The 102500-nt window shown below is 45.7% G+C and overlaps 2 protein-coding genes across 7 annotated transcripts in view; one reads left to right on the top strand and one right to left on the bottom strand.

Annotated features, from left to right (window-relative positions):
• Nucleotides 1-18091: 18091 nt before the first annotated feature.
• P2RX6 (purinergic receptor P2X 6) lies at nucleotides 18092-94990 on the top strand. Of its 6 annotated transcripts, XM_040345367.1 has the most exons (12): nucleotides 18096-18284; nucleotides 23687-23840; nucleotides 31353-31424; nucleotides 40509-40584; nucleotides 42922-43015; nucleotides 76668-76748; nucleotides 84454-84595; nucleotides 85569-85675; nucleotides 87203-87296; nucleotides 87376-87441; nucleotides 90615-90692; nucleotides 94745-94990. In XM_040345367.1, exons 1-12 carry the CDS (start codon nucleotides 18151-18153, stop codon nucleotides 94817-94819), a joined length of 1173 nt encoding a protein of 390 aa, XP_040201301.1. In that variant the 5' UTR covers nucleotides 18096-18150; the 3' UTR covers nucleotides 94820-94990. The 6 variants fall into 6 exon arrangements, with proteins under 6 accessions (XP_040201345.1, XP_040201319.1, XP_040201310.1 ...); XM_040345385.1 differs by lacking the exon at nucleotides 90615-90692 and having other exon boundaries at nucleotides 18095-18284; XM_040345376.1 differs by lacking the exon at nucleotides 87376-87441 and having other exon boundaries at nucleotides 18095-18284.
• Nucleotides 94991-100795: 5805 nt separating this feature from the next.
• The window catches only part of TCN2 (transcobalamin 2), a 47434-nt gene continuing 45729 nt past the window's right edge, over nucleotides 100796-102500 (bottom strand). The window contains exon 10 of the mRNA XM_040345424.1: nucleotides 100796-101189. Within this exon, the coding sequence (XP_040201358.1) occupies nucleotides 101128-101189 (62 nt within the window). The 3' untranslated portion in view covers nucleotides 100796-101127. The remainder of the gene's footprint in view (nucleotides 101190-102500) is intronic.

Raw genomic sequence — 102500 nt, forward strand, 5'->3', positions numbered from 1 at the left:
GGTGGTCGGCAAGTGGTTAAAGTGGAGTTCCACCCAAAACTGGAACTTCCGTTTTTCGGATTCAACCCCCCCTCCCCCCCCCCGGTATCCCATTTGCCATCTTTCAGGGGGAGGGGGAGCAGATACCCGTCTAATACAGGTATTTGCTCCCACTTCCGGCGAAAGATTGCCGCAAAATCCGTGGCGATCTACGCCATGTACGACCCCTCCTCTGTCCCCCCCTGCTGTCTTCTGGGAAACACACAGGTCCCAGAAGACAGCAGGGACCACTCAGAACACGCAGCGCGACTCGCGCATGTGCAGTAGAGAACCAGGCTGTGAAGATCTGCTTCAGGTGAGAGCGCACTATACAGGTAAGTGTCCTTATTTTAAAAGTCAGCTGCTACAGTATTTGTAGCTGCTGACTTTTAAAAAAAAAATTGTCGGAACTCCGCTTTAATGCTGGTTCAGATAGAAAGGTGTCAGAACATGCAGGGCATCGCAGTTTGTTGCACATGGGACTGTGTGGTCACAGAGCGGTCAGGGTGCCCATGCAGACCTGTGTTAACCAAGGCTAGATCTAGCCGGTCTGATGTGTGTTTAAAAATAAATAAAAAGTTAAATAAATGCAGCTGGCCATAGCTTCTTGAGTGTGTATCTGAATCCTTGTGACACACCAATCTCTGTCCTATTGTTAATTATCTAACAGGCACAGTGCCAGATAGCTAGGTCTGTACTAATTTATGTGTGTAATGGTCATCTTGCTGTATGTTAGTGTGTGAACCTGTTTATTGCAATAGAGTTTTTATGCAGCTCCTGTTATTTTAATTATACATCAGACAGGAGGCTCATATCTTATGCATTATCTTTCTTTAATAATGCCCATAGCAGAAATACAGTAAACATTTATTGTAACTTAAAAAATTCAAAGAACTAACCTTCCCAGCAGTCCCTGGGCCAGTGTAGCCCCTCCCAGACCGTAGCCTATATAAGGGACTGTCTGAGGTAACCTATTCCTCTTTCTTTCTGCTCATAGCCAGAACTCAGATAAGTACATTACTCTATGTTTATAATTTTTATGTAGGCTTGCTTGTTATTTGGTTATCAGCAGCCTTTTTAATTTGTGTAGATCCTAATGTCACATCGTCTTTCCACAGGGTGCTGGGGATCCCCCCCCCCTCCCACCCCGGCTTTTATTACAGCTACAGAGGTTTTTCCCTCCTCCGCTATTCCCTTCAACTTCCACCTGTATCTGTATATACCCTCTGATCCCCTCAGACCTTCATCTGTGTGTTGTTCTATCAACCTTCTGTCTTATGAAGCACAACTGATATTTCTAAAAATGATAAACGTTTAGTTTTTGCTGTATGCTTTTCCCACTTTGCTATCTGTGCCACCCGTTTTGTAGAGAACGCGGTTTCCTCTGATGTGTACATCTGAGGCCTTGTACTCACGACCGGATCTGTGCGCTGGAAACTGTCTGCCCGACAGTTTCCGGCGTACAAGGCTGATTTTTGTTTGGTTCCGCTGGCTTGTACACACCAGCGGACCAAATTACCGTCGTACCGGAACGCGTGCACGTAAACTACGTACGACGTCACTATAAAGGGGAAGACCAAACTTAATGGCGCCGCCCTCTGTTCCTCTTTTGCTAGTTACGGGTTTGCTCGTGTTAGTGAAGGTTTGGTTAGAGCTGATTCGCGCTTCTCGGTCTCCAGGCTTTGACAGCGTGTATTCACGGGTTCAGTGCGTGTGCTTGCGGTAACGTAGTTGTCATTCGGCTATAGGCTAGCAGGTTGTTTCTGCTTTAGCAGTTGCATCCTGTGCGCTCGTATCTGTTTGTCACGCGTTTGTCGCAGGTAGTGCTGGATTTGCGAGTGCTTTCTGTTTGAGTGTGTTCTTGACTGACCAGCCGGCCGGTTTGAAGCCATGATGGAGCAGCAGCGTAAATTTTCGCGAGTTGGTGCTGTTTATGGGATGGCTGCTGGATATGTTCATTTTTCCAGTACTTTGGCCAGAAACAGGGGGCGGAGGCGTTTCTGGACCAAGAATTGGTTGCGCCAGCGTGACCAGTTCTCACATATGCCTCTGCTTAGGGAACTCCAGGAGAATAATCCTAATGACTTTAGGAATTTTCTCCGCATGACGGACCCCGTATTCAACAGTCTGCTGGAACTTCTGTCCCCCTATATCACGAGGCAGGACACTGTGATGCGCCAAGCCATCACGGCCGAGCAGAGGCTTATTGCCACGTTGCGGTACCTGGCGACTGGGAGGAGCCTGCAGGACCTCAAGTTCTCAACAGGCATCTCTCCGCAGGCGCTTGGGGTCATCATACCGGACACGTGTGCTGCCATCATCAAAGTTATGCATGAGGAGTATATTAAGGTAAGTTTCCTGGCTGTAATAATGTTGCTAACTAACTTTATTTTTAATTTCCCAGATATGCTGTGTGTTTAACTAACGTTCCCTTTTCTCCCTATGCATGTTGATATCAGCTTTACATGTTTTTTTCTTGGCCTACCTGCATATTTGTCCCTTACCCAATATTAACCTGTCCAGCATGCTATCCTAGGGACAAACCCACCTTGCCATTTTTTAAAACAGGACTTTTTGGTTTTTGTGTCCCCCCCCCCCCCTTCAAACTTTTATTGTCCCCATCAGAGGGCTGTGGAGTCTCTTAATGAAGTGGCCCTATATATTTCATTTCCCAAATTCTCCATGCACATTTTTCAAATGCAATTTTAATACTTTGAAGTGTCACAAGGATGCTTGTAGGATGTTTTTATTCCAAAGTACTAAATCTCTTTTTTTGTTTGTCCCCACAGCTACCCTCCACACCACAGGAATGGCAGTCTGTGGCTTCCCAATTTGCCCAGCGGTGGGATTTTCCGAACTGCGGTGGAGCAATAGATGGGAAACACGTCCGCATTGTGCCCCCACCCCACTCGGGGTCCTACTATTATAATTACAAGGGTTATCATAGTATTGTGTTGATGGCGGTGGTGTCGGCACAGTATGAGTTTCTATATGTGGACGTGGGGAAGAATGGCCGGATGTCTGATGGGGGAGTGTTCGCACGGACTGATTTCTATGATCGTCTCCAAGCTGGTGGTCTGGCATTGCCACCAGATGAAGATAATGTGGAAGGACTTCCGTTTGTGTTCCTAGCGGACGAGGCTTTCGGGCTTGGTCCTCACCTCATGCGGCCTTTTCCCCAGAGGACCCTCACCTCAGAGAGGAGTGTGTTTAATTTTCGGTTGGCCAGGGCTCGGAGGGTAGTCGAGAATGCCTTTGGGATACTCACCAACCGGTTCCGCCTGTTCAGGACATCGATACATCTGGCGGAATATAAATTGGACACCGTTGTATTTGCCTGCTGCATTTTGCACAACTTTTTACGCAGGCACTCCCAGACGTACCTACCCGACATCGGTTCTGAGGCAAGACTACCCTCAGATCCCCTTCCCGGGCTGGACACTGGTCGCGCTGGCTTGGCCCCCCAATCAGCTCGTGAGGTACGCGACAAATATGTTGAGTACTTCATGGGTCGGGGGGCCATTGCTATGCCAGATCATATTTCTTTCTAATTCGGCCCCCAAAGAAAGGAATATTCTCTCAAATAATAAATAATTAGACCATTGGACTTTATACAGTTGTTTGTCATTAATGCTTTTTCTCTTTTTATCTGTCTTCCTGGTTCTCTAACTAACTTCTTCAATTTTAATGCATAATTGATTTCTCCACTTTTAGTAAATAACCACATTTAGCACAGTATTCACTCATCTACAAACAGGGTATTGAGTCTAGAAATAAGAAGCAACTCCATTTGTCAATTTTGAGGTCAAGTTTTTTAATTTTTGCTTGTTCATGACCCCAAAAATTATTTTATATTTTTTTCATTACTCCCTGCTTTTGTACTTAGGAGTCTACAAAATTTTTTTAGAATTTTTTTTTTTTTTTAGGTAATTCAACCAAAAATAGTATGCAGATTATACATTTTTTAACAAGTTCACATTTTTGTTTATCAAATATAGTTAGATTTATTGTTTACATATATATATATATATATTGAATATTTTTGGTGGGGTGTTTACCGCCTTAGTATTTTTTATTTTCTTTATATTTTTTATGCACAAAAACCAATATTTTGTTAACATTTTTTTTTTTTTGTGTGTGTTTTTCAATAAGAAAATTTTTTGTTGAGATTTAGGAGTCAAATCTCGACTTCACTAAATTCAGTGATTAGAGAGATTTATAATTCTATATATATTTTTTTTTTTTTTTTTTTCGGTGTTTATTCTTTATGGTCTAAACTTTATAGCATCCAAAAATGTTCAACATGGTCAAAAAGTAACAAAATACAATTATAAAAATATAAAAACTCACAACAGCAGTCAGTCATGGTGTGCTTTCACACTGGAACACGCCAAAATTTGAAGATACACACATTCAGTGCAAACTCGCCAAATGTCATTGGTTCAACAGACAAATGGCCACATGTGCTATCTGACATCATGGGTGATCAATGTCTGTGTTCTGTGGGAGCAAACCCTTCCTCTCAACTACTTGAGGATGGAGGAGGGGGTTGGACCCACAAAGCACAGACACTAGATATTCTGTGATGGCAGATAGCACATGTTGGCACACTGTGTGTGTATCTTCAAATTTTGGCGTATTCATTATTAAAACAGTAAAAATGTTTGTGGGGGCGGGGGATGGGCGGGGGGGTGTTTCAGTCTTTGACACGGCCCATCATGTCAATAATATTTTTAAAATTAGATTCGATGACCATCATTCTTTGCCGCATATTGTCCATTTCCGTGCAGCATTCCAAAAGGACATTTGTTAAATTCTCTTCCATGACAACCATCCTTTCACGCATATTGTGCATTTCAGTGCTGCACTCCATTACCTGCTGAATAATTATAGCAGCACTTGCACGTGAAAATATTGGCACACCATCCTCCTCCCCTAAAAAAAAAAAAAAATGGTCATTTACAAAATTATTTTTCGATGAGGCCTATCTACATATGTTTTTTTTAATCAAGCTAGGGTGACACTGACCTGATGGGCTTCTCCTTTCCACCTCTTCGACATCTTCTATCACTCCTCCTTCTTCCACCACCTCCCCATCATCTTCTATCACTCCTCCTTCTTCCACCACTTCCCCATCATCTTCGACTCCTCCTTCATCCATCAATCCACCTTCTTTCAATTCGCCAAATTGTTCTTCCGCCACTTGCCCTTCATCTGCTATAAATTCTAAGTCCAAAATTACTTCTTCCTCCTCTCTTCCTTCCTCCTTTCTTCCTTCCTCCTCTCCTTCCACATCCTCTTCTCCTTCCACATCCTCTTCTCCTTCCACATCCTCTTCTCCTTCCACATCCTCTTCTCCTTCCACATCCTCCTCCTCCTCCACATGTTGAGATGGCAGATTTTGGCCTTGTCTGGCCCTCTCTGCCTCCTCCAAATGCTGGCGACTTCTTTCCCCTGAAATAAACAAAAAAAAATGTAGACTCATCAGCACACAGATATTGGAGAGCATAAATCGCACACATTGCTTAGAAGATGCTTTCATTTAGTTACTTTTAGCTTTCACCAAACCTACATTTTGCAATTACTTCTATGGGAAGCTCTGATCCTGCCCCTTTTTAGCAAAGTGACACACATGGATGTCCCCCCTAAACAGTATTTCTGGGAGACCCTACCAAAACCCATTTTTGGTTTGGGGAGACACAGGTGCTCTGCATTGCAGATGTGAAAACATCTGCTTTATTACCACTGTTTTTAGAATGAATCCTGTTTGCCTTTCCCATTCTCCTAATTTTATTTTTTTGAACTAGCTTTTACACAATGTTTACAAACAAAGTTTTTGGCCAGTGAGCCATGTCCAGGTGTGTTGTTCCTGGAATAACCGAGCCTTTCTGAGAAACTATGTGATGTTACGTGGTTTACTAAGAACACTATTTGTAAATATGTAGGTATTTATGTCATAAAAAAAAAATGACAACATGTCTTTAAAATTATAAGCAGGCCAAGGAGGCAGATGGTGAAATATACATGGCAACACATTATTGCAGACAATCACCCACCCCCCCCCCCCAACCCCAATATATATTTACTTACTTTTACGCAGAATTTTAAGTATTTTCTTCATCTGATGTGGCTCCCTCAATTTTAAGTCTGACCAGCGTTTCCTCAGCTGTTCCTTGGACCTGGTGATCCCAAACATCCTCTGCATTCTCCTCGCCACCTTGTCCATAATATGTGCCTTTCGGCGGTTAGGGGTCTTGTATGGGCCTAATTCACCATCATAGTCCTTCTTTCGCATGATGTAAACTAACTCCACCATTTCCTGGAACCGCATATTAGTGGCTTTGTATCTTCTTGGCCTTGATCGGGACGTCCCTGCCTCTGTCCCTTCACTTGTGGCATGAGAGCATCGTGCCCGCTCGTGTGACATCGCCATCTTTCCTTTCCCACAGAGAATATGGGCGTGGAAAAGATGAATTCTTATGCCATGGGCGGAGAAGAGGGCGGCGTTTAATACATACGCGGAGTGTAGAGAATGCAAACAACGTGTTTACGTCGGTTACGCGGAGAATCTTCGAGCGCATCCAGAACATACACAGTTAACGCCATATTTCCTAAACTCATTGATTAGGGGCCTCGCAAAGGTGACGAGGGCGGGGTTTAATAAATACGCGGAGTGTTTAAAAGGTGCACGCCGTGATTACGCATCTTACGCGGTAATTAGGCGAGCGTGAGAAACGAGGAGCGAGAGACAGGAAGGTAAGGAAATTAAAAATGTGATCAGCAGAGGCCTTGAAAATGTAGACACATGGGATGGGGGTTTGGGCTGTTGGTTGCACCCTTTTTAAGCTATTCTGTCTATGGGGTACCACAATGTTATTTTGGTATCCAAATGCTTTTGGACACCTCACAAAATAGAGATGTGAACAATGCTGTACCTCATTGACAAGTTTTTTAATGGTGTATTCAGATCAGGCAAAGTATTGTTCAAGTGTTGGTTGTACAGAGGTCATTAGGAAGTGTCTTTTATGTCATCCATTGTCAGGGGCATGAGATTTACACATGAAAGAGTGCCTAGATGAATACTGTCATTTGTAAGCATTGTTTATTTTTCTATATTAAAAATATTTACTGCAATGTTAACAATGGCTCTGCATCTAGCAAATCAATGTTTGGTACAACCAATGCGGCCGAGCTGCCAATCATTGTTTAAACAAGAGAGACTGTGTTTGTAATTAGATATAGGTAATAAATTTCAAGACACATATTATATCAAGGTCAACGCTGATCCTTTTGAATATTTATTTTTCTTTGGTTTATGTTTTGCGAATCTAGACTCCAAAAGAAATATCCTTTTTCAAAAAGTGAAATGGACCAACTACAAACCAAGGAAGCTATAGAGGCCTTACTTCAAAAATATCAGGACACGCCCATCCTGTGGAATTCAAAACACGCATTATATTGCAATAAAGATGTACGAGCGGCAGCACTAGAAGAGCTAGCAAACTATATGCAAACATGGGTGCCAGGATGCACTGCCAACATGGTGAAGGATAAACTTGCCAACCTCAGAAGCACATACAGGAGAGCATACAAAGCTAATAAAAGCAAAAAATCGGGAGCAGCAGCAACACAAGCAAAGGAACCCAAACTGTGGTATTATAAACAGATGGCTTTTTTGCGGGACGAAATGGAAGGCAGGAAAACGATGTCGAGTCTTTCTTCCAACCTTTCCTCCATGCTACCTTCCAGCGGACATTCCCCAGATGATCACAGCCATGCAGAGTCGGAGGAAGAGGGCCTGGCTGACAGAGATGCAGATCTGCCACCCTTCGATGAGGAGGTATAGTAGTTTCCTCTATATTTCTGGCGTAAATAATTCTTGGTGGATTAATGATTTGATATTGTAAAAGCAAAGCCAAGCTGGGAAAAAGCCAAAAAAAAGGTGTACAGACAAATAGGTGTCAGGGATGACAACTGCAGGGGTCAGAAGTAGAGTGTATTCAAGTAATAATGAACAGAAAATAGTAAACGAAAAACATGAAAATGAGTGTGGTTTTATTTAGCGAATTTGTAAAAAATGTCCTTTTTTTTCCACACAGGAAGAAGAGATCAGCCAGGAGGTGGCAGATCCTCAGGTGTCTGTCAGCCAGGAGGAGGCCGGGGTCAGTGGCAGCCAGGAGGAGGCCGGGGTCAGTGGCAGCCAGGAGGAGGCTGGGCCCAGTGGCCTGCAGCAGGTCCCCCCGGCCAGGAGAACCACCACCAGCCAGTCTTCTCCCCCCCAGGTGAGGCCATCAGGCCGAAGGAGGCAGTTGAGGCCTGTGGAGGAGGCAAGCCTCCGCATGATACAGAAGGCAAGCGCCATCATGAGGGCCCCCCTCAACCCCACAGAGGCCTTCAGTGCCTCATTGGCCCACGATTTGAATGAAGGGGAGGAGGACCAGAGAAGACTGGCAAAGGCCCTGATGAACCAGGTCCTTTGGTGGATGCAGAAGGGCCTGCTGACCCCAGACACTGGGCTATGTGACCCGGCCCGGCTTGCGGAACACCATCCTCCTGCTGCCACATCGACCCCACCTGCAAGACCCCGCGTTAGATCCGCTGGAAGGCTGCCTGGAGGGAAGGCTGGAAAGAGGAGGAAACGTTGATTCTCTGCCTTCCATTTCCTTCCACATAAAGGACATCTTGTTTGGACTACCACAGTTTGGGTTCCTTTGTTTCTGTGCTGCTGCTTCCTATTTTTGGGTTTGGCTCCTGAGGCTTGGAAGTTTATCCTTCACCATGTTGGAAATGCAAGTTTGCATATAGTTTGCTATCTATTCTAGTGCTGCCGTTCTGTTTATTTTTTGTGATGACATTTGCCTGAATAAAAGGCTTTTTGCTTTCATTTGAAAACATGTCTATTGTTTGTTATACTGTGGGGATTATTAGGCAGCAAACCTTTAATAAATATACAATGGGTCATTTACAAAGGACACACTCCTTGGGGGGGGGGGGGGGGACATTTGGTGTGCCAACATGGTTTAATATTCTCAAATGAAACACAAAAAAAAAAAAGAAAATAAATAAAAAGAAAAAAACATGTTAAAAAAAAAATATATAAATGGTGACATAACTAAAAACAACAAAAAACAAAAAAAGATGCACATTCCTTTACAAAAATGACTACTATAAATTAGGGAGGACCACCAACCAAAACACACGTCTGGCATAGAAAACATTATTAAAGGATTACATCACAAGCAAGAAATGTGACATTTCAGTATGGGACAACTCTATTGAAATTGCATCAGCAAGAGAACGGGGTTATTCTAGCAAGAGAAGAATTAATAAAACGAGGCAAGAAAATGTGGTTTAGTGCGCCTTTTTAAGACATTGTTCTCTTGCTAGAATAAAAGGTTTCTAATGACGAATGTGCCATATCCCAAACAAACACGAGTTTTACCTGAACGAGCGCTCCCGTCTCCTCATTTGGACTGAGCATGCGCGGGGTTTTTGTACGCTGCTTTTGTGTACAGACGACCGAACATGTCTGACGGACACGATTCCAGCAGACTGTTTTAAAGCAAGACCAGGAAACAGTTGTTCGTTGGAAAACGGTCTGGCCGACGATTGTTTGCTGGAATCCTGTCTGTTACTGCCTACACACGAACGAACATGTCCGCTGAAACTGGTCCGCGGACCAGTTTCAGCAGACATGTTTGGTCGTGAGTACGGGGCCTTACAGTCATTGGGCTTCTTTATTTGTTTATTTTACAATATACCGCTGCTTTGCTTCTTTTGTTTCCCCCCGGTGCGCTCTGCACACTGCTCGTTTTCTGACTGGAGGTAGGACGGCGCCATTTAACATCTCGGCGCCTTTTTTCCTACTTCCCTTCTTCTCCTTCTCCTCAGAGCGTCTCATCTCTGAGGGGGGCGTGGCGGTGAGGATCTCCCTGCACCTATCGCGCTATTGTCGCGAATCGACGGCGCCATTGCTGCGGACCTGTCCTGGGGACCCCATCCTCCGTGTGCTAGACCGTCTCTCCTCATCGCCTCCACGCCAGGGTGCGGGCGGCTGTATGGTTGGAACCCTGTGTAGATCTCACTGATCTATGCAAATCACGTTAGGCCGTAGTCTCGCGAGACTATGGCCCCGAGCCTCACGTCTAGCTCCCCTTGTGGTGGGGAATATCTCCCCTCATCTAACTTCTGTCACTCACACCTAGCTGGTGGGGAATTCCTCCCCTCCCCTGCTTCTGTCACTCCTTCACCTTCAGTTACATTAACATCAGTTCTTGTTCTGGGAATTTATTCCCCTGTAGTCTATTCTACATATAATGAATATATTAATACATGTAAATAAATAATAAATTTAAATAATTATACGAATGAATAAATTATTGACTTATTAAGTAAATATAAATAAATCAATGAACATAAATGTCTATAAATAAATAATTTATACAATCTATATGATTGAATAAATAAATAAATAAATAAATATATAAATATATATAATAAACAAATTTTAAAATATAAACTATTAAACTATACTTTATATATAATTGAATAAATAAATACATATATATATATATATATATATATATATATATATAAATAAATAAACAAATTATAACAATAATTGAATGAATTATAGAAATTACTATACAAGTTATAGTACATAATTTCCGTATCTTCCTGTGCTGCACGGCCGTGCTGTCCGCAGACAGCTGACTCTTCTCCTGTGGCTGGCGACAGATCCTTTACTCCCTACTGGTGCCACTGAAGTGGTGGACGCAGCCCTGGAAGGCCCTACCTACCTCAGTGCTGCACTGGTTCCTGAGCTGGTCGGTAGGTCCGTCCAGACTACCAGGGCATCGGTTGTTCCAACCCACATGCACCCCTATGTCCGGATCTCCCGGCAAGGATATAACGCCCCTGAGTAGGGCATGTGGCCTCCGTCTCCCCGGCAGGGGAAGTAATTAACATGCCCCAGGCAGTACCCTCCCAGGACTGCCGACCCATTGACTCCCCGACAGGGGAAGTAAATAACATACCCCAGGCAGTACCCTCCCAGGACTGCCGACCCTCTGACTCCCCGGCAGGGGAAGTACATAACATGCCCCAGGCAGTACCTTCCCAGGACTGCCGACCCACGGACTCCCCGGCAGGGGAAGTAAATAACATGCCCCAGGCAGTACCCTCCCGGGCCTGCTGACCCACTGCCTTCCCAGACTCCAATCGACCCCCGAGCCTCGGGGAGATGCACATGCAGAGGCAGCGATCCGCTAGACGGACTGAGCCAGACTCCTCGTGGACTCTTCCAGAGTCGTCCGCGGAGTACGAGGCGGCTAACACCTTTGAGTCTGAGGATGAAAATGATGATGATGATTATGTGAGCAGTGGGCACATGGCGCTCCATGACAACGCCAACCCTAGGTCCCAGGGTAAAACCTTATTGGACTCTTGTGGAGTACCATTTTTCGATCAGGAGGTGATTGGCCACCCACACTCCGGTGACTGGGCACCTCTACCTGAGGTGATCCAATAGATCGAATGCTAGACCCGGAGATCGATCGGTACGCTAACCGGACAAGTTGAGGGTGGAATACTCACCCTTCCATTACCAAATACGGTGGTGCTCACTCCAGAGGTGGATCCCATAATCATTCAGTATTCCAGGAAGGGAATAGAGAGGGCCTTTGGGACCTCACAGTACTGGGTCTTAGATCTCTGGACCTATCACCTAACCCTACGCCTTAGTGAGCAGGCGACCGCCTCTGTAAGCCGGTTGACCTAGCACAATGGGATCACGCTAATTGATGATATCTTTAAGACGGTAGGACAAATGGAGTTATATTACCAGACGTATACCTGGTTCACCATCCCATTCGGTTTTTCAAACCTAAACACCGTCCTAATGGACAACAGGTTGCTAGACCTTGGACCAAACAGCCGATAGTAGAGATGGACCCGCTCTCTTTGAACTTCCTCAACAACATCTTCCCGATCAGGAAGAAGAAAGGCGGTTTTTCGTCCGGTGGGAGCTTGAGAAATCTCACCAACTTACTGCCCTGTGGAACAAGGGTGAGGTTGAACATCTACTTGAACCACCTACTTCTAATGGCTGGTTCCCCTCGCCTAGCGAGCGAACACGCCTCCTGGATGGTCGGATCGCTTCGCGATCTGGGACTCCTCATAGATCACGAACACCTATTATCTCCCCATTTCAGGAGATAGAGTTTTTGGGGTTCTTGGTGGACACCAACCGAGCGATCCTTCGGCTACCCATACCCAATTAGCCGCCAGCCGCAAAGACATCAGTATCATGTTGGGCAGCAGCGGGTGTCGTTACGTGGACTGACTCGCTTAGTCGGCCTGTTCCCGGTGTCAATCCAGGCCACTCTCCAGCCCCTCTTCACTGTCGAACCCTCCAGAGACTCGAGACTCTACATCTTCGCTAAGGGCTTCGCTATACAAACTAAGTGAAGCCATGGTGGACCTACGGTAGTGGTTACGTCATGCCGTCAAACGGAACGGCGAGACATTTTCAACTCCTCACCGGATTTCGTCATAGGGTCGGATACCAGCCGCCTCGGCTGGGGTGCTCGGTGCAGTCCCTCGTCCTCCGGTAGGACGTGGTCCGCAGAGAACCCTCGGCTGCACATCAACACGTACACCCCTGATGGCCTTTTTTGCCATCGGAAGTCTGTTGCCACGCACATCCATCTGCTGTGTGCTATTGCGTTCGGACAACGTACCCGCAGTCCGGTACGTCGATCGCTTGGTGGGCCCCTGATCCAGAATCCTAGCGGATCTAGTAAGACTTCGGGCACTTCTGCCTGGAATGCAACATCGTCCCGATTGCGGGATATGCCACAGACTATCCCTATAGGGTGGCAGATTGGATTCTCGTTACCTGTCCGATTCCAACGATTGGCGACCGCACCGGTCAGGGTCCCTGATCCTCGCTCACTTCGCGGATCCTTCTCTATGGACCTGTTCGTTCCCCGTATCAACCACCAGTTTCCGCGCTCTTACAACCGGAGGCCGGATCCGGAGGCGCACCATGTGGACGCCCTCCACCAAACGTGGTCACAGGGGACACATTACGCGTTCCCCTGTTCCCGGTGACCCTCAGGGTCCTCCTTCACTTAGCGAGCCGGAGGGCATCAGTCGTGCGGTTCACTCCGTGGTGGCCGACGCAGCCATGGTTTCCCCTCCTTCTGAGGATGACGGTGGAACTCCCCAGGTTGTTTCCTCATTCCCCCCACCTCCTCGCTGGTCCGAACGGGGATCTGCACCCTCTACTCACGAAGCACATCCTACCTCTTCTCACATGGTTAGTATCGGGGTTCCGGTCGCAGACTACGACCTTTCGGGAACAGCTAGGGATTCCCTGCCTTGGACTGGACCCCGGGACTAGATCGGCATCTCGATCTACCTGGGGACTCTGGGTTACTTGGTGTGATCAACGACGGGTCGACCCCGTTCAAGCACCAGGGTCTGTAATAGCCAATTATCGGGCGGACTCTTTGGATCCGTTGGTGTGTCAATTTTGAAGGCGTTAAGTTTAAATCGCCCAATGTACTAGCACACTTGGGATTTTTCCAAGGTCATGATCATGTTCTCGGGCTGGGGGACGTTGACACTCTGTTTTGAGGTTACTGTCTTTCGAGCTTACTGTCTTCTTGTGTCTGATTTCCATCATCGTGGGTCAGACGTCAAGGCTTTGGACATATCCAGGCGTCATTCCTCGCCTCAGAGACTCAAGTCTTTTTCCGTCGTGCGTTGGACCAGACGGTACTTCGATCGGTTTTCTACCCGTTCTTCCCCGCACATCCACAACTGTATGTGGTCCGCTGTCTACAGACTTATATGTCCTTGACAGCCTCGCTGCGATCTTCGCAAGTCTTTCAACTCCTCGTTTCCTACGTTAATCCTCTCTTCCCGGTTTCCTCTGTGACTTACTATAGCGGCGGACTGTTGTCAGTGACCGCTTTTCCGCCAATCCCGCTTTGAACAGGAGGTACACATATCTATGTCAGTGTTGTGGATTATTTTGATTGTTATTGGTCATATGCATTGTTATAGCTTTGAACTTGCATAAGATATGAGCCTCCTGTCTGATGTATAATTCGAGATTTTCCTAGCTTGTGACGGAAAATATTAATTATATGAAGACAGGAGGCGAGTATCTTCCCTCCCAACCCAACCCTGTCACGAGGTTGTCTCTCTCTCGTTCTAGACTGATGAACCACGCACCCTGCAAGTCGGAGGCTGGTACGCCCCGGGAGTTAGTTTTCACTATCCCCGTTGGGATTGCTGTCCGTTTCGATCCATGGGTTTAGTTCACCACAGATGGAGGTTCCTACTGCGTTCCAGATCCGGAGTCGGGATGCCGTTGACTGAATCAGTTGGTCCATGTTCCTGAGGACAACTGACCGGTCGGCTCCGAATGGTTTGGGTTTCCTATAGTCCCCGTTGGGATGAAGCTGGTCCGGATGAAGTTGGTCCGTGTTGGCCTTGTCCTTTCGTTTCCTCCAGATTCGGATGTTGTGTTCCGGTCGGAAGGTTCCCGGCAGCCGCGGAGATGTCTAATTGGACCTTCGGTTCCTGTTTACACTAATTCGCATGAAGAAAGAGGAATAGGTTACCTCAGACAGTCCCTTATATAGGCTACGGTCTGGGAGGGGCTATACTGGCCCAGGGACTGCTGGGAAGGGTAGTTCTTTGAATTTTTTAAGTTACAATAAATGTTTACTGTATTTCTGCTATGGGCATTATTAAAGAAAGATAATGCATAAGATACTCGCCTCCTGTCTTCATATAATTAATATTTTCCGTCACAAGCTAGGAAAATCTCAAATTAACCCTGTCCCCTCTGGTCTTGGATTCTATAGCTAGTCGTAGCTCAGGGCTCAATAACCAGCATAGAGTAGAGCCAGGTTAGGCATTTGACGGCCACTTCTGGTACTTAGAAGTGCGATTGCATGACAGATTAGAAACTACTAAGGGAATATGACAAGGATTAGATAGACTGACTTTGAGTTCTAGTGTCACACCACAGTTTGTGCAGGTGAGAAGCTGTGTTCCAGGCTGATTGGACAACAGCTAGAGGATCTCCATGTTATAGCTGATCTTGTTTTCAGGTCTCCAACACAAAGATGGATGCTACATTGCGATGATCCCCAATCGGCTGCTCTGCTCCTTCACGCTCACTGGAGTGTTGAGCTGTGGAAGAGTGGGAGCGTCCGTCTTAGCGGCTCGCTGAGAGGCTGAGGCTGCCATCAGTCCAGGCAGCTGGCGGATCCATACTTCCTAAGTCGGGATGACGCTCTGCCTGGACTGATTCCAGTGACGTCAGTGCACAGCGTAATTCAGACTGCTCTCTGCTGAAAATGGGTCACAGGAGTGCAAAACAAATTGCACTCCGGTGACCCATAGGAGAATCCCAGCCCAAAAAGCTCAGGCTAGACTTTTCCTTTAAGCTTCTCTTATATAAAGCTTGTATTATTTTTCCATATTGGTGCACATCTCTATATGTATGGTTAATGCTATATGCTGGTTGTAGTAGTTTGTTTGCTCCCAATTACTTTCATGAAATTACTGGTTAATTTCCCAGGAAAGGAATCCCCTCTGTTTATAGAGTCCCTGTCTTTGGTGGAGGAACTTGCAAGTTTATTTTTAAAATGGAGTTCCACCCAAAAATGGAACTTCCGCTTTAAGTGCAGGTGACCCCCCTGACCAGGGCCGTTTTTACCGCAGGGCAAATGGGGCAGCTGCCCAGGGCCCTGTCACTGTTAGGGGCCCAAAGCAGAGCCGCCCGTTAAGCCCGCGTGCTGCCCGCAAATCGGCGCTGAAAATCCCCAAACAGACAGAAGTGTCTGTCACTGTCATCAGCGGCGTGCCGCGCACAGCCAGTGTCGTTGCTGCATTTTTGTTAGATCGAGGAGCCAGAGCGGGCCCGGCCGCGGGTGGTCGGGGCCTTAAGTTCCACTGAACCTTGCTATGCGTGCAGCGCGCGCAGTGTTCAGTGACCAGTGTACCTGACCGGAGGAGCGGGGGAGGAGGAGTGAGAGATCAGAGTGACCGTGGAGTGGAGTGCAGCTGCCTGGTGGTTCCTGCTTGTTATGCTTAGTCAAGAGAAACTACTAGACTAGCACTAGCAGTGTGTGTCAGACTGTCACTGTGGACGGTGGAGAATTGATCGGAGGCTGGAGCTGAGCTTGCCAAGACAGGACAAGGTAAGGTCTTCTTTCTCCTCCCCTGGTTCCCGCTCCCTATCCCCATGCCATGTCATGTGTAAATTAGAAGAACTTTTTAAAACACTGACCAGACATGCAATGCATGCCATGTGACATGGCATGCATTGCAGGTGCAGGTCTGGTCAGTGTTTTAAAAAGTTCTTCTATTTTACACATGGCATGCGGTCTGGTCAGTGTTTTAAAAAGTTCCTCTATTTTACACATGGCATGGCATGGCATGGGGGTAAAGAGCAAAATTGCATTGGGGGGCCCAAAAAAAAATGTTTGCCCAGGGCCCAAATCATATTAAAGACGGCCCTGCCCCTGACAGGTCCCAGAATATAGCCCAGCCAATCACAGCATGCAGCGCAGCTCTCGAATGCGCAGTGCGTGGCCAGCTGTGAAGCCACAGCCGGGTGCCCACAGTAGTGATGCTGGCACCGCAGAGAGGAGGGGGAGAGGAGCGAGGCTTTGTTTGCCTGTATCGCTGGACCGTGGGACAGGTGAGTGTCCAATTATTAAAAGTCAGCAGCTACACTTTTTGTAGCTACTGACTTTTATATGGGTGGAACGTAGCAATGGTTCTGGTTCTCTTTTTTGCCTACAGGTTTAGCATCATATTCTCTTTGAGGAGGGACATTTCTTATAATCCTTCAAAAGAGGGCTACACACCCATTGGCCAAGGAGCAGCATCGTAAAATCTTGAAGCAACAGCAGAGGAGATGGTGGCCTGGGGGATGATTTGGTGACTGGAACCTGGACCTGTCATGGGTGAAGGTGGACACTATGGCCCGGATTCACAAAGGAGTTACGACGGCGTATCTCTAGGGGTCTCTCTCTCTCACACCCTCTCTCACCCCCGCTCTGACCCCCTCTCTCTCACCCCCTCTCTGACCCCTCTCTCTCACCCCCCCTTTGACCCCTCTCTCTCACCCCCTCTCTGATCTCCCTCTTTCTCACCCCTCCTCTCTGACCCTCCTCTCTCTCTGATCCCTCCTCTTTGATCCTTCTGTCTCTCACCCCTCTTCTCTGACCCTTCTCTCTCTATCGCCCCTCCTCTCTGACCCTTCTCTCTCTCTCACCCCCTCTCTGACCCCTCTCCCTTGACCCTTCTCTCACCCCCTCTCTGACCCCTCTCTCTCACCCCTCCTCTCTGACCCTTGTCTGTCTCTCACCCCTTCTCTCTGACCATTCTCTGTCTCTCTTTTGCCGCTCCTCTCTGACTCTTCTCTCTCTCTCACCCCCTCTCTGACCCCTCTCTCTCACTCCTTCTTTCTCACTCACCCCCTCTCTCTCACCCCTCCTCTCTAACCCTTGTCTGTCTCTCACCCCTCTTCTCTGACCCTTCTCTCTCACCCCTCCTCTCTTACCCCTCTATCTCACCCCCCTCTCCGACCCCTCTCTCTCAGTCCCCTCTCTGACCCCTCTCTATCTCACCCCCACCCCCCTCTCTCTCTCGCATCCCCCTCTCTGACCCCTCTCTCTCTGTCACCCAGTTTAGATACTATTTATTGTATGTTTTAAAGCAGGTGGGGAGTGAAATTGCATGGGGGGGGGGGGGGGGTAAAGGTATAGCAGAGGAAATAATGTTTGCCCAAGGTCCAGTCAATATTAAAGACGGCCCTGGGTGTACTAGTGATAATTAATGCTCGCTTCCACTAGCTTCTCTGTCCATTGGATGAATGGACTATAATGTCCTGATTTACAGTGCTCAGAGTTTAGAAAAATATTTGATGGTTTTGTTATCACCTTAATACTTGGCAGAATCTCAGTGATATGGTTGTGCATCCTTGGAATGATATTATACATTCCATATACTTATGGTGAACACAGACACAGCAGATCTGTCCCTTTAACCCGGTAAAGAGCAAGAAAACAGCAGAGTCATTCTGCGCATGGAGCAGTAATGGAAGCAGCCTGTATAAAATCTTTTCCACCCATCTTAGATTACAAGACAGAGAAATATGTGCTGACAAAGAACAGGAAGGTTGGAGCGTTTCATCGCCTGCTTCACCTGGGCATTTTATGTTATATTATTGGGTGAGTTAGATTTGATTTTCTAACACAATCAGTTAGGGGATGTAAAGGAATTCCATTGAAGGCAATGGGCTACAATGATGAAGATGATGTTCATAAAATAGTTACAGTAACTGATTTGGCTAGATAAAATGTGATAAATAGACAGAAAGCAAGGTGACAATGTGTCATTTTAAACACTTTATGAAAAATGCTAGTATAGTCTTCAGAGGATGCTGTAAAGTAAATCAAATTGCTGGGCTGGGCAGTGAAAGCCATGATTTTAGGTCACCTTTCTGTCCCCATACTGGGTTTCCATGATGGGTTTTTCTAGTGTGCTGCACATTGCACTTTTGTGCAAGCACTGTTGTGTTAACCACTTGCTTACTGGACACTTAAACTCCCCTCCTGCCCAGACCAATTTTCAGCTTACAGAGCTCTCACTCTTTAAATGACAATTGCGCGGTCATACAACACTGTACCCAAATGAAATGTTATCATTTGTTTCCCACTAATAGAGCTTTCTTTTGGTGGTATTTGATCACCTCTGCCGTCTATTTTTTGTTAAAAAAGACAGATAAAAAAAAAAAAAAAATACAAAACCGTTTTATATTTTGTTATAAAATTTTGCAAATGGGTAATTTTTCTCTGTCATTGATGTACTCTGATGAGGCTGCACTGATGGGCACTGATGGGCTGCACTGATGGGCATCAATTAGGTGGCACTGGTGGGCACTGAGAGGCGGCATTGGTGGGCACTGATAGATGGCACTGAAGTGCATTGATAGGTGGCACTGATGTAGGGTTGCCACCTCATCCCTTTAAAACCGAACACATATTAATTGCACAGGTTCTCTGGCTGATTAAGGTGCTAATTAAACTCACTTGGTGCTAATTAAACTCACTTGGTGCCTTATCGACATTAAATTTGCCCCAGAACCTGTGTAATTACTATGTGTTCGGGTTTAAAGGAATGAGGTGGCAACCCTACACTGATGGGCACTGAGAATTGGCACTAATAGGTGGCACTGATAGGTGGCAGTGATGGGCACTGGTTGGTGGCAGTGATCGACACTGATCAGCACTGGTATGTTAGACTGATAGGCAGCACTGCTAGGTGGCACTGACTGGCATCACTGGTGGGCATTGATAGGTGGCAGTGATGGGCACAGATAGGTGGCACTTTATTTTACTGGTGGTCACTGTGGGCACTGGCAGGTGGTACTGGTGGACACTAATGAGGCTGATGTGCCTCTTCCACTGGGGACTGATGCCCCTTACACAAGAGCTGGTGATCGCCTTTTTTTTCTCCTCACGCGGTAAACCAATTACCAAGCTTTGTTTATGTAGCGCCTATGTACCTTACAGTACTGGTGCTAGTTAAATTTAAGGGTAGATCAGGGTGTAGTTAAACTCTGATCCAGATTGTTAGTAGCAAAATGCGGTCTCTGTCTCAGCTTAGCTGTGCTGTGAGCCCATTCTGTTGAACTGGGGTGTTCTTCCAGCCCCGGTGCTGCAGGTGGCAGCAGTGGAGTCAAGGTTTGGGTGCTCTTTCCCAGCAGCCAATCACAAGGGTTTGTCCTCGCTGTGCATGCTGGGGAGGGGTATTTATTGGTTCTGGGTCTTTCTCGTTCAGTGTGGCACCCACCTTTAGGGTGGCCACATCCCGGCGCCCTGGCGTTATGGCCTACCTGGCCAGGGCGTACGTGCCATGCGGTGTTCCTGGTTTCGGGGCCATGCTGGGCCGGAGCATCTGAACAGCGACGGGGACCCAGTGAGTGACTGGGTTCCCACTTTGAAGATCCCAAGCTGTACTGCTGTTCGGTGGGGAGTCAGTCTGAGGAGCGCCATTGAGAGACTGGCGGTCCAAATGGGCCTGGACAAACCACTGGGGATCGAGGTAGCCAAACACAGAGGGATTGATCACCTGTTGGTTAGTACCTGGGCGACAAGCTGAAGTAGATCCAGACGTAACTCAAGTAAGGAGGCATATCTACAATAATCCAACCCAGAGGGGATCTGTGGCAGAGGTATCTTCTGAGGCTCATTGAGAGGGGTCTGTGGCAGAGACTTTCTCCCAAGTTCAAGTTCACCAAGGAGGGTCTGTGGCAGAGTCTTATTCCTACAATTGTCCGAGTGATACTCCGGCTGCCAGGTCAGTGAGAGAGGCCTGTCCAGGTACACTAAACCCATTCCGGCGGGAGTGGTCCTGAGAAGTGTTACGTTTGGGAGCAGGACTGTTTCCTATCATTACGCCTGAATCTGCTATTCTCCTATCTTCTTCAGCTTTACTTTCCTCACCACGAGTTTACTGTTTTTACCCGGCTGGGTAATAAAGAGCACAGCAAAGAGCACCTGTCTGGACATTCCTTTACTTCTACTACATGCTATACGCATCATTCACCCCTAGGAATTTCGGAGGAGCCATGAGGTAACACGCTGCCCAAAAATCCAGCAGCTCCACTGGGGGTAATGCTACATTTACATCTCGTGATCAGCTGTCATTGGCTGACAGTCGATTACGTGTTAGGGGCGCATCGCATGCAAAAGGGAGGATGTCTATTGACGGCCTCCTGGCAATTGGGGTCCGCGCTGTGGCCGTCATTTGGCTATAGTGCGTACTCAAAGTGGTTAATAGTGATACTTACAGGGAAACCTGTAACCTTCACTTTGATTATGCTTGAAACAATGTAAGGAAACATTATATTTGGGGCCTAGTACATGTGCATTAACCTATGTGATAAATGCCCCTAAAGAGGAACAGTTTTGTTGAGCAGCAGAGGCAACTGTGACAGCCACGGCCAACGTGGGATGATGTCACTCATGTGTATGCACAGTAGATAGTCATTCTGGCACAAAGGAATTGGGCCTACTCTGTAAGCTGAGCTGTGCATGTGCAGCTCATTTTAAATGCTGGGGAACACTGCGGGCAGGCTGGTAGGTGCATATTATTGCAGAAGAGTCAATGGCATGAATAAAGAGACTGTCTACTCGCAGTAAATAACAGCAGAACTTTTGTTCAATTTTAACACAATCATACACATGTGTTCACAGCGGCCCTTCCAACTCATCTCTCTTATTAGACATACAGTATATGACTGCAGGCTCTGTGGCTGATTAAATTCAGGTGACTCACTGATCGAAACTAATTAAAGCAGAACGCCAAACAGCTGATTTATTTATCCCTGGCAGCCAGCACAGCCAGGTGGGTGACCACACTTTTATACACTGCATCTTAGCAGTACAACTTGGTCACTGAATTGCTTGCAGCATGCAAATTGGGGGAGGAAGAATTCTGCACATAGGGGAAGCTAACGCTTTAGAGCCAGTTAGACCAGTGTACTGTGGTAGCACTATTTGCGCTCATTGTGCAGTAAATGCCCAAGTGCTGAAACTAAGCATGCAGCGTATCTTTCAATGCAGTGCAACGCACAAGTTATTCACCTCTGTGTTTTGGGTGTATTGCAACACAAGTGATTGGCCATTATCATGATTTGCTCAATGCTGATGTCTAAACAATGTTACAACTACTTGCCACCTCATCCCTTCAAAACCGAACACATATTAATGACCAGGGGAGGGCTGGCAGCCTTAGGTCTGGGGGGTAAGTCCAGTCAAGTGGCCCATTGAACCAGCCGAATGAGCTCATCATCCATGGCCCACCTGTTTTTTTAATGCAGCCTCACCAGTGCCCATCAGTGCAGCCAACTCCAGTGCCCATCAATGCAGCCTGATCAGTGGGGCAGGTTACATGGGGGGAGATGGGAGGTCAGCTAGGGGTGTCAGAGTCTCTCAACTCAGGGATCTCAACTCAGCAGGCCCTTGCAGGCCAAAGCCTCCTGAGGGGGTAATGCTCCTGGTCCTGGGGTCAAGTTGCAGCCAGCGCCCAGCCCTGCGTCCCGACTCCCTGGCACACACTGCCTCTGCCTACTTCCAAGAATCCAGGGAGTTGTAGTTTCCTCTGCGCTGCTCTTTTTTTCACCTGCCGGGAGCTTGAGCGTGGACTAAAACTCCTGGAATGCAACAGCCCGACTTCCTAGTGCAGAATAAGTAAGAAAATGTTAGAGGGCAGCGGCTGCGGGCCATTTTGAACGTAAGTAAGAACGGCCTGGGAGGCAATTGCCACTCTGCCCCCTGGCCCAGCCCTCCCCTGTTAATGACACAAGTTCTGTGACTAATTAAGGTAGTAATTAAACTCACTTGGTGCCTTGTCTGCATTAAATTAGCCGGGTTTAAAGGGATGAGGTGGCAAGCCTAGTTACAATATGTATTTCAGGTAGTAAATGGTTGCAGATGCTCTCCACACAGCTCCAGTTTAATGTTTTCAAGTTCAATTATATTTTATGTGAGCTGCTACAAAAAAACAAATATCCATTCTACTCCAATCTTATTTTCAATTTTTTTAAATCTGCAGTGGTGCAAAAAAAAAAAACTAAAACCATTGTGTTCAAAAAACGTGCAGGTGAAACACACGATGTGCACTTAAGGGTGTGCATTTGTCCAGCCCCCTATAGCTGTAGGACCTTACCTTGAACCTCCGGGGTTCACTTCACGTGTGCTTAGTCATTATGACTAAGTACATGTGAAGTGTGTGAAACACGTTCACCCAGCATTCTGATTCCTGTAGTTTTTGGAATGTCCAAATAAAAAGGATTTTGATCTACAGTGGTGTGCAGCCATTTCTTCTAATTTCATTGTGTGCGGAGGCGAGCCAAAAACTGCCCTGAATCTACCTTAAAGGCCTAACCCATAGAGGCTCAGTGCAGAAAAAGTATTTAGTGCTATGACCATGTGCCTGTTCACACAGTGGGGTCCCACACCCAAGTGTTACTAAGGGTACCCCTGAGGCAACAACTTCCAGGGGGCACAGACACTGCAGACTCTCTGCCTTCCCAGCCCATGGCCAGACAAGGTAGATCCATTCAAACCAGGAAGAACTGAGTCCATCTAGTTCTCCCAGGGAAATTACTCCTGTGCCCCAACTGCCTGTGAACACCCCCGTTTCTGTTCCAGCCGGTACTAGACTTCAGAGCCCCCAACACACATACTATACAGCAAACCATTCCTGCCCTGAGGCCAGAATGACAGTGTAGTGCCCCTACCGGACACTGATAAAAACAGATACTACACTTGATCTTAGCCAAAATACTTTTGTCACTTCACCAACAGTAGGAGTTTCTATCACCTGCAATTTTTCATTGGGCTCCATTTATACCACAGATTTTTCCATGCATTCATTTCAGTGGGTGTCCTATGCACGAGAAATGCCCAAGGTCACGTGTCTGTAAAAGAGCATTGCAGGAAAGCCCAACAATTTGCATGTGTTCCTGCAATGCAACAAGTGTGAACAAAGCCTTAGTAAATATGTACAATGATAATTATTTAATACAATAAATAGATCCTGATAGACTGCATTTATTGAACAGGTGGGTGTTTATTGTAAAGAAGGGATATCAAGAAAGTGATTCCGATCCTCATTCTTCTGTAATAACAAAACTCAAAGGATCGTCAGTTACTAAAGATCTGCAAGAATATCAGCAAAGGCTGTGGGACGTGGGAGACTTTGTGAAGCCTTCTCAGGTAAGACTTTTTATTATAACATTCAATCAGTTTACAATACTGACATTGTTAGTTTGGATTCACATATAACAGTGTTTATTTTTACTTTACCAAAACATGTACCCCATTATGAAAGCCAATATTCAGTTGCATAACCCCAAGTGCCCTTTGGATTGAGTACATTTAGACCCCTTTCACATTGGGGCGCTTTTCAGCAATTTAACGTTAAAAAAAAAGGCTGTTAAGCGCCGGAAAAAGGCGCCCGGGCGCCGCCCCCCCCCCCCCCCCCCTCCCGTAGTCACACAAAAAAAACGGGCCATTTAAGAGCTTTTATTCGGCTAAAATGTAATTTTTACATTTTAACTGCAGTTCTGGCGGCCGTCTATAGAGGCCGCTGCAGCGCCACCCCCTCTCGCAAATAACATACATTCATGCATTGTATTGCATGAATGTATGTTATTGTTGGTTGCCAGCTGCCTGGTCTATTCAGATAACCGGACATAGGGCGCCGGTTACCTGAATAAGGACAGCTGGTTGGCTGAGCGGAACTGCCTATCAGAGCCAGCGGCTCTGATAGGCTTTCCAAGTACAGCCCTCCGGCTCTCGGATGTCTATCCTCGGAACGCAGCCCCCCTGCGTTCCTTGGATAAGACTGACGGCAGTTTCAGCCAACCAGGTTCCCGGATTCTGGTTATCAGGAACCTGATTGGCTGAAGCGTCACCAAGGCGGAAGAAGACATCGAGGGAGGACATGGAAGCTTCAGGTAAGTGTATTTTACAGGGAAAGGGGCGACAATGGGCACAGAGGCGACAAAGGGGACAGAGAATATTTTTTTTAAAACCATTTGGGCGGAATGCACATTGGCAAGTTATGCAAAACATAAAGGGCCAGATTCACAAAGCAGTATCTCCTGATACGCCGTCGTATCTGTTGTTCTATCTATGCGACTGATTCATAGAATCAGTTACGCATAGATAGCCATAAGATCCGACAGGTGTAATTGTTTTACACTGTCGGATCTTAAGATGCAATACCGCGGCCGCTGCTGGGGGGAGTTCGCGTCATAAACCAGCGTCGGGTATGCAAATTAGGAGTTACGGCGATCCACAACGGTTTTTCGCATTCGCTACGTCGCCGCTAGTCTAGTTTCCCGTCGCAAAGTTACACTTTTTTTTGGTGCCTTAACTTTAGTCAGCAAGTGTATTGCTGTCTAAAGTATGGCCGTCGTTCCCGCATCGAAATTTAAAAATCAACGTCGTTTGCGTAAGCCGTCCGGGAATACGGAATTACGCTACGCGCGTCGCCGTTCGAAAAAATGACGTCACGGCGCGCAAAGCACGGCGGGAGTTCGTAAACGGAGCATGCGCGGTAGGTCCGGCGCGGGAGCGTGCCTAATTTAAATGGCACACGCCCATTTAAATTGGCCCGCCTTACGGCGTAGGTTTTCATCGCAAGTGCTTGGTGAATCAGGCACTTGCGATCAAAACTTGCGGTGGTGTAACGTATCTACGATACGTTACGCCGCCGCAATTATTCGTGAATCTGGCCCAATGTGACTGTGGGGCCCAGAACATTTTAATTAAATTCGCTCGCCCATTCACAGAGAGAGGTAATTTAGTCCATACTTTACTTTGAATTTATTTAATACAGGGACCAAGTTGAGGTTCAGATAATCCCCTATTTTAAGAGAGACCCATATGACAATTGGCACAGTGGCTGCATTTGATGGCATGGCACAGTGGTGACAATTGATGGCACAGCAGCTGCGTTTGATGGCATGGCACAGTGACTGCATTTGATGGCATGGCACAGTGGTGACAATTGATGGCATAGTGACTGCATTTGATGGCATGGCACAGTGGTGACAATTGATGGCACAGTGACTGCGTTTGATGGCATGGTACAGTGGTGACAATTGATGGCACAGTGGCTGCATTTGATAGGCACAGTGAGGCTGGATTTTTTTTTTTTTTCGTTTGCGCCCCCCAGAAAATTTTGAGCACAAGCCGCCACTGGCCTGAACGAAGCCTCATGTGCAATCCCAATGTGAAAGACAGAGGGAGCCCTTTCACACTGTGGGTGCCTGAAAAACGCTGATAAAGCACCGCTTAAACTAGCAGCGATTTACCAGCATTTTTCGAGTGCTAGCGGGGCGCTTTTAACCCCCGCTAGTGGCCGAATAAAGGGTTAAAAGTGCCCACAAAGCACCGATACCAAGGCGTTTTGCAGGCGCTTTCCATTGATTTCAATGGGAAGGGGCGCTTTAGGAGCCTCTTTACCACGTGATCAGTCGTGTACAATCATGGCTGATCACAATGTAAACAGCAAAAGCAGTTGATCGGCTTTTCCTCACTCGCGTCTGACAGACGCGAGTAGAGGAGAGCCGATCATGCTCTCCTAACAGGGGGGGATCTGTGCTGATTGTTTATGAGTGTAGCCCATCCTTGGATGCCTGCCCAGGACCACCAGGGATGGCCAACAGACCACCAGGGATTCTCACAAAAGGTATGCCACCCTGGACCACCAGGGAGATGGCAATCAGTGCCTAGGCAGATGGCAATCAGTGCCCATCAGCAATGCCTGCCAGTGCCATCAGTGATGCTTATAAGTGCCATCTATCAGTGCCGCGTATCAGTGCTTCCTATCAGTGCCCACCAGTGCCACCCATGAGTGCCCATCAGTGCCGCCTATCAATTCCCATCAGTGCTGCATATCATTGCCACCTCATTGATGCTGCCTTATCAGTGCCTGTCAGTGCCGCCTTGTCAGTGCCCATCAGTTAAAGAGAAAACTTACTTATTTACAAAATATTATAACAGAAACAAAAGAAAAAAAAATTCTTCAACATTTTCAGTCTTTTTTTATTTGTTTAGCAAAAAAAAAACGCAGAGGTGATCAAATACCACCAAAATAAAGCTCTATTTGTTTGGGTACAGTGTAGCATTACCGCACAATTGTCATTAAAACAGCGAAAGCGATGAAAGCCGGAAATTGGCTTGGGCGGGGTGTATAGTGCCTCGTATGGAAGTGGTTAATAATCTTCTTCACACAAATAGAGCTTTCTTTTTACTTAAAAAATAAAAAAGACCAAAAATTTGGCGGAATTTATTTTTTTCTTAGTTTCTCTCAGTAAATTTTGTAAATAAGTATTTTTTTCTCCTTCACTTATGTGCACTGATGAGGCTGCACTGATGAGAAGGCACTAATATGTCAAACTGATGGGCACTGATAGGTGGCACTGATATACAGCAATGGTGGGCACTGATAGGTGGCACTGTCGGGCGGCACTGGTGGGCACTGACAGGCAGCATGGATAGGCAGCACTGATGGGCAGCTCTGATGGACACTTATGGGAGGCACTGATGGGCATTGATGGGTGGCACTGATGAGCAGGCATTGATGGGCACTGAAAGGCTGCACTGACTGGCATCATTGATGGGCACTGATTGGTGTCACTGATGGACACTGATTGGTGTCACTGATTGGTGGCAATGATGGGCACTGCTGGGGCTTTCCTGTAATCAAGACACTGATGATCAGTGCCCTGATTACCTGCCCCGGTCAGAGAGCCGATTAACGGCACTTCTGCATTTACACAGCCGATCACATGGTTAAAGAGCCATGTCATCGGCTCCACGTCCTGTTCCCAGTAACACGGCCCGGCCACAATCGCCATGCTGCGCGTGCCTACGATCGCTGCACGCCCATGGACGCTGCACGCCCAAATGGCCGTTCTGGTGCGCTGTTATGACATCCACCCAGAACAAGAGCTGCACCGCTCCTCCGTCATTTGACGGTGGGCGGGCAGCAAGTGATTGAAATCACATTTTGTTGCTTTTCAGCCTATAATGAACACAGACAGTTTTTTTCATGTCATAAAAAATAAAAACATTAAAACACTGTGAAATGTTGAATTGAACACTGTGTCAGTATTTTGTTGAACCACCTTTTTCTTTAATTACAGCCTTTAGTCTTTTGGGATATGTCTCTACTAACTTTGTACATCTAGTCATTCCACAGATTTTCAATGGGTTTTTTTTTTTTGCTGTGTACTTTGAATCATTGTCATGTGCCATTGACAACTTTCTGGCAGAGGGCAGCAGATTTTCCTAAAAAATTTGATATATTTTTTTTATCCCATCCTTTTTTTCCTTTTATCCTGACAAGTGCTCCAGTCCCTGCTGCCGAGAAACTCCCATAACAGGAAATTACCACCTTCTTGCTTTAAAGTGGTTGTAAAGCTACTTTGTAAAATACATGCAATCCCCTCTGTACATGCAATTCCCTCTTATGCTCTAGTCTAGTGTATGTTCTTTGTAAAAAAATATGCCCATTTCTACCTTATTTCATAGCGCTAACATGACTGCTCGCTGCTCCCTCTCCTGATCTGGCAGCTACAGTGGGAGGGGCCGAGAATCCCCCGCTGATATCTATTGGGAGGAGAGGAGGAGAGCAGCGAGGAGTCACTTGAGCGCAGAGTCGCGCTCTGAAATAAGGTAGGAATGGGCATATTTTTTACAAAGATCATACACTGGAGCATAGGACATTTTCTAACAGATGGGACTGCGTGTACATTACACATATATACCAGCAGCAGGAGGGGCAGGCACTTTCAACCCTATGCTCCATTCAACCCTATGGAGCGGCTGTGACATGTCCGCTGGCATCTGCTGATATCCGATCCTGTCCGTGAAATCTAGATGAATGGAAACCCTATTTTCCATCCGCCTGGAGAATCGGATTGGATGAAAACGGACAGGCGGTCCGTTTTCATCCGAGCTCCATAGGGGACAGCAGGGCTTTGACAGGTCCATCTCCAAACAGGGAGCGGAGACGGACCTGTCATCTACCCGCTCAGCGGGGCTCAGCGGATTGATCCCTACTGAGCAAAGCAGAGTCCATACGTGGACAAACCTGTGTTAAAGGTTGGATTGTACCTAAAATAGTTGGGATTTTAAAGACAATCATTGCCTTTAAAATCCCAACTTTTTGAGGTACAATCCAATTTTGATTCATGAGGGATGATGGCAATACACATGTCAGTCCATGGGAATCTACATATTTTCTAAACCTTTGTTAAAGGACCCTTAAAATAATTTCTGTGCCAAGCTTTGGAAAAAACATTAACTTTCTTCCAAAATCAACTTTTTCTACAAAGCACTTGTCTGCATCAAACATAAAGCAGTTCCAGTGGCACAGTAGAAATTCAGTGCGTACATGTAATAGGTTGCCAGAGGCTTTCTTCCTTGTAGCTGATTAATGTGACGTGCTAAGAGGTATGCTCAAATGTCCAACCCGTGTGCTGAATAACACAGCAAAGTAAAAATGTTTCTCTAACATGGGGCACAGGCTGGAGGTCTCAGGGCTATCCCTAAACCAGTGTTTCTCAATTCCAGTCCTCAGGCCCCCCCAACAGGTCAGGTTTTCAGGATTTCCATTATTTTGCACAGGTGATGTGATCAGTTTCACTGCCTTAGTAATCACCACAGCCTTTTCATCTGAGGGAAATCCTGAAAACCTGACCTGTTGGGGGGGCCTGAGGACTGGAATTGAGAAACACTGCCCTAAACTAAGGTTTCCACCTCATTCCTTTAAATCTAACCACATAGTACGGTAATTACACAGGTTCTGTGGCTGATTAAGGTGGTAATTAAACTCACTGCCTTATCTGCAATAAATTTGCCTCAGAACCTGTGTAATTCATATGTGTTCAGGTTTAAAGGGATGAAGTGGCAACCCTACCCTAAACTGTACACTCTCCACAGGAACCTGTCCTTAGGGTAAACCTGTCTTTTCCTTTAAAAAAGCGGGTCTCTGTCCATGCCTACTTTGCTCACACTGTAGGGCTCACCACACGACCACAGACGGGGATCCATGTATCCTTCTGAAGCACAAAGTGGCCGTCCAAATCCTGGGAGAACTTTTGGTTCACTAAAACGCATGCTCCCGCTAGATGACTGCTGGAGCCTTGGGCAGAGGACAAGTCAGTCCTCTGCAAGGTTCCTTGAGGGCTAAAAGTATGTAACAGTGATCTTCAGCACAATGGTCCACTATATGGTTTGGGCGGCCAGGAGCTCTATGTGTACGCTCTATAAGGAGAACACATACAAGGTGCTCTTTTACTGGTACCTAGCACCATCTCACTTACATGCTATATACCCATCGGCCTCAGACCGCTGCCGGAGATGTCTCCAGGTTCGGGGCACGTTACAGTATATCATATCTATTGGAGTTGCCCAGTCCTTCAACCTTATTGGCGATCTTCTCCGTCGCCTGTTTAAGATGGATATCCCTCTCTCACCCAAATTTTTCTTATTGGGCCTCCCCCCCCCCCCCTAAATTACCCAGTTTGGCAAAAAAATTGGCCACACATATATTAACAGTGGCTAGATGTCTATTGGCTCTTCAATGGAAACAACGTAATCCCCCAACACTTTCTGACCTTTATACCAGGATTAAGGATGTGGAGGTCATGGAGTCCATATCGGGTAGATTGAGGGACCGAATAGATCTACACTCAGCGAAATGGGATCCTTGGCATCGACGGATTGATCCACCCTGACTTGATGAGACCCCTCCCCCACTCTGTATACCATGTGCGCTCGGGAGCCCAGGAGAGACAAGCCCATTGGGGCCTTTTCTCTACATCTTTCCCTTCCTCCTTTTACTCCCCCATTTTTCCTCCTATTTGGAAACGCAGGCTACGCATTTTATCTATAACTTCACATGCCTATGGAATGTCTGACGAAAAAAATAATAATAACAATAATCTATTACTACTGCGTTTCCGATATAGCGTTCCTGGGCGGTGCACTGTGCAGTGTTGTGATGTAGCTAACTATGCAACTGGACAATTCTTGTATTGAGACCATTTATGTCCTCACTGGAGATGTTTGTTTCTACTACCCTCCTCTTCTTCTTCACATAACTGTGTTTTATATTTGTGTATTGAAAACGCAAAAATTCAATACAAATTGTCAATTATAAAAAACAGTGATCATGTGAATGCTTTGTTTACCTCTGAAACAAGAAAGCGATTTAGCAATCTAGGATTATTGCTGCCTCACTCTTTTGCTATGTTAACATGACAGAGTGGCACAGACACTCCTCAGCACCCATAGCACTGGTCTACATGCTCACTGTGTAGAATCATTTTTCCAGCTTTGTAGTAATGATTCAACACTATGAAGTTCCTCTGGCAATCCCCCTGCTGTTGCCAGTTTATGTGTTAAAGGATTCCCTGCTAAAGTCAGTAGGGTCAAGACCTAATTTTAGAAGAGGAAACTATGCAATCAGCAAGGGAGGATTAGGACCTTAATCTAGAATAGGCAACTATGCAATCGTCAAAGAAAAATGTGCCAAAGGTCCTTCACCCAGATGGATTACTCCCTTAGATTTGCCTAGTGAGTATAATTTTACACACAGGGCCCACGTCACCTTCTGCTAACAATAAAATAACCAGAATGCAGTAAAACTCATCTTTAGTGATACAGTTTATCCAAATGTTTAAGGTTTTTTTCGATTTGTTGCAGGGAGAAAATGTCCTGTTCTTGGTGACAAACTTTATTGCCACACCACGACAAGTGTTAGGTTTATGTCCAGAGGTAAGACTTACTGTCTTTATTATTTGTCTTCATTACTGGTCCTGTTGCCTCCAGCAGACAGAGCAAACATATCATATAACACTTGTAAAAGGACACACTGTGCAGAACAAGTTTATTATGAGAAGGTCAATTTTATTATACAGAAATACAAATATAATAAAGTGCACATTACACATGAAATAAACTTAGTGTTTTAACCAAATTATAGCTTTAAAAATAAATCTGATGTTGAATTGCACACAGGGCTGTCTAGGAGCAGTGTGTCCCTCCTAGCCTTTTAGGGCCCGTTTACACTAAATGCAGTGCAGGAGAGCCGCATTCTTAAAGGGTCACTAAAGGAAAAAATTTTTTTGCTGAAATGACTGTTTATTGGGTATAGAGACATAAAAGTTAACTGATTCCTTTTAAAAATGAATAAAAATGTAATTTAATCTATCATATAATGTGCCTCTAGTTTCACTTTCGGTTTTAAAGGTACATACATGAAGTTCTGGGTGAGAGGTGAGTCGGGAAGACTCACAGAACAAAAACAAACAAATCCAGGGCAATGTTTTGTTTTTAAAATGAATCTGATTGGTTCTGAGGAGTTTTAGACACACAGTAATGACAGCTTAGACCACCGTGAAAATCTTAAAACCATGGTTATAAGGAAACAGGCAACCAGGAAGTGTGGAGATCACAGCAGAATTACAGCTACTTCAAAGCAAAAACGAACAATGAGGACATGAAACCAGTACTGCAGTAAGGTAAAGGAAGCTATTTAGCTGAAAAAAAAATTCCTTTAGTGACCCTTTAAGCATTCCAAATTCACTGCCCTTGCATTTGCCTGCACTGGGTCGCATGGTACAAACGTACCATGCGGTGCGTTTCAAAAAGTAGTGAATGCACTACTTTTGGTTTGGTGCAAATTCAGCCCGTTTCAGCACTACTTTTGGTTTGGTACAATTTCAGCCCGTTTCAGCACTACTTTTGGTTTGGTACAATTTCAGCCCATTTAAAATGAATGGGGCTGAAATCGCACAGCACAGAACATCATGTGAATGGCACAGGAACCGCACAGCATTCCTAATGTGAGTGGGCCCTTAGTGTACCCAAGGGAATCAGGTGCAGCATCCAGCCCTGCTGCAGTCAGCCTTTTAAAACCTATGGCAGGCTTCGACTGGACAGGGCTGAACACTGTACTGATTGGTACCCGTGTTTGGGGCCCTGTGTATTTAGGGCCGAAGGTCTGGAATACAGAAGACCACTTAGTGCAGAGTTCAGCCCTATCCAGATATTTTGTCAGGCTGTCTGCAGAGGGCTGGATGCTTCACCTGTCCCTCCCAGATGCCATAATTAATGGACTGCTCCTAGAGGGCCCTACATACAAGGAGCCTAGCACTTTTTTTCCCCCTTTCTGATAAAAGCCAAACTTTGTGTGTATGTTGTATAATTTAGGTACTAGCTCAGTATCTGTAAACACTGTTGTACAGCTCCCTACCTATAGCTGTTTAGAAAGCTGTATTGGTACTTGGGTGCTTCGACAAACTTAAAGCAGAAAGTAAACCCATCCATAAAACGGGTTCATTTCCGGCATGTGCCGTAAATGTAACACTCCAATTGGTTGTGCTCTCAACCAAACTGTCAAACCATCCAATGGCTGGTGTCATAACTGATCACATGTGCAGCATCATGGCAGTTGTAGATTAAACAGAGGAGAAGATGGCAGCTTCCTTGGCTGAAAACAATAGAGGCGTTTACTTACACTTTAGGTCAGAACTAAAGCTCAAAGAATACTCACCTTCATTCCTGGAATACGACTGTTGGATCCCTTGCTATCCTTTGACATCATCTTCCCCGACCTCTTCCAGGTGCCTGGTTTTTGGCCTCTGGCACTGTGTATTCAAAAGAACTTTGTAAACAGGCAGGTAGATTTATTTTATTGACAAATGGACATAGTATGTCTCGTCTGCAATAAAAAGCTGTCTGCTCACAATTTTTTTACTGAATATTAAAATCAGTTTAATTTTTATAGACCCAGGACACGGTCGATGTAACCCCAGAGGGCAACATTTTGGTTAGTGGGGAGACTACTAGTGTTCTAGAAATTGTAGGGGACAGCAATACTGTCCCCCTACTAAAGGCAAATAGGCTGTTGTTTACTTTGCAAGGGAAGTTGCACTTGCAACGGAAAGAAACAGCATTGTTTTTGCACATTATTGGATGATGGAAATCAGTAGAGTGTCAACTCATTAACTCAGCTCTCGGGGAAATTCCTTTGCCAGGTGCAACTTTCCTTGCAAAGTGAATATTACAACCAAAAACATAATTGCATTTTATTGGGATTTCTTTTTGGTGGACCTACACAAAGTGGCACATAATTGTGAAGTGGGAGGAAAATTATAAATAGTTTTCAATTTTTTTTTATACAAATAAATATCTGAAAAGTGTGATGTGCATTAGTATTCAGCCCCCTTTACTCTGATACCCCTAACTAAAATCTAGTGGAACCATTTGCCTTCAGAAGTCACGTAATTAGTAAATAGAGTCCACTTGTGTGTAATTTAATCTCAATATAAATACAGCTGTTCTGTGAAGCCCTTAGAGGTTTGTTAAAGAACCTTAGTGAACAAACAGCATAATGAAGGCCAAGGAACACACCAGACAGATAAGGGATAAAGTTGTGGAGAGGTTTAAAGCAGGGTTAGGTTATAAAACATTATCCTAAGCTTTGAACATCTCACGGAGCACTGTTCAATCCATCATCCAAAAATGGAAAGAGTATGGCCCAACTGCAAACCTACCAATAAATTGTTAAAAGAAAGCCATAAGAAGCCCCATTTGCAGGTTGTGTGAAGCCATGTGGGGGAGACAGCACATATGTGGAAGAAGATGCTCTGGTCAGATTAGACCAAAATTTAACATTTTGGACTAAAAGCAAAATGCTATGCAAGACGGAAAACTAACACTGCACATCACCCCGAACACACCATCTCCACTGTGAAACATGGTGGTGGCAGAATCATGTTATGGGGAGGATTTTCTTCAGCAGGGCCAGGGAAGCTGGTCAGAGTTGATGGAAATATGCAGGGCCGGCCTTAGGTGTTGAGATGCCCTGTGCGAGCTAATCCTGTGGCGCCCCCCCCCATCTTCACCCCTCGCCCCCTGGTCACCTAAACATACACAGCACCCTGCATCTCTGGGCCCCTTTACATTACACAGCACCCTGCACCTCTGGACCCCTTTACATTACACAGCACCCTGCACCTCTGGACCCCTTTACATTAAACAGCACCCTGCACCTCTGGACCCTTTTACATTACACAGCACCCTGCACCTCTGGACCCCATGCATGTTACACAGACCCCCCTTCAGTGTATCCACCCATTTAATGCAGCCCCCCCGTTCAGTGCAGGCCCCCGTTCAGTGCAGCCCCCCTTCAGTACCTCAGATCAGCGAGGCGGAACATCGCACAGACAGGAAGCCCGTGGCCGTAAGAGGAGGGGATGGTAGGTGCAGCGGTATCACCCTGCACCCCCCGCACACCCCTTCCCCCTCGCCACTGTAGCTAGCTTGCCTCTCCCTGCGTGTGCCGCTGCCTAAACCCGCGGCACTGCCACCACGGGTATAATACAATCACAAAGGGGGGGTGTCGGTCTGACACCCCCCAGTGTGTGGTACCCGGGGGCGGCTCGCCACCCCCTTAGTACGCCTCTGGATGGACGCACGGCGCCCCTGTTGCCCATGGCGCCCTGTGCGGCCGCACAGCTCGCACACCCCAAAGGCCGGCCCTGGGAATATGGATGGAGCCAAATACAGGACAATCTTAGAAGAAAACATGTTAGCCTCTGCAAACGCCCTGCGACTGGGGTGGAGGTTCACCTTCCAGCATGACAACGACCCTAAGCATACAACCAGAGCTACAATGGAATGGTTTAGATCAAAGTATATTCATGTGTTAGAATGGCCCAGTCAACGTCCAGACCTAAATCCAATTGAGAGTCTGTGGCAAGACTTGAAAATTGCTGTTCAGATGCTCTCCATCCAATCTGACAGAGCTTTAGCTATTTTGCAAAGAAGAATGGACACAAATGTCACTCTTTAAATGTGCAAAGCTGGTAGAGACATCCCCAAATAGACTTGCAGCTGTAATTTCTGCGAAAGGTGATTCTACAAAGTATTGACTCAGGGGGGCTGAGTACAAATGCACGCCACGTTTTTCACATATTTATTTGTAAAACAAAATTAAAACCATTTATCATTTTCCTTCCACTTCACAATTAGGTTCCACTCTTTGTTGGTCTATCACATAAAATCCCAATAAAATACATTTACGTATTTTATTTCAAGGGGAAAATGCAGAAAATTTCAAGGGGTATGAATACTTTTTCAAGGCACTGAATATTTTTTTATATCAAACAGAAGGCACTGTATATTAGTACAAGTCAAATCCATACACATATAAATGGTACCAAAGTTCAGACAGAAGCAAAGTTTTAAATATAGCCAGTGGCAGGCAGATTTTAAACTAGCTGATGGAAAAGGGAGGTCAACAACAAAGGTCATTCTGAGAAACAGAAAACCAGTGAAACCTACAAGCTAACAAACTTGATGATGTACAACTACAGTGTGGAGTGAGCTCTCCTAAAATAGCCAGGTCAGTGCTCATTCCCAGTTCCCAAAGTGCTCAGTGCAACAACAGTTGGAGGGTGACCAGTAGTTAGAGCTGAAAGGGAAGCCACAGCAAGGAAAACAGAGGCATAATGTACACACAACCATTTTTCATGACGAGAAAAAAGCAATTTTTTAAATTGGTCATTAAAAACGATCGTGTGTAGGCTACAGAGCATTTTTCTCGATGAGAAAAATGGGCATTAAAAAATTAGAACCTGCTCTATTATTTCTTCGTCGTGAAAACGGTCGTGTGTAGACTTTAACGACGGGAAAAAAACGCGCATGCTCAGAAGCAAGTTATGAGAAGGGAAATTTGCATAATCGGCCCAAAGGGTGGCGCCATTCGAATAGAACTCCCCCTTTATAGTGCCGTTGTACGTGTTTTACGTCACCGCGCTTTGCTCAAGCATTTTTTTTTCACGACAAGCTTGACAAGAATCACGTCGAGAAAAACTTTTAGGTAGATTCACGTAGTTTGCCGCAGCTTTAAGGCGGCATAGCGTATCGTATTTACGCTACGCCGCCTTAAGTCAGAGAGGCAAGTACTGTATTCTCAAAGTACTTGCCTCCTAACTTATGGCGGCGTAGCGTAAATGCGGCGGGAGCAAGCGCGCCTATTTCAAAATAGGCTGAGGGGGCGTGTTTTATGAGAATATGCTTTGATCTGACGTGATTGACGTTTTTTTTGGAACGGCGCATGCGCCATCCGCCTACATTTCCCAGTGTGCATTGCGGCTAAGTACGCTGCACGGGCCTATTGATTTAGATGTGGATGTAAATGACGTAAATCCCTATTCACGGACGACTTACGCAAACAGCATGCGCCATCCGCCTACATTTCCCAGTGTGCATTGCGTAAGTCGTCCGTGAATAGGGATTTACGTCATTTACATCCACATCTAAATCAATAGGCCCGTGCAGCGTACTTAGCCGCAATGCACACTGGGAAATGTAGGCGGATGGCGCATGCGCCGTTCCAAAAAAAACGTCAATCACGTCAGATCAAAGCATATTCTCATAAAACACGCCCCCTCAGCCTATTTTGAAATAGGCGCGCTTGCTCCCGCCGCATTTACGCTACGCCGCCATAAGTTAGGAGGCAAGTACTTTGAGAATACAGTACTTGCCTCTCTGACTTAAGGCGGCGTAGCATTGCGGCTAAGTACGCTGCACGTAAAATTTTTGAATTTCGAAGCGGGAACGGCGGCCATACTTTAACATTACTATTCCAACTATTTGTTGGACAAACTTTAGGCCTGATAAAGCGTTACGTAAACGGCATATCTGTACTGCGTCAGCCGGGCGTACGTTCGTGAATAGGAGTATCTAGTGATTTACATATTCTACGCTGACCGCAATGGAAGCGCAACCTAGCGGCCAGCCTAAATATTGCACCCTAAGATAGGACGGGGCAAGCCGTCGTATCTTCTGAGTTAGGTCGGCATATCTACTGATACGCCGACCAGGGCCGGCCCTATGATGGGACCGGCTGGTACCATGGGTACCAGGCGGCACATTTAGGGAGGCGGCATTCTGCCGCCCATGCCAGCCCGTTCCGCTGCCTGTGAGGAGCACGGCGCCGGGCTGCCTGTGAGGACACTCGCAACGTAAGCAGTGAGCGAGTGAGAAGGGAAGGCGCCGCTGCCTCTCAGGAGCCCGGCGCCGCTGCTGTAGTGGTGGCAGGAGTCAGGAGCGGGCTGCGGGCGGGCTGTAGGGCTTGTTGTCCGGATTTGACACATGTGCGCGCGCAGCGCGACTGTGGGTGATCGCGGCCACCCGGAGTCCCGCCCCCCTGCCTGGCGCGCTCTTTCTTCTGACTGCCTGCAGTGCCTGGGATGAGGTCTGTGTCATCCACTCTTCCACCCGCCTGTCTGTCAGCCTGCCTGCCCCTCTCTGTAAGCCTCCCCCTGTCAGCCTGCCTGCCCCTCTCTGTAAGCCTCCCCCTGGCCTCCCTCTCTGTAAGCCTCCCCCTGTCAGCCTGCCTGCCCCTCTCTGTAAGCAACCCCCATCAGCAACACCCCCCTGTTAGCAACCCCGTCAGCAACACCCCCCTGTCAGCCCCCCTCTCTGTAAGAACCCCCCCTATCAGCCCCCTCTATTTCAGCAAGTCCCCCCCTCCTCTGTCAGCAAGCCCCTCGTCAGACCCCCTCCCTGTCAACCCCCCTCTCTGTCAGCAACCCCCCCTGTCAGCCCCCTCCCTGTCAACCGCCCTTGTCAGTGCCCCCCTTCTGTCTGCCTGCCCTTCTCTGTAAGCCATTCCACTCTGTCAGCCCACCCTTCTCTGTAAGCCACCCCCTCTGTCAGCAACCCCCTCTCAATCAGCCTCCCTCTCTGTCAGCAACCCCCGTCAGCCCCCTGTCTGTCAGCAACCCCCATCAGCCCCCTGTCTGTCAGAAACCCCCGTCAGCCCCCTCTCTGTCAGCAACCCCCCTGTCACCCCCTTCTCTGTCAGCCACCCCCCTGTTAGCCCCCCTCTCTGTCAGCAACCCCCCTATCATCAACCCCCCTTCTGTCAGCCTGCCCCTCTCTGTAAGCCATTCCACTCTGTCAGCCCACCCCTCTCTATAAGCCACCCCCTGTCAGCCCACCCTTCTCTGTAAGCCACCCCCTCTGTCAGCAACCCCCTCTCTATCAGCCTCCCTCTCTGTCAGCAACCCCGTCTGTCAGCCCCCTCTCTGCCAGCAACCTCCGTCAGCCCCCTCTCTGTCAGCGACCCCCGTCAGCCCCCTCTCTGTCAGCAACCCCCGTCAGCCCCCACTCTGTCAGCCCCCCTCTCTGTCAGCAACCCCCCTGTCAGCCCCCCTCTCTGTCAGCCCCACCTCTCTGTCAACCCGCCCCTCCCCTCTGTCGCCTACTCCCTCCTGTCAGCCACCCCCCTTCTATCAGCTACCCCCATTCAGCATGCAAACCCCTCCTTTCTTCCCCTGCTCCAGCAGGGCTAATGTCCTGAAGCCAGGTCACACTGCACTGTCTGTGCACTCCAGAGACAGTGAATGGAGGGCCACATCTTTGCAGCGGCTCCTGGAAGGTACGTAATGGTTTTTTTTTGTCTTGCTGTAATGGAGGTCTCTATTGGGGGGGGGGGGACAGGCACTGTCTGATATTTAATCTGTTATTTTCTTCTCTTTTTGCCTGTGGGTTGCTTTGAATTTTTTGGGGCTTTTTTTGTAATTAAAAGGTGCTTGAAAGGGTTGTAGAATGTACAGTGCCACTTTGTGAACAGTTTGTATGGGGTTGGGTTCAGTAGAGCTGATTCAGGTTTTTGGATGGAGGTACAATGCTGCTGACACCATCCACTGCCCTACTGACACCGTCCACTGCCCTACTGACACCGTCCACTGCCCTACTGACACTGTCCTCTGCTCTACTGACACCGTCCACTGCCCTACTGACACTGTCCACTGCCCTACTGACACCGTCCACTGCCCTACTGACACCGTCCACTGCCCTACTGACACTGTCCACTGCCCTACTGACACTGTCCACTGCCCTACTGACACTGTCGACTGCCCTACTGACACCGTCCACTGCCCTACTGACACCGTCCTCTGCTCTACTGACACCGTCGACTGCCCTACTGACACCGTCGACTGCCCTACTGACACCGTCCACTGCCCTACTGACACCATCCACTGCCCTACTGACACCATCCACTGCCCTACTGACACTGTCCACTGCCCTGCTGACACTGTCCACTGCCCTACTGACACTGTCCACTGCCCTACCGACACCGTCCACTGCCCTACTGACGGTTTTTATTTTTTGTGCTATAAACAACAAAAAAAGACAATAAAAAAAAAATTTGCCTACATGGTTAGTTTGCTTTTGTTTAGTTTAGTTTGACAGGTCCTCTATATACTCCTATATACATGTATAGAGCCATGGTAGGTCCTCTTTATACTCCTATATACATGTATAGAGCTATGACAGGTTCTCTTTATACATGTATAGAGCCATGACGTGTCCCCTTTAGCTATCATGATATAAATAATGAATGTGGGGGCCTTTTGGTGGGCGTGATTTATTTGGGGGGGGCAGCATTTCATTCTTGGTCCCAGGCAGCACAATGTCTTGGGCCGGCACTGACGCCGACCTAACTCTACTGAATCTAGCTATACGTTTTTTTTCCCATGACATGAAAAACGGTCGTGTGTACGCGGCATAAGGCAAATGCATCAGTGCATTACCTGTGGGAAACCCAGATGTTCAATGGGGTTGTGGTTGACTGCCTGGATAGATTCCCTGCTGCAGCTAAATCCCTGAATAAAGTTTTAGGAAAGTTGAACAGGCATATCCCTTATACAGGCTTTTGTATATTTGTTGTACTCATGTACAATTTTGTTACTAGCATGAGCAAATGTAGATGATGAGCCTTAACAACTAGGTAAAATACAAACTGGAATGCACACTTGTTAATGTTTTTTCTTACAGAGCCCATTGATTGTAGATGGTAGATGTGGTGAAGACTTGGACTGTACGCCAGGAGAGCATGTGGTAAATGGAAATGGTAATAGTTTAATATAAATAAACCAGGCAACCACAAATATAGCCATGGTCTATGTAAGTCTTCATTCATGGAGTAGTAAGGCAGCCTTCTGCTGGGGAACCCACATCTGGGCTTTCTCCTCAATATAACATATACAGCAGGTATCAGCTATTAATAACACTCCACTTACCTAAAGCAACTGTTGTCATCCTTATGTAGCGCTACCCCCGAAGGGCCGCTGGTTAATTTGGGATCGGCGTATTAAGTTACGAAATTCTTCTGTCTAATGATGATGCTTGTGAGTGTGGATAAAAGAACAAGTGTCCAGCAGGTAGCATGAGTTTTTAATGCTTTATTCCAGGGCCAACAAGGCCAACATCAACATGACACCAGGGGCGGACTGACAACTTATGGGGCCCCCGGGCAATAGAAGATTATGGGGCCCCTCTGGCTTACAGATGGCCACCACGCCAGGAGGCAGTGCAGAGGCAGGGCAGCTAAAATCTTGGGATATTCACATTAAAAGCATGTCAGTTTCAGACATATCAGGGACAGATCTAAAAAAAACACAGATTTTTACATTACATACTGTCCCTGGTTTTACTGAGCCTGGCAACCCTGATGGGGCCCCCTAGTGGCATGGGGCCCTCGGGCAGTGCCCGAGTGACTCAATGGTCAGTCCGCCCCTGCATGACACACAGTATAGGAAAAAGGTTGATGAGTAGGAAGGACTTGTAGCGTCAGGCCTTGGATATCAAAAACATAGAGAGCAAGCCTGCTCTCGGCTCAGATAATTCAAACGTCGCCACCCTCGCCAGGGTGGGTAAGTGCCCCTTGGACAGGCAATTAACTTGGACCTGGCAGCCAAAGGGTCGCTTGCAATAATCAGATCACTGGGAGGAAACAATGCCTCTGCCACAGGCAGTACATTTTCTTGGTATAATTGAAGTGTAAGGATAGCGAATCCTCCCAGTAAGTTTTGTTCTACAGGATCACCCACTGACAGCAAAAGGAAAATACCTGTCACGTAGCGCGGTGATCAGATCCCCGGTGGTTCGTCCAGGCCTCACAGACAACCTCTGCACTTAGGTTCTCCCGAGCCAATCCCCCACCGTTCAGCCTCCAGCTTAGGATCTGGAACCCAGCAAGCCGCTGGGGTCCCTTTCTTCATCAACGGAAGGCTCCGCGAGGTGCACAGCCTCCACCCGACCTGCCATGAGGATGGGGCCCGCGGATGCGCGCACCCTAAAGGTGGATGCCGCACCTGGACCTCGGGCCCCGCAGACTACTCGAAAAAATGTCCGGTGCTCCAGATATACCCCCCGCCAGCATGCCCAAAGAGGGGAACTCCTCTGATTGGCTGCTGGGGAAGGATGGTTCCGTCAGAACCCCTATAGCGCCAACTGTCGCCCAGGGGTGGAAGTGCTCCCCTGGACACACAGACTGACCCAAGAGGCAGTTCTGAACTGGCACCAGCACAAACTAACAATTAGTGAATGGGAGCAAGTGAAATCTCCCATTCCCCACTAACTTTAGCGTAACGCCCCACTAACTAAAAAGGGGGAGGGGGGCGCTAGACTTATTTTCTCCCCTTTTGTAATGCCATTCTAACCAGGCAAGAAGCTTGTTGAAGGACCATTATTGCAAATTTTCCTGATAAATGTATGCGGTTAATACATGTAATTATAATATGCAGTATGTTATTTTTTTCAACTTTTCACAAAGTTTTAAAGAGGCACCAGTGCCCTTCATAGGTTGGCACAGTGAGTTTAGTGTAAAGACTTAAGAAAGATTTTCAAGTTCAGGTTTGCTTTTAGCAATGTGTTCATAAATGCACAAAACATCCTCTTTTTGGATGGAAAATCATTGCACAGATAGGGATTTATTCTTAGTTCTCTATCGCAAAGGAAACAGTTGTGTAGAGATTTTCCAACATAATTTGAAATGAAACTTTGTGCTGTAGAACTAGCATTTTTGCAAGCATATATTTTTACACAATTGGAAATCCACTAATCACCTTACTATCACTAGCAATGTATGCTTCACTTGCTATTATAGGGCCCTGATTGCCCTCTATGATACCCTGTTGCATACCTGAAGACTTTAGAAGCACTTGTGGACCTATGATCAACTTGGATCTCCTTTCAACTCTCATGTTCTACAGTTGGGTGGCTTACGATTTTTTTTTTACTTTTGAGCATTCCATATTTTATCATACAAATTTTGCTTAAATCGTAGAAAAGATAATTAGCATCTGTTACACTAAACATGGCCACTGTACAAGAAATTATGACGCTGAAAAATGTTGGCAGCTGGCTTTCAAGATTCTTTTTAAACCTAGGGAAATCTTGTCTGCAGGTCTGAAAACAGGACGATGTATATCACTGAACAGTACTCATTCCACCTGTGAGATATATTCTTGGTGTCCTGTTGAGAATGAATCATTGATAAGGTAATGTAGTTACATCATGATCCTCTGGTTCTGCACATCACACAGACCATCTGTGATTAAGTGGTCAGCTCACCCAAAAAAAGATATACTGGGGAGGGACGGGTGCATGAATCTGTCTGTGCCCACATTGAGGTTGGATTGTCCATAATGGACTTTCCCTCCCAGGTGCACTCCTTCCCCGACCACTATGCCCATCACACTGAAAGGCTTATGACTGAGTAGTTTTGTTCTAGAGGTGGTCAGAGCCTGATGGGGAACTAAGAGACTAGTTCTCTTTATTTTTGATTGACAGCACATGTAATGGGCGTATTTGTACCTGTTATTCAGTCCAAAAGTGGTTTCCCTATCCTCCCGCTGCCACACACTGTCAATCACAGGCAAGGCAGACCTGATGGATAACCAGATTCAGAGATCTCTATCAGGCTTCACCCACACAATAGCCACAGCAGCTGTGAATTTGAGTTGTCGAGTAGGCAAAGCCTTAATGGGGAACTCTGAGAGACTAGTTCCCCAACGGGTCCACCGAATTCCAAAGCGGCCATTGGACTCAGTAGGTGCTATGGAATCTGCCCACTGCCATTCGCTGTCAATCACAGACAAAGTGGATCTGATGAAGAACTAGTCTCTCAAAGTTTCCCATTAGGCTCCACCCACTCAGTTCAGTGTGGCGGCATCATTGGTTGCTAGAATGCGGGCCGCCTTCGTCTTGGCAACCAATGAAGTAAATATAAAATACATTTACATATACAGTATTAATAATGTAATCAATACACAACACTCCCCTCCCCCTGTAAACTAACTTTGAGTTTGTCTTAATAACCCCCAATTTGCTTATCTAGCAGTAATTCTTTTATAATCTGTCACTTCCAAAATGAGAGATTCGAAAAGAGACGGTAGTAAGAACTACCTGAATCTCGCACAAATGTTGGTAACTGTACTGAAACTTGCGCAAAGGCTTTCATGAGTTAAGTGCAGGTCATATTAAAATGGACATATGGCCAGAAAAAGTGACATTACTGCTTTATTGAATTCCCTTGATCATCTCCAACTTCTATTTATTTTTTCCTTAAATTGCTCACCCCCCCCCCCCTTTTCTTTAAAAAAAAACCTGCAAAGCAATTCTCACTCCCTTCATGTACCCATGCTGCCCTTCGCATCCTTCTCTGTCCTCATCCTCCTTCTCCTCTATAGTTTGCAGGTTCCCTTAGGCCCCTTTTACACTGGGCGGTGGGTGCGTTGGCGGTAAATTGGCGCTATTTTTAGCGGCGCTTTACCGTAAATTTTGCAGCGTTATTCGGCCGCTAACGGGGTGCTTTTAACCCTCGCTAGTGGCTGAGAAAGGGTTAAAACTGGCCACAAAGCACAGCTGCAGCAGCGCTTTGCCCGCGGTATAGCCGCGGTGCCTATTCATTTCAATGGACAGGAGCTGTGGAGGAGCGGTATACACACCGCGCCAAAGATGCTGCTAGCAGGACTTTTTTTTACCATCCTGTTAGCGCACAGCTCCAGTGTGAAAGCCCTCTGGGCTTTTCACACTGTGCAGAGCGGACACAGACACAGCCTGATCGGATTGGAGGTTAGACACAAGCCGGTTTACATCTGCCACTCTTTAGAGGTGATTGGAGGGTCCAATAGGGTCGGACTGACCGTGTAAAAAGGGGCCCAAAGCTGCTTTCACACTGATGCGCTGAGGTTTACCCACACCGTGGGTGCAACGCAGTGTACCTTTGGCTTTTCAACACTTTGCAATAGACTTCTATTATATTCTGCAGGTTTGGTGCACTTTCAGAAAGCTCACCAAACTCGCAGGTAATAACAGAAGTCTATGGCTCAGTGCAGGTAACCCGCAGGTGTGCTACTCTGCATCTGTGGATTAGTTTGAAAGCAGCCCAGTAACCACTGCAGAAAAGATATGCCCTTATATACACTGTGATTTTAGTAATAAACTGACCTTTAACCACTTAAGTACCCCTTCACGCCGATATACGTCGGCAGAATGACACGGCTGCACGCTCACGACCCGGTCCGAAGCTCTGTGACCGCGACCGCGGGACCCGCGGACCCGATCGCCGCCGGTGTCCCATAATTGGTCACCGGAGCTGAAGAACGGGGAGAGGTGTGTGTAAACACACCGTCCACGTTCTTCATTGTGGCAATGTCAGTGATCGTCGGTTCCCTGATATAGGGAAAGACGATCACTGACGTCACTTGTTCAGCCCCGCCCCGTACAGTTAGAAACACATATGAGGTCACACTTAACCCCTACAGTGCCCCCTAGTGGTTAACTCCTAAACTGCAATTGTCATTTTCACAGTAAGCAGTGCATTTTTATAACACTTTTCGCTGTGAAAATGACAATTGTCCTAAAAATGTGTCAAAATTGTCCGATGTGTCCACCATAATGTCTCAGTCACGAAAAAAATCGCTGATCGCCGCCATTAGTAGTAAAAAAAAAATTATTAATAAAAATGCAATAAAACTATCCCCTAATTTGTAAACACTATAAATTTTGCGCAAACCAATCGATAAACGCTTATTGCGATTTTTTTTTGACAAAAATAGGTAGAAGAATACGTATCGGCCTAAACTTAGGAAAAAAATGTTTTTTTATATATTTTTTGGGGATATTTATTATAGCAAAAAGTAAAAAATATTGATTTTTTTTCAAAATGATCACTCTATTTTTGTTTATAGTGCAAAAAATAAAAACCGCAGAGGTGATCAAATACCACCAGAAGAAAGCTCTATTTGTGGGAAAATAAGGACAATTTTGTTTGGGAGCCACGTCGCACGACCGCGCAATTTTCAGTTAGAGCGACGTAGTGCCGAATCGCAAAAAGGGGCAAGGTCCTTAACCTGCATAATGGTCCGGGTCTTAAGTGGTTAATAACAGTATCCTATTCTATCCCAGAGCAGGAGGTCGCGGGCCACGTCAGAGAACTCCGCGGGCCACTGGTTGGGCACTCCTGATCTAAGCCATAGTAGAGTTATTAGAGTATGGTGCTAGGGTGTCCCTAAGATATATAGCGCAAAGAATAACCTCTATACCCCAAAAGGGGGGGTTTAAACTATTATAGGATACCTTGATTATACAAAACACATGTATGATAAAAGATACAAATTTGCGCATTGCTGCAGGGGACAGTGCTAGACTGAAGGTCATGCACACTGGACGTTAAAATAACGTTATTAAAACGTCAGTAGCTTTGCAGTGAGTTTTTCAACGTTTTTGCAATAGCGTTTTTTAGCGTTTATTAGCGTTTTTTAATGTTTTTCCGCATTGGTGGTTTTTAGCTTTTTTTTATCATTTTTGTTTTCAGTGTATCGAAAATGTCCAAAAACGCTGAGCAGCATTTTTGAGAGTTTATCAACGTTTATCAGTGTTAGACAAAGAAAATAAGTGCAGTGCTAAAAATATATGAGTGAAAAGATGAGAAAGACTTCAAGGATGAGTCTTATGACGTGGTGCGAACACCAAAAGTGCCCAAAATAGTCCACAAATGTAGTGAAAAATTGTTGTAGAATGTCTATGGAGAAAATCAAAACATTCCAACCAGAAGTGACTTAGTGCTGAACATATGATAGTAGATCCATTTTTCAAAACGATATCCAAACTCCAAAACGACAGGATGATGGAATCACTAAGTGCTCAGATATAATTCAGTATGGGACCAATCAATGGAAAACTAGACAGATGATATCAATAGGCAATTTCACTGGTAAGTGTTCCAATTGTCTCAGAGTATGCGGAGCAAAAAAGAGAAACGAGGGTGCACATAGCGTAAATCCATATAAAAAGTTAAAACTGTACACTCACATTTCAGAAGAACATGACAAGCGTATAAAATAATCAAGCAGTAGGGTCAATCTGTCGTCCCGACGCGTTTCGTTCTCAGATGACGTTTATGAGAACGAAACGCGTCGGGACGACAGATTGACCCTACTGCTTGATTATTTTATACGCTTGTCATGTTCTTCTGAAATGTGAGTGTACATTTTTAACTTTTTACTTTTAAGTAAAACTTTTTATATGGATCTATGCTATGTGCACCCTCGTTTCTCTTTATTGCTCTGCATACTCTGAGAAAATTGGAACACTTACCAGTGAAATTGTCTATTGATATCATCTGTCTAGTTTTCCATCGATTGGTCCCATACTGAATTATATCTGAGCACTTAGTGATTCCATCATCCTGTCGTTTTGGAGTTTGGATATCGTTACCCTTTAAGCCTGAATGACCTGATAAGTATATACTTACTTGGGTCCAATCCCTCTGGTAAGCCTCCTATCATATCAACTGGTGGTGGATCTACTATCATATCTTCAGCACTAAGTCACTTCTGGTTGGAATGTTTTGATTTTCTCCATAGACATTCTACAACAATTTTTTACTACATTTGTGGACTATTTTGGGCACTTTTGGTGTTCGCACCACTTCATAAGACTCATCCCTGAAGTCTTTCTCATCTTTTCACTCATATATTTTTAGCGCTGCACTTATTTTCTTTGTTTTACTTGTTTGCAAAATTGATCTAATTTTGTGGTGTTGGCTGCCATTAATATTTTGCTAATTGATAGCGCGGTGAATGTGTGTACATTTGTATATATTTTTGTTACTCTAAATTTAGAGCGTTTTTACAGCTGAAAAATGTCTCTCAGAACCCACTAGTTTTGGCGTTTTTTTACTGCTCAAAAATGCCACTGCCCAAAACTGCTGATAACAGCCTATGTGTGCATGGACACAAAGGATAACATGATGGAGGGTTTATTGACTGTAGAAAAAAATGTCTACTGCCAAAAACAGCTGCTGTAAAAACGTCAAAAAACGTCCAGTGTGCATGAGGCCTTAGGATTTTTTTTTTAACTTGGAGCAGCGTTTTACATTTTTTTACCGAGTTCTGAATTAAAATTTCAATGCCCAACTGTAAGTTGCCTTTATGCTTCAATGGTGATTGATACTTACTAAAGTATGCACCTGTTGGATTACTGTGTAAACATTTACAAATAAGATTTCCTTATTCACTGACATAAATGCGTTTATGTACTTATCCTATTTTATTAGTGTGTCTTCATTAGTGCAGAAGTTAAACAAGAATAATAGTTCAATTGTTAAGCAGGATATTGTTTTAAAGCAAGCATTTGTTGAGAAACACTAAACTTTAAAGCGGTATTAAACCCAAAACCAAAAAAACTAATACATTGTAGCTTACCAATCATAAAATGTGGTGGCTGCATTTGTTTTCTTTTTTAGGCTTTTTTCCCCCCCCTCTCTGTTTTCACTTAGTGATCTGACCAGTAACACACCTCTGCTGTAATAGAATGCCTACACTCTGGATGAAGGAGCACATTGGTAATTTTGAACAGCAGCATTGTCAGCCTGGTGGGAGGATAGTGTTAAGCCTCGTACACACGGCCGAGGAACTCGACGTGCCAAACACATCGAGTTCCTCGGCCAGTTCAGCACTGAAGCCGCCGAGGAGCTCGGCGGGACGAGAGCTCCCATAGAACAACGAGGAAATAGAGAACATGTTCTCTATTTCCTCGCCGAGCTCCTCGTCGGCTTCCTCGGCCGAAAGTGTACACACGGCCGGGTTTCTCGGCAGAATTCAGCGAGAAACTCGGTCGGAAGCTGAATTCTGCCGAGGAAACTGGTCGTGTGTACGGGGCCTTAGATGCACTAGCAGATTCAGATAAACTAACAAATTGAAGCTAAACTCCAACTGACGCTTTATAAGAAGCTACAGCAAACCATTTTGTTTTCCCTTTTGTGATACAGGGCTTACATAAATAAATACAATTTGATCATTGCAAGCATCCCTGTCAGCGAAACATGGTTTACCTCATCCCTGTAACTGATTCATTCTACTGGAGAGCTTGTTCTTTTTGAAAAACAGAGTTACTGGCTGGATCACCAGGTGAAAATACAAGAAAGAGAGCCTAAAAAACAAAACAAATGCAGCCATCACATCTAAGAATTGGTAAGCTGCAATATAATAAACTTTTGCTTTGGATTTAATAATGCTTTAAATAACTAAAGCCCAACTTATTTTTTTTAAATGGGAAGGGTAAAACCACTATGAAGATTTAAATGCTGCCTATATGGTCTGACCCTTAACTGGTCAGGAAGTGAGGGTAAATCTCCCAACTGGGAACATCGGTAGCAATACAATCCTCACAGAGATAGTTAACTCTAATCCTCACTTTGGACAGTGGCATTATTTATGAATGGCAAATCCACTTTGCACTACAAGTGCAAAGTGCTGCTCTGCTGATTTTATCATCCAATCATGTGCAAGCTAAAATGCTGTTTTTTATTTTCCTTACATGCTCCCCTTGAATCTACAGCGACTGCAATTCCAAGTGCACTTTCAGTGTAATTTCAAGTGCACTTGTAGTGCAAAGTGGATTTGCCTTTAGTAAATAACCCCCAGAGTGTCTATATTGCTGCCTGTGTCCTTGAAGGATTTCCATCACAACCTGTTTAGTCTTAGGCCCCTTTCACACGGACCGTTCAGGTCCGCCTGTCAGTTTTGACGGCAGACCTGAACGGCCGATCCATGCATCCCTATGGAGCGTCGGATGTCAGCGGAGACATGTCCGCTGACATCCGACCGGATCCGATCCGCTAAAAACAGACGTATGGGGACACGTCCCTATCCGTCCATGGCGGATCGGATCGGGTAAGATCTGATGAAAACGGACATGCTGTCCGTTTTCATCAGATCGCTCCATAGGAGGACAGCGGTGCCCGACAAGCCCCTCCCCGCTCAGTGAGCAGAGAGGAGCTTATCATCCGTCGGCTCAGCGGAGATCTGCGGACTGTTCTCCCGCTGAGCTGGCGGGAGCAGTGTGAAAGGAGCCTTAGGGAGAAAAACTCTCCCACAAGTGGATAGAGACAGCATTAAAAGGTTATCAGCTGTTCAAACTATTCCCCTTTGTTTCCAAAATGAATAAATAAAGTCCGGAGTCAGGCTTTTAGTTTTCCCAACTTTTATAACTGTAGAGAAGCTATGTAAAACATCCCTTAAAGCGGAGGTTCACCGAAAAGTGAACCTCCGCTTATCGGAACCCTCCCCCCCTCCGGTGTCACATTTGACACCTTTCAGGGGGAGGGGGTGCAGATACCTGTATAAAACAGGTATTTGCACCACTTCCTGGTATAGACTCCCGCAGGAGACCGGCCCCTCCGCGTCAGCCCCCCCCCCCCGGTGTGTTCTGGGAAACACTCGGCTCCCAGAACACAATCTAGCTAATTTGCACACTCAACGCGGAAATCGACGGAAGCGCCACCTAGCGGCCAGCGTAAATATACACCTTAGATCTGACGGCGTACTAAGACGTACGCCAGTCAGATCTAGCCCAGCTTCAGGCGTATCTTGTTTTGTGGATACAAAACAAAGATACGCCGGAGCAACCTAGAAGTTACGCAGCGTATCAATAGATACGCCGTCGTAACTTCTTCGTGGATCTGGCCCAAGGTATCATTTTGGTCTTTGCTCGCAGGTAACCTAGTATTAGCTGATCACTTGGGCCTCTATAAGTAAATATCTGTTAAATAAAATCATGATATCTATCTGGTGGCTAAATATAAAATGTAACAGCAAAATACAACCCACAACCTCTATGCACAAATAAATTATTTAATTTCAAGAAAGTCAGATGATGCAATTTATAATGTCATTGGCAAGGGAAAAAAGCTAAGTAAACAGACTGAGATCCCAAACAAAAACAACTCTTTGTTCAAAACATCAAATCCAAAATCCCCCTTAGGTTAAGGTGACCAGATTTTTAAAATGAAATCCGGAGACATAAGACATAAGTCTTATGCCGCATACACACCATCACTTTATGTGATGAAAAAAAACGACACTTTCTGTGAAGTAAAAAATGACGTTTTTGAAACTTCAATTTTCAAAGACGAAGTTGCCTACACACCATCGTTTTTCTCACAATGATCTTGCAAAGTGAGGTTACGTTCCACCACGTTTTACCATTGAAGTAGCTTCTGGGCATGCGTGGATGAAAAAACGTCTTAGAAAATGACGTTTTTTGCTACACACGGTCAATTTCTGTGAAGTAAAAAGTGCACTTTTGAAAAACGACACATAAAATTGAAGCATGCTTACATTTTTTTTGGTCGTTTTTTACAAGACATAAAACGACGTTTTCCCCCACACACAGTCAATTAAAGTGACGTTTTTAAAAACGTCATTTTTTTTCATCACATAAAGTGATGGTGTGTACGCGGCATTACTCTTCGGGCCCCAGCTACTACTGGATGGGAAGCGGAGGAAGATTACTCCGCCAGAGAAGGCAAGGAGATAGGCAGGTGGCTGGTTAGGATTTGAGCCAAGGCAGAAGAACATGCGAGCGAAGAGGAATGGGCATGCGCCCGAAACTGAAGAAATATTCTCTCCACTCCGACCAGCACATGATCATCAGAAAGGGGCACAGATAATGGGAAAAACACAACCCCCCTATGCTAGTAGGCACGGCGGAGCGGGGGTGTGTAATTCTATTTTTTTAAATTTAATTCTGCACTGATTGTCTTTGAAATTGCCCCTGCCCCCTATTAAATCCAATCTGGGGACAAAACCAGGGACAGACTTGGTCCGGGGACAGTGTCCTCAATCAGGGGACTGTCCCCTGAAACTGGTGATGTCTGGTCACCCTACCTTAGGTTTATGTACAAGTTCAATAACGTCACCCGTAATTTGTTACAACAGAATGCCTTACATCAAGAGACTCAGAGGGCAGTGGGATGTACAAGGAGAATGCCTCTTTCAAACGGGGGGAGCCATCAAAGCGGATCCCCTGCCCAGTGGGGGATCTGTCCGCTGATCCCCGCTAAGCAGGCGGGTGACAGGCCCATGTTCGCTCCGCTATGCAGAGCGGACATGGACACAGCCTACTCTCCTCTATGGGGAGGACTGCATATACTGCATGTCCGTTTCCATCCAATTGGAATCCGATCTGATCTGCCGGACAGATGAATGAATGAATGAAAAACTTATATAGCGCGGCACATGCGAACCGAATCGCCTCTGGGCGCTGGTTGTTTGTGTCTCATGCCATCAGAAAAGCAGGGTTTTGATCTGCCTTCTGAAAGACAGGTGGTTTTGCTCCAACCGAATGCTGGTTGGTAAAGCATTCCAAAGCCTGGGGCCCTGGAAAGCAAACCTTCTTTCTCCTTTGGACTTGTATTTGGTTTTTGGAACCTTGACCAGATTTTGCTCGGTGGATCGCAGAATGCGGTTGCAATTGTGCGGTTTGATCTTGTCGCATAGATATCTTGGAGCCTTCCCATGGATGCACTTATGTGTCAGGCAGAGTGCTTTGAATGCAATTCTGTCTTTCACTGGCAACCAGTGAAGGGATCTCAGTGAAGGTGAGATTGATTCCCAAGATTTTTTCCCAGTCACCAGTCTAGCGGCCGTATTCTGTACGACTTGTAGACGAGCGATTTGGTACTTGGGGAGCCCGAGGTAAAGGGCATTTGCATAGTCCAGTCTGGAATTCACGATTGTTCCCACCACGACTGCTACGTCTTCTTTGGGGATAAATGGAATAAGTCTGCGTAGTAGGCGCATCAAATGGTGCGCCCCGCTGACTACTGACCCTATTTGTGCGTCCATTGTCATGAAGGTGTCAAACGTGACTCCTAGACTTTTGACTTTGGAGCTAGGGGAGATGATTTGTCCCAGAATGGGCGATGGTGTCCAGTTTGTTGCCAGTTGACTCTTCCGACTGGCATCAAACATAAAGAGTTCTGTTTTCGCGCTATTGAGTTTAAGATAACTCTTAGTCATCCAGTTTTCTATTGAAGAGAGACATTTCTCTAATCTGAGATGATGATCCTTTTTGTGGCAGATGCGAAAATACAGCTGCATGTCGTCTGCATAAGAGTGATAGAGTAGTTCTTGGCTACTGATAATATCAAAGAGAGGACGAAGATAGATATTAAACAGCACCGGTGATAGGGGGGATCCTTGGGGGACCCCACATGGCACCGTGCATTTTTCTGACGTGAAAGATCCCAGTTTCACTGTTTGTGATCGGTTTCCGAGAAAGGAGGAGAACCATGGTAAAGCATCTTCTGTGACTCCGGCGACTTCTGCTAGTCGTCTCAGTAGCAATTTATGGTCTACTGTGTCGAAGGCTGCGCTTAGGTCCAGCAGAACCAGGAGACACGATTCTCCTTCGTCTGCGGCCTCGAGCGCATCGTCCCATATTTTCAGTAAGGCCGTTTCTGTCCCGTGTCCGGGACGGAACCCGGATTGAAATGGATCCAGTAGGTTGTGGGTATCCAGATCCTGTTGCAGCTGTTTTACCACCACTTTCTCCATTATCTTGGACAGAGCATTTAGACCTGTTATGGGACGGCGGTGAGTTGGGTCCATAGGATCCAAATTAGTTTTTTTCAAGATCGGCAGGATTGTGCCCTCTTTCAGCAGGGAAGGCACTATGCCTTCTTTAAATGACTGATTAATAAGCTGTGTGATTGGAGGCGCCAGGATGTCGGCACATTCCTTCAGTAGCTTGGTGGGAATGATGTCATTGGGTGCTGTGCTGTTGTGCAACGCACCAATGATATTTTTGGTGGTATCGATGGAGACGGGTTCCAGAGTGAACTTAGTTGATTGTAGAGGCTTTCTGTCGGTGTTTTGTAGTTGATTGAAGAGGGGGCTGAGTGGAGTATTGTTTTGCCGAATACTTACCCAAATTTTTTCAATTTTGTTGATGAAGAAATCCGATAGTTCATTGCAGAACTCTTGGGTGTCTGAAGTGGGGACTTCAAGACATCCCGGATTCATGGTCTGGGTGACCATCCTGAAGAGTTCGCGTGGGCGATTCATTGCGCTGTTAATCACCATGGAAAAGTGAAGTTTTTTGGCTTTGAAAATTTCTTTGTGATATCGTGTTGATAGATGGCGAACCTTTTCCCATTCATCTGCTTTTAGCAGATTTTATTGGATCAGATGCCGGCAGGTGTCGACGTACTCATGTCCGCTGAGATTTGCCACCCCATAGAGAACAATAGGTGGTCCAATTGGGTCTGCCTGAAAAACAGACAGGCGGACCCGATCTGTCCACTGGTGTACAAGGGGCTGAGCGCCTTCATGCTGGTCAGCCAAGAACAGTGATGGTGAACCTTGGCACCCCGGGTGTTTTGGAACTACATTTCCCATGTTGCTGAACTACACAGCAGAGTGCATGAGCATCATGGGAAATGTAGTTCCAAAACATCTGGGGTGCTAAGGTTCACCATCACTGGCCTAGAATAACTGTAACAAATAGTTATAATAAATTAGGCTTTGCAAACAATTGTGTTTGTGCTGGTAGAGCAGGGATGAGGAGGACTGCAAGTAGGTATTGCACTAGGGTGGGGTTCTCTTGGGGGGCGTGGCCAGCACGGCATGTGAACAGACGCAGGTTCACAGAGCTCCGCACTGATCCTGCTATTATCCGGTTTCCGGCACCTATTACACCCGGATTTTTTCGCCCAGGAGGGCAGGGGAACGTTCTCCCATCACCCTGCGCTGATCGGTTCACTCCTGGAGGGCATGATGACCCGGGGACAGAGACAAGAAGGCCCGAGGATGGAAATCCAAGATGGCGCCGCCCCGCCATCAGCACAGAAGGCGCGCGGAGGGGACAGAGCAAAGGAGACAGTGAGTAAACCCCTGAAAAGGGCCAAGGAGAGCTCCGGGGACCCCCCCCCAAAGATATGAGGTACTATGCCCAGAAAATGGCAGGGAAACCCCCGGGAGTGAACGCGCAGCCCATAGACGATTGTGCCCCCCACAGTGACACTGAGATGGAGGAGGGGGAGAATGTCCAGGGAGCAGGGGCCATCTTGGAACATGCTGAGAGCAGCTCCAGCCTGCAGTGGGATACTGAGGAGCCTGAAACAGAGGAGGGAGATCAGCCCACGCTTGCTGTTATACTAAAGGCTGTGAATAAATGTACAGCTTCTGTCAATGGCCTACGTATCAGATTTGGAAGTTTGGAGGAGGAGGTGGGCCTGATCAGACATGACATACAGAAAATGAGGGAGAGGACCACGGCAGCAGAGGGGAGGATTAGTGACCTGGAAGATAAGTTGCCCCCCCTGATTAGAGAAACCCAGAGCACCTCAAGGCTTGCCAGAGCGGTTGATATGCGTGCAGAGGATTTTGAGAACCGCCTTAGACGCAATAATGTCCGCATTGTTGGATTGCCAGAAAAGGTGGAGGGCCGTGACCCCACACAGTTTGTGGAGCAGTGGATGACTGAGGTGTTCGGTAAGGACGCTTTTACACACTTATACGCGGTCGAGAGGGCCCACAGAGTGCCAACTAGGCCTCTCCCGCCGGGCAATCCCCCCCGCCCGATCCTGGCCCGACTCCTGAATTACAGGGACAGAGAAATAATACTGCGGCTGGCCAGGGAAAAGAGAAATGTCCAGTTCAATGGTACCCGGGTCTCATTCTATCCAGATTTCTCTGCTGCAGTACAGAAGAGCCGTGCCCGGTTTACAGAAATTAAGAAACGCCTGCAGAAGGTGCAGGCCCCGTATGCCATGCTATACCCTGCAAGACTTCGAGTAATTTTGAATGGTCAGGCCCACTTTTTTGAACACCCTGCTGACGCTTCAGACTGGCTGGACGCTAATGAGGGGGCACTACGCCAGGTGAGGAGGCCTCCTGCGGAAGATGACTGACTCTATGGCCCATTAGCTCATGCACTGCCTATGTTGTCCCTCGGATGAGGGCCCTGCCGGAAACACTCAATATCCTTTTTCTTTGTTGCTCTGAAATGCGAGTTCGGAAATGCTGTTATTGTTGCACCCAGCAATGAGGGGAGCAGTGGCCGTAGCCACTGGTGCTACTTACCTGGCAGAATGCAGGGACCTGTTGTCCCAAGGTTTTTGGGGTTGCCAGTTGGCACCCCGCAGTTTGAGTTTACAAAGGTCCTGTGGGCAGATGGGCACACACCCCTCACGGGCGGTTGGCCTGCGACGGAAGAAACTGGCGAAATGCCCTGATACACGGCTGTGTATTTATGTCCATCACATTGGTTCAATTTTCTCCAGAGCTTTTTTTGACTTGTTTCTGCTTTTTTATATTTTTTCTCATGGGAGATCGTGCTCTTCCCTCTACACTTGGTTGACCAACCTGCATCTATTACGAGTCCTGAGGTCCGCCACGGCTTTTTCTACTAAGGGGGTGGCGGGTGGAGGGAGTCGAGGAGTCTTTTCCCAGTCTGGTGACATGCAACAACCCCCCTGATGGCGACGGTAACTGTATTATCGTGGAATGTTAGAGGTCTGCAAGACCCGTTGAAGAGGACTATGGTCTCGTCCCTGATGAGAAAACAGCTCCCTGCCATTTGTGCCCTTCAGGAGACTCATTTGACCCCTGACTCTGTTTCCTGTATGGGATATCGGTGGGTGGGCAAGGCGTATCACTCCACTCACACCTCGTATTCTAGGGGTGTGAGTGTACTGGTACATAGCTCACTGGATTATGAGGAATTGCATGCTGATATAGATGATGATGGGCGATATGTTTTTCTTTTATGCAAGCTGTTTGCCTTTAAATGTATTCTTGCTTTTGTATATGTGCCTCCCCCTTACAATAACCAGGTACTGAGGGCTCTGGTTCAGTTCCAGGTGGGGTTCCCGGAGGTGCCATTGTTTGCCTTCGGGGACTTCAACTGCTACATGGACCCCCTGGTGGATAAGCATCCGCCGGGAGGGGATGGGAGTGGGACGAGACGGACGGCTCTTAGAAAGCTGGCGGAGGAGGTGGGCTGGAGAGACCCTTGGAGGGCTAGACACCCGGGGGACAAACAATTCTCATGTTTTTCTAAAAGTTATTCGTCCCTGTCTAGGATTGATTTGTGCCTGTGCTCACATGCTGCAGAAAAATACATCTCAGAGATGACTTATGGGGTACGAAGTGTTTCTGATCATTCCCCGCTGATAGTGTCCTTGGAGGTGCGTCCCCCTTCTGCGGTGGCCAAGGCCCCGTGGAAGATGAACGCCTTCTGGCTGAGCCTTTTCCCATCACACGACCACATTGAGGCCAGCATTGAGGAGTACTGGCGTCTGCATACTGACACGGACAATATAGCGGTCACTTGGGAGGCCTTCAAGGCTGTCCTGAGGGGCTTGTTTATTAAGGAGATCCAGGCTATTAAGGGGAGGACGAATGCACACAGGGAGGGGATAGAACGGATGGCGGAGAACTTAGAGGCCACATTCATTGCAGATCCTTCGGACTCAAATAGGGAGGCGTGGCTCTCGGCGCAGGACGCTCTGTACCGGGTCACGACTTCGGGGGCAGAGAGGAAACGATTTTTTCAAAAGGCGGCTTTTTATGAGGAGGGTGAACACACTGGTCGCATGTTGGCCACCATTGCTCACGCCCAGCAGTTGTCTCCCTCCATAGGTGCGCTACGTGCCTCTGGGGGGGGGTGGTGAACTCCCCTGACCAGGTTCTTGCTGAACTGGTCGGGTTCTACTCGTCCCTTTATGGATCCAGGAGCACGTATTCCTTGGATTCGCTGAGGGAATATTTAGACCCAGTCCAATTGCCACAACTATCTGTCTCCAATAGGGAGATGTTGGAGGCACCCCTGACCCTGGGGGAATTACAGATGGCGACCAGCCTGTTCCCAAATTCGAAGGCCCCTGGAGACGATGGTCTCCCTGTGGAGATATACAAACAGTACGGGGAACTGATGCTTCCACATCTCTTGAAGGTGTTCAATGCCGCAAGGGAGGTGGGCACTCTCCCCACGTCCATGACCAGAGCAAACATTGTCCTGATCCTAAAACCCAACAAGGACCCGCTTGACCCAGGATCCTACAGACCAATTTCCCTGTTGCAGAATGATGTAAAGATTCTCGCCAAGGTCCTGGCGGTCAGGTTGAATGGGGCCATATCCACTATTATTCACTCTGACCAGTCAGGGTTTATGCCGCAGAAATCGACGGCTATAAACTTGAGGAGACTTTTTCTCAATATGCAATCCCAGGCGGATAATATGGGGGACAGAGCTTTGTTGTCTCTCGACGCACACAAGGCGTTTGATAGCATCGAATGGGAATATCTTTGGGCGGTGATGCGAAAATTTGGGTTTGGAGAGGGATTCATTTCTTGGGTCCAACTCCTATACTCATCCCCGGTGGCGGCGATAAGGGAGGGCGGTAGAGTGTCGCGCACTTTCGACCTGCACAGGGGCACGAGACAGGGGTGCCCGTTGTCGCCCCTCCTCTTTGCCCTAGCCATTGAGCCTCTCGCGGTCATGATACGGACGGATCCATTAATTCATGGATTCCATTTTGGGGACCTACACGAGAAAATTATGTTATACGCCGACGATACCATGCTGCTTCTTGGGGACACGACCGGGTCATTGACGGAGGCCATGGAGGTGGTCCGGAGGTTTGGCGTATATTCGGGCCTGACCATTAATTGGACTAAGTCCTCTTTGCTGCTGCTTGATCGACGGCCTCTCCTACCCATACATACTATTCAGGACATCCCGGTCTCCGAATCTTTTCGGTACCTGGGTGTCCAGGTTACCGCATGCCCGCTAGACTATGTCAGACTCAACCTCACCCCCTTGCTTAATCGCTGTAGGGACAGGGTCAAGGTGTGGAGCAAACTTAAATTGTCACCGGTGGGAAGGGTGAACTTGATAAAGATGATCCTTATGCCACAATTACTATATATATTGCACAATTCCCCGATGGTCATCCCTCTCAAAAAGTTCAGAATCATTAATTCTATTTTCCGCTCTTTAATCTGGCTAGCAAAACCCCCCAGGGTTAAACTTGAACAACTGCAATGTCCAAAAGAGGCCGGCGGATTGGCATTGCTCAATCCCTGGCTTTACTATTTGGCCTCCCAGGCGCAGCATATTGCGAGGGTGGTTGGCCCTCACCAGGACCTCCAGCTGAATCTGAGGGACTCATCGGTTCCACTGCTCAGATTCACGACCGGGGGGGAAGTGATAGAAGGACTAGAGGCCCTGAGATACGCGAAATCCAACAAACGGTTTCCCACATATGCACTCATGCAGAAAGTCTGGAACAAGGTCAGGATGATGCAGGGTGTGACTGGGTACACTAAATATAGCCCCGTATGGGACAACTTACACTACCGTGAGATAGCGAAAATACCGTATGGTTCAAGGTGGAAACAACATGGCATATCCCTCATGACACACATTGTAAGGGCAGGACGACTGAGACCTTTTGCTGAGCTCAGGGCTGACTTTCAACTCCCGACTTCCATGTATTTTTACTACCTACAACTCAAACATGCATATGAAGCCCAAAAGGAGGATGACATATGGGTCATGAATGTGGCACCGGTCTTTAATTACCTATCGGATGTGTCCTCCTACAAGGGTTTTATATCCAGCTGCTATGCTATGCTGCTCAACCTTTTTTTACCAGGTGCCCCTCACAAGGCGGTGGCGAGGTGGGAACAGGATGTAGGAGCGTTTGAGGATGAGCAGTGGGAAGAGGCCTTGCAGGCGGTTCCCGCTTGCTCCCTAAACGTGGCACAGAGACTTTCACAGCTGTACATACTCCTACGGGTTCATTACACGCCGGCCAGGCTGGCGAGGATGGGACTGGGGGTAGACCCCTGCTGTACTAGATGCTGTAGAGACCATGGAGATCTCATTCACCTCCTGTGGCGGTGCCCGAAGCTCCATCTGTATTGGGCAGGGGTGGTGGAAACGATTAACAGGGCCTTCCAGGCTCAGGTTCCTTTGGAGCCCAAGGTGTGTCTCCTGGGGATTACGGAGGGTCTCCTGGCAGAGGATATACCCAGGCAGGCTATAGGTAGAGCTCTGTTTCAGGCCCGCTTGTTAATACTGAGACACTGGAAAGACACTGAACCACCGACAGTGCAGGAATGGGTTAAACAAATGGGAGTTACTCTGAGGTTGGAGAAGGTGGTGTATCAGAGACGGGGGACTAGCGGCAAATATGAGAAGTTATGGGCCCAGTGGCTTGACACTCCTGGACTTGCCCCAATAGATTTGGTATACGACAGGTTATTTTAGAACCCTTTTCAGCCGGGTTGGGAGCAACCTTATAAGCCCCGCAGGGGGAGGAGACGGGATTTTGTTCCAGGGAATTTTACCATGATGCAGAGTTTTGAATGTAGTACAAAGTTTTGTTTTATGTGTACTCTCCCATGTGATTTTCAATGTGAGTATGCTCTGGAGACTGTAAACTGTTTTTTTTATATATATGCTCAATAAAAACATTTGTTTGAGAAAAAAAAAAGGTATTGCACTAGGGTAGCAGGAAAACAGTCATAGCAATCAGCAGTCTTTTAACTTAATCTTTATTCCTGCTGATAATCTCAGACACTATTGTTTTAAAGTGGTTGTAAATCTTTAAAATGAAAAATGAACAAAGCATATCCTTCCGTAGTGTGCACTTGCCTCAATCCACAGCAATGTGTGTGATTTATGTCTCCTCTCTCTTCCCTCTGCTATTTGTATGAGTCACTTTTGACAGGTTATCCGAAATCACAGAATCTCAGAAGATGGCCCCGCCCACCTACAAGCACACAGAAGGTGATTGATGGCCTCATCTGTGCATGTTTCCCTATGAGACTTTATAGAGGGAGGTGTCCTTTCCCTCTCTCAGATTACACTCAGCTCTGTGCTGTACAGTATGTGACATAACCTTTCCCCTTGCCTTCTAGAGCTGAAAAAAATTAACCTTTGTTCTGTGTATTGTAGGCAGCTGTAGAGGAGAGAGGGCTGCAGATAAACAGGTACAACCTTTTTAAGAAGATTTGTTTAATCTCTGGTTCAGATAAGCATTAGAATAGCATCTCAGCCAGCAAACTAACATTCTGAAAGCTGAATTATGAGAATTACATAAATCCGTTAAGTCTAGGGGGTAGAGGAAAAATATGTAATGCTTACCTTATTTCTTGCTGCCAGCGCCCTTCACTTCTCCAGGATGTAGGTGGGCACTATTAGTCCTGCATGATTCTGCTGGCTGGAGCAATTTAGAGGAAGCTGCGGAGGGACCGGTCACACAGGGTGGAAGAAGGCTGCCATATCAAAGTTTAAGGTAGGCATTACAGCTTATTCCTCAATTCCTAAAGTTAACATGCATTTAATCCTTGCAGAGCAGGAAGGCCTCACTGCAAGGAGATTTGTTTTTTGATGCCCATAGTTGGGATTAAAAACTGAGGCTAGCAATGACAGCCTACATAATGACAGGTGTACTTTAAGCTTTATGGGCCAGATCCTCAAAAGGGATACGCCGGCGTATCTACTGTTACGCCGTCGTATCCCTGTTTCTATCTTTGGAACTGATCCACAGAATCAGTTTCCAAAAGATAGGCAGAAGATCCGACATGTGTAAGGGACTTACACTGCCGGATCTTAGGATGCAGTACCGCATCCGCCGCTGGGGGCATTTCGAGTCGAAATGCCGCGTCGGGTATGCAAATTAGCACTTACGGAGATCTACGAAGCTTTTACGCTTCGTTTTTTCTCTGTAAGTATTAAGTTGTATGTGGAAAATTAGGGCTGCTTTTACAAAGTGTAAACTGTTTACACCTTGTAAAAGTAGACCCTTCTTACCCGCGACGCTGTTATTTATTTATTTTTTAAAAAAAAATTCCCGCCGTGTCTTTTTTTTTTCCGACGCAACTTTTTTGACCCGGCGCGATTCACGAAGCTTGGCGTAACGTAATTTTGCGCTATGCACGTCGGGAAAATGACGTCACGAGCATGCGCAGTACGTCCGGCGCGGGAGCGCGCCTAATTTAAATGGGACTCGCCCCCATTTGAATAGGAACGCCTTGCGCCGGCGGAATTTAAGTTACACACCCGAAAATTTCTAGGTAAGTGCTTTGTGGATCGGGCACTTAGGTAGAAATTTTCCGGCAGTGTAACTTAAATGGGAAAAGATAAGTTACGGCGGCTGGCTGTGGATCTGGCCCCCATGTAACTAGTGATGTCACAAACCTAAAATTTCGCTTTTTGCGAACTTGCGCATATGTTCGCGAATGCGCGAACCGCCATAGACTTCAATGGGCAGGCGAATTTTAAAACCCACAGGGACTCTTTCTGGCCACAATAATGATGGAAAAGTTGTTTCAAGGGGACTAACACCTGGACTGTGGCATGCCGGAGGGGGATCCATGGCAAAACTCCCATGGAAAATTACGTAGTTGTCACAGAGTCCGTTTTTAATCCATAAAGGGCATAAATCACCTAACATTCATCAATTGTTTGGAATAACGTGCTTTAAAACATCAGGTATGATGTTATATCGATCAGGTAGTGTAAGGGTTAGGGTTAGGGTTACAGATAGTTACATAGTTACATAGTTAGTCAGGTTGAAAAAAGACACAAGTCCATCCAGTTCAACCACAAAAAATAAAAAAACAAAATAAAAAACAGTAAAATCCTATACACCCAACTCCATACCCACAGTTGATCCAGAGGAAGGCAAAAAAAACCAGCAGAGCATGATCCAATTTGCTACAGCAGGGGAAAAAATTCCTTCCTGATCCCCCGAGAGGCAATCGGATTTACCCTGGATCAACTTTACCTACAAATCTTAGTACTCAGTTATATTCTGTACATTTAGGAAAGAATCCAGGCCTTTCTTAAAGCAATTTACTGAGCTGGCCAGAACCACCTCTGGAGGGAGTCTGTTCCACATTTTCACAGCTCTTACTGTGAAAAAACCTTTCCGTATTTGGAGGTGAAATCTCTTTTCCTCTAGACGTAAAGAGTGCCCCCTTGACCTCAGTGTTGACCGTAAAGTGAATAACTCAATATATAGGGTTAGATAGGGTTAGGGTAACAGATAGGGTTAGTATTAGGGTTACAGATAGGGTTAGAGTAACAGATAGGGTTAGGTTTACAGACAAGGTTAGGGTTACAGATAGGGTTACAGTCTGTAACCCTAACCCTAACCCTATATGTAACCCTAACCCTATCTGTAACCCTACCCTAACCCTAACCCTATCTGTAACCATCACCCTATCTGTAATGCTAATCCTAACCCTATCTGTAACCCTAACCCTATCTGTAACCCTAACCCTGTCTGTAACCCTAACCCTATCTGTAACCCTAACCCTATCTGTAACCCTGTCTGTAATAGGGTTAGGGTTCACAGTGACAGACCAAACTCTGACAGACTAAACTCCCAGTTTAACGCATCGCAAACACCTGCAAACAGTCCATTTGCACAACCGCAAACTCCCCATTTACACAAGGTTGAATACCAAGCTAGCCATGTCCCGTTCCTTGTCCTCACTGACATCAATGAACGTTTTGGAGATTGCAGGCGATGGGAGTTTTTCAAAGCCTATGGTCGTGCTGAGATAGTTCAGTGACAATTAAGTGACCCAGAAAACAATGATTCTGCCGTGTGGGCCCATTGTTGGCCTAGTAGGCTTTAATGATCACCTTATATGATCACAAAGAAAACTAATGTTTTTTCTATGCAAAATTATCCAGCCGATCGCTTTTGGTCTGTTCACAATGAAGCAACGACCTTATCATCTGGGGTGTGCCAACATTGCCATTGCCAACACACTCATAGAGGTGGTCGCTTCATTGTGATACTCAAGCCCCTTCACCACAACAAGGTAACGATCACAAAGGGAAATTGACACATGTATGTGCCTTTTTTTTTTTTGGTTTTGTTTTTGCAGCCACAGTGCAGCACCAGAGGCCAGAAAAATGAGGCATGAACACATTCCTGAAAAAGTAGGTATTGTTGCAGCCGCTGCTGTAGCAGGGGCCAGAAAAATTGATGTTTTCCGTACAGAAAGTGCACTAAAACATTGCGGCTTGAACCCTATTTGGTGACGGATAAGTCACGCAAGTCATCCGGCATGCAGAGATAAAATACAGCAGCGTGTGGACCATTTGTAGCCCAAGGAAGCTCATCTCATCAGGCCTTTAGTCAAATGTATCGCCCACTGTCAGTCCCTTCGGGATCCATGCCTCATTCATCTTAATAAAGGTGAGGTAATCTAGACTTTTTTGACCTAGGCGACTTCTCTTCTCAGTGACAATACCTCCTGCTGCACTGAAGGTCCTTTCTGAAAGGACACTTGAATCGGGGCAGGCCAGAAGTTCTATCGCAAATTGGGATAGCTCAGGCCACAGGTCAAGCCTGCACACCCAGTAGTCAAGGGGTTCATCGCTCCTCAGAGTGTCGATATCTGCAGTTAAGGCGAGGTAGTCTGCTACCTGTCGGTCGAGTCGTTCTCTGAGGGTGGACCCCGAAGGGCTGTGGCGATGCGTAGGACTGAAAAAGCATGTCCTCCATCAACAACACATCTGTAAAGCGTCCTGTCCTTGCCGGCGTGGTCATGGTAGGAGGAGGATTACTTTCACCTCTTCCACTGTTAGATTCTTGTTGTGCTGTGACATCACCCTTGTATGCTGTGTAAAGCATAATTTTTAATTTATTTTGGAACTGCTGCATCCTTTCCGACTTCCGGTAATTTGGTAACATTTCAGGCACTTTCTGCTTATACCGGGGGTCTAGTAGCGTGGCCACCCAGTACAGGTCGTTCTCCTTCAGCCTTTTTATAAGAGGGTCCCTCAACAGGCACGACAGCATGAGAGACCCCATTTTCACAAGGTTGGATGCCGAGCTACTCATGTCCCGTTCCTCATCCTCACTGATCTCACTGAAGGTCTGTTCTTCCTCCCAGCTACGTACAACACCATGGGTACCAGATAGGTGACAACGAGCACCCTGGGATGCCTGCTGTGGTTGGTCTTCCTCCTCCTCAAAGCCACATTCCTCCTCTGACTCCTCTTCCTCACACTCCTCTTCCAGCGTTTCTGCAGGTCCAGCAAGTGATGCTGCTAAGGCTGTTTCTGGTGGTGATGGTGACCACAACTCTTCCTCTTCCTCTCGCTCATCTACGGCCTGATCCAGCACTCTTCGCAGGGCACGTTCCAGGAAGAAAACAAATGGGATGATGTCACTGATGCTGCCTTCAGTGCGACTGACTAGAATTTGTCACCTCCTCAAAAGGACGCATGAGCCTACAGGCATTGCGCATGAGCGTCCAGTAACGTGGCAAAAAAATTCCCAGCTGCGCAGAGGCTGTCCTAGCACCCCGGTCATACAAATACTCGTTGACGGCTTTTTCTTCTTGGAGCAGGCGGTCGAACATTAGGAGTGTTGAATTCCAACGTGTCAGGCTGTCGCAAATCAGTCGCCTCACTGGCATGTTGTTTCGCCCCTGGATATCTGAAAAGTGCGCCATGGCCGTGTAGGAACGCCTGAAATGGTCACACACCTTCCTGGCCTGCTTGAGGACGTCCTGTAAGTCTGGGTACTTATGCACAAAGCGTTGTACAATCAGATTCATCACATGTGCCATGCACGGGACATGTGTCAACTTGCCCAAATTCAATGCCGCCAACAAATTGCTTCCGTTGTCACACACCACTTTGCCGATCTCAAGTGGGTGCGGAGTCAGCCACTGATCTACCTGTGTGTTCAGGGCGGACAGGAGTGCTGGTCTGGTGTGACTCTCTGCTTTCAGGCAAGTCAACCCCAAGACGGCGTGACACTGTCGTATCCGTGATGTGGAATAGCCCCTGGGGAGCTGGGGGGGTGCAGTTGATGTGGAGCAAGACACAGCAGCAGAAGAGGACTCAGTCGAGGAGGTTATCGAAGAGGATGGAGTAGGAGGAGTAGAGAAGGTGGCAGCAGACCTGCCTGCAAGTCGTGGCGGTGTCACCAACTCCTCTGCAGAGCCACGCATTACATGCTTGTCAGCCGTCAGCAGGTTTACCCAATGCGTAGTGTAGGTGATATACCTTCCCCCGACCGTGCTTTGCAGACCAGGTATCAGTGGTCAGATGGACCCTTCCCCAACACTGTGTGCCAGGGATGCCATTACTTCCTTTTGCACAATAGAGTACAGGTTGGGGATTGCCTTTTGTGAAAAGAAATTTTGTCCGGGTACCTTCCACTGCGGTGTCCCAATAGCTACACATTTTTTGAAGGCCTCAGACTCCACCAGCTTGTATGGTAAAAGCTGGCGGGCTAAGAGTTCCGACAAGCCAGCTGTCAGACGCTGGGCAAGGGGGTGACTCTGTGACATTGGCTTCTTATGCTCAAACATGTCCTTGACAGACACCTGACTGTGGGCAGATGAGCAGGAACTGCTCACGGTGAGAGACGGAGTGGCGGATGGTTGAGAGGAGGCAAGGAGGACAACAGTGGTTGACGTGACTGAAGATGCTGCACCAGGAGGAGGATGGTGGCTTTGAGCTTGTGTGCTGCTTGTACTCATCATCATGTGTTGATCCCATAGGCGTTTGTGATGTGCGATCATGTGCCTTCGCAAAGCAGTTGTACCTAGGTGGGTGTTGGATTTCCCACGACTCAGTTTCTTTTGGCACAGGTTGCAAATGGCATCACTGTTATCAGAGGCAGACACACACAAAAAAATGCCACACTGCTGAGCTTTGCAATGCCGGCATTCTGGTGGTGGCAACAGCATGCGTTGATTGGCGTGCTGTCTGGCTGACCCTGGGTGCCGATACATGCTGTCTGACTGTGCCACTAGCTCCTTGCGACGACCTCCCCCTGCTTCCAACTCGTCTCCTCCTCCTCTGTCTCCCCATCTGAACTTTCCCCCTCTTCTTCTTCTCTTCGAGCGGGCACCCACGTGACATCCCCAGACACATCGTCATCATCAACCGCTTCACTTGTATCTGACAAATCAGCAAAGGAAGCAGCAGCGGGTACATCATCATCACACCATACGTCCATGTGTGTAATGCTGCCTGACTGAGTCATATCCCTTTTATCTACAACCTCTGGCAATAATGGTTGCACATCACTAATTTCTTCCAACTGATGTGTAAATAACTCCTCTGACAGATCAAGTGAAGCAGCTGTGATGCTAGTGTTGGTGGTGGCGGCATGCGGGCGAGTGGTGGTAACTTGAGAGGTGCCCGAAGCTGAGCTGGAGGAGGATGGTGCGTCAAGGTTACGAGCGGAAGCTGTAGAAGATTGGGTGTCCTGTGTTAGCCAGTCAACTATGTCCTCAGAACTTTTCGAGTTCAGGGTACGTAGCCTCTGAACACTGGGCATTATTCTAGGGCCAAAGGCAATCACAGCACCACGACCACGACAGCCCCTGCGGGGTGGCCTGCCTCTGCCAGTCATTTTTTTTTATTTGTTTAGTTTTACTATGCGTGCAAGCTACTGTGACACCAGATATGAGTGGCACTGTGCACTGGCAGAAGTTGGCAGAGTAGACGCTGTAGGCCTGACACACGCCTGCAGACAACTAACTGCTATTCTATTGCAGTCAAAATTGTGTTTTTTCTTTTTAAATTTAATATACTATGCCACCAGATATATGAGTGGTGGCACTGGGCAAGTGGGCACAGTATACACTATGAGCCTGACACACGCTGGCAACTGACTACCATTCTATTGCAGTAAATTTTTTGGGGTTTTTAAATGTTATGTACTGTGCCACCAAGATAGATGATTGGTGGGTGGCACTGGGCACAATGTACGCTGTACCCCTGACACACGCTGGCAGCCAGGCAACTGACTACAATTATATTGCAGTAATAATTATTTTTTTTTAAATGTTATGTACTGTGCCACCAAGATAGATGAGTGGTGGGTGGCACTGGGCACAGTGTACGCTGTACCCCTGACACACGCTGGCAGCCAGGCAACTGACTACTATTATATTGCAGTAATAAATTATATATTTTTTAAATGTTATCTACTGTGCCACCAAGATAGATGAGTGGTGGGTGGCACTGGGCACAGTGTACGCTGTACACTGACACACGCTGCCAGCCAGGCAACTGACTACTATTATATTGCAGTAATACATTTTTTTTTTAAATGTTATCTACTGTGCCACCAAGATAGATGAGTGGTGGGTGGCACTGGGAACAGTGTACGCTGTGATCCTGACACACACGCTGCCTAGCAGGCAACTGCAATTAGATTACAGAAAAAAAAGAAGCAGACTGATATACTAGCCCTAAAAAGGGCTTTTTGGGGTTACTAGCCCTAAAAATGACTTTTTGGGGTGCTGTCCTTACAGCAGAGATCAAATGAGTCTTTCAGGACTGGAGTGGACACTGAAAACACTAGTCTAGCTATAGATTTCCCTATAAATTCAGCAGCAGCAACACTCTCCCTCCTCTCCCTAAGAATGCAGGTTCAGAATGAATCTAAAATGGATGCTGCCCGAGAGGTGAGAGGGTCAGGAAGGGAGGGTATGCTGCTGATTGGCTGGAATGTGTCTGCCGACTGTGAGGTAGAGGGTCAAAGTTTGCTCAATGTTAATTAATAGGAGGCGGATCGAACAGCGCATATGTTCGCGCATCGGCGAACGCGAATGCGCAAAAATCACCGCTCATTATTCGCCGGCGAACAGTTCTGTACATCTCTATATGTAACATGCATAGGTGTGCGCAGCCTAATGCATTAGGGCAGTGATGGCGAACCTTGGCACCCCAGATGTTTTGGAACTACATTTCCCATGATGCTCCACTACACTGCAGCGTGCATGAGCATCATGGAAAATGTAGTTCAAAAACATCTGGGGGTGTCAAGGTTCGCCATCACTGCATTAGGGTGTGCACCCTTAAGCTCAAACACACATGCATGTGTATGTATCTACATATATATGGCCCCGGCACATTGATCTCCCTGCTGGCACAGTGAAAGAGAAGAGCATAAACACTTTTCTTATGGCAGAACCAATAAGAGTGAGATTGTTCCCATGTTCCTGTTTCTACACAGAGCGATAACACTAAAGCGCATGGGGTGAATAGGGTGTGCCTGAGCACACCCGGCACACCCTGTGCGCACTCCTATGGTAACATGCATACTTACTCATCTCCTCATACTTCTCACATGTACAATTTATTATATACTGTATACACACACAATAAAACTAGCAAAAGATCTTATTGGAACATGCTTGCCTGAGTTTGGATACGTAAATTAAAAAACTGTTTCAGTTTGCACAAAGTTACATTTTAAACAATGGCCTCCTTTACACAAAGTGTGACTTAAGACAAGGGAACTCTGTAAAGTAAAAGCTGCTTATGCTTACTCAACCCACAAATTCCTTAAAAGCTTAAAGGCTATAATTTTAGAGATTAGATAATCAAAGAGAATTGTATTGCATATAAACTGGGATCTCTTTCCATAGGAAAGGAAAGAGATAAGGGATCTCACTGCTATTTAGTTCCTGATGCCTATTGCATTATGCCATTATAGATGATCCGAATTCAGAAATAGTTTTGACATACCTGTGTCTCTACATGTCTGGCTCTATGTTGAGTGATACCTCAAAATATACATTATGGGCTGGATTCAGATACATCAGCATATCTGTCCGCCCGGCGTAACGTATCTGAGATACGTTACCCTGCTCTACTTTTGGGCGTGAGTTCTTTATTCACAAAGAACTTGCGCCCTTAGTTACGGCGGCGTAACGTACCTGTTGCGGCGTAAGGCCGCGTAATTCAAATGTGGAAGGGGGGGGCGTGTTTTATGTTAATGTGTGTTGACCTGACATGATTGACATTTTTTACGAACGGCGCATGCGTCGTCCGTGTACATATCCCAGTGTGCATTGCTCTAAATGACGTCGCAAGGACGTCATTGGTTTCGACGTGAACGTAAATTACGTCCATCCGTATTGGCGAACGACTTACGCAAACGACGTAAAATTTCAAAACTCGGCGCGGGAACGACGGTCATACTTAACATTAGCTACGCCTCATATAGCAGGGGTAACTATACGCTGGAAAAAGCCGAACGCAAACGACGTAAAAAAAAAGCGCCGGGCGGTCGTTCGTTTCTGAATCGGCGTAACTCCTCATTTGCATATTCCTTGCGTAATAATGCGGAAGCGCCACCTAGAGGCCGGCCTGGAATTGCAGCCTAAGATCCGACGGTGTAAGTCACTTACACCTGTCGGATCTAAGGGAGATCTATGCGTAACCTGATTCTATGAATCAGGCGCATAGATACGACGGCCGGACTCAGAGAAACGACGGCGTATCAGAAAATACGCCGTCGTATCTTCTCTCTGAATCTACCCCAATGTTGATATCATGGTTTATATCTTCACTAATATATCATCTGAAATGGCCCTACAAGAGCTGTGTGAAGTTGGCACCACATGTTTGTAAAACCTGAATAAAAATATACCATTCGTTTGTGCCGCGATTGTACTGAATTGTGCCGCAAAAACCTGAGTTTCTGAGATATTAAACATTAAATTCAATGCAAGCCTCACCCACTTTGCACCCCATGTTGCTGAATTTTAAAAACAAACACACCATTTGTTTTTGTGCCGCAAAAAAAAAACGTTTGTGCCGCTTTGGTTTCCGAGATATTGGCCCAGATTCACAAACAGCGGCGCATATTTTATTTATGCCGCCGTAGCGTATCTTCTTCACGCTACGCCGACGCAGCGCAGAGAGGCAAGCACTGGATTCACAAAGCCAGTGCTGCCAAATCTGCACTGGGTTTCCTAGGCGTAAGCCGGTGTATGTGGAAGTGGGCGTGAGCCATGCAAATGAGGCGTGACCCCATGCAAATGATGGGCTGAGTCTCAGACAGATACGTAAAATGAACGGCGCATGCGCCGTCCCGTGGACGCATCCCTGTGCGCATGCTTAGAATCACGTCAGATCTACTCCCTAAGATGCGACGGATCACTGCCTACGGCGTGAACGTAACCTACGCCCAGCCATTTTCACGTCCAACGTAAACAACGTAAAATACGACGGCTTGTGTTCCCTGGTGCAGCCCTTTGCATTGATGCTGCTGAGTTACACCTCATTTATGGGGCATAACTTTAAGTCGGACGTATGACTTACACAAACCACGTATAGCATGCGCCGGGCGCACGTACGTTCGTGAATCGGCGTATCTCCCTCATTTCCATCCAGTGTAACTATGCGCCCACTCTACCCCGGCGTAGGCAAGTTACGTCGGTCGGATGAAGCCTATTTTCAGGCGTATCTAGTTTTGTAGGCACGGCGCACAGATGCGACGGCGCATATTTGCACTTACGCAGCGTATCTCGAGATACGTTGGCGCAAGTGCTTTGTGAATCCGGGCCATTGTGCGTTATATGTTGCCAAACCACACTGACTTTACACCTCGTTATTAAATCTTACATACAACTAGATTTATTTGTTTGCGGTTTGTACAGATTTGGTGGATATTGTACATGATGTTTTACTACACATGCGCAGGGATCCCCTTCCGATCCTCTCCCCGCAGGGATGCACCCCCCCCCCCTTCCGATTCTCTAGCGATGACTGGAAGGACAGGGAGGAATGGATGAGGGAAGGGGCGGGCCCAGCTGGCTCTGCCTCTAGTGAGGCAGAGCCAGCTGTCAATCAGGCAGCAGAGTGGATCTCGAGAGTATTGTCGGGATCTGTCCCAGCTGCAGTGGGGCTCTGCGCTGTCAGAATATAGTGTGCAATAGCCTGCCACGTGCACGTTTTTTTGTCACAGGAGAACATACTATATGTCATCTTGTGAACAAAAAGAGAACGCCATACTGTAACCTAAGTTTTATCATTTATTTTCTAAACACATTTTGCACAATTATATATAGAATAAAAGGTGTTTAATGTACCCTAATGGCCTTGATTAGATTACCCTGTATGTAGACAGGAAAGGTTTAAAGCATTTCTGTATGTTACTACAATGATTTTATATTCTGGCTAACCTTGAAAACAGGATGTATACAGTACACGGGGACATCAGTTATTAACACAACTAGGGTTGCCACCTGACCAGTGACCACTATATTAGGTTGTCTTGCTAGTGCTAATATTGCAAAAAAATTAGTTTGTATACACACTGACACAAACAGCAAACACACAATCACCTATTCCAAACATATAGTTTTCACTGCAATTGCATACATTGCCTATTTATTAATATTAATAAGTACATTTAAAGAGGTTAAAAATGTATTTACCCTGGATTCCCTGAGCTAGCAGTGAACCATTCAAGCAAAAAGTTGTTTGAGCTCTAATACAGTGAGGCCCGAAGCAAAAAAAAGAAATAAAGAAATAGCGAAGAGCAGGCATGACAAATGTGAACGGGGTAAGTAAAGTAATGAGAGGACTTGCCTGATTGGGGGGGTAGCCCAAGGGAGAGGTGGGGCTACGTGCATTTAAGGAGAGGTGTTCCCACCCTGGCGTCCAGAGGATCTTGCGGTGCAGGTAGTAACTTGGATCCCCTGCGGGTGCTGGACAGGCTGCATTCCCAGCTCATGGCCGAGGCAGTGTCCAGAGGAGTGGAGTGGCTGCAGAAGCAGCTCTCATCTGTCCTTGGAGATCGAGCCTGGGGAGAGGAGGACAGGAGTCCGTAAGAAACTCGGAGGTCTCGGCCTCCAGACTGCTTCTCTCTGGACTCCCCCCCGAGCTCGGCGCTGCATCGGGAGTCCCATGCGGGTCCCTTCAGGATTACCCACAAAGCGTTCAGCTGCGCCCACGAACAGCGCTCCAGGAAGGAATCCCCTTCATCAGCCCTCCCGGCATCAGGATCAGGAACAGGCGCGCTCGGTAGGGTAATCGTGCTGCTACGGCGACCGGGACCTCTACCTCAGCGGCTGGCGGTTCTCCCGAGACCAGCCAGCACCAGGTGATGTCAGAGGTGCGAAGGTGCGGTGGTGTGAGACCGGCGGCGAGTGCCCAGGGCCCTAGGGCAAACCATAAATCGGTGGGCAGAGCCGGTGCGAGTAGGCAGGGCCAGCAGCCGCACGGATCCTCAGCATCCAGGGCCACTACTCCTGGGGTGTGGCCAGAGAGGGGAGATGTGGTGACAGAGGAGAGATCGGAGGGTGAGCTGTCTGCTTCAGAGGGGGAGGAGTCACATGGACACCCTGCATCGATGGAGTCGGGACCTGCGGGTGGTGGGAACCTTCCTAGGCAGCCTGATAAGTCTACTACTTCTTCTTACATGTCTGTGTTTTCTGCTGTTGATGATAATGTGTGTCTAGGGGGAGGAACCCTGTCCTGCAAGGAGTTGGCGGCTCCGCGGTCTGATATTCTCTCTGCTACCCCTGGAAAAATGTTATCTGGATAGGGTCAAACCAGAGGAGAGCAAAAAGGAAGATGAAGTAAAACGGTGGTACAGGTGGTACTTTCCCTAATTGGCTGCAGGCTTTTGCCATTATGGCAAGTGTAGTTGGGGAGAAGAACCTGGAACACTGTTCGGCGCTCTTCTGTTATCTTGACGCCATTGGTGAGGGCTACAGGGTCGATGGGGGATCCACATGGTTGAGGTACGACGAGCAGTTCCGGCAGCGGGGATCTATCCGCCCGTCCTTGCAGATTTCCACAATGAGGCCCCTAATGAGTTTTTACCAGGGGGGGCCGGAGGTACATCTACCTCCGAACAACCTGCCGCAAAGAGAGGTGTCTGCTGACAATATGAGGGCTCCTGCAAGTTTGTGGGGGCTTGCTGTTACAAGCACGAGTGCTCCGGCTGCGGAGGTTCGCATCCTAGATTGTAAGCCTTAACAAGCAGGGCCCTCTGATTATTCCTGTATTGAATTGGATTGTAACTGTACTGTGTGCCTCCATGTTGTAAAGCGCTGTGCAAACTGTTAAATCCTGTATAATAATAATAATAATAATAATAATAATAATGCCTTGTCCCCCTGCTTCAAGCAGTGGAAAGGCTGTGTCGGTAAATCTGTTAACAAAAGGGATGACGCCAGTGAGGGTGGAAAGGATGCAGCCTTTGCTCGATAGATATCCAGATGGGAAGGCTGCTCGTTTGCTAGGGGTGGGTTTCTCCGAAGGCTTTCACAAACCTTGTTCCCTGGCCTCTGTTCCTCCAGTGTCCCGGGAACTTGCGTTCAGCCTTGCAACATCCTGCAGTGGTTTCTGAGAAATTACGGAAGGAAGTTGCGTTGGGTGGCCCTTTCCTCTCGCAGCTTTAAGCAGATTTGGTGACCTAGCCCATGAGGGTTGTGCCTAAGAAGGAGCCCAGTAAGTTTTGTCTTATTCACCACCTTTCCTTCCCGAAGGGTGGGTCAGTCAATGATGCAATCGACTCAGAGGCGTGTACCATATATTGCACTTCCTTTGATGCTGCTGTTTTCTGGGTCCGACATTATGGGCAAGGGGCTCTCATGGCCAAATCTGATATTGAATACGACCCTTTCTAACCGTTGGAGACCACTAAGCAACTTATTCACTTCCTTGTTACCTCTCGCCTTGACTATTGTAGCTCCCTCCCCGTTGGCATACTTCTCCGCAAGCTATCCCCTCTTCAGTCTATCATGATTGCTGCTGCCAGACTCATCCACTTTACCAACCATTCAGTGTCCACCACTCCTCACTCCCAATCCTTCCACTGGCTTCCCATTGCCCAACAAATAAAATTCAAAACACTAACGATAACATACAAAGCCATTTTCAATTCTGCGCTGAGTTACATCACCAATCTTATCTCCAAATATCACCCAAACCATCCTCTCCGCTCCTCCCAAGACCTTCTGCCCTCTAGCTGACTTGTCTCCTCCTCCCATGCTCATCCTCCAGGACTTCTCTAGAGCATCTCCCGTCCTCTGGAACTCACTACTGCAATCTGTCCAGTTGTCTCCTACTCTGTCCACTTTTAGGCGATCCCTGAAAACTCATCTCTTCAGTGAGGCCTATCATGCCTCCAGCTAACAACCAAATATTCTACTCCCCTCATCAGTTTATCCCTCACAGTCCCTACCTTTTGTTTTACCAGCCTCTCCCTCTTAGATTGTAAGCTTGCAGGAGCATGGCTCCTCCAACCCTCTTGTTTTGAATTGTACTGTTGTTGTAGTCTCTCCCTACATGGTAAAGCACTGCGCAAACTATTGGCGCTATATAAATCATGTATAATAATAATAATAATGTTTACTGTCACTTTAAATTGTTTCGTTTGGACCAAGCTGATGAAAACAAACTATTTCCTTTACTAAGTGCTACAATGGCTCCAAACACTGTATGTACTGCATGTAGCTTCAGCTACATACAGTATACAGTGTTGATTGGCTGAGTCAGAGGGGCAGGCTGATGACATCACACTCTCCAATCAGAAGATGCTTTGTATTCATTCACAGAATACAAAGCTGCCTATGAATGGCTAAAAAACTTTTAGACCGACTCTGCATTGTTAAGGGTGTGAGACCGAAGTCTCACAGCTGGAACCCAGCATTGTGCATTGTATGTCACTGAAGCAACATGCAGTACATATAGTGCTTACAGCCAGTGCAGCACTTACTGAAGGTAATCGTTTTTTGGACCAGCTGGGTCCAAACAAACTATTTATAGCAACAGAATACATGGAAATCAGCTGTAGGATGAACAGCTTTCCTAATCCTAATTAAAAAAACTGTCCACATTTATCCAGAAACAGTTTAACCACTTGCCCTCCAGAAGGTTTACACCCTTCTTAACCAGGATATTTTTGGGATACGGCACTTCGTTATTTTAACTGACAATCGTGCAGTCATGTGACGCTGCACCCAAGTAAAATGTATGTAATTTTTCCCAACAAACAGCGCGTTTTTTGGTGGTATTTGATCGCCTCTGTGGTTTTTATTTTGTGTGCTATAAACAAAAAAAGACAGACAATTAACCAAAAAAAAAAAATATTTCTTACAATTTAGGCCAATGTGTATTCTTTTACATATTTTTGGTAATTTTTTTTACAATAAGCATACATTGATTGCTTTGTGCAAAAGTTATAGCGTCTACAGACTATGGAATATAGTTATGGAAATGTTTTACACTTTTTTTTTTTTTACTAGTAATGGCGGCGAACAGCGTCTTGTAATGGGGCTGCAACATTGCGGCAAATAAATCAGACACTAAGTGACACTTTTCGGGGACCAGTGACTAATACAGTGATACGCACTGTTGCAGTACTAATGACACTGGCTGTAAGGGTTTAACATCAGGGGCAACCGAAGGGTTAAATGTGTGTCTAGGGAGTGCTTGCTAACTGTGGGGGAAGTGCTTTTACTATGGGAAAGCAGAAATCCGTGTTCCTGCTTTGTAGGAACACAAGATCACAGCCTTCCCTTCTCACAGAACTGCGGTCTGCCTTGTTTACATAAGCAGACCGCCATTTTGCCTGTCTCCCAATTGATCGGTGGGTCACAGTGCACATTGCGTCCGTTGGACCCACTGATTAGCTCTCCGTGTCTAATCACAGCGGGAGCGGGTCGCCAGCGGAAGTGCAGGATCACGTACAGGTTCTTTCCCGCCGTATATTTACTGTATTTATTAGTTTATCCACCTAAAACAAAAAGCTTAACGTAGGTGCATGCTGCCATTTGAAAGATCATACCATTGTTATGACATGCTACAGGATGTGGACCCCTGCTTACATATTATAGAGTATAAGTAGAGCATACTCAAAATGTAAGTATGTCTGTTACTTTTCATGTGGTACCTGATATGATATATGTGAATTTCTCAGTTGTTGATTGCGAGCTACCTGGTACATGCTGTATAACTTGGTTTGTGCATCCCTTATTTATAAATAAAGAATTAAAAAAGAAGATGTTTATCTGAACTTTTTTAATATTTCTTTCTTTTATCTAGGAAAATACCTTTAAATGAAGCAGAAAACTTTACACTGTTCATTAAAAATTCTGTTTATTTTAGCAAATTTCGATTTTCAGGGTAAGTGATTAAGGAAAATATTTTAGGTATATAGGTATAGTCTTGAAAAGGCCAACCTTGTCACATTTGTAATCTTTTCACATTGCAATAAACTATGATGTCCAGTCCACCATACTTGTCAACAGTCCCCGATCTAATCCAAAGTAAGCTCTAAACAAGATTCGTACAGCCCCTGCTCTTCAGGCGTTGTTTTTTTTACATACTTCAGTCAGGGAGGAGAGACATTGCTTTTGCTGTGTGTGTACTTCTCAGGCTGCCTGTGTGTTCATGTAGAGGTGTAGTACAGGGCAGGAAACATAAAATGGGAAGTGTGTCAATGAGGCCAGGGGACAACTTACAAAGTAAACTAAAGCCTCATACACACGCACGGTTTTCTCGGCCAGAAACAGCAAGAAAACTGCTAGCAAAACTTTCTTGCCTAATAAACCGTGCTTGTGTACGAGGCTTTGAAGCCCAGAATCTAGAAGAGCAAAATAGAGAACCTGCTCTTTCCTGCCAAGAAACCCGGGCGTGTGTATACTTACCTGCCTCCATGGAAACCCACGCATGCTCAAAATGACTTTGACACATGCGCGGTAGCTTCCAAGGCATAGGTAGGGTGAAGCAAGATGGTGGCGATGGCATCGAATGTAACGAGCGCATGCTCGTCGTAGTCGATGACGTCACAACGTTCGTGCCATTCAAAAGAACGGCGGTTCTTTTGAATCGTACGTGTGTACACTCGGCCGGCAAGAATATCTTTCCAGGAATCTAATCAGGAAAAAATGTTTTTTTCCTGACGAGAATCCCGGCGGTGTGTACGGAGCTTTAGCGGGGGAAATGTATTGAAAAAAAATGATAATATATGGTTACATAGTTAGTCTGGTTGAAAAAGGACACAAGTCCATCTACTTAAAAAGGGAAAAAAATAACATATACACAATCCTATACCCACAGTTGATCCAGAGGAAGGCAAAAAACACAGCAAAGCATGATCCAATTTGCTCCAGCAGGAGAAAAACTGCTTTCTGATCCCCCGAGAGGCAATCAGATATTCCCTGGATCAACTTAACCTATAAATGTTGGTATCCAGTTATATTATGTATTTAGGAAAGAATACCAGAACACCCAGATCCTTCTCCACCACAAATTCCCCCAGTTGTACTCTCCCCTAGTATGTATGATGCATGCATATTCTTAGCCCCGAAGTGCATAACTTTACATTTAATAACATTACACCTCATTTGCCACATACTGTAGTTGCCCAATTCAACTGTGTATTGAGGTTGGATTGTAAGTTGGAGACATCCTGTAAGGACTTTATTCCACTGCATAGCTTGGTGTCATCTGCAAAGACTGAAATGGTACCAGACGCTATATCGTTTATAAATATATTAAAAAGTAAGGGTCCCAACACTGAACCTTGTGGTACACCACTAACAACTTTAGACCATTTATAGTTAACCACTACTCTCTCTGAATACAGACTTTTAGCCAGTTTTCTATCCATTTACGAACAGATTTTTCCAAGCCTGTAGACTTTACTTTACACATTAGCTGCGTGTAGGGAACTGTGTCAAAGGCTTTTGCAAAATCCAAGTATACCATGTCCAGAGCCAGCCCTCTGTCCAAGATTTTACTTACCTCCTCATAAAAAGAAATCAGATTTGTCTGACAACTTATTTTTTTAATTAATCCATGTGGTCTTTAACCTCTTGCCGACCGCGCTATAGCAAAAATACTGCTACAGCGCGGTCGAGTTACTGTGACAGGACGTCCCTGGGACGTCCTCGTGCACTTCCGCGTTTGCGCGTCCCCTGGGGCGCGCTCGCGGAAGTGTCCGTGCTCGCCGGGTCTAGAAGACCCGGCGCATCACGGAGCACGGTAAATTGCCGCGAATCGCGGCTGTTTACCACGTGATCGCTCCGTCAAATGACGGAGCGATCACTTGTAAACAAACCGGCGTCATTTGATGACGCCGGTTCCTCCCTCTCCTCTCTGTACCGTTCGGTACAGTGCGAGAGGAGAGGAGAGAGGGGGGGGGGAGCGCGGGGTGTCAGCAGTGCTGTGGCTGGATCTGTGACAACTGCAGTCACAGATCCAGCCATCCCTCCCTGCACAATACTCTGCCATGCCCAAATACTCTGCCATGCCCAAATACTCTGCCATGCCCAAATACTCTGCCATGCCCAAATACTCTGCCATGCCCAAATACTCTGCCATGCCCAAATACTCCGCCATGCCCAAATACTCCGCCATGCCCAAATACTCTGCCATGCCCAAATACTCCGCCATGCCCAAATACTCCGCCATGCCCAAATACTCCGCCATGCCCCGATACTCCGCCATGCCCCAATACTCCGCCATGCCCCAATACTCCGCCATACCCCAATACTCCGCCATACCCCAATACTCCGCCATACCCGAATACTCCGCCATACCCGAATACTCCGCCATACCCCAATACTCCGCCATACCCCAATACTCCGCCATACCCCAATACTCCGCCATACCCCAATACTCCGCCGTACCCAAATACTCCGCCATACCCAAATACTCCGCCATACCCCAATACTCCGCCATACCCCAATACTCCGCCATACCCCAATACTCCGCCATACCCCAATACTCCGCCATACCCCAATACTCCGCCATACCCCAATACTCCGCCATACCCAAATACTCCGCCATACCCCAATACTCCGCCATACCCCAATACTCCGCCATACCCCAATACTCCGCCATACCCCAATACTCCGCCATACCCAAATACTCCGCCATACCCCAATACTCTGCATATATAATGTTTTGGGGTTCTATGTAATTTTCTAGCAAATAAATTGTGATTTTTCCATGTAGGAGAGAAATGTCAGAATTGGCCTGGGTGCTCCAGAACGCCTGATGGCGCTCCCTGCATGTTGGGCCTCTGTATGTGGCCACGCCGTGTAAAAGTTGCACACATGGGGTATCGCCATACTCGGGAGGAATAGCAGAATGTGTTTTGGGGTGTCATTCGTGGTATGCATATGCTGTGTGTGAGAAATAACCTGCGAATATGACAGAAACAAGTTTGTTTTTTTTGTTTTTTACAGAATTTTCGGTCGTTTTTCTTTTATAGCGCAAAAAATAAAAAACCCAGAGGTGATCTAATACCACCAAAAGAAAGCTCTATTTGTGTGAAAAAAAGGACACAAATTTCAAATGGGTACAATGTTGTATGACGGAGTAATTGTCATTCAAATTGTGAGAGCACCGAAAGCTGAAAATTGGTCTGGTCAGGAAGGGGGTTTAAGTGCCCAGTGGTCAAGAGGTTAATTAAACTCTCCAGTATCTTCCCAACCAAAGTTAAACTAACAGGTCTACAGTTACTTGGTAAAGACTTTGATCTCTCTTTAAATATAGGCACCATACTGGCCTTACACCATTCCAGTGGTAATGTTCCAGTTATTAAAGCGGTGGTTCACCCTAAAATCCACTTTCTGTCACTAGATCCAGCATACTGCTGACATCTGCAGTATGCTGGATTTTTTTTTCTTTTTTTTGTACTTATCGTTTTATCCGTATGTCTGCTCCGGCTCGAGCGGGGAATCCGTCGGGGAATGGGCGTTCCTAAGTAAAGCGCAGTTGATTGACGGGCTTGGATAGCACGTCACACCTTCCGGAAATAGCCGACGTGACTCTCGGCTGCTTACGGCGCTTTACGGCGCCTGCCGTGTAGAGCTGACTGCGCAGGCGCCGTAAATTGCCGAGAGTCACGTCGGCTATTTCCTGAAGGTGTGACGCGCTATCCAAGCCCGTCAATCAACTGCGCTTTACTTAGGTACGCCTATACCCGGAAGGATACGCCGCTCGGAGCCGGAGCAGACATACGGATAAAACGATAAGTACAAAAAATAAATAAAAAAATCCAGCATACTGCAGATGTCAGCAGTATGCTGGATCTAGTGACAGAAAGTGGATTTTAGGGTGAACCACCGCTTTAAAGAGTCCCAAAAAAATAAAACAATGGCTTTGAAATGACAGAGCTCAATTATTTTAGGATCCGTGGGTGTATGCCATCTGGTCCAGGTCTAAATATCTGGACCATATAAATGTTGAGCCATTGTGGATCATTTGGGGTTGTGTCAATACCATCTCCATTATAGACATGAGTTCGCCCATGTTTCTTTGTATACACAGACCTGAAGAAGGTATTAAATAAATTTGCCTTCTCTTTGTCCCCAGTCACCCACTCTACATTTTTTTGTTAAGGGCCTATATGCTCAGACCTGACCTTTTTATTAATATATTTGATGAATTTTTGGGGTTTGCCCTAATATTGTTTGCAAAATGTCGGTTGTTTTGAATTTTTGTGGCCTTAATTTCCTTTTTACACATTCTGTTATATTATAATACACAATTATTATATTCCTTGTAACATTTAAATGATAAAAGTGTTCATTGATTTTTACATTTTTTAAAGCTCTTTTCTTAAAATTTGGCCATGGGCCACGTAGGTATTATTTTTAGTCATTTAAACTTTTTGCCCATGGGAATATACTTTACAGTGAGTTCACATACAGTCTGTTTGAAGAATTCCCATTTCTGTTCTGTGTTCATTAATGCCAATACAGTATTCCCTCCAATTCTAATTCTTGGAGAGCAACCCTCATCTTTGGAAAATTTGTTCTCTAAGGCCGGGTACTAACGAGCAAACATGTACGATGAAACCGGTCCGTCGGACCATTTCACCGTAGATGTCTGCCCGAGGGCTTCTGTACGATGGCTGTACTAACCATCGTACAGAAGCCCGGCCGTAAACAATACGCGGGGCGTGTCCGCGTCGTCGCCGCGACGATGACGCGGCGATGACACGGCGACGTGGGCGGGCCTGCCATTTAAATGCTTCCACGCATGCGTCAAGCTCATTCGACGCATGCGAGGGACGGCGGGCGCTCGGACATGTACGGTAGGTCTGTACTGACGACCGTACATGTCCGAGCGGGCAGGATTCCAGCGGACGGTTTTAAAACACGTCCAGGAATATTTGTCTGCTGGGAAAAGGCCCGGCGGGCAAATGTTTGCTGGAATTCGGCCCGCTCGCACCTACACACGACCAAACATGTATGCTGAAACTGGCCCGCGGACCAGTTTCAGCATACATGTTTGGTCGTGTGTACGGGGCCTTAGAGTCAAATGTTTTTTATCTTCCCAGTATGTGTTTGTTGTTCACAGCTAACATTAAATTAAATCATGTTATGGTCACTGCTACCCAGATATTCTTTTATATGAACATTAGTATAAAGCTCTGCATGGTTTGAGGTTACCAGGTCCAGCAGAGCATCATTCCTAGTTGGGGCCTCTATGAACTGTGCCATAAAATTGTCTTGTAATAGGTTTATCAATTTTTGCCCTTTAACTGTTCTTGCCGTGCCATTACTCCAGTCAATTTCCTGGGTAGTCTTACTCTGTCTTTCCTGTGTTGCGCATGGCACAGTCAATATTTCAGAAAATATCATCTCCCTTCAACACGCAGCCTAGTTCTTTAAATTGATTCTTAAGGAGCCTCCACCTTCCTTTTATTCTGTCATTGGTTCCAACATGGACCAAGACAGTTGGGTCATGCTCAGCCCCTCCCAATAATTGATCAACCGGTCCACGAAATTCTGAACCATGGCACCAGGGAGACAGCAAACCTTTTGGTTAAGGCGATCCTGGTGACAAATTATTCTATCAGTCCTTCTGATTATAGAATCCCCTATTACTGCCAACTGTCTAGGTCTTTCTGCACTACCCTCAGTAACCCCTACTACACAGGTGTCAAACACAAGGCCCGTGGGCCGAATCCGGCCCTCCAGGCCATTTCATGTGGCCCTCGCACCTCTCCTGCAGCTGCAGGAGATCTCCAGCCCTCCTCTGGTCCTCCTCCAGACCCTTACTTTCTGCTTTCAAGCAATGCATCCAGCTTCTTTCCAGCAGCAGCATAAGGAAAGGGGGTGTTCTGTGATGTAAGGGAGAGTAGGGGACTCAATTTCTAATGGTGGAGTGGCTCTTGACATCTAATGTAAGGGGAGGGGATGCACTAGACATCTAATCTTACAGATGCAACCAGCCCTTTTGAGGGCAATCATTATGCTGATGCTGCCCATGATGAAATTGAGTTTGACACCCCTGCCCTACTAGATGGGCTGCTGTCCCGGCTGTTAGGGGTAGCAGTGACATCTAGGGCTGCCAACTCTGAATTTGCCACCTCCACATCTTCACCCAATTTGGCAAATCTGTTTGGGTGCTCAAACCTATGGCTGACCTTTTTTTTTGTGAGCCCCTACCACTCCCTCTGACTACAATAACCCATCTTCCTACCTGATAATCCTGACTTACCCCTCTACCCTCCCTAAGGTTGTCAGTTCTACCCAGTTTTGCAACTTGCTTCTTCAGATCTCTAATGTGAGCTTCTAAAATGGCAACCCGCTCACATTTGTTGAAGCTGTATCCATCCTGGAGCTGTTGCTCCATTGTTGTATACATGTGGCACACTGTGCACTGCACAAAAACTTTTACTCTTGCTAGCACTCATTATCCCAGTTACAATATTAATATTAGTAACAGGAAATTTCAGATGTTACTTACAGGTAACAGAAAACACAGGGCTTAGAGTTATTGCATTCTTACATAGTGTGCGAATGTTTGTTTATCTATTATTTATATGTAATTATATTTACTACTTAATTTCCCACAGTCATTTCTTATAGACTAAATCCTTGACTTTCTTATAACTTTCAGCAAGCTGTTTTATTTTATTTTAAGTATAGTTTGTCCAACTGTCTATTACAGCCATTCTCAACTAGGGTTCCTCCAGAGGTTGCTAGGGGTTCCATGGATTGTAGCTAAATAATCTTCCATTGCTGTATGGCAAAACAAGCAGCATGACACAATTATTTTTTTAAATGTAAAGTTGTCATTCTAACCACGAGTTATGCCCTGTACACGCGATCGGTCCATCCGATGAAAACGGGCTAATGGATTTTTTCATCAGTTATCCCATGAAGCTGACTGATGATCAGTCGTGCCTACACACCATCGGTTAAAAAAACGATCGTGTCAGAACGAGGTCACGTAAACCACATACGACGGCACTAAAAAGGGGAAGTTCAAATCCAATGGCGCCACCCTTGGGGCTGCTTTAGCTGATTTCGTTTTAGTAAAAGACGATTCGTGATTTTCTGTCTGTTACAGCGCGAAGAATGTGCTATCTCCATAACGAACGCTAGTTTTACCAGAACGAGCGCTCCCGTCCCTTAATTTAGTCTGAGCATGCGTGGATTTTTAACCGATGGACATGCCTACAGACGATCGTTTTTTTCCTATCGGTTAGTTAACCATCAGATCATTTTAAAACAAGTTCCTAGTTTTTTAACCGATGGATAAAAAAACGATGGGGCCCACACGCGATCAGTTAGTCTGATGAAAACAGTCCATCAGACAAACCGATCGTGTGTACGCGGCATAAGGGTTCAATTTTTCATACTGACAATCAATGTAAAGGACATTTTCCCCATTGAACTCCAATTAACTAGCTTTGGTAAGGATTCCCTGAAACCTGTATATTATGTGGGTCCCTCTGGGGTAAGAAGGCTGAGAAAGGCTGTATAATGTACACATAAATACTTTGCCTTGAATTTTTCAGTAATCAGACCATTCAGATTTAAATGTCCAAGTCATTCTGTCTTTTTTTGTTTTTCAAAAGGGCAAACACATTGAAGACATTGGATGATACTTATTTTAAGAGCTGCAGATATGATCCAGTCTCCAGCCCGTACTGTCCAGTTTTTACAATCAAGAATATCATAACGAAAACTAAAAATAGCTTTGAAGAACTGTCTCTTCTGGTATATTTTCACTTTTATTTTAAACTTATCTGTAATTAAGATGCAAATAAGTGCCATCAATGGGAATATTCAGGAAGGTTGACACTGTTTTAGGGTCTTCCAGTGATGAATTTTTACATTTATTGCAATTATTATATGCAAATACGGTAATAAATATACTTGTTGATATTTTTTTTAGGTATTGGGTATTATATGCTGCAGCAAGGAAAAAAGTTCTCCTGTGTTGGCAGCACGCTGGAGAGCTGGACCTCTGCTCTCATGCACAATGCAGAGATCCAGGTCTGACACACTGGGGTTGATTTACTAAAACTGGAGAATGCAACATCTGGCGCAGCTCTATACAAACCAATCATCTTCCATTTTTTTCTTTCCAAAGTTTAATTGAACAAGCTAAAGTTATGCCGCATACACATTGGAATTTTCAATGGAAAAAGTCAGACGGAATTTTTTCATTGGATATTCCAACCATGTGTATGCCCCATTGGATTTTTTACATCAGACGGACTTAGAAAGAGAACAAAAAAATCGGAAATTCTGTTCGTCTGTATGGAATTCTGACAGGGGAAAAAACACGCATACTCGGAAACAATTTGACGCATGCTCGGAAGCATTGAACTTCATTTTTCTACGCTCGTCATAGTGTTGTACGTCACCGCGTTTTTGACGGATGGAATTTGGTGTGTTCGTGTGTATGCAGGACAGCTTGAACGGAATTCCATCGGAAAAACCCGTTTGTACGTACACGGCATTAGAAGCTGATTGGCTACCATGTACAGCTGCACCAATTTTGTAATCTGCCGTTTTGGTAAATCAACCACACTGCTCCAATTAACACTTAATTATTATTTAAAAATGAAAAATAATTTTTAGAGCTTTCTTTCAAGCCTGCACATTAGAAAATATACACTCGCAATTTGTATTATGTAGGTACATTTTTGGGGAGTTAACAGGATGATTTCCTTTTTTATTTCAGGGTGGAGTTGTTAGAATTGATATTGAGTGGAAATGCAATTTGGATCAAGCACAAGTCTGCATACCACAATACTCCTTTGGATTGCAAGATAAAAACAACAACTTCAGGTTAGATTCATATGTTGCTGATCATTTTATATTTACTGTATTTGACACAAAAAAATTTATTTACATTAGCATTCCTGACCAGAACTTTTTTTAGTTCTGAATTGGGAAGTGTTCAATTTTTTATTGTTTCCTAATGGAAGATATCTCTAACTTGGTCACAGACTACTGTGTAGTCCGGGCAATAAAGACAATCTGCCTAGCAGTGATACAGACACCAATAAAAGCACATTTAATAGTAGTGCATTTTAGACCCATTTGTCTTAAATTGTTGCAATCTGTGACGCCCCCATTGGGGAATTCTCCTGATGTGTCACCAGGTCAGGAATCTGGAGGAAATATTCCCACTTGGCTTACAAACCTAACGAAGGTCCTCACCCTTCCCCACTCTATCCATAACTAAAAATAAATAAACTAAAGGTCTACTACAAAGCTCATGGTCTGACCAAACTATTTTTGGATGAAGAGGAGAAGGGTTATACTCTTTGTTAGTTGTTTGTTTACTGCTATTTTTGGTTCACTTTGGACAGTTCACATTGAGAGCCGGTTCACACAGGGGCGGCACGACTTTGGGGACGACTCGGCAAGGCGATCTCAAGACAACTTCAGAGGCAACTTGCAAAATGACTTCTGTATTGAAGTCAATGCAGATCCCCCTGAGTCGCCCCCAAAGTCGTACAAGAACCTTAAGTCGCTAATGTTAGAATGGTTCTATTGAACAGAACGGGATGCGACTTGTCAGGCGTCAGAATTCTGCCAGAAACTCGGTCGGAGCTGAATTCTGCCGAGAAACCCGGCCGTGTGTACACTTTCGGCCGAGGAAGCCGACGAGGACCTCGGCGAGGAAATAGAGAACATGTTCTCTATTTCCTCGTTGTTCAATGGGAAATTTCGGCTCGCCGAGATCCTCGGCGGCTTCACAAGGAACTCGACGGGCAAAACGATGTGTTTTGCCCGTCGAGTTCCTCGGACGTGTGTACGGGGCCTAAGTCCTCTCCCTGTTGCAGGCTGCCAAAAGGATAAGAAATTATGAGAACTCCATTCTCTGAAGGTGACAGAGACCGTAAGATTTATTTTTTACTACCATGCTTGTCTTACGATCACAGTGACATCCATTCGATTTTTTATTTCTGGTGCTACTGGGATAAAAAGGAGGAACAATCTTGCTAATAGAGATACAGAAAGCAGTAAAAACTTAACAAAAGAACTAACTCGTTTCACTTGACCCTCCCTTGTAGACTGTAAGCTCTAATGAGCAGGGCCCTCTGATCCCTCCTGTATTGAATTGTATTGTGACTGTACTGTCTTCCCTGATGTTGTAAAGCGCTGCGCAAACTGTTGGCGCTACATAAATCCTGTATAATAATAATAATAATAAAAATAATAACTCTTCACCACTCTTTCCAAAACTAAGTATAAAAAAGAAATAGTGGGGATCTGGACTTCGATGGGAAGGACAATAATATCACTTTACAAATAACTCTCCACTGATTACAGCACAGACAACTCCCATTTATGCTTTATTTGCAGAACGGCTACTTATTATTGGGATAAAGAAAGACGTGAAACCAGAGACCTCCTTAAACTCTATGGGATCCGATTCGAGATATCAGTGACAGGAGAGGTTGGTTTTCAATGAGCACATATCTCACTGCATTGATTTAGTATTTGCTGTTGGGTGACCTTCAACCCTCTATGTCCAGGCAAGAAGATTTAGTATTGTCCCAACAGCTGTAAGCCTTGGAACTGGGTGTGCCTTCTTGGGTAGTGTAAGTAATACATTGTTCTTTGATGATGTTTTGTTATACTTGAAGGATAAATGCAATTAATGTTATCGTTAAGTGACTTTGCAAATATACCTGTTCCTTCTAAGACCTGTTATCCCGGGCAGAGCCCAGTGTAAACTAGACATGTGCGATTCATTTTTTATAAATCAAAATTTGGATGAAACTTGTAACAAATTTCACTGAATACGAAATAAATGATAACAAAAACAACAAATTAATTTGTCTCATTCGGATGACATGTTTGAAGTATCTGAAATAATGGAACGACGTAACTAACGATCTAAATTGATTCAGATCCATTTGTTTTTATTCTAGTGAGATTAGCATGAATATTCTAATAAAATCCTTTTTGCATCGGGGTTGAGAGACCATTCGTTTAATTTGTATGTGCGTGACATGACAAACAAAGTCAGTTGGGAATGGGGAAATTAATTCAACTTAATAATTTAAGGAATGAAAACAGAATTTACGAAAATACAAATCGATTCGGAACAATGAATATATTCTCTCCCGAAATAATTAATCAATCCGAAAATGAATCATTCTAATGTATCGATTATGATGAAACAAAATGATTTACTTAGCGAGTGAATCCAAAACGAAGCGAAACAAATTTTTTCATTGCGCATAGCTTTAGTGTAAACATTAAATTGTTTGCATTCTGCCTGTCTTCACTATACAGTGAAGATAGAAAGGAATTGTACAGGCAGAAAGTTCTTTATCTTAATGCATTCTATGCACCAAGATAAAATGCGTTCTGTGTGCAGCGGCCCCCCTCAGCCCCCCTCACATTGACCTGAGGTCCCTCTCTGTCCAGCGATGTCCATGAGTGTCCCATGAGTGTCTCAGCCATCTGAGATTCTCCTTCCTGATTGGCTGAGACACAGCAGCAGCGGTATTGGCTGCCGCTGTTATCAATCAGTCAGCTAGCCAATCAGGGGAAAGAGGTGTCTGAATGGACACAGGGAGCTGTGACTCGGCTCGGGTGCCCCCATAGCAAGCTGCTTGCTGTGGGGGCACTGAACAGGAGGGAGGGGCCAGGATCACAGAAGAGGGACCCAAGAAGCGGAGGATCTGGGCTGCTCTGTGCAAATCCACTGCAACGGAGCAGGTAAGTATAAAATGTTTGTTATTCTTATAGAGGAAGAAAATAGACTTTACAATCACTTTAAACTGCTCTGCACTCTTCATTTCCCTATACTATGTGATACCAGTTAGCCAATTACAGAAATCAGAACGCTCACCTGGAATGGAACTATTTCTGATGCCTTGCTTGTTTTATATCCCAGTCTACAATCATACAGATGTTCAGTGCAGACTGCGTGCAGGCTGAATGTAAACAATAGAATATTTACACTGGTCTGGACTTTTGAAGGTATCAGTGAAAGTACAAGGTCAGAAAAGGATGATGTTATAAGGTTTTTTGTTACCCTTAAATGTATTAAAAGCGAATTCTATACACCTAAGAGAATAACAATAATAACAAGGAACTGCACTAAAATAAAAAATATGTATAAAACCATTGATCACAGTGAAATGAATGAACCACTCAGTCTGTGAAATACCAAATTAAACAAGTAAGCAGTCCTCAGAGGATCAAGGGGAATGATCTAATAGTCCCAAAATTGAAAAAAATCTTGAAGGAAACACAGCTGATGATAGATACATATAAACCTGAAGAACTGTGAAGTGAGAAGATGCAGAATAAAGGAACAATCAAGCAATTAGGCTACTTTCACACTGAGGCGTTTTTCAGGCACTAAAGGGCTAAAAATAGTGTCTGTAAAGCGCCTGAAAAACGCCTCCTCTGCCTCTCCAGTGTAAAAGCCAGAGTGGGTCAAAAAGTCCTGCAAGCTGCATCTTTGGGGCGTTGCGGGAACGGTGAATACACCGCTCCTAAAGCGCCTCTGCCATTGAAATCAATGGCCAGCGCTGCCGAAGGGTTGCCACCTCATCCCTTTAAAACCAAACACATATTCATTACACATTTACTTGTGTCCAATTTGATACAGATAAGGCACCAAGTGAGTTTAATTACCACTTTATTCGGCAACAGAACCTGTGTAATTAATATGTGTTCGGATGAGGTGGCAACCCTAGTTGCAATACAAACTTAAAAAAACAATGTATAGACATCTAACTGGACAGACTACACACGGAAGCCACACCTCTTACATTTTTCTAAAGGTCAACAGCACCCAAGTCTGATATGTTAATTTTCCATGATTTCTAGAAGCTGAATCACATGCTGGCTTATTGTTCCTGCTATGAAAACTCTATTGTGAGATCCCTTCATCAAATTTTTATTTCTAATAATGTAACCAGTCGTTATAAAGCCTAGTGACTTGAAAGTGCTTCCAAATAGATTTGTCACCTCGATAGCATTTGCTTCCTGATGTGCCAACTTTCTACGGCCTCGTACACACGACCATTTTCCTCGACAGAATCCATCAAGAAACTTGGTGGCAGAGCTTTTTTGCCGAGGAAAACGGTTGTGTGTATGTTTTTCATCGAGAAAATTGTTGTGGAACTCGACAAGAAAAAAAGAGAACACGTTCTCTTTTTCCGCGTCGGGAGTCTCAATTTCCTCGTCGTGTTTCTAGTCGGGCTGGTTTACGACGAGAAACACGATCGTGTGTATGCTAAGAAACCTGCGAATGCTCAGAATAAAGTATGAGACGGGAGCGCACCTTCGGTAAAAGTAGCGTTTGTAATGGAGATAGCACATTCGTCACGCTGTAACAGACTGAAAAGTGCAAATCGTCTCCTACCAAACTTTTACTTAACACACAGTAACATGAGATTAGTAAAAGCAGCCCCAAGGGTTGTGCCAGTGGAATCGAACTTCCCCTGCCGTTGTATGTGTTGTACGTCACTGCGTTTAAGAAAGAGGAGATTTGGTCTTGACAGTGTGTACGCAAAGAAAGCTTGTCAAGTTTCTCAACAAGGAACTCGTCGAGGAAAACGATGTTTCATTTACGACGAGTTCCTCGGTCATGTGTACAAGGCCTACCACTAACCAGTTTGTCTTTTTACAAGCATGCTAACCTGCAATGTTTAGTTTCTGGATATATGTGTTTTACTCTCTATCACGTGCACTTCTTTCCAGTAGTTGAAATGTCAAATGACAGAATCTTGTGTGTTCTCTGTTGTAGGCAACACTTTTGTGTGACCTGATTCTCCTATACCTGGACAGTAAAGCCAGTTTCTATTGGGAGTGTAAATATGAAGAGGTATGAAGAAAGCAGCATACAAATATATATATATAAATATATATAGTAGAATAAAGGCTTAAGCTGGCCATACATGGATTGTTGTTTTTCTTTTTTTGACCAGCCAGCCGGCTGAACAAAAAAAGTATGGATTTCTACATCCACACAAGGTGGATGAAGGACTCCTCTCCACTGTGCTATTGTATCCTGATACTGATAGGTGCTATTGATGATCGAACACCAATTTTCCAACAGCCCGGTTCCAGCGATCAATAGGTGGACGCCTTTCGAATGGGAAAGGCCATAGATGGATCAAGACTTGGTCAGTTCCTGCTGAACTGGCTGATCCATCTTTGACCGGCTTTTAGGCAACCTAAACTGAAATTTATTTATGGATGGACTCTGAAGGAAAGAGTAATTGCAGATTTTATATACACAGTATGCTAAGTTATTTTAAAATTGCTCCACCAAAGGAGTCATAGTAATTAGGCATTTACCACTGATACATTACTGGCCAAACCAATCTTTTTGATCAGGGGTCAAGTCCTGGGGAAAAAAGTGTGGGAACTCCCACCCACGATCCACTCCCCCACCAAAAAAAAAAATGATACGCTAATATGCATAATTACTAAACCGCATGTTCTTTTTTTGTTCTTCATTGCGGAGGTCTGCAAGCAAGTTCTTTCTAAATCCCGCGATATCTCGCGGCAGACCTCCGCAATGTCTCCTGGGAACAATGACAAAAGCTCCCAGGAGACATTGCGGCATCTAATAAGTGACGGAATACCTGCACACTACCTAATGAATCCATATACAGGAAGCGACCAGTAACATAAAGGATTACTAAGGTTCGCCTGCCCCTGACAGTGACTCGAGCTGGGCATCGCCGCTTAGTGAAGGATTGGCTCGGGCGGCTCGGCTGCTCTCGGCTGCTCTAGTCCTGCAAAGGGAAGTGCGTTCCTGCTGTGAAAAAGGTGCAGGAACTCCGTTCCCACGCGTTCCCGCAGGACTTGTGCCCTGTTTTTGATCCTTTAAATCCAGCAGTCCCTGCCGATTTGAAATGAATGGGGCACTATGTACCATAGGACAATTTCATGAAGCTTTACACAAAAATAAGGCCCTTTTTTTAGTCATGTGGTTATAATTTTCAAATCTCACTGGACTCAGATGAAAATACAATTTTATAAAAGAAGGATCCTTATCCTGGTATCTAAGCTCTGTGAATCAGACCTCATGTATTATATTGCCCCTATAATCCTATCCTATAGCACTAAAATGAAAGAGGACAGAAAAAAAGCCTACTCCATAAACAGTGTCATGTACTATATGCCAGTGCAGGCTGTCTTTCTGGCCACTGTCCTCCCCCTCACCAATAATCACCAGCCCACCAACCCTTCCACCGCCAGCACCTCTCTCAATAGAATTTGCTCATTCCACGCTCCATACAGACTTCTGATTAGCACCGTGCCTGGTCAATAGCCACAAGGAAACATCCAGTCTTTAAAAAAAAAAAATGGCAACCTCCCCAAGCTAACTCGTTCTTAGAATAAGGAGCACCTGCAATTGCTTTGTACAGAGCAAACAAAATATACTGTATATGCCAGCACACTTATCAGCTAAAAAAAAAAAAAAAAATTATAGTATCCAACAATGTGTTAAAAACAGAGCTTGTAGTTGCACAAATATGTGGAAGCTGCACTGCTTTGTCAAGGTCCCTTTGTATAGCACAGTCCTAAAGCCAGCCATACATGGATCAAAATTCAGCCGGTTCAGTAGGGACTAGACAAATTTTGATCTATGCGTGGGCAGGCTCGTTCAACTTGTGTACAATCAGCCTATTGGAAAATCTTCTCTCAATCAGTGCCACTGGCAGTGTTGATCAGTGTATTCTGATAGCAGGCAAGTCTTCCCGCTATCAAAATACAATGTAGGTATACCTGGTGTGTCCCTGCTCCAATTTCAGCAAATGAAATAAAAATGGTAACCTCCCCTTTTCTTGTTAAAAAAAATGGTAACCTCCCCAATTTATAACTACCATGTTTCCCCAAAAATAAGACCTACCCCGAAAATAAGACTTAGCGTTATTTTCCAGGAGGGCTGCAATATAAGCCTTACCCCAAAAATAAGCCCTAGTTTTAAAATGCTTGTAAAATCCTATAATCCACTCTATTACAGTAGTATATAATGTCCAATGTGAGTTTCTGTAATATAAATGTGGGGAAGAGAGCTTTGGAGGGTCGTAGAAGAGTAAAGCGGCGCTATAATGAAGGTATTTGGCACAATTTTACAGAAACACACACATTGTACAATATATACTACTGTAATAGAGTGGAATATAATGATTTTACAAGCATTTTAACTCAGTTCACACTGGGGATTCCTGACAAGCAGGGAGAGAGAGGGGGAGAGAGGACAGCACATTACATGGTAAGACCTAGCCCGAAAATAAGCCCTACTTTGTCTTTTGTTGCCAAATGAATATAAGACCCGGGCTTATTTTTGGGTCAACACGATAGGTGTTAGAGCAAGTTGCACATGGAAGAGTTTGCACAAAGCCAGCTACTGTAGCTAGCAAAAAAAAAACAGCAAAAACAGAAAATAGGCCACAAGAAACTTGATGGTAGATTTATTAGCTGTAGTAGGGAAATGCAGTTAAACAATGTGTAAATCAGTGTAAATCAGTGAGCAGGCAATCAAACAGATTTAAACATATGGTACTAGATAAACAATCACTGACCTATAAACTAAATACAATTGTAGCAATGTTAAATTAGACTATAACGGCTGAAAATCAGGGTTAAAGTATCAGCATGAACTGACCCAGGAAATAAATGGTCTTGTGTGCAGCCCCAATAGTGGGTACATGTATGTGTTTCTGAGGCAGGGGTACTCCTAAAGGTGGCTGTAAAGTACCTGGTGCCTAAGTGTCAGTGTTGACTGGCTTAGGTTGGGGCCCTTCTGTAGTTAGTGTATGTGTAACTGTAGAGGGCTAGTAGACTGCCTAACCAGGAGTAGGCTTTATTGCCTTAACTGTGTCAGAGTTGAGATAAGCACTTCAGGTCCCTGTGGCTCAGTCTCTCTGCTATTGTGTGGGCTATCACACAGCTGCAGGTCTCAGAATGCAGTGACATGCTGTAGCTCAGTCCTCAGGCTCTAAAGGTGCTCACAAGGGCTTAATCTCTCGCAGGTTCAGACAGGCACTGCAGCAGGTCTGGACTTTCTGGATCCCCAGCCACAAAAGACCCTGATCTCTCTCGGAATGTCTGTGAAAACTCACCAGCTCTGTATGCAGGGCATCCATGTCCCTCTAGTTTATATGGCTCAGTTAGCCTATATTGTACAGCGCCCTTTAAAGACTATATATCCCATGATCCAATGCTGCACAGCATTTCCTCACTCTGATGCTCTAGTTGGCTGAAGCTCACCAATTGACCCAAATCTACTGCCAGGAGGAAGTGGGGGCAGGAGTAAGCAAGAGATTAACACATGGTCGCTTTGACACAATACAGCCTGAGGCTCTAATTGGCTTAAAAAAAAGGGTTGGCTCGGGGCACAGGGCACTGCGCCTTGAGCTCACCCAGTTGTGTGACAATAGCAAATTTGTTTGCGGTTTGTTTGCGCCCCCCAAAAAAAAGAGGCATCAGCCTCCATTGGTGGGAAGGTAAAGGGGGGAAATCACACAGTTGACTACATATGTTTCTTCTGTAATAAATAGCCTGCCTGCTCGTAACCTGTTAAACTTTAGCGCAGGGACACACCAGAGGCCTAACAGAGCACAATGGAAGTTGAAGACACCCAATGCGCCAATTCCAGCAAGCTAAACACAAATGGGAATTGCCCCAATTTATAACTAGCTTTTAAAGTAAGGTGATCATAGACAGACTTTGCATCCAGTCCTGAACTCCCCTTATTAATTTAATGGCATGTCACACTTGTATCTGCAGTGGGTGTTGTTAGCCGGTACGTTTCACTGCTGACAATGTTCATTTCTCAAAGCGATCCACAATCATGCCAAAATTATGTTTGTGACAAACACCTTATTAATATTAAAACATTATTTTTTTTCCATACAGGCCAAACCACCAAAAGGCCAACAAGCTGAACAACCTACTATCAACAATGATGAAACATCTACTAACAATGATTGAATCAAAATAAATATTTTCTAAGGCCTTAACAATCGGCTGAAAAATTCAAGCCAAAAATCTACTCTATGCAAAGTTAAAATGTTTTTCCCTTACATTCTCTTGTCCGACATAACATATAAATGCACTTAGGATTTACATTAATAAGATAATAAAAGCACACTTGTTTTCATATAAAAAGTATCTGAAGTTTTTTTTTTGTTTTTAATGATGAAAATGTTATGCTTCACAAAACAAAAAATTTAAATATCAACAAATGATTAGTGCATATAATATACTGTACTTACTATAGCTCTCAAATATGGCACAATACTTAAAGTAGAACTATAGACAAAACTTTTTTTTTCACTTTGGATAGAGTAAGGGAGGGTTGTACTGTAACCCCTGTCAGATTTTTTTCCATCTGTGTCCCATCGTGGAAATTTACCTTCACTTCCTGCTCCATAGCCAAAACAGGAAGTAAAAGGAAATCCCTGCAACCCACTAGTGTCCCTATTGAAAGATTTCCTCTCTATTACTTTTCTGGGGACAAACCAAAGTTCGGAAATTTCTTTTGCTTTCGCTTTCCCTGATAATGGTAAACAGGACAAATAGAGGAAGTGAATCTCCCTAATGGGGGCACAGAAAGGAGTGAAAACTGAATAGGTGTTTTAATCCAACTCCACTCTGTCCAAATGTAAAAAAAATTAGTTATACTTTAAAATGTATCTAAAAGGTAAAATATGTTTGAACTCCAGCCTCGCCTTCAGTTTTGCACAGTTGTACAGGCTCCGCCTCCTCTGGTGTACTGAAATTTCATTACTAATTTCACTGCATGCGGTGAGCTTCTCACAGTATACACAAGAAGCTGCTGTAAGTCAGTTAGATCCTGTCTCATTTCATGGCTGGAGGACATCCAGCATTATCTAGCATTTTATCTTCTCATTCTTTAGATTTTAGTTCTTTCAACCAAGGGGGCTCAGCATCACATGTGGCTACTACATGTGCGGCATAAATAATTCACACAGTCAAGTGCAAAGAAAACTTGTATTGAAGTAAAGCAGCAACAGTTCACAATAAACCCAGTGGGAAGATTGCCCAACACTCACAGGTTTCAGCAACGTGAAGAGAGCAGGTTTCATCTGTTAAGAGGGAAGAATGCGGCCTGGCCTTTTCGTGCTCAAGCGGGAGGATGTCCAGAGGAGTAGCAACCCCTCCTTGTCAAGTAATCTTTTCCTACTGCTAGTACTGTCCCCAATAGAGAAGGTACCGTAACTTTCCCTATGCTACCCACTTGCATAAAACACAGGCTTCATTCCACCGACGTAACTTGCCAAAGCAGGCGTACAGTGGGCGCATATTTACGCTGGACGCATGTGGCGCTCCCATTGATTTTCTATTTAAATATGCAAATGAGGAAGATGCAACGATTCACGATCGTATGTGCGCCCGACGCAGGCTACGCGATGTGCGCGTAAGTTGTACGTCCGGCGTAAAGTTAAGCCTCATAAAGCAGGTGTAACCCAGCAGCAGACATGCAAAGGTCTGCACCTGGGAATACAAGCCGGCGTATTTTACGTTGGACGTGAATATGACTAGCCGTAGGTTACGTTCACGCCGTAGGCAGTGATCCGGCGTATCTTAGGCAGTTGTTCCGACGTATTTGTGAGCATGCGCACTGGGATGCGTCCACGGGACGTTCATAATACGTATCTGTCTGGCGCTCGGCCCATCATTTGCATGGGGTCACGCCTCATTAGCATGGCTCACGCCCACTTCCACTTACGCCGACTTACGCCTTGGAAACCCAGCGCAGTTTTGGGAGCATTGGCTTTGTGAATTCAATGCTTGCCTCTCTGCGCTGCGTCCGCGTAGCGTACAGGAGATACGCTACGGTGGCATAAATGTGTGCCGCTGTCTGTGAATCCGGGCCTATATGTATTATAGCAAAAAGTTAAATGGGCTGTAGTGCAAATCTGCAAAATGCAAAAAGCACAAAAAAAGCATAGGTGTGAATCAAGCCTTACTTACCATTGTACCACGATACAGTGGTTTTATATGTTGTGAACCTATATTGTTTGTGAGTGTGTTTTTATCTACTTCTATTAATTTACTCTTGGGATAATACACTAGGTTGGTTCGCCCCCTGTTGTTTTGTCTTTTACAGTTGCTATTTAGGCTATCGCGTTGCTGTCACTAGAGGGCAGCAAGGCCTGACTTATCCCTTGGTGGTGTCTAAAGTTAAGACAAACGTCTCCTGTTTCTTTGCCAATTCTTTCCCTTTTCTCTTTTGCAGTTATGGAAAACCAGGTTAAATGGTTATGAGGAAGTGATAAAAGTGTATCAGAAAACTGTAGATGAGAAGAGTCCAGAATGGTCCAAATATCTTGGCTTGATCAAAAAGTTTGTCACAGACTCCAATGCTGTTGCCCAACTAAGGCCCCTTTCACATTGGACCTGGAGCCGCAGTGGCGGTATATCGCCGCTAAAAATGGCATCGCTATACCGCCGATAAAGGGTTAATACCGCCCGCAATGTGCCTCTATAGAGGCGCATTGCGGGCGGTATTGCCGCGGTTTCCCATTGTTTTCAATGGGAAGGAGTGGTGAAGGAGCGGTATACATGCTGCTCCTCTCACCGCTCCAAAGATGCTGCTGACAGGAGATTTTTTTGTCTCCCGCCAGCGCATCGCCTCAGTGTGAAAGCCCTCCAGCTTTCACATTGAGTAGGCAGTGAAGGAGTTTTTTAGGCGGTAAAGCAGTGCTATTTTTAGCGCTGTACCACCTGAAAAACTCCTCAGTGTGAAAGGGGTCTAAGGCTCCTTTAACACTGCTGCCGGGGGTGTGTTACCATCTTTTTAGCGGTGCTTTTAACCCCCGCTAGCAGCCAAAGAAAGGGTTAAAAGCGCCCATGTTGCGGCACTGCTGAAGCGATTTGCAAGCTTTTCGGCATCGCTGCCTATTCATTTCAATGGGCAGGGCATTTTGGGAGCGGTGTCCTGAAAAAAATACAGTTTTTAAAACTTTTTTTCCATTGATACATGTTCCCTCGGGCAAGACCCAGGTTCTCAAAGACGTCTTCACAGGCATACTATAGATACCCAGCAGGTACAATATTTAAAATAATTTTTCATTTTTTTTTTATTTTATTTAAGCATCATTAAAATCAATGCTCCTGAATCTTTAGGTGCAAACTACAGAGCACACGGCCAGTACACACCAAGTACCTTTAGGTGCAAACTACAGAGGACACAGGGAATAAACCACGTAAGAATACTGCAGCTAGCACAATCACCTGCCTGCCAGTAAATTAGGAAGAACTGATCTAGCTAAACTATACAGTGTATAAATATATGTACAACACCTGGGACGTATATATATCCTCTACACACTGTAACATTAACTGACTAGACTGCCTGCTCTATCTACCTGCAACAAATTACACTCTCTCTGTCCTCTCTTAACCACCGCAACACACTACACAAGGCCGACCTGCAGGCGGCCTTTTATAGTGTGGGGCGTGTACTACACCCCCTGAGCCATAATTGGCCAAAGCCACCCTGGCTTTGGCCAATTATGGCCCTCCGTTTTTTGCAAGCTGTGATTGGCCAAGCATGCGGGTCATAGTGCTTGCTTGGCCAATCATCAGCCAGCGATGCCGCAGTGAATTATGGTCTGTGAAACGTAACTCGAATTTGGCGCGAACGACCCGTTTTGTTCGTATTTCGACGAACGATCGAACATACGATGTTCGAGTCGAACATGAGTTCGACTCGAATACGAAGCTCATCCCTATCTGTCACTTCAAAAAGCCTTGTTCCTTGTGGTTTGTGGTTGTGCCCTATACCAGCCTGCTGTGTTGCTTCTAGTGAGTTAGCGGCTGGCCCAGGGGAAAGGGTTAACTGTTGTAAACTCAGGGGGTAATCCACAAAGATCCGGCGTAACTTAATTTTTCCCATTTAAGTTACACTGCCTTAAAATTTCTACCTAAGTGCCCGATCCACAAAGCACTTACCTAGAAATTTTTGGCTGTGTAACTTAAATTCCGCCGGCGCAAGGCGTTCCTCTTTTCATGGGGGCGATTCCCATTTAAATTAGGCGCGCTCCCGCGCCGGCCGTACTGCGCATGCTCGTGACGTCATTTTCGCGACGTGCATAGCGCGAAATTACGTTATGCCGAGCTTTGTGGATTGCGACGGGTCAATAAAGTTGCGTCAGGGAAAAAAAGATATGGCACGAAAAAAAAAAATCAAAACCAAAAAAAAATTGCGTCGCTGGACAGAAGGGTCTGCTTTTACATGGTGTAAACAGTTTACACTTTGTAAAAGCAGCCCTAATTTTGCGTTTGCAAACTAAAACTTACGGAGAAAAAACGAAGCTGAAAAGCTTTGTGGATCTCCGTAAGTGCTAATTTGCATACCCGAGGCGGCATTTCGACACAAAATGCCCCCAGCGGCGGATGCGGTACTGCATCCTAAGATCCGGCAGTGTAAGTCCCTTACACATGTCGGATCTTCTCCCTATCTATGTGAAACTGATTCTGTGGATCAGTTCCATAGTTAGAAACAGGGATACGACGGCGTAACAGCAGTTACGCCGGCGTATCCCTTTTGAGGATCTGGCCCTCAGTTCCTGGGCTTTTTGGCCTACAATGGGTGGAACTCCGCTTTAACACTTGTAGATGTTTCCTACTAGACAAATATTCACTTTTTGAGTTCAGTTCCAATTAAGAATAATAAAAACATAAAATGCTTATTTTCTTTAGAATGGCAAATTTATTCACAGTCAGTTTTGTAAATGTAGCAATTACAGTTTAAATAATACAATGTTAAAAAAGCATTAGTCCAGTCATTAGTTCTGTGCTATACGTTTTTTAGAGCTTTGATTTTCAGTGCACACTTCAGCGGTCAGTGTCACTCATTCTCAGTGTTGTGAGAAGCCTACATATGGGAGAACCACTACAGTCTTTATTTAAAACCAAAATGTCCTGAAAGAATAGCATTCGGCTTGTAAGAAAAGGTTCTTTATCAGACACAAAGAGCAGCATTGATGTGAAAAGGAGTCATAACAAATAAGAGTCCAGTTGATGCTTTGCCATAGGTCCCAAAAGTCCCTGATTTCGAGGGACTGTCCCTGATTTGGAGAAATGTCCCACTTTCCTCCTCATTTGTCCCTCATTTTGGTCCGATTTATATAGTTGCATATAAAACGCACTTTTTAATCTTTCAAATAGTGTTTTCCAGTGCTAAACCTTTCATCCAAATTATAAATTGCTGCATTTGTAAATTTTAAAAGCCAATATAAAGGAATAGTAGTGGTAAAAAAAGCCCTTGTGGATTTGATTAACCTTTGTTGGGAGGTATGGCTTTGCCAGCAGTTGAATCGTGATTGCAATGGCTTGATGATGTTTGCACATTGCATACTGGCTAATTAAAGGGGTTGTAAAGGAATTTTTTTCCCCCTAAATAGCTTACCTCATCCTTCCATTTTGCTTTTAAATGTCCTTATTTCTTCTGAGAAATCCTCACTTCCTGTTCTTCTGTCTGTAACTCCACACCGTAATGCAAGGCTTTCTTCCCTGTGTGGAGAAAGCCTATTGAGGGGGGAGGGGGCGAGCAGGAGTGTCAGGATGCCCACTAACACACAGCTCCTTTCTCCATCTGCAAAGTAGAGAGTGTCCTGACTTCCCTGCCCGCCCCTCCCCCTCAAGAGGCTTTCTCCACACCAGGGAGAAAGCCTTGCATTACTGTGTGGAGTTACAGACAGAAGAACAGGAAGTGAGGATTTCTCAGAAGAAATAAGGACGTTTTAAAGCAAAATAGAAGGATGAGGTAAGTGAAGGAGGACTGCAAGGTAAAATAAGCTATTTAGGGGGGGGGGGAAATCCTTTAACACCCCTTTAAATGGGACATACATGTGTTTTGATCAGATAAAGGCATCATTATGACTGACTGGAACCAACTTCCTTTCCGGGACAGTTCATCATTTTACTACAAAACCAATCTAATCATCTTTTATGGTTGTAAATCAAGTTAGTTATTAAAAAGCAAATGACCAAAACGGTTTCGGTAAGTAACACTGCTGTTCCTCTGTTAGTTTGTTCAGAAATCTGTATTTTTCAGCTTCAGGGCTCTGCATATTATACTTGTTTTAATTGAATCAAGCCCATGAATTAATACTGTTTAAACGATTACAGCGCTGATCCAATGCATATCTGTGTTGTTTATCAAAGTTATTTGGCAAATACTGTAGGAAATCTAAAATTCTAAAAAGTGAGGCCAGTTTCCCTCATATCTGATGACAACAGGTCATTCTAGTGGTCTTTGTTGCTTCTTATTGTGCGTTAAGACGCAGGATGATCTTCTCTTTGTCTGCAGGTTTGTAGTCAGCAATGCCTAAGAAACAGACGCAAAAAAAAGTCAGCAAAATGAACTCACACAATCAGCAGCTGATTAATGTTTTGTATAATAATGGTTTATGCAAAATAGAGTAAAAGAGTGTGGAGCCTTTGCGGGTAACATATTACATGTGTCAGTTTACTAGCACAAGATATAAAATGATGGCGATCAAGATACTGGTCCCCATGGGCCTTCTTACAACTTCTACATGAAAAAGTATTCATACCCCTTGACATTTTCCACATTTTCTCATGTTACAACAAAAACATAAATGTATTAGGATTTCATGTGATAGACCAACACAAAGTGGCACATAAAAGTGAAAATACAGTAAATGTAGTAATGTTAAAGCCTGGACATTTTTTACCTTAAAGCGGAGGTCCGCCAATTTTTTATTTATTTTTTAAAGTCAGCAGCTACAAATACTGCAGCTGCTGACTTTTAAAATAAGGGCACTTACCTGTCAAGGACACCCATGATGTCGGCACCCGAAGCCGATCTATCGCTCGGCTTTCGTGTGCTGCCGCCGCCATCTTCGGTAAGGGAATCAGGAGGTGAAGCCTTGCGGCTTCACTTCCTGGTTCCCTACTGTGCATGCGTGACTCGTGCTGCTCTATCCCACTGGTCCCTGCTGTCTTCTGGGACCTGTGTATCTCCTAGAAGACAGTTGGGGGGAGGGGCGAAGGAAGTGGCGTAGATACCCACGGGTGGCTTGGGTATCTATGCTCGGAATTGGGAGCAAATATCTGTATTACACAGGTATCTGCTCCCCGCTCCCCCCTGAAAGGTGCCAAATGTGACCCCGGGGGGGGGGGGGGGGTTGAAAAAAGTGGAAGTTCCATTTTTGGGTGGAATTCCGCGTTAATGCATTACCTACATTAAAGAGTAACTCTTTTGTTACTTTCTCGCTACAGAACGAAAGGAGAATGAAGATTCGCTGTCTAAGGACCTCGGTTATGGAACGCTCTACCTTCAGACATTCGAATGGAGGAAAACCATCGGGCCTTCAGTCTAGTTTCCCGTCGCAAAGTTAGTCGTTTTTTTTGGTGCCTTAACTTTACACAGCAATCGTATTGCTGTGTAAAGTATGGCCGTCGTTCCCGCGTCGAAATTTAAAAAATAACGTTGTTTGCGTAAGCCGTCCGGGAATACGGAATTACGATACGCGCGTCGCCGTTCAAAAAATGACGTCACTTCGCGCAAAGCACGGCGGGAGTTCGGAAACGGAGCATACGCGGTAGGTCCGGCGCGGGAGCGCGCCTAATTTAAATGGCACACGCCGGAGGCCACCGGCGTAGGTTTTCATCG

The sequence above is a fragment of the Rana temporaria genome, chromosome 1 (assembly GCF_905171775.1).
Source record: "Rana temporaria chromosome 1, aRanTem1.1, whole genome shotgun sequence".
NCBI lineage: Eukaryota > Metazoa > Chordata > Amphibia > Anura > Ranidae > Rana > Rana temporaria.

Coding starts and splice junctions, on each gene's coding strand:
- P2RX6 (XM_040345367.1), top strand. CDS start 18,151: ATGGAAGCAGCCTGTATAAAATCTTTTCCACCCATCTTAGATTACAAG. Junction 43,016..76,667: donor GAGAATGAATCATTGATAAG/GTAATGTAGTTA, acceptor TCTTTTATCTAG/GAAAATACCTTTAAATGAAG. Junction 90,693..94,744: donor GGGAGTGTAAATATGAAGAG/GTATGAAGAAAG, acceptor TTTTCCATACAG/GCCAAACCACCAAAAGGCCA.